The 138,823-nt window shown below is 36.2% G+C and overlaps 16 protein-coding genes and 1 non-coding gene across 22 annotated transcripts in view; 9 read left to right on the top strand and 8 right to left on the bottom strand.

Annotated features, from left to right (window-relative positions):
- Positions 1-10,906, bottom strand: part of LOC133851182 (serine/threonine-protein kinase/endoribonuclease IRE1a-like) — a 13,171-nt gene extending 2,265 nt beyond the window's left edge. Inside the window, exons 1-6 of one of the 2 annotated variants that reach the window (XM_062287505.1) lie at positions 10,477-10,906; positions 6,199-6,433; positions 4,062-5,539; positions 2,193-2,365; positions 1,626-1,872; positions 624-927 (exon numbers count right to left, since the gene is read on the bottom strand). In XM_062287505.1, coding sequence (XP_062143489.1) covers positions 624-927; positions 1,626-1,872; positions 2,193-2,365; positions 4,062-5,539; positions 6,199-6,433; positions 10,477-10,625 — 2,586 coding nt within the window. In that variant the 5' untranslated portion in view covers positions 10,626-10,906. The remainder of the gene's footprint in view (positions 1-623; positions 928-1,625; positions 1,873-2,192; positions 2,366-4,061; positions 5,540-6,198; positions 6,434-10,476) is intronic. The other variant, XM_062287506.1, reaches the window with a different exon arrangement.
- A 2,987-nt stretch (positions 10,907-13,893) lies between these two features.
- LOC133851632 (exosome complex exonuclease RRP44 homolog A) lies at positions 13,894-28,701 on the top strand. Of its 2 annotated transcripts, XM_062288143.1 has the most exons (25): positions 13,894-14,088; positions 14,845-14,988; positions 15,085-15,222; positions 15,309-15,466; positions 15,985-16,040; positions 16,503-16,625; positions 16,803-16,933; positions 17,045-17,285; positions 19,055-19,208; positions 20,045-20,285; positions 20,625-20,781; positions 20,981-21,049; positions 21,434-21,559; positions 21,681-21,733; positions 23,240-23,346; positions 24,101-24,155; positions 24,270-24,369; positions 24,880-24,991; positions 26,619-26,739; positions 26,871-26,930; positions 27,021-27,126; positions 27,216-27,311; positions 27,753-27,834; positions 27,921-27,986; positions 28,326-28,701. In XM_062288143.1, exons 2-25 carry the CDS (start codon positions 14,935-14,937, stop codon positions 28,522-28,524), a joined length of 2,805 nt encoding a protein of 934 aa, XP_062144127.1. In that variant the 5' UTR covers positions 13,894-14,088; positions 14,845-14,934; the 3' UTR covers positions 28,525-28,701. The 2 variants fall into 2 exon arrangements, with proteins under 2 accessions (XP_062144127.1, XP_062144128.1); XM_062288144.1 differs by lacking the exons at positions 13,894-14,088; positions 14,845-14,988; positions 15,085-15,222; positions 15,985-16,040 and having other exon boundaries at positions 15,315-15,466.
- Positions 28,702-29,845: 1,144 nt separating this feature from the next.
- LOC133851606 (protein PIN-LIKES 7-like) lies at positions 29,846-35,034 on the bottom strand. The gene is made up of 11 exons (XM_062288098.1): positions 34,614-35,034; positions 32,794-33,055; positions 32,552-32,631; positions 31,627-31,751; positions 31,417-31,538; positions 31,109-31,324; positions 30,873-30,992; positions 30,681-30,781; positions 30,531-30,583; positions 30,263-30,448; positions 29,846-30,173 (listed from the first exon to the last, which is right to left on the bottom strand). The coding sequence occupies exons 2-11, from the start codon at positions 32,926-32,928 to the stop codon at positions 30,049-30,051; spliced, it is 1,263 nt and encodes a 420-aa protein (XP_062144082.1). The 5' UTR covers positions 32,929-33,055; positions 34,614-35,034; the 3' UTR covers positions 29,846-30,048.
- Positions 35,035-38,139: 3,105 nt separating this feature from the next.
- LOC133851649 (uncharacterized) lies at positions 38,140-41,105 on the bottom strand. Its single transcript, XM_062288167.1, has 5 exons — positions 40,916-41,105; positions 40,229-40,349; positions 39,360-39,459; positions 38,874-38,960; positions 38,140-38,446 (listed from the first exon to the last, which is right to left on the bottom strand). The coding sequence occupies exons 1-5, from the start codon at positions 40,974-40,976 to the stop codon at positions 38,312-38,314; spliced, it is 504 nt and encodes a 167-aa protein (XP_062144151.1). The 5' UTR covers positions 40,977-41,105; the 3' UTR covers positions 38,140-38,311.
- Positions 41,106-43,039: 1,934 nt separating this feature from the next.
- Positions 43,040-47,602, top strand: LOC133851859 (MLO protein homolog 1-like). The gene is made up of 14 exons (XM_062288459.1): positions 43,040-43,245; positions 43,348-43,405; positions 43,515-43,762; positions 43,869-43,985; positions 44,085-44,145; positions 44,385-44,470; positions 44,605-44,679; positions 45,944-46,032; positions 46,137-46,186; positions 46,291-46,331; positions 46,470-46,643; positions 46,745-46,780; positions 46,928-47,056; positions 47,154-47,602. Exons 1-14 carry the CDS (start codon positions 43,120-43,122, stop codon positions 47,526-47,528), a joined length of 1,665 nt encoding a protein of 554 aa, XP_062144443.1. The 5' UTR covers positions 43,040-43,119; the 3' UTR covers positions 47,529-47,602.
- Positions 47,603-51,896: 4,294 nt separating this feature from the next.
- LOC133851255 (MLO-like protein 10) lies at positions 51,897-59,519 on the top strand. The gene is made up of 15 exons (XM_062287589.1): positions 51,897-52,347; positions 53,090-53,147; positions 53,337-53,533; positions 54,337-54,453; positions 55,821-55,881; positions 56,045-56,133; positions 56,665-56,739; positions 56,813-56,901; positions 57,027-57,076; positions 57,171-57,211; positions 57,291-57,464; positions 58,235-58,270; positions 58,419-58,486; positions 58,769-58,829; positions 58,990-59,519. The coding sequence occupies exons 1-15, from the start codon at positions 52,162-52,164 to the stop codon at positions 59,389-59,391; spliced, it is 1,704 nt and encodes a 567-aa protein (XP_062143573.1). The 5' UTR covers positions 51,897-52,161; the 3' UTR covers positions 59,392-59,519.
- A 1,921-nt stretch (positions 59,520-61,440) lies between these two features.
- LOC133852242 (RING-H2 finger protein ATL8-like) lies at positions 61,441-62,543 on the top strand. Its single transcript, XM_062288955.1, has one exon. The coding sequence runs from the start codon at positions 61,772-61,774 to the stop codon at positions 62,381-62,383; it is 612 nt and encodes a 203-aa protein (XP_062144939.1). The 5' UTR covers positions 61,441-61,771; the 3' UTR covers positions 62,384-62,543.
- Positions 62,544-64,613: 2,070 nt separating this feature from the next.
- LOC133851902 (uncharacterized) lies at positions 64,614-67,879 on the bottom strand. Its single transcript, XM_062288528.1, has 6 exons — positions 67,427-67,879; positions 67,081-67,141; positions 66,827-66,962; positions 66,391-66,718; positions 65,685-65,813; positions 64,614-65,544 (listed from the first exon to the last, which is right to left on the bottom strand). The coding sequence occupies exons 1-6, from the start codon at positions 67,512-67,514 to the stop codon at positions 65,078-65,080; spliced, it is 1,209 nt and encodes a 402-aa protein (XP_062144512.1). The 5' UTR covers positions 67,515-67,879; the 3' UTR covers positions 64,614-65,077.
- Positions 67,880-68,687: 808 nt separating this feature from the next.
- Positions 68,688-70,892, bottom strand: LOC133852723 (monosaccharide-sensing protein 2-like). The gene is made up of 3 exons (XM_062289478.1): positions 69,525-70,892; positions 69,240-69,427; positions 68,688-69,126 (listed from the first exon to the last, which is right to left on the bottom strand). Exons 1-3 carry the CDS (start codon positions 70,875-70,877, stop codon positions 68,688-68,690), a joined length of 1,980 nt encoding a protein of 659 aa, XP_062145462.1. The 5' UTR covers positions 70,878-70,892.
- A 2,286-nt stretch (positions 70,893-73,178) lies between these two features.
- On the top strand, positions 73,179-74,630 carry LOC133883101 (transcription factor DIVARICATA-like). 2 transcript variants are annotated; one of them, XM_062322311.1, is made up of 2 exons: positions 73,179-73,739; positions 74,289-74,630. In XM_062322311.1, the coding sequence occupies exons 1-2, from the start codon at positions 73,369-73,371 to the stop codon at positions 74,467-74,469; spliced, it is 552 nt and encodes a 183-aa protein (XP_062178295.1). In that variant the 5' UTR covers positions 73,179-73,368; the 3' UTR covers positions 74,470-74,630. The 2 variants fall into 2 exon arrangements, with proteins under 2 accessions (XP_062178295.1, XP_062178296.1); XM_062322312.1 differs by having other exon boundaries at positions 74,303-74,630.
- A 2,329-nt stretch (positions 74,631-76,959) lies between these two features.
- Positions 76,960-80,216, top strand: LOC133852151 (mitochondrial phosphate carrier protein 1, mitochondrial-like). Of its 2 annotated transcripts, none has more exons than XM_062288834.1 (6): positions 76,960-77,468; positions 77,903-78,252; positions 78,337-78,380; positions 78,469-78,683; positions 78,774-78,901; positions 79,708-80,216. In XM_062288834.1, the coding sequence occupies exons 1-6, from the start codon at positions 77,325-77,327 to the stop codon at positions 79,748-79,750; spliced, it is 924 nt and encodes a 307-aa protein (XP_062144818.1). In that variant the 5' UTR covers positions 76,960-77,324; the 3' UTR covers positions 79,751-80,216. The 2 variants fall into 2 exon arrangements, with proteins under 2 accessions (XP_062144818.1, XP_062144819.1); XM_062288835.1 differs by having other exon boundaries at positions 76,963-77,468; positions 78,777-78,901.
- A 4,224-nt stretch (positions 80,217-84,440) lies between these two features.
- LOC133851556 (plant intracellular Ras-group-related LRR protein 4) lies at positions 84,441-87,747 on the bottom strand. The gene is made up of 5 exons (XM_062288006.1): positions 87,403-87,747; positions 86,552-87,213; positions 85,408-86,321; positions 85,114-85,316; positions 84,441-84,844 (listed from the first exon to the last, which is right to left on the bottom strand). The coding sequence occupies exons 2-4, from the start codon at positions 87,144-87,146 to the stop codon at positions 85,161-85,163; spliced, it is 1,665 nt and encodes a 554-aa protein (XP_062143990.1). The 5' UTR covers positions 87,147-87,213; positions 87,403-87,747; the 3' UTR covers positions 84,441-84,844; positions 85,114-85,160.
- A 7,588-nt stretch (positions 87,748-95,335) lies between these two features.
- Positions 95,336-102,162, top strand: LOC133851535 (uncharacterized). The gene is made up of 16 exons (XM_062287975.1): positions 95,336-95,769; positions 95,945-96,133; positions 96,367-96,450; positions 96,568-96,639; positions 96,749-96,820; positions 96,939-97,172; positions 98,092-98,202; positions 98,289-98,402; positions 98,682-98,804; positions 98,899-98,967; positions 99,098-99,204; positions 99,933-100,016; positions 100,103-100,190; positions 100,662-100,772; positions 101,029-101,213; positions 101,589-102,162. The coding sequence occupies exons 2-16, from the start codon at positions 96,014-96,016 to the stop codon at positions 101,821-101,823; spliced, it is 1,809 nt and encodes a 602-aa protein (XP_062143959.1). The 5' UTR covers positions 95,336-95,769; positions 95,945-96,013; the 3' UTR covers positions 101,824-102,162.
- A 1,421-nt stretch (positions 102,163-103,583) lies between these two features.
- On the top strand, positions 103,584-109,626 carry LOC133852285 (WD repeat-containing protein 55). 2 transcript variants are annotated; one of them, XM_062289013.1, is made up of 13 exons: positions 103,584-103,703; positions 105,500-105,728; positions 105,832-105,919; positions 106,011-106,190; positions 106,308-106,350; positions 106,456-106,512; positions 106,980-107,056; positions 107,191-107,239; positions 107,329-107,375; positions 107,492-107,565; positions 107,895-107,950; positions 108,412-108,527; positions 109,389-109,626. In XM_062289013.1, the coding sequence occupies exons 2-12, from the start codon at positions 105,536-105,538 to the stop codon at positions 108,505-108,507; spliced, it is 960 nt and encodes a 319-aa protein (XP_062144997.1). In that variant the 5' UTR covers positions 103,584-103,703; positions 105,500-105,535; the 3' UTR covers positions 108,508-108,527; positions 109,389-109,626. The 2 variants fall into 2 exon arrangements, with proteins under 2 accessions (XP_062144997.1, XP_062144996.1); XM_062289012.1 differs by having other exon boundaries at positions 103,592-103,703; positions 105,509-105,728.
- Positions 109,627-118,003: 8,377 nt separating this feature from the next.
- On the top strand, positions 118,004-121,808 carry LOC133851869 (3-hydroxy-3-methylglutaryl coenzyme A reductase 2-B-like). The gene is made up of 4 exons (XM_062288472.1): positions 118,004-119,144; positions 119,896-120,077; positions 120,284-120,630; positions 121,042-121,808. The coding sequence occupies exons 1-4, from the start codon at positions 118,132-118,134 to the stop codon at positions 121,282-121,284; spliced, it is 1,785 nt and encodes a 594-aa protein (XP_062144456.1). The 5' UTR covers positions 118,004-118,131; the 3' UTR covers positions 121,285-121,808.
- Positions 121,809-124,694: 2,886 nt separating this feature from the next.
- Positions 124,695-124,767, bottom strand: TRNAK-UUU (transfer RNA lysine (anticodon UUU)). Its single transcript has one exon. It is a non-coding gene; the product is annotated as a tRNA-Lys (tRNA).
- A 4,111-nt stretch (positions 124,768-128,878) lies between these two features.
- Positions 128,879-131,796, bottom strand: LOC133851870 (thioredoxin reductase NTRB-like). Its single transcript, XM_062288473.1, has 2 exons — positions 130,573-131,796; positions 128,879-129,080 (listed from the first exon to the last, which is right to left on the bottom strand). The coding sequence occupies exons 1-2, from the start codon at positions 131,690-131,692 to the stop codon at positions 129,010-129,012; spliced, it is 1,191 nt and encodes a 396-aa protein (XP_062144457.1). The 5' UTR covers positions 131,693-131,796; the 3' UTR covers positions 128,879-129,009.
- Positions 131,797-138,823: the final 7,027 nt, after the last annotated feature.

The raw sequence follows: 138,823 nt of genomic DNA on the forward strand, positions 1-138,823 counted from the left end.
CATGTTACAAGGCTAGGTTTAGCCGTCATTGACTTAGACCCTAATGAGAAAGAATACTCACGAATAGCCTATAACCTTATTTGGAATATCTATTCCTTATTAGACTAGACCACAAAATAAATGGAGATTTACTCCTTAGTCTCTAACTTAATTAATAAGAAAAGATTACATCACTTGACCCATTTAAGGAGAGGGTTTCAGTCTAGGTTAACCTATACAAATTCACTCATAAACAGACCAAATTCAGGATGAAGACCATAATTCTACCATTTCATTATGAAATACACAATTCCACCATTTCATTATGAAATACACGAGAAGCCTACGAATTTGAATTTCATAAACTTTTCTTTTAAAAACAAAGTCATCATTCATAAAGCAACTGTCTCGTAATAATATCATTGTAGCCCCATCCAATAAGTGATCATACTACTACATACGAGTATTTGTGTGTGCGTGTGCGTGCATATGTAGGCTTGAACTTTCCGACCCATTTCATATATTGGATTAGGTCTTATCAAAAACAAGCAGCTATAAGCAAAGCTGATTTATGACTCACTGCTACTCACTGTCCCAAAAAAAACCAACAAATTAATGTACAATTTTCAGTTCAAGAAACAAACCTGAATTTCTTTAGGGAGCTCTCTATAATGGTTTAACTTGTTTCGCATGACACGCAATAAGTCTCGAACACTGTCAAATTTATACCGCCTATAACGACCAATGTTAGTGATAAATGCAGTTTCCATCTTTTCATCCCATTTCCCACCTAATGCCACCAGTCCAATTCTTTCTAATGCTTGCAAGAGATTAGAATGAGTCTCCCTATCCTCCAATTCTACCCTGTCACTAGTGTCCCGAAGAAATGTGAGTCTCATCTCAGAACTCCAGAACAGAGGATGGTGCAACACTGCCGATGCCTTTGGCCTGAGAGCAAATTAGAAGAACTCATATCTGAGTATATCACAAAAAGAAATATATATATATATAACTGGAATTGCAGTAAAGCTCATATGAGAGAATATAAGTTCACCAATGAGCAAATGGCAGAGTCAACTATTGACTGATTCATTGTGTTGCATATTACATTCAAGACAATAAATTTCTCTCAAAGCTATGAAAACAACTTTGGCTATTCATAAATGGAACCATAAAAAAACGTCATTTAATTGTTTTGAATACCAATAAATTCAAAGGAATGAATTCATGGTTGGACCATCCTGCTACCAGAAGATCTTACAGAAAATTTGGCACGAAATTAAAAAAGGTTGACAAGAGGTCAAGACCAATCATAATGTGTCCATACTTCAACCAATAAACTAAACCAGAAATGGTTGGTAGCAGCTTGGTTTGTTCTGGTTTGGTGCCTTCAATTGCTATGGGAAACAAAATGAACTCTTCAATTTTAATGGACCATGTAGGTGCTGCCTTATTTGATGAGCAGTAGTTTTAGTCAAAAGGTATTCTCCACCGACAGAACAATCACTCATCATAGAAGAACATAAGCTAGAATGATTAAAAATGATTCAAGAAAAAGCAGGCTAAACATCCATTGTATGCAAGAAAACCATTATTAATTATCAAAAAGAAAATATTTCCTATTTGAAGAAAAGTAATACTCAAACCTTAATTCAGGGTCAGGGTTTAATAAACGAGAAATAAGATCCAGAGCTTCAGGGATATGTTCAACCAAAAAGAGGTCCATTTGGTTCTTCACAATGTTAATATCACGTTCAAGATGATTGCCAAATGGATGTCTACCTCCAGTGATGCAGAAAAAAATGACACAACCTAAACTAAATAAATCTACAGCACGAGTTTGGCGCCCATGAAGAAGTTGTTCTGGTGCTTGCCAACCAGAACTACCACAACCTGCAATAAGTCATTAAATATTAAGCTAATAATTTGAATAATGGTTAAGATTTTACGGATAGATAATTAAGATATAACGATATACAATGCACATTAAGAGAGTTCGTGACACACTGCTCCTAGATCATCTAATTCCATCATAAACATTCTAGCAATTATCACAACTTGGATCCTAAAAATGAGGCCTTAATCACCAGATGGAAAGGTCATCCAGTGGGAATGGTCAGACCATGGATATTTTTAGAAAACTCATCACATAATGGCTCCCATTAGCACTGCAAACCATTGACACCATTGAAAGAATAGGTAAGAGTACTTGCCAGTAGCATGATGACCCAAGGAAGACATATTCTCAACAAGGCGCTTGCTAATGCCCATGTCAGAAAGCTTTGCACATACAGAACTTTCGTTGATTATCAACACATTTTGAGGCTTTAAGTCCCGATGAATTATTCCCAATTCATGCAAATGCACCAGCCCAGAAACCATATCCCTGTGCCAAAAATAAAAGATTGAGGGCTATGAAGATGCTAATCGAATCTGAACAATGTGATATGAACATCTACTGAACAAGAGTATTTAGCCTACAGTGTATTCACATGAGTCTAGACAAGCCTAAAAGCCACATTTAAAGCACTAAAATCAAATATCAAATAAAATATGCTTCATCCACCTAGTCAGTAAACTTATGGGCAGTTCAGAAGACCTAAGGCATGAGTGGGGGCGATTCAGAAGATTTATGGGGCTCGAGGAATATCATGGCATCTTCTAAAGAAGTATGTTGAAATCCCGGTAGCATAGAGCTAACCCTTGTCCTTATAGCATTAATGGCAACAACCCAACCTTTACAATTGATTTTTAATATATAACACTATTAGAAATAACAACAAACAATTGGAAATACATCATTTACAAAATCATCAAAACTATTCCCTCAAATAAATTGAAGCAAACTCATCTCAGATGCTATGAGAAACAAAATGTTTGTAATTCAAACATATCTGAGCCAAGCCTAATGAATTAAGACCAGTGTGCGATTGAATGGCTTAAATAAGTGTTATAGGGTTTGCGGCTTTATGTGACACGTTAGTCACCAGAAAGATCACTTGCTAGTAATGTCAGCCAGGAGATAAAGAACAAGAAGAAGAAGACACATAAACACACACTCAAATAGACTATATGGCAATGATGTTTGGAATTATCTGAACTAAAAACAGGGACCATTGCCCTGCGGAAAGGTAAACATTCATGTACTAGTATCCACTAGTTCTTTGTCTCCTTCACTTTCTTGCTTTATTTCCCATCTCTCTAGTGTTTCCATTCCAAAGACACTGCAGGATGTGTTATTGGTTGGAGACAAGCAATGGAATTAGAAAGGAAGGCCTTACACCAAAAAAGGACATGGGAGCTTGTTCCATTACCACTTGGTAAACAAACTGTTGGTTGCAAATAGGGATGTAAATGAACAGAATCGCTCGCGAACAGGCTTAGGCTTGGTTCAGGTTCGATTAATTTATTAACCAAACAGCTCTTGAACTAAAAATTGTGTTCGTTTATTAAACGAGCTGAACTCATATAAACTCGGTTCGACTAGTATAGGCTCATATAAGCTCGTATAACTTCTTTTTTTATTATTTTTATAATATTATTTATAACTTTGTAATGAGAACATGTTAAGTATTTAAAAAGATAAAAAAGAAATTTTTTTCGTAATGTAATAGATATAACTTAATTATTGTAATTATGAGTCTAAATATAGATATATGTGTATTTGTATGTATATATATACATACACGTATATGTGTGTATATGAGTGGGTTTAGGTGAGAGAGGCTACGTAGAAAACATATCCTCCTCTTTCTTTATTTTCTTCTCATGCAAACCTTACAATGTGGTATCAGAACAAAGATCCTGAATTCGAACCTTGTCTCCATCGTTAACCATCCATTTCAATTAATATAGTCCACATGTTGTCTAGTCCTACACGTGAAGAGAGTGTTAAAGTATATTAATTAAATGAATAAATTCACCTCTTCTTATCAACTTAAGCTTTTGGGATAAGAGATAGTTTAACAATTTGCATAAATCAATGAATACTATCATATGAAAACAATAAAAGGTTTCATATAAAGCAAGACATGTTAACAATCTCTAGAAATGTTATATCATCAGTGAGACTTCTAACCAACCTCATAATCTTTAATAATAAAGGTGACGGATAGCCATTTGCTTTCCACAAATTAAGACCTGACATAATATCCTTCTTTGAATCCAAGCGGGCTTTATACTCGATCATACCTCTCGTAGCTTGGTCCTTGTTGAACATTGGGTATTGTGAACAATGTAAAGAAATATGGATCAAATCGTCCAAGCTGTAAGTACAACGCTCTAGAGAGAGATAGACAAAATCTTGATCATACTCTACTCCATACCATCGAACAATGTTTGGATGCCGGTCAGATGCAATAAGATTCTGAATTTCTTTAAAAGCCACGTCATTATGAGCTTGGACAAGACGTTTCACAGCAACTGGTCTACCTTCATAGTTTCCCTCGAGGACAATGGTACCATTGCTTCCCTTAGCGATTTCTGTGTTTGATACGATTAGTTTACCTATCCTACGTCCATCAATGCTACCATCTACAAGTTTATCAAGGTGCGACGACATTTTATTTTCACCATCAACATGTACAAAGACATCTCCATTTTCAGATGAAACATTCTTTCCCGATTTTCTATTTTTCTTCCTCTTGGACGATGCAGTTTTTGAGCCAGAATTACCGGGCTGCTCATTCAACAAAGCTTGTTCTTTAATCACCCAAACATAGCCTTTAACAACAAGGCCAACAACAAGAATGATCACGAACAAAATGATAGACAATGCTGTTGACCATTCAAAAAACATGCTTAAGACGTGCTTAAGAGAAATTCTCATGCCATGCACATCCACAATCCCTGTATCATCAATCTCCATTGGAGGCAGTGGAAGCATTGCTTCCCTATCATCTCTGCGATGAATGTTTGTTTTGGGTCGCAAAGGCAGTATAGAGTTTGGAGTAGGGGATGGGAGCATAACATTTTCATGTTGAATATCTACGAATTCATCAACCTTGGGCTGTGTAGGAATCATCAGACCTGAAGGAGGCATTGGGAGTCTTTCAGACCTAGAGGATTCTGGCAAAGTATGACTCCTATGGCAGAAAACAGGGCCTCTTGTGTGACATGACAAAGGGATAGCAAAATCAATGCCAATTTCAGAACCAGGATTATCTGGAAAATTCAATGGAGCCCCACTAGAAGCATCTAGACAAAGCAAAGAAGCCCCAACTTCAGCAATTGTCATATTCCACGAAGTTTTTTCCGAGTCTCGAGCAAAAGACGTCAATGTATAATCTGTCCTTGTGATGTGTAGTCGCAAATCAACAATATCTGGGTTCTTAGGACCAGACTTTACCAACTCCTTATCGGCTGTATCATAATATGAAACACTCCGAGTTTCATCACTCCGCAATGTCGATGGAGGATCAAATCTATAGGTGCGGATCAGCTTTCCAGTCCTAAGATCAACCTCAAACACAGTAGTTTTCTTAGATCCGAGCGTAACAGCACCATCCTCTGATATGTATGGCGTATTTTTGACAAATTCATCAATAGACATTGAAAGTTTCTGCATTAGCAACAGTAAAATAACAATAAGGCACATCAAAGAAAGTAATCATGGCCAAAATCTGTATTTACACAACCAAACCTGGTATCATAATAGCTGAATTCATAACAATGACATGTTTTAGGCAATGTCCAGAAGCATTAATTCATCAGCAGAAAAAAGAAACCTAAATACATGACAGTTTCTAGTGATTATCAAAGTCAAGCAACTACAGAGGTAAAGCCGCAATGAAGCGCCTAGAAAATCCTTAGGTGGCAACAATACATGCATTGGAATAAATACCAAACTCAAATTCTTCTCCAAACACACTTTTATAAAATTTATTTTCCCTTAAAAAAAAAAGTACTTGTAACAAAGGAATAACACAACTTGTATTGTGCCAATATGAAATGCTCAAAACTTTTTAATTGATGAGTGGACCAGGGAGGAAGTGACAAGGGGAGAGGGAGGGCGAGGGGGGAGAGTCGACTTATCAATTAAACCCATTGTGCCACAAAAGCCACCTGATCTTCATAATTCCTCTGTCTTTTGCTTCCCTCACACCATAAGAAAAGATCTTAATGCCACTTAAGAACTTCTCAGAATAAAGTTGGCCTTTTAGGATCCATCAAAATTTAAGGCATTGATATAAAAATCACAGAAAACATACCAAGACATACCATTCTACCATAGTTCTGGGTGTGCATATGCAAATCCCAGTCATCTCCACAATCTATGAAGAATCTACCATTTGGTCCAGATGCATTTTCTTTATCATTATCTTCGCTGAAAGGAGCCTGATACGAAGTGTAAATTGGTGTTCCTGATGCAAAAGACCAGATAACTCTCTTAGAATTACTCTCCACCAAATGGACTGTCCCATCCAGGCCAGCAATAAGTGCGGTACTATGTTCGCTGCTCCCAAAGAAAACCAAAGACAAGGAAATGTAACAGAGTTAAATACTCTTTTTGATAAGAAAAATTTTTTTTTGATAAGAACAGAGTTAAATACTTATTCCCAAAGATTCATTATAATGACACATTCAAATTACAAATAACATATCGGGATTTGTTACTTGCACAACAGTGTGCACAACCTACTCACATAGGTGGGACCCACCTAAGTCATTCAAATTACAAATAACATATCGGGATTTGTTACTTGCACAACAAGTGCACAACCTACTCACATAGATGGGACCCACCCACTTAGGTGGGTCTCACTCATGTGAGTAGTTGTGCACAAGTTGTGCACCAAGCTTTTCCCTAACATATCAGGTGACAATTCCTAACAGAATGTTTGGATGGGGAGAGCGGAGAGGACAAGAGGTTGGGGTTACACTTTAGAGGAGGTACACTCACCCCTGTTTGGATTTTTTTTTTTTTTTCTATTTTCTATTTTTGGCTCTCTTTTTTGGTTTTTTTTTTCTTTTTTCTTTTTTAATCTTTTTAATTTTGTATTTAAGCTTTGAAAAGTTTTCTTCTTCTTCTTTTTACACTTTACCCCCAATGGCATTTTTGAAATTTGGTTGAAAAAAGTCACAGGTCACGCACATGACTTGGTTTCCGCCCAAAGAGACAGAAAAAATAAACGGACGGTTTCTTTGGCCATAGTAAGATGCTTTTTTTTTGGGGGGCGGGGGGGGGGGGGGGGGGGGGGGGGGGCTCAATTGTCATTTTTTAGACATTGGACGCTAAAATGCAAATGGGTGGATACTTCGGGGGGAAAGGATTTGAACGGAGAGGATACCTTGTTTAATGAATTTTTCTATACTTTCCTTTTTACCCTTAACAATTTATTAAAATCATATATATAGGAGAATCACTTAGAGCATTCCATAATATTGTGACAAGTGGTCTTTTAAAATGCAGCCAAGTGTCCTTTTAAAGTTAAACTGTGCATTTAATAACATTGTAAAAGAAGTTCTTTTTTTTCCTAGCAAATAACTGTATCCTATTTAATAGGGGAATCAATAAGAGTAGTGCCTATAATTATGACAAGTGGCTGCTTAAAAATTTGACAAGTATCCGTTAAGTTTTTTTAAGGGAAAAACACTTTGTTTCACATGTGGCATTTTCCCCTCCTCCCATGCGTCGCTCTTAGTGAAACGTTGAAGCCATTAGTGAAAAGTTGAAGTCAATTCAAGTTAGTTTTTGGCAAACAACAAAATAAACGTTTGTACATTTTTATTTTTATTTTTTTTGTGTCTCACATATATTAGCATCCCATTTTGGCAAACAACAAAATAATAGCAGTTTCTAAACAAATATTCTGCGCCATCTATAGAAACCAAAGAAAATAGAGGTTAATGAATGTCTTTCTGCAAATTTCCAGAATTCATGTATTAAGTGTTGATTTTTTACTTTACTTGATCTTATTTCAATCTTAAGATGATGCATGAAACAATGAATCAGCAATTGATCTGCAACTCTCATGAACATCTAGTGGTTTTTGTTTGTGCCGATCAATAACAAAAATTGTGGTACCCATACATGCATATGTGATGTTTTTTGTTTGCTTTCATTCGCATTGCATTGGATTATATATGTATCCAACAGCCAATGCCCACAATATAATCATATCTCCAAAATACTACGAATTTTATTGAAATAGAGGAAAGTATACAAAAAGACAAATTTTTTTTATTGTATTAGTATTATTTCAATTTCAATTTGTCTTTTATTAACTGTGGTTCTGTTCCTCTGTTTCTTCTTTTTGTTCTTATTTTCAGTTCTAATTTATATATCATTTTTAATTTTTGTTCTAAAAGTAGTTTCTTTTATGTGTGTGTGTATATATATATATACAACCGCGCAAATTAAAATTTTTCTTTTTTTAAAGATATAAATTTTCTATAGCATTTGCTTTTGTAGTTTGGCTTTAAAGTTTGCAAAGAGGCTGTGTTCAAGCACCGAATAATAGAATTGTAAATAAATGTTTGTTTGTATTTATTTTATGTGCTTTTGTTTTTCTGATTCGATTTTCTGTCCTTATTTTTGCATTGATAATTTATATATTATTTTTAATTTCTCTACAAAAAGTAGCTTCTTTTATGCTACATATAAGAAGGATGGTCGAAAAAAAAAAATCTCTATTTGACCAAACTTCTTCCTATACCTAAAAATTTCATTGGAACTGGGAAAAGTATATATAAAAAAGAAATAATTATTTTTTGTTATATTAGTGGTTATCATTTTACATTATTTTTTTTACTTTATTTCCTGTGATTTTGTTCTTTCGTTTGCATTTTTTTGTCCCTATTTCCTAATTTATATTATTTTCTTTTGTTCATATTGCTTCTTTCTTTCTTTTTTTTCTTTTTCTACATTTTACATTGAATTTCAAGAAACCATGGTGAGAGAGAGTTTACATTAATTGCTGTTTTTGGTACGAGGTATGACGATTTTTTAGTTTACGTTGTTCATTGAATTGTTTTTTTTTCCTATGTAATGCACATTGTTGACATGCTTAATTGATAGACAACATTGACTTTCAAGGTTTCATATGAACCGGAAAGTATACAGAAAAGATAACTCTATTCTATTATATTAATATTTTTCATTTTTTGTCTAGATTTTCTATGGTTCTCTTCTTCTGTTTCTGCTTTTTGTCCTTATTTTTTTTATGTAATTCATATATTTTTTTTCATTCAAATTGCTTATTTTACCTTTTGTAAATTTTACACTAAATTCAGGAAAATGATGGTGAGAGAGTTTCATATGGCTATTTTTGGTACGAGGTATGATAATTTTTTAGTTTACATTGTTTATTGAGTAGTTTTTTCTTCTCTTTTTTACTTTGTGTAATGCAAATTGTTTACGTGCTTAATTGATGGACGACATTAGCTTTCAAGATTTCATTAGAACCAGAGAAATATAGAAAATGCATTTTTTTTTTTATTGTATTAGTATTTTTCATTTTTGTTTGTTTATTTGTCTTTATTTCCTATGGTTATGTTGTTCTTCTATTTACCTTTTTATCCTTATTTTCTCTTTTAATTTATGTATTATTTTTAATTCAACTTGCTTATTTTTCAATTTTTTTTTTTTTTGTAAAATTTACACTGAATTTAGGAAATGATGGTGTAGTTTAAAATAAACTGAATGTATTGTATTTTATTATTGTTTAAAAAGTAAAAATACATAGAGTTTGATCTTATTTTAGAACAAATTAGAGGCTTTACACTTTCAGAATCTAATTCCTATCAAAGTTTTTTAGTTCCCAAAATCCTAAGGCTTTGTTTTTTTGTTAATTAAAATCTGGAAATAATAATAATAATAAACAATTAAAAAGCAATCCGTGCATTGCACGGGTTATTACATGCTCGTATCAATAATGTCTGAACAAACCCTTATCACTTGTCTCATTCTATGGTCGACCCACATAATATGCTAACCTCTCCCCTGCTTTCCACCCTACAACCAAAACAAGGGGATCCTTTTTATTTTTTGAAACACTCAAACAAAGAAAATGGACAACTATTGTCTCTATTCTCCCTCCAAACTTCCCAACACGACATCATAAGACACTTTATAATTAAAAGCTCTTTTTTTAATCAAAATGGAGTGTTCCCCAACAAATCATTTTCCGTAAATAAAACCCCCATCAATTAATGTGATTTCCCTGAGAATGAGGCCCAAATACCTACTAAAGGCCAGCAAAAAATGATATTGACTGACTACAAGTTAATCAAAAGTTTTCGATGGCCAAAGAGACTACAATTTGGAACTGCAACATATCATTGAAAGCATTTTACCAAAGGAAATCCTACTGCCATGTCATTTCAACCCAGACGTGTTTTGTGGATCAGCTCACTATATAGAGTACAAAACATGCACAAAATACAGAGTCTGTACTATAATTTCTGGGCATATTCAACATAATTAAACAAAACCTCTGTCCAAACCATATTCATCAAAAATTATTCAAAAAAAATTGGATAAAAATAAGAACTTACGGTGCGAGAGACAGGAGAGATCGGCTTGGGCTTCGAGATAAGCCATCCCCATACGGATTCCAAAGCGATAAGTCGCCTGCCGAGCTCGAAAACGCCGAGACTAGGATAAATAATAATACGCATAATATAGGAACAAAGTGGTGTTTCATCGGTGAAACGAAACGAGGTGAATTGGAAATTGATGTTGACGGGTTTGAAGAAAGAGCGAGAGATGATTGAAGCCGTGGGGTTAAGGAGAAGAAAGGTCGAGGCTTTGGGGGGAAGTCATGGGAGAACAGCAACAGGCAGCATCGAAGATTCCAAGCTTCTTCCCATAATCCGACCCTGCAATTTTAGGATCTCCGAATCCGGAGCCCTGCAAGATTCTTCCGATGTTCCGTTTTAGATTTCGCATCCTCCAGTCAACGACTTGCCCTAGTATACAGACAAAGATAATCGTTGGAAATAGTTGTCAGGGTTCCCTAAACGTCTAATTTTGGATTTTGGTTTGTAGCAGCGACGCTTGAGATGTTAAGGCGATAAAAGTTATCCAGACAAAGATTACTTTTGTTAAAAAATAAATGAAAAATGCTAGGGGTTCTTACAAACTTTTACAAAGGGAGACTTACAAACTGACGTGATGTCCTACCTGGAATAAATGTTAAAATACAAAAATGCCCTTCTCCCATCAAGTCGTCGTTCTCCCTCTAGTCGCCGGCCGTCCACTTCCAAGGCCTGTTTCGAAGCTCCAGTGGCCGGCCAGACCAACCAAACCGGCCGGATCTTGGTTTCCGTAACCCACACCGGTCGGATCTGTGAGATTTGGATCTCCTCAGTCCTCCTTAGTGTGTTCCCGTCCGGATCTATGACGTTTTGAGATCAGGACTGAGAGATTAGGAGAGATGGACGGCCCTTCTCCCATCAAGTCGTCGTTCTCCCTCTAGTCGCCAGTCGTCCACTTCCAAGGCCTGTTCCGAAGTTCCGGTGGTCAGCCAGACCAACCAAATCGGTCGGATCTTGGTTTCTGTAACCCACACCGCCCAGATCTGTGAGATTTGGATCTCCTCAGTCCTCCCGAGTGTGTTCCTGTCCGGATCTGTGACGTTTTGAGATCAAGACTGAGAGATTAGGAGAGATGGACGGCCGGATCAATGACGTTTTGATATCCAAATTTAAAGGTGAGTTCCCGACTGGACCAACTAACCCCATGCCGATGTGCATGGGTTTCCGGCAGGATCTCTAGCCAGAAACCCACACACACCGGCGTGGGTTTGGTGGAAGTCGAAAACTCCTGACCCTGACCATGGGCTGCCCACACACCGTCCTCTCTCGGGATCTCTCCCCTCTTGCCGGTCGTCCATCTGTCCTAACCTCCCATCGTCGGCCGTTCATCTGTCCCAACCTCCCATTGCCGGCCATGCATGGCCTACGGGAATGGAAGCCATGGATGGGCAAGTCAGCTTGTGGAATCCAACCTTCCACCTGGATTTAGTGTGGACGTGGAATCCTAATGTCTAATTTTTTTAGTTAATAAAATGCCACATGTATACCAGGTCAGTTTGTAAACTCTTTTGGTAAGAGTTTGTAAGTACCCATAGCATTTTTCAAAATAAATATGATTGACCGTTTCAAAGGGAGAACTTTTTTTCCTATAACACTCCATTGAATGTTCTTTGTTTTTAGAATACATGATATTTAAATAAGGTAGCTCATGTTGGAAGAGAGTCTAATAAGATAGCTCATGTTCTATCTAAAGAAACTTCCTCTAAGGCTATAAATTCGGCATGGGCGAAAGATATTCCTAATGTAATTTTACATGATGTACTTGGGGACCGTTTGTGTCCCTAGATCCCATTCTGGGATCAATTTTTTATCGATGAAAGATTATCAGCTTTGTTCCCAAAAAAGAATACATGATATTTACATGCATTTGACATGTGTCACGTCCTTTGTTAATTTTTTTAAAAATACGTGTAAAAATTACTTTCTTAAAAAATAAATATTAGTTTAATAGACTAAATTAAAAATATTTTTTTCTAATTTAATTTGGAAGAGACATTTATCCTTCCAAAATATATGTACCATCAATGAGTAAAAAGTTTTAAAATGGAGCAATGCTAAAATAATGTGATAATTCATAATTTTTAATAAAACTGATGAGAAGCTAGGGCTTTTGAATGGGGTTCTACTTGTAGATAAAGGACTAAAGGAGAACTATAAAATTGCATATAAAAGAGTAGCTCTAAAACAGTTATTGATAGAATTTGGATACCAATATCACCCACATTTACCAAAAACTTGGAAAAAATAACAATTAATTGATATGCGAAAATAACACAATCTCATGTAAATAACATGATCATCCATGCAGCAAGGTTTACGAAGAACATCCACCAACTTGGTCCTCAACTAATTCGGACAAACAGTCTTTAAATAAACATCTTAATTAAAAAAAAAAAAAAACTACAAATTAAATTTTCATGTGACTATCAGAGACAATCATTTGATCACTATTGCAGTGTATCACAGGTCCTTGGACCCTGGTCCTTATACCATGTGATTTTAAAAGATTCCCAGAGGATCCGGATTATGATTAAAAAAAAAAAAACATTTAGAAGAGCCACTGTTTTTGGGATTAAGGTCTCTCTAATCTCTAACGATTTAGAAATGAATGGTCTAGATTGAGTCACGTAAATAGAGTGGCCGACCATATAACACTCAAATCTCACATGGAAAAAATGATTAGTCCATATATATATATATATAAAATGAGTGGCTTGTCATATATTAATTTATTATAAAATGAGGCTGGACTTAATTTAGCACAAATGTGAATAATATTTGTCCTTAATTATTACAGGCCGACAACTCCTTCCTTGTTCACAATCACCCGCATCCATCTGTCTCAGACTAGAAACTCTCGAACATTTGATTCTTGTTCTTTCATGGTCGTCCTCACTTTTGCTACTTCTGTCTTCTCCCCCTCGTTATCAACGACAGAACATTTGGCTCAGCCTCATGCTTCGCCCATAGCTCTCTACCACAACCATCAGCACCAGGAACAATGTCAATTGACACATTTTGCAAGCATGCACTCAACCAATCAGAAAGGGTCCCAAACTAGGCTATCATCATTGTCTATAGAGGCAAGTGTTTCGACAGCAAAGATCGAGTTCTTTGAGAATAGAAGTGATTTGGGAGTTTTTATTCGTTGGAGTTGGGGTTCAACTATCCTTGATGGTCAGGGGTGGCGAAGAGCGATTGAGAATCATCCTTAAACTTTTATAAAAGGTGATCGCACTAGTCATTCATTTCTAAAGAGATGGTTGGGGAGTAGTATATTATTAGATGCATCATATTTAAATTATTACCCTAAATCAATTTCATTTGAAGTAGAGAATATTTTATTTTGGGGAGAAATATTATTGTACTAAACCTCAACCAAAAAAGAAAAAAAAGAAAAAAGAAAAAAAGAAAAAGGAGAAGCCTTTTTTATTCTGTGTCGCCGTCTCACTCTACCTCGCGCGCTCTACTACTCTCTGAAAGTTGTTCTTCTATCTCTCTGCTGAATAACGGGCCTAGCCGAGCCTCTATTCCATAGTATACCAAGACAGGCGGCCATAGCCAGACCAGGTACTCTCTTTTAATTAGTTTTCCTTTGTGATTTCTCTGGGATTACGTTAATAACCTTAATACTGTTGTTCCTTTTCCTCCATTTGTTTTCTCGGAAAATTTTCTTAAGAACAAAGTTCGTTTTTAAGTGTAAAGGTTTGGTCTTTCATGAATCTAACCGGGTTCTGAAGGTTCCCTTTTTTCGGTTATAATTTTTTTCTGGGTTTTTCTCTTTTTCATTTGGGATGTATATTTCGGAGGATTTTTGGTGCCAGTTTGCTTTGGAAAATAATTATTTTCAAACCCGAAATTGGTTTATAGACAGGAAATACTTTCGCGGGAAAAAATTTCCTGCGAAGCAAACACAGCGTTTGGGAATATGATGGATTGATTGGAAGCTTAAGTTCAATATGATAGATATTAACTCCTTTGCAGTGTATGAGAATATGAATTTAGTCTAGGGATATGAATTTCCGTTTAATAGCCGATGACACATGCTGCCACAGAATTTGGATTTATTTTGTTGTTCTTCTCTGAAACATGAATCCATGGTTTGTTTTTAAATGTGTTGTTGGGGTTTCTGTTATTGTGTTTGATTTCAATTATATAAAGAAAGAAAGAAAAATATTTAAATGGAGTAGAGAAAGATCGTGTTATAAAAGAAAAGAAAAAAAAAAGATCTAGAGAGTGGGATGCAAGTGGGTAGAGAAAATAGAAAGTGAGTTTTTAAGCTAAAATTTGGGTAAACTTTGTTGAGCGAAATGTGAATGCTCTTAGGGGAAGAAAAGCCTTCAAACTCCACTTCCGTAAGACACAGACAGAAACAGAAGACAGAGCAAGAGTGAGGCCGAACACTGCTTCCAAAACATGTTGCACAGCAAGACATTCGTCAAGAAAACCAGAGGCGGCAAAGTGAACAAGGTCTTTTACACTTTTCTTAACCCTACCTCTTAACTTTTCGCTCTTTCTTTCTTCACCTCAATCTTTTTTTTTTTTTTTCTTTTTTCTTCATCTCAGCAAGTGAGAGAGCACTATCTCAGAGACGATATCTACTGTGGAGCTCCCATCTGCAAAGTCTGTGATTCCTCCGCTTCTCGCTTGAGTCCTTCTGCTTCCACCATTCTCATTGTCGACACTAATGTCGTTCTCAATCAGGTAATTGTCAATTTTCAAATTTTTATGCTTACTGATATTTTTGCCTACTATTTGATACTGTTTTGTTTGTGATTATTTGCTTGCAGATTGATTTGCTTGAGAACCCGGCGATTGACGATGTTGTCATGCTATCGATCGTGCTGGATGAGGTTAAGAACAGGAACACATCGGTGTACAATAGAGTTAGAACTCTCTGCAGCAATTCCTTGAGGAGGTTTTTTGTGTTTGCTAATGAACACCACAAGTATGCTCCTTTACTTTATCATGTAATTATTTTCAACTATTTGAATGCTTATACCAACGTGGTGACCATGGCTCATATAATCTTTAGCTTGCAATAGATTAGATGACATATTTGTCATGCTTTGTTCTATCGGGATGCCTTTGAGCTTTGAATGTGTAAGAGAAACTGAATATCTCTATTGGTGTTTTACACGTGGTTGAAGCATGCTCACATGGGGTAGTAGTACAATTTTCATAGGATGTGCAGGTGTGATCCTTTTGGCTTTGGTAAATTATACGGGCATAGTGGACTTGAAATATATGCGTGAATTTTCGAGTTAGAAGACAAAATGGATGTTTATTAGTATTTTTTTCTTCTTCCTTTATGGTTATCCCAGCAGTTGTGTGATTAATTTCTCAACTTCAATTTGATTTCATGGTTATTGCTTTATGTTTATCTTTTAGTTGTTGGTGGTGATGTTGTTGTCACCATTGGGTTTTATGCATTGTGTGATATTGTTTCCGTTTCTTTATTTGTAGGGATACTTTTGTCAAGGAAATGAATAAAGAAAGTAAAAATGATCGTAATGACAGAGGTTTGCTCTTTGCATGATTACAGAATTATGAGAATTTATGATATGCTCCACGTTTATAGACATTGTTTTATATCAGTATCTTGCTTGTTCATCTATACTCTTAATTAAAGAAGACCCTCAAGCAGTGTTCACCCATAAAGTTTGCCCTTTCCATTTTATGGAAGTCCTTCAAACTTGAAATTTTAGTTCATAGGAACAATGATTTGATAATTAAAGTAGGACGTACACTTTTCGCACCTCTAATTCCCACCTCTATTGCTCTCGCAAATAACTACTAATTTCAATTAATTATCTTCCACCTACCTTCTCTCCTTCCTCTCCAACAACACTGAAATCGTAAATTGTAGTCATGCACATGTATCGAGTGTGTGATAATCACTTCTTGGTAGCTATAATTTTTGACTTACTTCATGAAGGCATTTTCAAATTTCCAAGTCTTGACATCTATAAGTCTCAATTCAGCAATTCGGGTGGCTGCTCAATGGTATCAGAGTCATCTTGGTGGTGCAGCTCAGGTTTTACTTATAACTAATGACAGGGAGAATAAGAGGAAGGCCATAGAAGAGGGCATTTCTGCCGAGACAAGTAAGAATGTTTTTTTGTAGTTCTGGCATCTCATCATTGGCACCAATACCTGCATATTGCCTACCAACATTGTCATCATCATACTTATCAAAAAAAACATTGTCATCATCATGATTATGATTATTTATCTTAATTATTGTGGATGAAGCTTACTTGTGAATGTTGTCTTGTTTTCAGTTGAGTCATATGTGAAATCATTGGGTCGACCTGATTTGCTTGACCTGCTAGTCCAACCTTCATCAGAAGATGTTGACATGGACGAAGTTGAAGATTTGAGACCGTCAAAGAGGAAAGTCATTTATACAGAGGTTTGTTATTTGAGTTTGCATATCTTCATTGTTGTTGGATTTAGTTAGTTATGACGTCCATGAAAGAAAAATGTGGTTTAATAATTTTATTTCTATCTGTTCTCTTTATAGCATAAGCCCATGTCTGAGATTACTTCTGGATTGCATCGTGGAATATACCATCAAGGAAAACTTCGTGTTAATCGTTATAATCCATTTGAAGCTTATGTCGGGAGTGAGAGCATTGGTGATGAAATAATTATTTATGGTCGTACAAACATGAATAGGGCTTTTGATGGTGACATAGTGGCAGTAGAACTTCTGCCCCAAGATCAGTGGCATGAAGAGAAGTCTCTATCTATAGCAGATGAAGGTATGTTAGTCCTCTCACCTCTTGGGTCTTTTAGAAGGTAGAAATCTGATTAAACATATTATTACGTATGTGGTCCATGTCTGTGCTATTGATGCATCTTCAAATTGCGAAAAATAAGTGTAAAAAGTTGCTTTGTTGTGAAGGACAGTGGATGGATCCTTCTTGTTTGTGTTTAGTCCCATTCATTTTGGAAGTTGTTTCTATTTCTATATCCATTCTTCCTCACTCCTCCAGTGGAAAAAAGTTCCTTAGATGTATGAGCTTCTGAGCTCTGCTCCTGGGCTCTGCTATGGTTACTTAGCTCTTAACTTCAAGAAAACTATCTACCTTATTTTTGTGTAGTTTTAGAGGAAATTTAAATGCGGTGGGCTGGAAGATTACTGGACCTCTTTCAGCCCAATAGCCACTCTCAGCAGTTAAAACTCTTCTGGAGCATATGGTGTGAGCTGATCCTAATAATATAGACAAAATTAAGTTTTTCATTGAGAAAAACAATCAAGATATAGCATGGTTGTCTACTTATTTGCCTGCCCTCTTGCTTTTTGCCCTTTTTTGATATTTCCAGTTTTTTCATTCACTTAATGCAACTTTTACTTATGTTGCTTATTGAGAGAACCTTGTGTGGAAATTTGAATGTAGCAATAATAAAATCAACATTAATTACTTATAAATTAGCAACAAGAATTATGCAGGTGGAAAATTGAAATATTTAATTATAGTGTCCTGTTTGGGTTGGGGTTTGAACCTGTGAGCTGGGGTTGGCTTAAAAAGTTTCAAGTCCCTTTTTGTTTTTAAAGTTTCATTTGGGATGGGAAATGATCAAACACTAACAATAGATAGGATAAAGAGGGAAAACTCTTTTGCTGAGAGAAAGTAAATAAGAACAGGAAAGATACAACTACATCAAAAGAACAAGTGGGGGGAAACAGACACATAGGACCTATATTTGTTTTATCTATCAAAGACCCCAGCAAGTTGGAGTTTTCCTTGACTTGCCCAAATTTGCAGGAAGACAGAACAGGTTGCTTTAATGGTTTCTCAGGAGGTCAACAATGGAGGGGTCGTAGGACCCTCTTCCCCTTTGAGTGGTTGCTTTAATGGTTTCTCCCATTCTCGGAATTGGCCAGTTGGTTTTGATCATAACGAGGAGATTGTGGTGTGTGAGGAGGATGAAGATGATTATTGGGATGGTTTGCCATTAGATTGGGCGATGGATGGAGATTTTGGGGAGGAGGCATTGGCTATTCGGGATGCCATGGAAAAGGAGTTCCAATTTTTTGCGCGTCAGAAGTCTAAAGGGAAAAGGGAGCTTCTAAATTTGCATAGTTCCATTAACTATGGTGATGCGAACTATCCCTCTAGGCGTAGGAAAGGCAAGGCACACATGTTGTAGGTTTGTTGTGCCTTGAAGGGTAGTGGGTAGTTCTGTTCTTAGTTGGGTTCTTTTGTAGCTTGTTTCGGTTCTTTTGTGTTCTAGGGCCTTGGTGTTGCGGGTTTTTTTTGGGTTAGCTTTGGTTGTTCTTGTGTATACTTCATGTGTACTTAGGGGCGCCTTACGCTTTCTTTAATAAAGTTCTTCTTACTTTTCAAAAAAAAAAAAACTTGCCTTTTCAAACGATGGCTCTAGTTGAGAGTTAATCTAAATATCCTCTCTCTTGCCAGTTCAAACTTTGCGTTTGGTTGAGAGTAAACTTGAGTCTATCCTCCCCCCGCCCCTCCAAAATAATATATATATATATATCTTAAAAGGTTCTATTAACACCTTGCAGAGGATGTGGAAGAAGATGTTCATCTAGTTCCAAGCAGTGCTGATGATGCTCCTAGACCTGCAATGCTAGTGCAAGGTTCTGCTGGAGACACAAATGCTGTCTCATCTCGTCCATCCGGCTGTGTTGTTGGTATTATAAAACGTAACTGGCATTCGTAAGTTGACTTCTTATTCAGAGACCTTCGGTGTTTTACAAAAATATTGTGATTGTAGTACCATGTTCAATTATGCTTTTGTTTATACATGTCTCCGTTGAAAATGACGTGAATCATCATAGTGTGAACTTTCAGTCTCTTTGGTAGAATTCATGTTAGGCCAGGATTGACTTGCTATAGTCCTATTGCCACGCACTTTGCATCCATATGTCTGCACATTCTAGTTTGGTTAAGTATACGTACACAAGCTGGTTCTTAATTCTTTCACGATTCTTATTTTTGTGGAAGATTGATAGTGGGTATTTTTTTCTTAGTTGGCTGATGCTTTTTTCTTTTTTTTGAACATTGATTAATTGTGGAACTCAGTACCTCTTCTTATCATGTGTTCTGTCAATTTATCTTTGTTATCACTAGTTTGCTTTGGATGTGCCATCCTTCAATGCATGGTACTGCACTGATAGCATCTAATGATAGAGACTCTTCTGATTTAATATTTTTACTTATATTCTCTAGTTTTATGCATGTCTGACATTCATGGAAGTCAATAATGAACTCTGAGTGAGCCTCGTGCAGATGATGCTTATAGCTTACCTATATGTGTCATATTTGTGGCTGGCTAGATGCATGTGAACCACTTGTAATTCATGGTGCGACTTTTATTGAGTCTTATTCTTGTTGGTCAAAAGTACTAATAGAATCTTTTAGTTAACTAATTATTATATTTTAGCTTACAATTGCCTAATCTTGTTGATATAAGCTTAAATGATTTTCATATAGCATAGTGTACTCATAAATGGGTTCAGTTTTTTGATATAAGCTTAAATGATTTTGTGCAGTTATTGTGGATCTTTAGAGCCAATGCCTATGCCTGCAGGTAGTGGTGGTACAGCCCATGCCTTATTTGTCTCCAAAGATCGCAGAATCCCAAAGATTCGGATCCAAACTCGACAGCTTGAGAATCTTCTCGACAAGAGAATTATTGTGGCAGTTGATTCTTGGGACCGTCTATCTCGATATCCTTCTGGACACTATGTACGGACCATAGGAGAAATAGGTGACAGAGATACTGAAAGTGAGGTATGTAATCTCAATGTCCTTCTGGCCACTGTGTACGGACCATAGGAGAAATAGGTCTGAAAGTGAGGCATTTCAGAGAGAGAGAGAGAGAGAGAGAGAGAGAGAGAGGACATTGTGTACGGAGCATAGGAGAAATAGTTGACAGAGATACTGAAAGTGAGGTATGTAATCTCAATGTTCTTCTGGCCACTGTGTACAGACCATAGGAGAAATAGGTCTGTAAGTGAGGCATTTCACACACACACACACACACACACACAGAGTTTAGGGTGATATACCTATCAACTGACTGACAAATTTAGATGAAAGCAATGTCAATTAGTTTTCTTGGTGCTGCAGGTGGTGTTGATAGAGAATGATATAAACTCGAGACCGTTTTCTTCTCAAGTTCTGGCATGCTTGCCACCATTGCCATGGTCTGTGTCTTCTGAAGATTTGGCAAATCCTATTAGGCAGGATTTGCGACATTTGTGTGTCTTTAGCGTGGATCCTCCAGGTATGATACCCATTGATTCATCCTTTCACTTTTCTTGATCAATAGCCATCATCATCATCATCATCATCACCGCCTATAATACTTCTTCTCTTTTTTAAATATTTATGATTTGTTTTGTTCTGATATTTCTTGATTTTGGACATGTTTGGGTAGTATATTAGATATTAAATATCATAATGCATCCGTCTGGTTTGTGCAGGATGCAAGGATATTGATGATGCACTGCACTGTACATCTCTTCCAACCGGAAATTTTGAAGTTGGAGTTCGTATCCTATAACCTGCTGAAAATGTCAATATAAATGGAGTTTGAGATTGATTGCATTTTAAGGTTGATGGGCATATAGAGGAAAATATACATATTATATGTTTCTATCCATGGGTTGCAAAAGGAAAAATCTTTGCAGTAGTTAGTTGTTAGTACTAAGTCTTTGGATTTCAAACAGTATTGCTTATATAGACATTGTAGCAGATTGCAAATTATATAACCCCTTAAATTTATCATTGTTATACATATTGGATCACTTAATATTTTTTAGGGGAAGAGGCTTTTTGATGTTGGTATATAATTCTTCTCCACATAGTTTCTTGTGAGTGGTTGTTCAAGTGTAAACATATAGCCACAACGTTCATCTTTAATGACATTCAATTAGATATTGCTGATGTAACGAATTTTGTGCACCCCGGCACCCCACTTGATGATGAAGCTTCACAAAGGGGCACATCTGTATACCTTGTTGAGCGTCGTATTGACATGCTTCCAAAACCTCTTACAGAAGGTAAACTGTTTTCCTCTTCTTCTCATCTTATGAGTACACTATGCTATATGAAGTGTTTGTCGTTCTTGTGGTTGATTGTTCTTTGGTGTAAAGCTCATTCAGTTTAGTTTTTACCTTGCAGACATATGTTCTCTTCGAGCTGATGTGGAAAGGCTAGCATTCTCTGTGATTTGGGTATGTGTTACTTCACTAATTAATCATGATATGACATCTGGTAATTTGATTTAGTTTCTTTTCTAAGAAACAAGCATTTCTCTTATAAGTAAATGTTTTAGAAGGAGCAGAATTCCAGATTCCTGCAATTTGTTAATTGGTGATATTTAATGAGATGAAAAAATCACAGTTTATAGGCTCTCTCCCCCACTATTAAATGTGCTTGCACTGGCAGATGGAGTGTCCCCCTGGCTTTTGAAATTCCTCCCTTATATTATGCTGAGATATCTAAATTTAATTTTTTTTTTCTCTTTTATTTGTGTTCTCTCTCTTTTTTTTTTCTTTTTTTTTTTTTTTTTTTTTTTTAACTTATTATGAGTAAAACAATTGTATTGGCTCTTTATAATCCAAAGACAATCACTTACATTTTATAACTATATTTTAAATTACTTATTATGTTGAAATTGATCATTACTAACCATGTAATCGTAATGTTCAACACTTTATATACATGGATAGTAGCACATCATAGCGTGCTTCTTTCTATTTTTTTTCTAATTTTCGAACTTTTGTTCATCTATTTCTCTTGATTAAGAGATTCTCTTGTATATTTCCTGTGTACTAGGGTTGCGCCGTTTAGCAATTTTTTAATGAGATTGCATTACTTATAAAAATAAAAATGTTACTTTTACAAACATCATGTTCCAAAACTTTACACAAACTATATTCTACCATTGATTTTGAAAATTAAATTAGGTATCTAGAGATGCAAAATTGAGGTTTGTTTGAGTTTTGTGGATGAGAATTTTAAGAAATGACATTTATTCTATTTTCATATGAGGTAATGGTCAATCACTGCTCATCGGGTTATGTGCTTACAGAGTGTCCATTAATTTCACTTCAGTGCGACAATTAGATAGGGCAGATGAGGTTGTGATCATTGTCGACTTGAGACTAGACCATTAATTATCAATATAGGCGATATAGGCTATTGTGATAGGCTACTAATGCTAAAGTTTCCCATCTCAATGCATAGCCTGGTCTCTGCGTGTATTTACCTGCCTCTCTTCTGCCTCTGCCTCTGCATGCATGACACACCTATGTAGTTTACAAGTGTGTTTATTGTGGATACACATTTGTTAAATTACTACTTGAGGATAGAAGCTTATCTGTCAATACATATACTGTTTTTTCCATGTATGTATACATATAGCATCTTGAATATGGTATATTTTGGTGGGAGGCGATTCACCTCAGATTACATATTTTGTAATTCTTTAGAAATTTTGAGGAACAAATCATCTTTGCTTTTACCGGAGATGTGTTATGCACCTAATTTACCTGATATCATCTGACCAACGTGACAGACATGCATAGCCACATTCATATGTAGACAAATGCATGCATAATTGCATATGCCTTAATGCGAATTCACATGCACATAGGTGGCATTGCTGATTCAGCTGAACATGTCTGAGATGCCTTTTTGTTTTTTGGTTTCCTGCTTTCATATTTGCCTAATTTCAGGAGATGACACCTGAAGCAGAGATTATTTCTACAAGATACACAAAAAGTGTTATAAAATCTTGTGCAGCATTGTCTTACATTGAAGCTCAGGCAAGGATGGATGACAGGTGCTATTCTATTCCAATTTTGGTTGATTTCTATTCCTTTGTATTTTTTCTCAAATTATAATGATGATGCATCTTTTTTTTTTTTATAAGTAAAATATATTGAAAAGGCGCAAAGGGGCGCAACCCATAGAACACATGACGTATACAAGAAGCCCCTAATATAAAGAACAGAGAGAACAGCTATCTAAAAATTCAAAATAAGAACATTCATGCATTAACTGAATTTTTTTCTCTCCACAAAAACAACATTTGATGCATCTTTTTATTGAAGAAGCTATTCCCACCCCCACAAAAATTTCCTCAGTCCAACATAAGTCTTTATAACTAATTGCCTAAATTGCCCTTTGTTTCTGATCCGTAACAACTAGTTGCCTCGTCATCTGTTTCATGTTGGTGGCTATTAACGTCTATGATTTCCCTGTCAATTGACAAATTGGTAGCTCTTATATTTAATCCCTAATCCTTATATTTTTCCCTTAAAATTTTCAAAATACCTAGATACAGGTCGTGGTGGGTCTCAGCCTGTCTTTTACGTGTATCTTCTCGTCTCTTCTTTTGTCTTGTTAGTGTGAAATTGTTTTTATTGTCTTTGTTGATTGCTTCTAATCATAAAACCTGTGGGGAAAGTTGAGCATGTCTCGTCTGTTCCATTTTCATAATGAAATATAATGCGAACTTGTTTCCATTTATAATGTTTTTAATTTCATTTCATTTTTATGTTGAAACTGTTTGATCGCTTTCATGTTATTTTCAGTCGGTTGGTGGATCCATTAACCACAGATTTGAGAAATATGAATGGTCTAGCAAAGGTTAGCATACTCTGGAGACTACCTTAGCCATTTGTTCATGATATGACTAGACTGTAATCCTACTTTTTTTCTGTTTGGATTTCCCTGAGAAGTCTGATTTTTACTTGCCTGCAGATAATGAGGTTGAGGCGTATTGAGAGAGGAGCCTTAACTCTTGCTTCTGCTGAAGTCAAGTTTCAAATTGACACCGAGACTCATGACCCTCTTGATATTGGTATGTTGTTTGAATGGCAAGTTTTCTTTTCCTATAGATCCAAATTAAAAAATGGTTTTAATTATGGTGAAAATGAGTCACCAGTCTTATTTCCTTGATCAATTTCTAAATAATCATCTGGATCCGTAAACTATATACTAATGGCTTAGTCCAATGGCCCAATGATGCTTTTGAAGCATGGAACATTGTTGTTCTATTATCTTTTTTTTTTTTTTTGATAAGTAAGAGAGATATCATTAAAAAGCTCAAAGCGCAATCAAGTACACAGGAAGTATACAAGAAAAGCAACTAGGAAGAAAAAGAAAACAGAACAAGGAAATCATTAAAACTAAGAGGTAAAGGTGCGAGGAAATCACAAGTACAAATTATAAAGTGTATGTGGATTGGAGAGGTTACAACATTATATGGTATAGGTTTATGGTTTTCTTGATTGGTTCCTATTTTAATTTCATTTTTTTTTCTCTTTCAATAATTTTTTGGATATTGCTAATACATGAGTTGTTTCTGCAGGTATGTACCAGATTCGGGAAGCAAACCAAATGGTTGAGGAGTTTATGCTTGCTGCTAATGTTTCAGTTGCACAAAAAATCCTCAAACATTTTCCTTTGTGTTCACTGTTAAGGTAAACTGGTGGTTTTTACATTGTCTGCATCTCCCCCCCCCCAACACACACACACACCAAAAAAAAAATAAAAAAAACAGGCACGTTAATGTTGGTTATGGTTCATATTTTGACTAGAGAATTCAGAATTTAATGTTTAGTGTGTACGAAATTTAACACCCCCTGCCTTAATAAATACTTTGTCTAGGCATTTTATACGTGACACTACTATTACCTTAAAATATTGCAGCGGAAATTGCTATATATATTTTTTGAACATTAAACATAACTAGAGGCCGTAAAGAAAATACTAGAGCGCCATCACAAACATAACTACATAAATATTCACAATGTCTACAATGTTAGGTCTTAATAATTATACAAACCACTAAACTGTACATCACTGGTCACCAAATGACGACTATACATACTCAAGTCATCGCCCGGGTCTGATCAGTCTTCCACAAAATCTAGTACAGAACTCAAAAGCTAAGTCTCAAAAGCTTGACCACCCCCAACCTAGGGTGGTCAAGCGTACCACCCTGCTCAACATAGGGCCATCGAGTGTACTACCCTGCTTGACGTAGGGTTGTGGAACATACGACCCTATTCCACCTACTGTCAAGCATACTACCCTGCTAATAGAACGAAGAACTTACCTTATTATTATATTACCCAAACGAGGAGATAGACTATCAGCTTATCTCTGCCGTTGCAGGTCCTTCTCCTGTAGCGGAGACGGCCCTCTTTTTTTTTTTTTTTGGGTTTGTTTGTTCACCGCGGCACAAAATCATGAAGAAGCTGGAATAATTCAGAAAGAGTTGCCACCAAAAATGCGCAACCATTTTCACCGAAAATCTCCAAAACTTCAACAAGGTCACTACCCACCGAAAATTTCCAATACCCAACAAAAATTCTAAAGAAATTTCAAGCACCCATCCTCTCCTCCATTCAGGCATGGCCAAGAAAACACCATACCAGAACATTTTTCCAAAAGACTTCAGGTATCAAAAGAAAAGAACATTCACCTTGGAGAGGGATTTAGCCCCAATTGGTAGCCTCTTTCTTCCTCTCTGGGGGAAGTATGAGATATTTTTCACATGCTGAAGTTTTCTCCCCAAGTTTTAAAAAGATGCCATTTCATTCACTATCTAATGAAGCCTCTCATAACCCACGTGCACCTCAAACCGCACGCCCCCCTTTATTTTAGTTCCCTCCCCCTAGTTCAATTACCACAATACCCCCTAGTTCAATTTTCTAACTCCTAACTAACTAACTAACCTGCCAATCCTAACAAAATTAACTAACTAAATATTTTATTCTAAATCTAGATTAATTAATCCCATCAAGTCAAAACTAAGTGTTATTTTGATTTCACTATTTTTAAATCTCTCTATTATTCATCTTTATTGCCATTTCCAATGCTGGGCGTTACACAAAAAATGCACAGGAGAACATTATATACATGTTTTCTCCCATTCAAATTTAATATTCATTTTACCATTTGTTGGAAGAGCGTTGGATGTATCCACCTTTGCTACAAGTACATACTTTTGTCCAAATTGTGTGGTTGTGGCAGGATAATGTCATTGCTGTTATCAAACCGTGCCAAACTATGTCTCCTTATGGTTGCTGTTTTTGTGTGCAGGCGTCATCCTATTCCAACCAGGGAGATGCTTGAACCTCTGCTACGCACAGCTGCTGCTGTTGGTCTCAACTTGGATGTCTCTTCATCGAAAGCACTGGCTGATTCTCTTGACCATGCTGTGGTATGTCTTTGCTTTTAGTTATACATGCTCTGTATGGATTTGTTTCTTTTTTTTTGGTTTTTTTTTTTTTTTTTTCAAATAAAACCTTGTGGTTTTGCTTAAGTTACGTAGGTTTTACATTAATTTGTCAGGGTGATGATCCATACTTTAATAAGTTGATCAGGATATTGGCAACTAGATGCATGACACAGGTAACTCCACTTGAATAGTTGACTGAATTTGGAATTATTTCTTTTAGACATTTCTAAGTTTTTTTTTTTTTCTGTGGATTACAAATTTAGGCAGTTTATTTCTGTAGTGGGGATCTCAGCCCTCCAGAATATCAGCATTATGGGCTTGCAGCACCTCTGTATACTCATTTCACTTCACCTATAAGGAGATATGCAGGTTAGTGTCAATTTTTATCATGTGGTGTTTGGTGGATGCGTGGTGAATGTTTTATTGTAAATTGAGTTTGGGACTTACTGTTCTTGCAGATGTCATTGTACACCGATTGCTTGCTGCTTCTTTAGAGATATACAAGCTTCCATCAATATTCCAGGACAGACCCCAACTTACTAGTGTTGCTGACAGTATGGAATACTCTTCCCTGTTAAAACTTTGTTTCCATGCTATATTATTGTTCAAACATTCTCCACATTAGTTGTGCTGCTGGATGCTGAATAGTTTTGCATGATAGAAGAAAATTTTATTTGCAGCTAGTTTGCATATATTATGCATACATTTTTGGAAGTCACTTTTTTGTCTTAATGAATTTAAAGTCACTTTTTTTGTTCTTATGTGCTGTTGTGAAAAACTTTGATTTGGTTGTTCCAAATACCATGTCTCGTATTTCAAAATTCAAAGATGTTTCTTATATTGAATGTATTCAGTTTTTGAGGTCAACTCAATTAATTTTATCTCTCGATTTCCCATTATCATGGTTAGTTTATTGTATGCTTTCTCTATAGAGTTTAAATGGGCCAATGCATGTGTCGAGATTTAAGAGTGCTGCTTGCTGTAAATTTCTTCAGATTTAAATTATCGACATAGAAATGCCCAGATGGCAGGCAGGGCCTCAGTAGAGCTGCATACTCTTATTTACTTCAGAAAACGGTATATACCATGGGCTCTCTCTCTCTCTCTCTCTCCCTCCGCACTAGCACAAATGCAAATGTGATGATCCGTCTTTGCTCATGTAGGCCCACAGACACGGAGGCCAGAGTAGTGAAGATAAGAGCCAATGGCTTTATTGTATTTGTGCCCAAGTATGTTTCTAACTTCTCTCTGGGCATTTTATCGTCTATGTAAATTCTTGCTTCAGTAATGCTGCTTTTGCTCTGCCATACTCCCAAAAAAAAAAAGAAAAAAAAAAGGGGCAAATACGTATGCATAGCTTGACAAGATAAAAAGGAATTCAAAATTAATTTTGCAATTTTTTTTTCCCCTTTTACAATGAATTTCTTGGTCAACTTGACAGTCAATCCGTTAATCTTTATAGAGGATATATTTTCTGAGGAAGAAAGGTTCATATTCCATTACTTGGCCATTGCTCCATTAGCTTTGTGAAAGAGCTAATTTGTCTACTTTCTCCTTTTCTCTTTAAGGTATGGTATTGAAGGGCCTGTGTACTTGACACCAAGAAGCGAGAAGGGCAGCGGAGAATGGTATGTAGACGAGCAACAGCAGAAGATTAAAAAGATGGATGGTAGCCTTTCTTATAATGTTCTGCAGACGGTACAAATTCACATGGAGGTTGTGGAGCCACAGCCCAACCGGCCGAAACTCCAGCTCTCCCTTATTTAGATGAGTGGATGACATTTTACGTTGCATCTCAATAGCCATGTTTATGGGACTGAAATCATGTTTGGTTTGAAACGTTAAGTGGAGTCCAGTGGGATAGACAAGGAAAGTAGGCATACTGTAATATGGCTTTTGATAATTTTGATCGATTTATTTGATTCTTGTTTTTCCTGGTTTCAAGTGTGCTTTTGATGAACGAATTTATGCTGATGAAATCAAATATTTCCTAAGCTGTCATTATGCTAAAAATTGATAACGATAGGAACTACTTGAAACATATTACCAGCGGTACACTGTATCTCTAAACAACTAAAATTGGACGACCTGTAGCAATTGTAGCCTAGGGAGGGTGCCAAATTGAAGTTCAAGTTTACTCCCGAGAAGCTCGGTTGGCGGTCGCAAGGATTGGTTGGAGAGTTTGAACGCAATCAGGCGGAGAAGCATGGTTGGTTGGATCACGTACGAATGAGGTGAAGATCAGAGAACTCGGATAAAAGCTCGGTTAGAGCATGTCCAAATGATGCTAGGAATAATCCGTGGAGCCTCAGCAATGTCCAAATGAGCCGACTTATTCGTCCGAATGTTGCCTTTAAAAATCACATTTTTCATGTTTTAATTGCAACAATACATTTGAGTCTTTTTCTAGGGTTTATATAAACACTACTAGAAGTCTAGAATGCATGATTTTTCATAAACCTCGAGGCTTGAGGTCATTATTTTGTGAGCTAAGAGAGACCTTTCGAGTACATGTGCCTTCAATTATCAATTTTCTCTTAAGAGTTTGTTGAAAACCACACAAGTTTTTAAACCTTCAAGCAATCGGAGTTCAACATTGCAGAGAAGGCCAAATAGAATACGGGCCAGAGTTTTGAAATTACTGAGGTAAAAGACAAACGGGTCGTTTGTTGGGTACGAGTCAAGTTTTTAATATAAAGCATTTGCAAGTATAAATTGATTGTATAATTAATCTTCTAATAGTGAATTGGTTTCCTGAGATTGGCTGTCTTGAAGTGTTTTTACCTTTAAAGAGTTCTTTTAAAGCGTTTCGATTTCGTCACCAAAATTAATGTGTCTGATCTTTTTATTGATTTGGTTGATTTTGGTGATTGTTTGTGTGGTTGCATACTTTTAATTAATTTGTTGAGTTTGCTGGAAAACACCCATTCGTCCTCTCGAACTCGAAGTGTCGTTTGGAGCAAATTTCATTCTATTCTGGGGAGCTTGTTGGGTCCCCCACCCCTCCATGTGTATCCTCTCTGTTTAGTTAATAAATCTTAAATCTTACCCAGAAAATAAATAAATAAATAAATAACTAGAGACAATGTGAATCCAAAGAAACAATGTAACAGAAAGAACATTTCATACAGAGGACGTGAAAGCATGCGACTTTGAAGATATACCTGAAAATCTACACACAAATAACACACTGGAGCGTACAAGAGAGAAAAGAATACATTATTGTATAAATGTATGTAACAAAATGGACCACTTATAATGGTTTGATGTCTTCAGCGATGGTAAAGCTCCTTAAGACAAGATCCACATGAAGACTGTTGACCATACTGCCAGTGCAAGTCCTGCAATCACGTATGTCCACAGAAAGAGAACAGAACACTCTTCTTGAGCCACATCAAAAAGCTGGGTCATGGTGCCTGCAAAATCATATTTTGTTTAATTATACATAAAGCATACAAATATGTTGAAAAATTGATATTATCAATGACTAATATTCATTACTAACCAATATTCATGGCAGGAGGCAGGGTGAACTGAATCATTAACACAAAGTGGAATAAAGGGTCCGATGGGAGGAACCCAAGATTGGCAGCTGCTTTAACAACCCAAATACCAATTACAGGAAGTAGGACGTATCGAACGAACACCACTCCAATGATGATTGACAGTCTCACTTTTGATGAGCGTAAGCCTATATAATTTGAGAGACAGTGACAACCAGTTAGATCGATGTTGGTTTAAATGTTGAGCTGGATGATCAGAGTTGTATTCACCTTGAGTTAGGTTGCCCCCCAGTATAAGAGTGATGCAAGGAATTGTCCCATCCCTACACACAACTTCTGCTGTTACTTGGTTATACATATTTACTTGGCGATTGATGTTTATGAGCCAAAAGGTTTTGGAAATTTATGAATGATACATACCCGAGTAATTGAATAGAATCTTGGATCACCCGCAGCGGGGCGCCATCCCCAACCATTAGGTTTCTCAGCCATGTTACTGCCCCAACGATGAGTCCCACAATCTGATCATATAGACAGGGAAGCAAGCTAAGTACATCAGTTCTTCTAAAACCTTCTTGTTAAGTATGTGGTTGAAATGTTGAGAAAACTCACAGCAGCTAGTGTTGGGGGTGCCAAAAGCTCCTCCAGAATCGGGTGAAGAAGTCCAACTAGTTTAGTCCAGAATGATATATTTCGCTTCTCCACTGTACTGGCGGATTCATGGGCTACAATCTGCAAGTAGAGTGATTTGAATATCCATCCAATGATCACGGGTGTCAAATATGTGTCTAGTCCAGAAAACAGATCAATATTAGACAGTTAATTTTGTGTTACACGACATGACTCACAGCTTGGTTTTCAGTGTCTTCAATAGATTTGATCGATGACACACTTATAGCAACATGTTCTTGATCTTCTCCCTTGAGAAGGTGACTTTCCCCATCAGCGTCTAAATCATTGTTAGGTGTCTTTGAGACCTCCTCAGTTGCTTGAAGTGCTTTGAATTTCATGGACGAGGTTCGTATCAACTGGTAAGTGTAAGTCCAGATGAAGAAACCACCAAGCTGCAATAGCCAAAAACAGTGGGGTTTAAGGCTTTTTTGAGTTGACAAAAGCATAAATGACTCTAGGTTAGGAATTGTAAGGCTGCATTTACCGCCATGGAGAAAGATGCATAAGACAGTCCAACAGAGCTGCAACTATTACGGTCACCAAATGGGCTCCCATCCTCGTTACAGATTGCAGGGACAATAATAAGGAGAAGGTTTCCCAAGTTTCCTGATTAACAAGCTAATTATGAGGACTTAACCTTACATAAATGCATCCTGAGAAGGAGCTGATCAAAGCTCTCGACAATGAAAAATACCTGATGAACATGTAGCGATGATCAGGCCTTCCAGATGAGGCTTCGGCCTCAATATTTTTACAACTACCCATCCAAGAATTCCTCCAAATAAAAAGGTAAGTCCAATGTTTACTGGCATAAACCACCTGAAGAGATGATGAGAAAAGATACAGTTAATGCATGGAGGCTTTATGAATTTGAATGGTCCAACTACATGTTTAGCAAATTGTGGACGCTTATACCAAAAAACTTGCTTTTGTGTAGGGTTCAAATTTCCGATGCAATTGTTCTCAGCTGAAGCCTCAAATTCATTGAAAATGTCAGCTAAATCTGTGGGTTCTGACCAAGCACAAGCCTAACTTCTTGAAACCAGCAGTTCGTTTTGATGAAAATCCAAGGAATAGCCAGAGCATTTGGAAACTTATAAATAATGTAAGCTTTACACTTAATATGTTTGGAGTTTGAACAAATCATCTTCAGCCATTGTTTTCATTGCAATGGCATATAAGATGATATGTTCCTCTTCACTTCTTAGCAACTTTCTATTAGAGTCCACTTTGCATATATATTAATTATTCATTCACGAGGTGTAATGTTGAAATTTCTGGAATTGATCCTGATAATTTTCCCTTTGCATTTATATCTGCATAGTCACTTCATAGAGAAGCAATTCACCCAAAAAAAAAAAAAACAGAAGAAGAAGAAGAAGAAAAAGAAAAAAGAAAAGAAAAGAAAAAAAAGACTAGATTTTTTTTTTCCTCTTTTTCTGCATTCCTATTCCTGACAAGAGAAATGCATATCAAATTCAAATACACATTCTAGATCACTGCCTCCAAAGTGATTTCATCTAGTGGCAAATGGTTAGAAGATCAGAAGAACGCAAAAAGAATGCATAGTTTAACAGAGGAAAAAGAAATCCATAGATAAAAATTCAAAAGTAACCTACCATGAAATGATGTCTTGAAGCGTAACAGTCTTGGCCAGACTGGCAAACATCAGTGATGGAGTGAACACCATGAAGACAATCTGCATAAGCAACAAGAATTACTCATAATTCGAAAAATTTAAGATTAAAAAAACAACATGTTGAAGAGCATGATCATCTTGACCCTGTTTTCCCTTGCTAACCGAAGAGAAAAAGGGTCAACTTTCCCACAAGTTTATGCATATATGCATTGCGTGCATTACCTTGTTTAAGGATCTTCGGGCATCCGCTGGGAGAAGATTTAGATACTCAGTGGCCATGAACGCTCCCAATATACTGATTAAGAGGACTTGCAAGATTGGCATGGATGCCACCTCAAAGAGTGACCAGAAACCCATCTTTGATTTTCCTTTTGTTATGAAACTTTGCAGCTGGGTTTCACTTCTAGTCTGATATATGATCAGCTACTTAGAACCTTTCTGTATACTACTATTTCAGTACTTCTAATAAAAGAGAAGGAAAATCCTGCGAAACAGCACCAAAGAGAGACAGATATGGTCATCAGAATTCAAAATAAAATCAAAAAGTTACAACGGACAAGGTCACCAGGAAACCAAAGCTAAAGGGACCGGTCGGGGACATGCACAAGCTACATACTTTTTTTTTGAACAGCACAAGCTACATACTTGTGAATGTACAACGGTCCACAACTCGGGGAGGAAGGAACCATGAAGGTACCACCACTTGTCAGGACTTGGGAGGAGTAGTACGGTCTCAAAAAGCCACCTCCCTAATATATATGTATATATTTTTTTTGGGTCTACCATGTTATTAATGTTTTAATTTGACTACTTATTAGTGATGCAAACGGCCGTGTCTGGGCGGTCCTGGTTTTTGAAATTTTTTTCTTAATTTTCTTTCTTTCTTTGTTTTTTTTTTTTTAGGAGTGAGATTGGCACAGTAATTTCTCAGAAAAAAAAATAATTTTAAATCAAATCGTTACAATTTGAAAAATGTAGAAAAATCTATATTTTCAAATTGTAGGTAAGGGATGCACACATTTTAAAAAAATGTAAAATTTTAAAAGTTCAATTACGATTTTATAACCCAAACAACAATTTTACAAGCACTTATAAATTTTAAAAAATCACATTTTGAAATCTCAAACTCAAACAAATCGAGATGGGTATGAGTTTTATTCCTTCTTTTATGAAAAGATGGCAATGGTTGAGAGGGGCATCCTAGCATGCCTAATCAGTAATTAAACTCAACTTTTTTTTTCTTTTTTTTTTCTTGAGATGTCTATACAAGAGGAAAAAGGAAAGGGAATTCGAATTAATGACCTTCGTTTTATGAGGCATAATCCTAGCCGATTAAGCTCATCCTTATGAACAATGATTATACTTAACTAATTACACCTATAATGCATCCTATCAACCACACTTTTAACTCAGTAGACCGTAGAATATAAGAGGGATCGATGATGCTATATTATTGCTATTGATGCTATTGAAAGTTGACAATGAAGCAAGCCGAATTAAATATATATATAAAAAAAAAAAAAAAAAAAAAAAAAAAGTGAACTAAAAAAAAGGGAAGAAAACAAAGTTTCAAAAGAGGGATGGGTTTTTGGAAGAATAGAATATTATATATTTATATATATATATATATATATATATATATATATATAAGAGTAAAAGAAAAATAGAAAGTATGTAATTACGATGAGGTTGTTTAAAAAGGAAGCTTCTCCGTCAACCACAAGAAAAACATAAAGCTTTAATTAAGAAAAAGCCAAAGACATTAAATCGCGAGAAACAGGTAAGTCATTAAATCCTTTCCCTTCTCATTGGCTAACAAGGAATATTTAGAGATTAGAATTATAAGAATGATTTGAGGTAAAAAAAAAGCTTGATTAATTAATTCCCGGCCACAAACACGCAAATCAGAAGCGACGAGAAACAGTTCGATTTGATAAAGTTGCAGCAAATATTATATTCCAAGGAATCTTAAAAGAAAATCGACTTGAGATGAAACGAAAGAATTATAAGATAGAGGAAGAGAGATTGATGGAGGAATTAACCTGGAATCAAATCTTATGGGTTGAGAAGACGGAGCCCTACAAATTATGGTCGAGGAAGACTCGGAGCGGAGGAGGTGGAGAGTCGACGGGAAAAGTGAAGCAAAAGCCATGAACCTCGCCGACTATCTTGGAACGATCGAGTAATTACAGCGCCTTTGTAAAGCCTGACATGTATTCACCATATTGAAGGCGTAGCTTGGTTGCTTCAACCATGTCATGAGCAGATGAGCAATTCCCCGGCCTATAGGCTATATATATATATATAGATTATAGAGGATATAGCCAATACAAATTGGTATACATGAAGCCAATGAAAAAGATAAGCAAAAAAGTTCACTCTCCTATGGCAAGACAGCCTGGCTGTCTGGTTGTGGCCGGGATTAATACTGTTGTAGATTTGTAATTAAACGAATTATTACCCAGTTTAAGCTTGTGCATCTGCTGCGGTTACCTTTCACAACTAACTAACGACACCTTCAATTAACCAGGAAAGCCTACTCCTTCACGCAATTTATTAATTTCTACTTCTTTAATCTTAACATTTGTCGTTCCTGAAATTATGGACACGTCACATATATATATATTCTCTGGAAAAGACCACAATGGACATTTTTATCCTTACCATATTATCTAGCAAATATGGCAAGGATGGGGGGTTGAAGGTCCAGTGTGAAAAGCGACATATTCTCATGAATAGCTTTTATTTGAGGATGCTCCAATAGATCATTTTTTTATTCACCCGAGTTTAAATAGGTAAGAATATCGATGAGAGAATACCCTTCCTTCTATGGTCCCTTCACCACGTGTCCATCAGATAAGTGACTGTCGATCAGTGATTTTATTAAGGGACGACTAACCCGCCAAGTGTACGTAACAATTTTAAGAGTGATAGACCTTAATTTCTGAGCCCGTGAAGTAACGGGATATATTCAATTAGGGACTGATCTCTTCACAATAAGGTTGTGCACAATTTGTGCACAACTACTCATATCGGTAGGTAGATTCCACCGATGTGAGTGGTTGTGCACTTATGCAGGAGACTTTTCCTTATTCAATTTGAGTGAGCACTAGCAAGCCTATATATATATATATATAATAAATAATTGGTATGATCCGTAAATAGCATTACTCTTGCATCAAAATTAAGAATACTGAAGAAATTACAAGCATGCATCATCGTCTGAACTGTTCAACTCTCCTACATGGAAACATGTCATAATCCATCCAATGTTGGCATTATAGTAATTGTTGCCCCACTCTATTAATAAAGAAAAAGATGAAAAGGCAGAGACACAAACCCCTATTGAATAAATTAATAATGTATAAATAAATTATTTGGTTGATGCGAGAAAATAATGCATACACTCCGACGATTCCTTTGGATGCTTCTCCATCAATATACATTATAGCAATGTTTATCTGTGACTGTGAGTTGATGTCACTCAGTTTTGGTTGTAGCTTCCTCGGAGCTAGAGCACTAGAGGCTTCCCGATATTTTTTCTTTTTTATAAATATTTATAGAAAAATAAAGAAAATATATGTGGGTTTTTAAAGGCCATGTGCTATAGTGGACGATCCCATCATAATTCATGAATGTGACTATATAATATCTCTCTTAAGACCCCAGTCCCCCACATGCTTAATTATGAATAGAAGGACAAAATAATTAGAAGAAATATTGGCCGGCCAGCTGCAACTTTACTTCAATAATGTAGTGGATGGTGGGTTCCTTAACATCAATTATTGAGGGGGTCCGTGTGTGTTAGGTATCATCATCGTGCAGCAAATCTCATTTATCATACTATCTATATTACATATATATATATAAGAAGAAAAACAAAATTTTGAAACTAGTAGATTTTCAGCATATATATATTATTGTAAATATTTCTCTATGTATAGAGATTACGTTTTGGCCATCTAATTAAGCCACAAATTTCAAAATACATTGTATGTGGACTGTGGGATATATATCAACATCTTTGTTCCTGTTGTAGCACGTTTTGCTTTTAACTTCATGTACGTTCTTCAACCCTAGAAGGAACTAATTACAGATCAAGTACTGGTCAATCACTAATTTAGGTGGTCAAAGTTTGTTGGCTGCTATTATTGTTGAGTATATATATATATATATATATGAAAGTAAAAAGATTAGGTCCCACATTTAAAAAAAAATAAAATAAAAAAATTATAAATGTGAATTATTAATATAGTACTATAATTGGAATCAAACATATAGGTTTAAGTTTTTGGATTAAGTCATGTCTCAATTATATGCATAACTACCAGAGTGTTAATTTAGAAAACTTTCCCATTGATATTGCATGTTAGGTTTATATGTTGGCCAATTTAGTGTATAAAACGATTTGATGTAAGTTAAATTTGGTTAGAGTAAGTTGATACTTAGGCTAAAACCCAAAATATTAAGAGGAATGCTAGATATTTCAATTTATTTATTTATTTATTTTTTTTTTTTCCAAAAGTTGGTTTTCAAATGATGTGTCACAATCTTATGTGATTTATCATTTTAAAAAATGTGCTACAATCTCTTGGGATTGTGACACATCACTTGGGAACCAACTTTTAGAAAAAAAGTTTGAGATGTCTAACATTTTTCAAATTTTATTATTGAGAAAGAGATCGAAACGGTACTCTTTTTTTACACGGGTTTTATGGTGATGCATTGCTTAATATCAAATTGATTGTCGAGTTGCTCTTAATTTAGTGTATAGGGTTGATATCAAAATGATAGGGAAATGGATGTTTTGTTTCAATCCGATCAACTTGAAGTGCTTGCGTAGTTGCGTGTGTGGACTAAGACTTGCGATGCATCAATTCATGCATATCTGTAATTGTGATATATATTATTTTTCAAGTTTTAATTTTGTATTCAAAACGTGGAGGATTATCTGGGTAGTCATCATCCTTGTTTCTTCTTCCCATTCATACAATACAATTCTTAAACCAAAAACGTCATAACCATTTCTTGTGTCGGTCGGTCAGCGCAGCCTTCACAATTTCCACTTATTTTTTATATATAGATACTCTTCAATTTTGTTTTTGTTACATTGTGATTAAAAAGAAAAATAATAAAAAATAAATAAAATGATATGTGGCTTTTATTTTATTTTTATAATTTTTATAATTCTGATTCTTTCATTATCATGATTTTTGGCATTCAAATTGGAGGAGACAGGAGAGGGACTTTGGCGTGCGCGATCAACGCATAATATCTTTATTTTCTAAAAATAAATTTTATATATATCATGACATTGGTCATGTGGTCATCATTCCATAAGCATCAAAACTCATGCAGTGTGTGAAGTTTCCCTTCCATTCGAGATCATACAAAATTAACTGATGGAAAGATACACCTCAATATACTGAACATTGGATAGAATCCCATTTGTCTAATTCCCCCTCCTCCCACCTCTCCCTTCTGAAAAAAAAAAAGCAAAAAAGGAAGAAAGGAAGAAATAAATAGAAAGGGAAAGAAAAGATTTAAGATGCCATGCTAAAGTAGAGGGGTTCCAGCAATTGTGATGGTTTTACTGGTACAATCTTCAACAATCAACCCGAATCCATTCACCCAATATAAAATCAAAAGGATTAAAAGATATATATATATAACATTATTTTCCAGTAGTAATCACATGTAACTCGTGATAGTTTATATTGCAATTTGGACAAGTATTCTGTTATATAGAAGCTTCAACTTCATCAGAATTCACAGCAGCTCCGTTTGGGGCATCATCCGCATGCAGCTGAGCAGATACATCATCTATGGCAGAATTCAACTGTGCGATCTTCTCAGTTAATATTTTGCGGGTCCTCTGTAGTCAAAAATCACACAACCAAACCAATATCAGTGCATTTAACTAAAACAATATCGATCAGAGTTAAAAGACAGTGAAATTACAAGTTAACATAGCCAATTTATAAAGTGTTTTCCTCTTCTTGAAGGTTTCCATTCATCAAAGCTACAAATTAGAAGAACTTACCTATACACCATAATCATGGCATTTCAAGCCTAATCCAAGCCGAGGAGTATATCCCCTTCTTCCCCTTGTTGCTCTTCCCTAGATGTGATGCCTAAAAAGCCTAGTATTCTATGAGGGACAACCATAATTTTTCTTTTCTTCGCAACCACAACCAAAGAGTAGTCCTTTTCTATAATTTAATATTCAAACACTTTACCAAACATGAGGACAAACACAATGAGCACTTTTAAGGATTACAAATGCAGGAACAACTTCTCACCTCCAAAGCCTTTTCCTCATCATATATGAATTTTGGCAACTTCCTCATCAGATCTTTTCTGTCAGTTCCAGCTAGTGCCTTGCTTATCTGTGAAAAGCAAGATATATCAGTTGGCATCCTTTTTTATCTTCAATTTTTTTTTTTTTTTGGTTAGGGGAGGGGGCCAGCATCTGAGCTGTTACTTGGATGAGCAGCATCTAAACCATATAAATGGCCCAAAGGTGAACTGCTGGCGAAGGACCCATCCAAGTACTACCTGATGCATCAAATAGCTGCTTAATTGAACCAAATGACTTATATTTTTATCCATCTTGTGAAACTAAAACTTGGATGAAATATTTTTTTATCCTACAGCTCAAAATTAGATTAGATCGTTATTGTGAGAAAACAAACACATACACTACTACACTTGATTAACAGCCTAAAGTAAACACAGACAAACAACACCAAGATAGATCTGAGTAGACATAAATACTCCAACAATACCTGGGGTGCGTATATGCAGCCTAATGTTCCAACAACTATGCCTCCCAGTACAAAGCCACCCACAAAGATACTTGCACTACTTGGTCTTCCAACATCCCCACTGTACTTGCACAAAAAGGCAAATGATCATAATTTAGAAAAAAGAACGATAGCATTAGAAATTGCTTCTTTGGCAATTTATGGATCGAAACTGATCCATAGTTTTTGGGTTTCTTTAGCTGTACCATACTGTGACAGTTGAATTTTATATGAAAGCTCATGCATGACCATACTGAATACCAACATCAGGACTTTTCTGCAAGCTAAAGATAGTTCAGCAGATGAAGGTACAGAGTTCTTGGGCATTCATTTCATGAGGCTAAGGGGCTTATCGAGGACTAAATGTTACCCCCCCCCCCCCCCCCCTCTCTTTTTGTTTGGGGAACTTACAAAAGAAGAAGTGAAAATATTTCGTAAAATCATTTATAAGAAAGTTAAGGTATTCATGCTATGGGATAAAAAGAAGAATTTGGGACTACAGGAGCACAACATATATATATATATATATATATATAGTACATTGGTATTTGGAAAAAAAAAAAAAAAAAACAGGAAAGAGCAAAAGCTTAATCCCACGAGCTCTTCAATCAATCAAATGATCCAATGCTTTTAACAGTGTCTAAAGCTAACTGATATGTGTTTGCAACTGTGAGCGTACAGATACGAAAATGATTGGAAGGCCAAAAAAAAAAAAAAAAAAAAAGCAGTACAATAACATATGTACTGAAAGATTTGACCAAGTACCTATTTTATGTGTACATGCTTAAATCTGAAGATACACATGCTTAACAATGAATCAAACAAATCTTATGACACAATTATACACGTACCCTGCTCGGACTGTAAATTGCCTCTTATAAGTAGTGAGTTTTGCTTTACCCCGAAATGTGGGACCTAAAGACGGATCACTGGAGCTAATGTTCAAAAGAAATCGATCAGGCTTCGAAGAACCTGGCTTCAAATATTTGGCATTAATTAGACAGAGCATTCATAAGCATGCCATAAATGGCTACACTGCGAAGAAATATAAATTCGTACGCGCAATTCATAAGCGAAAATAAGAACAAAATCGAGTTATTTATATATTGGGACCTGTATGTTTAATCAGAGAGCATACGAGACACACTGTAAGAGTACAAGTCAATGCAGTGTATGGGGCACAAAGATCAAAACTTTAAATTGTAAATTGCCTTATGGTGAACTGAAATCCTCATGGGGATAAGCTTATTATACGGTTGTGGGTGTAATCCCAATACAACATTTGCATAAAAGAATTATAATATTTTTCTTCGCCTAAGTTAGCATAATTGAAAGAAAAAGAGAACCCCCAACTACATAAGGTAACAATTCCCACATGTGAAAACGCTTCGCAGAGATCTGTGAGTAGGAATAACAATTTCAAAAGTACCCAGAAAGATATAATTTTGACGTAGCGTATAAAAAACAGCGAAATTCAATTTACAGACATAAGCAGAAAAGAAAGATAAAAGGAAGAGAAAGATGGATGATAAAATTACCGGATAAGAAGTGGGTTCGAGGATTTTGGATTGGAGAGAAGGATCCGGGCAGAGTAGCCATCACTTTTGGAATTCTCAGCTCCGAAGACAATCCCACAAGAGAATACACACTTCCAACTTCGCTCTTTCTTCGATGTTATCGAATTCTCGTTTTTGCCGATGCCCAACATTCAACAAAAATTAATTATAAGAATAAATACAATTTTTTTTATTTTTTATTTAAAAAAAAAGACCGATTTGGGTGGTAAAAGAAAGAAAATGTTGAACCTCTCATATCTTAGGCTAAGGTATAGCTTGGGCTGAGAATGGGATGGGCTATTCTCGCCCCGGGATTCGGCCTGGTCCAATGTAATCAGATTCATTCCTTCGTTTAACAAGTAACTGTTATAACATGTGTTATTGGATAAATACATACATTTATATATCTTTGGAATTCAAATAGGGTGCAATGAGATTGTTTATTACACAGGGTACATACATACTTGTATGGACTGTCCAAACACATATTTTATAAGCAGAGTAAAGCCCAAATGTACGTCCTCGACTGCCCATTACGTACACATGCAATTTACAGCCTCTTTACACCTAATCTTCATCATCAAAGACCGTAAGGAACTGAGGGCGAAGTTTTAGCTACTTTGTCGGAGGGGTTTTAGTTGCCTCCAACAATAAAAGGTCAATCTTGCTAGGCATCTTGCTAATGGAGTTACATACTGTCTCGCGAATGAAGTACTTTTTTTTTTGTGAGGAAATGGTACTTATTGGGTTATTGAAGATATTCTCGTTTGTATTGTTGATATTATTTATGTTAAGCGTTGTGCTTAATTTGTTTGATCATATAACGATGGAAACATAATTTCTTATAACTCTTTAGGGATAAACAAATTAAAATAATTTTACAGCTTATTACACCACAACAGAATGCTGAGTAAACAAAGAAAGAAGAACAATTCCAAGATGCCGGCCGCCTGCAGACCTGAATGCAAGACAAGCATTTCTTCCTAACCCAAATTGATAAGGGGAATTAGTCTAAATAGGGCAGACAGAAATCAACAACGTTAACGTACAAATTAACAATCAATATAAACGCGTACGTGCATATATATATACCCGACATTCTGCGAGCTAACATCTCCACACCCAATTCCAACAAGAAGCCAAAAGAAAGTTCTTCATCATATATGCAAATAATAATAATAATAATAATAATAATATATAATAGGATCTGAAGCCACCTACTCCAAGCAGCTTATTAATTAATAATTAATAATAAAGTTTTGAGCTCGTCCTGCTTTACACTTAGATGGGCTAATCAACATTAGAATTTAGATTGCCATGCATCATCAGACTGCAGTAGTGGCCGCGGAGCAAAAAATATTTTTTCAATTCTCAAAACGATCAAACACAAAATAAAAATAGGAGATTGCTGACAAGTTAAATTTGTTGGATTTGATAAGCTGAACATTAAAGAACATCACAGTTCTATTTATTATAATGTAAATCAGACAAATAATTATATTTATCAAAACATACATATATAGTAGATTTGGAATTTTTTTTTTTTTTCTAGCTTTGAATGTTTTAACGTCTCATTAATGCGGAGTGAATTAAAGCATTCTTAATTGAATCATAAGTTCCTATTTAATTGGTTGACAGCAAAAGGCAAGAAATTAAAAAAATATATATAAAAATTTTGAAAGACAAAATTATGATCAATTACTATCTAAGATATATAACAACCTTTTCATAGGAGCCATATTAAATATTCTAGTTTGAATAATAATAATTAAAAAAAAAAAAAAAAAAAAAGCCCTTAATCGGGGCATGATCAGATGGCAAAGAAGTTGATAAGCACTATAATTAAGAGTACTGACAAGCTACGGTAATAGATTGCTTCGCCCTTTTGACCAAAAAAAAATAGATTGCTTCGCCCTCACTATGTATCACTATGTTTGCTGTTGTCACTTTTCTAGCACTACGTTTGATGGCTTTTTCTGACGTCGTGTTCTCCTTGGCCTGTACAACGTCGATCTGCCGGCGCGCAATCCATTTGTTTATATTTGTAGTCTAGTGTGATTCTTCTGACGAAAGAAGGTTCCACTGATCTGAAGCATTATTCTTTAATTAGCGTCAGATTTTGCAATAAAAGTTGCTTCGCAGAGAGCTCGATCTGCATCTATAGCTATAGCTATAGCTAGCTAGGCATGGCTGCAGCTGCTGCTGGAGAGAGGACATTGAGGGAGACAGCTACATGGGCTGTTGCACTTGTTTGTGCCGTTTTCGTCATCTTTTCTATTCTTATTGAACATGGCATCCATTCTCTTGGAAAGGTGACTCTATGGACAGATCGATGACTCTCATAATACATAATACATAATATCAGTCGTATTAATGCATGGGTTCTCATCTTTCTTTCCTCTTAATTATGACAGTGGTTTCAGAAGCGCAACAAGAAGGCCATGTCTGAGGCTTTAGAGAAAATCAAAGCTGGTCTCTCTCTCTCTTGTACACACACGACACACGTACTCATTCCAACAATTAGTACATGAGTTGATGCTCATTAATTTGATTTTTTTTTTCTTTTCCTTTTTTAATGTAGAGTTGATGCTACTGGGGTTCATATCTCTGCTAATTACAGTGGGCCAAAAACCCATCTCGAAGATATGCATCCCTTCCAGAGCTGCAAACATCATGTTTCCATGTAAGAAGGTGGACTCCGAGGGGGCAGATGGTGGTGGTGACCGGAGAAAGCTATTGTGGTATGCCGGAGATATTGATGTCACATGGCGCCGAGCCCTTGCCGGCCCAGCTGGTGGTGGTGGTGGAGATGATTACTGTACCAATCATGTTGGTAAAAGTAAATCAAATTGTACTTCCATTTCTTCACACTTGCCATGTCCTTCTCTTATATATAGATTGCTTTCTTTTTTTTATGGATCTATATATATATTAGAACAAGGTAGCATTGATCTCACAGTCGGGGGTGCACCAACTGCACATCTTCATATTTGTACTTGCGGTCTTCCACGTTCTCTACAGTATTATTACCATAGTTCTGGCAAAAGCCAAAGCATGCTACTGCCCGCTCTCGTTTTTCAACAACAAATTAAAATTCACTTCGATCAAGTACGTACATTATTTGTAATGTTTAAATGACTTAATTGTACAGATGAAGAAATGGAAAGCATGGGAGCTCGAGACCACATCTCTCGAATATCAATTTACTAATGGTAATCAGTTTATAGAATAGTGATTGGTACGTGGGGGACTCCTTACCAATCACTATTAAAAAGAATTTATAAATCTGTCAATTTATATAATTGACTCGATTGAAATAATTTGGAAGAAAACTTTTTCCTGGCCTATATATATATATATATAGTTGGAGTGTAACGTACTTTGTTATTCATTTTAAAATAAAAAGAAAAGGCCGGTTAGAGTTGATATATATTAAAATTATTGTACGTAGATCCCTCGAGATTTAGGCTTGCTCATCAAACGTCTTTTGTTCGGCGGCATAGCGGCTTATCGACGACACCTGGTCTCAGATGGATTGTACGTAAGATGTATTATAATTCTTCTGATGATCGAAATTTTCTTCAATTCATACACATGCATCATATGCCTTTGTGGGTACGTATTATATATTCATGATCGATCGATCACAAGCTTGCTTTCTCGATGATCAGGTGGCATTTTTCAGGCAATTCTTTCGTTCGGTAACAAAGGTCGACTATCTCACTATGCGACACGGATTTATAAATGTAAGCGCGCGCCTCTCGTTTTCTTTCTCTATATATAGACTATATTTCCTCCCTCGCCTCCTTTTTTCATATATATATATATATATATATATATATATATATATATATATATATATATATATATATATATATATATATATATATATATATATATATATATATCATTATATATCATTATTTAAATCTTATAATTTCTTATTAATTAAAGCTTTTTTACAAAAATTGGTAATTTAATTTCGTTCTTATTTTCAATCCTACCGGCCTACTCGATCTCTACCTTCCATTTAAAATTAAAAATTTCATTGCCTCTACACCATTACAAATAATAATAATAATATTTATGAATGAAAATGTCCTTATTTGAATAGGATCTTCTCCATTTCGATCAAGTTATATGGATATAACTTATTTTAATGTTAATATATATTTTATTTTGTTGTATTTATAAATAGTACTGTCATTTAGAATTGAGAAAGAGATTTATCGGACATCATTCTCTTGTCATTATCTCATCATTCTCTATTGACGTGGTATTGTCAATACACTTTTAATTAACAAGAAAAAAAAAAAATCAAAGATGAATAATGATGTCACATCAGCGAAGAATGATGGAAGAAGAACAATAGAATACAAAGTACCATTTCTCATTGAGAAATAGATGTGCTATACATCATTCTCTTGTCTTTGTGGCATTTTCAATCCACTTTTAAATCAATCTTAATTAAATTAAGATTGATCTAAAGATGAATTGATAATGTCACGTCAACAGAGAGTGATAAGAGAATTAATATCAAGTAGCATATCTCTTTAAAATTTTAAGAAACATGATACTTTGTATTCTCTTACTATCATCATTCTCCTTTGATGTGGCGTCGTCAATTCACTATTGATTTCTTCTCTTTTTTTTTTCTTTTTTTTCTTTTAATTAAGATTAATTTAAAGGTAAAATGACAATGCCACATTAACGAAGAAGAATAAGTGACTACTAAGAAGTATGTCTCAAATTTTAAATGCCACGATAATATATGACCAAAAAAAAAAATGCCAACCCAATATTCCAAATTTGCATCTCTTGACTTGTATGGAAGGAAAATTAAGATACAGAACAAACATGAAGAGAAACCTCCGACCCCTTCGATCGTTTTCTACCTAGATATCCTCTAAATTCTAATTTCTATCTCAGATCTCCAGACTCCGGTATTTTTCCTCCAATCTTAGTCAATCTTCATCTAACACAAGAAAATTCCTATTGACTAATTGGCAGGCCCACCTTGCACCAAATAGCAAATTCGACTTTCATAAGTACATTAAAAGATCAATGGAAGATGACTTTAAGGTGGTCGTTGGTATCAGGTTGCTCTCTCTCTCTCTCTCTCTCTCTCTCTCTCTCTCTCTCTGTGTGTTTGTGCTACGCACTAACAGAAATAATCATGGATCGATCGATGTTGATGTTTCAGTATACCATTATGGATATGCTGTATACTCTTTCAGCTTTTAAACGTCTATGGTATGACTTCTCTCCCCCTGGCCTCTTACTTTCTTCATTTGTAGCTTTTATGACTTCTGTAAGTTTTCACTCACAAAACCACGATGCTGCACTTCTCTGAACAGGATGGTACATGCTGTCAGCCTTGTCATTTATACCATTAGCAGTAAGAAATTCTTCATATGTAGATTTTTTTTTTTTTTGGTCATCATTAATACAGTTTACAAAATTGGATTACTTGAACAGCAGAAAAATGACTTTGATTGATTTGCGTGGACTGTTCTAATTAATTTGCGAGCTACAGATACTTCTACTAGTTGGAACAAAGCTTGAAGTTATAATCATGGAAATGGCTCAGCAAATCCAAAATCGAACCACCGTAGTGAAAGGAGCTCTTGTGGTGGAGCCTAGTAACAAATATTTCTGGTTCAATCGACCTGACTGGATTATTTTCTTGATTCATTTCACCTTGTTCCAGGTAAATCCATCGTGCCTTACGAGTTTACTCAAATGCTATATAGGTTGCAGCTTGGAATATCCTGTGTTTCGAGCTAACTATTTTGCTTTTCCAATTTACAGAACGCGTTCCAAATGGCTTACTTTCTGTGGATATGGGTAAGTAATTGGAACCGTTTCTAAGTACTCCAAGTGCATGCATGTTGATGCATGTCTATAAAATTATCAAATAAATCTTAATTATTATCGATCGATATAATTATCTTCGCTTTCTAATTAACTAATTAAGATGATCCAATATTGCAGTATGAGTTCAAGTTGAACTCGTGCTTCCATGAAAATCTAGCAGAAGTGTTGGCAAGGGTTTTCCTTGGTGTAGCTCTGCAAGTCTTGTGTAGCTATATCACCTTCCCCCTCTATGCCTTGGTGACTCAAGTGAGTATATATACTTAATTCTAAGACAAGACTATTAACACTCGTTACAGAAAAAAAGAGTAGTAATATATATTAAACTTGCACAATATGCATGCAGATGGGATCCCACATGAAGAAGGCAATCTTCAAAGAGCAAACGGCAAAAGCTCTAAAGAAATGGCAAAAAGCTGCAAGGGAGAAGAGGAAGTTGAGTAAGGCGACAGGGGCAGATGTTTCATCATCTGGGTTCCTGAGTGGAGAGAATACCCCAAGCCATGGCTCATCACCTATACACTTGCTCCACAAGTATAAAACCAATTCTACTACTCATGACATTGAAAGTGTTGTCAGCTCTCCCAGGGCTCACCATTCTGTAACCGAACTCTCAGAGACTGAAGGTCCTGCACCCCTTTCTGGTGACGATCTTTATGAACCAAGAAGACATAACAATTCGGAAACAAATAATGGAGACTTCTCTTTTGTTAAGCCTTGAAGAAATTATCAGCCTAGCTATCATGTTCTTACAAACTGAAATTAATTACAACAAAAATGACTACCATTATCCTAGTCACATCAAAACATTAATTACTTTGCCAATATATGTCATTGGGACTCCATAAGCATATTACTTTTGGTTAAGGGAATCTTAATCCATTTATTTCTCTAGAAATTCCTCTTCTTCTTTTTCTAAGAAAAAAAGAAGAAGAAGAAGAAGAGGAGGAGGAAAAACGGATCGACACAGTACACAGAGTGGTAATCATGTGCTCGTAGACCTACGGGGTAGACCTGTCTGGGCTGGCTTCGACCAGTCTGGGTAGTTGCTATGATGTGGCCCATGCACGTAAAAGTCCACACGTTAATGGCATCAAGTTTATGGTGGAAAAGGGGCCAGGGTTTGGTGGCCTTGGATACACACACGTGTCACATCTCAATTTTTGTCATGATCTGAGGCCCAACTGTTCATGTCCTATTTCACTGAGGAGGAATGCTGGGGTTCGTTGTAGTATTTTTTTTTTTGTGTCCATCTGGAATTTATGTACTTCTAGATGACATAGATATAATTTTTTAATTTTTTTATTACAGTTATATCTTTCTAGATAGACATAAGAAAAACACTAGAAAGAACTATAATATTCATCTTCACTGTATCGCCTTGTTTGGTAAGCAACACAAAAAATTTCAACTTTATTTTCACATTTTTTAAAAGTAATCAACATCAAAACATTCTAACTTTTTTCATTTTTTATATCACATCAATAATTTTTTTTTATTATTCAAATAAAAAAATCACTACAATACAAAATTTTTTCACTTTTTTATACAAATTCCTTTTACTTTATATTACATCTACCTCTTTTTACTAACTCAAATTTTTTTTCTCCACTATTATGTTATGTTCACTGATCACTTGCCAAACATACCAATGATAGGGATATGAGAGTGCAGATAAGGTCCCGTAAAGATACATCTACAATTTTAACAATTTTTGTTTTTTTCAAACTAACTATTTGATATATTTTTCTACATGTGAGTGCTACATATCTAATAGTTGATTTTAAAAAAAATTGTTTGAGTTGTATAAAGTTATAAACATATCATATATCGGTCTCATATATATGTTCGAGCAATTATTTGAGTAGTTTGGATATCATGGACATGTTTGAGCAGATAAAGACCGAGATCCTACCCATTTTACTTTCAAATATACCATTAGATTTATAAGACTTATAATAGGTCCTACAAATTCAATAATAGATTTGAAACTTTATTGTATAAAAATATGTAGGGATATATGTGTATCATTTATCTTAAGCAATTATTCAAGCGGGTAAAAAAACCTCTATAAACTTAGATCTAGTGTAGCTTACAAGGGAATCGAATAGACTAAGAAGACAAATAACAAGGAAAAAGGAATCTCCCACACAGACAACACAACTACGTCAAACATAAAAACACAAAAAATAGCAAAAAAGACCCATAAAACAGTAGCTTCAGCAGAGGGCGAAGCAAAGGAAGGTGGCGTGAGCAAATTGTCTTGTGAATGACGTCCGTGCGCTAGTGTGTGAGGACCACGCGTCAGCGTGTGGATGTCAGAAGGAGAAGCGGTTGATGGCACCAAGAAGATGGAACGCCGGAGAGAGCGGTGGAGTGGCACGTTGCAGGTTGGAAACGGCGGAGAAAATAAGATCTGGGTTTGAAAAAACCAATATTTGAAAATAAGATCTTTACCCATGATTTTTTTTTTTTTTTTTTTTTAAACAGTAGTTTAATGCGACTTGAAAGTGAAAAACATTTGGAATGTGTTATTTCTCCATCATATTATTTTACATCAACTTTACATCAAGACACATTGAGTGTGAGACCCATATATATGGAACCCACATATATGGGACCCATATGTATAGGTCTCACACTCTATGTGTTTTAGTGTAGAGTTGATATAAGATAATGTGATGTAAAAAAATCATTTCTCAAAATATTTTTCTCAGGGAAGTTCACATTTGATAAAGAAAAATAATCATGAGATATATATGCTTATTTTGAAAAAATACATGCAAATGTAAAGCTAACTTTTTTTTCTTTTGTTTTTTCTTTTTTTTTTTTTTTTTTGGAAAAAAAAAATAGCAGCATGACCACCTTTGAGCAGGACAGATAATAAGTGGCCGCATAACTACCTTTCTATTCCTAGCTAGCTCCACTACTAAAGGTAGTCATACGTATACTTTCTTTTAATCGAAATTAAATTTCCAAGCAATCATGAAAATGCTAAATTCTACTAACCATGATTTCCCATTGTTTTGCAGATTTGTCCGCTAGCTAGGTTGACCACCTTTACCCGGCGTTCACATCTTCGATCTACGCCCTTCAATGACGGAGATCAACACGGCTGATGTCGACGTTCTGCCAAATATTTCTTTTTTACCAAAGAAAAATATATTAGGCATCGTCCTAATTAATTGCGTGATTCATTTGACGAAGGGCTCCAAGTCTTGCCAATATATAGACGCGGTTGAATCATATATGAATATTGTACATTTGGACGGTGAACCGTGAAGGGATCGATCCCCACCGGAATAACATTGGACGGCTGAAGCAGTACACATACGCCACGACTCAGCCCCTGCTCATGTGCGCTTCCAAGGCGAAGTTGGGCAGATCGAGTAAATAAAAAAAACAAAAATTGATTTGGTCTCAATCTATTTATTAAATTGATTCGACCTAAACTCATATAATTTTATTTTTCTTATTTTTATTAATATTATTTTTAACTTTGTAACGAGAATATTTTAAATATTTAAAACATAAAAAGAAATTGTGTTAATAATCTAATAGATATAGCTTAAGTTATTATAATTGTAAATCTTGAAATAAAATTAATAAATAGATATACCTCTTTTGTCCAAAATAGTAAAATTAATAAATATATATATATTTAAAAAAAAGCCTCAAAGTCATCACTCGTCTGAGTAGGTGACCTAACGAGCTCCTTTTTACTTGGGTTGTAGAGACCTATTATAATAAGCCCTAATGGGCTCTTAACATAATTAATGGGGTAGATTAAAGTATTAATATTTGTTTAGTGGGATTATGATTGAAATTAGGATGAGGATTAGATAATATGAACTTGGGATTAACGAATCCTGGAGGGGGGTCACCCGAGATTAAAGTCTATTAAGCCATCACTCCAATATGCAGGCCATCAGATTTTTTGTCTTTTATCTCAAAATTCATAAACTAAAAGCTAAAATAAACAGTTAAAAAAACTCTACTGACATTTAAAAGTTCAATACAGACCCCATTAAGTATATAATATTTTTTTTTAATTAAAATAGGGGCAATAATGGTGATGAGTACGACGAATAATATATATATATATATATATATATTAATATTAATATTTAAAATGCAGTCAATGGACCTACATAAATGACTAGTCAATCACAAAAAATAAATAAATTTTAAAAAATGACGTGTCAATCACAATTCATGAACGAGTCTATTTGTTAGCTGAAACACGGTAGAGTGCCGTGACGGCTCTGTTAACAAATGTTTTTTTTTGATATTTTTTTATCTTTTCTTAAAAGTATTTTAATATGATATAAAGGAAGAAAAACAAATTATATTTTTTTAAATGTTTTATTATTATTATTTTTTAAATAATTTTCTAGCTAAAATGGTACATGGGGGCAACTAGATGTGGATTTTTTTTTATCTAGGCGAGAACCACCACTGATAATAAAGGTTTTGTGTTTGAATTGTTTATTAATATTATTGTTTTAATAAATAAAAACTTATATCGGACAAATCAGATGATAGGGAAATCCAATTTATATCCGACAAAAACTTCACATTATGGGGAGTGAGGTGTACAACTATCATTATTCCCACATTATAGACGTGTGGTTTTTAGCATGGGCCGTAGCAGTACAGTAGTACAACTTTTTTTTTTTTTTTTTTTTTTGAAATTATTTTTTGTGTCACTGCTCCACTAGTACGTTAGGACCACAAAACCGCGGACGTATGCCAAGTTTGAGCCGCCGGAACCTCCGAGCCGCCAAACAGAAACGCTTTCAAAACTTGCGAGTTACGACAATGGATGATATGTCGTTGTTTGTTTTTGTTTTTTTGGACGTGATTGGAGTACAACTTCAACACAATTCCACTCACAATAGTGTGAGGGATTTGATTCTTACACTACACCATCACAACAACCCTTCATACGAGAGTGGGCCTCAGTGTATGAAACTCATCCTCATATAAAAAATTGTTATGTAATTATTGTATTAGTATTGTAAATCTAATATTTTTCATAATGTGAAGCTCACGTGTAAGCCTACACCATTAAGAGCGGAGCTGTGATCAAGTTCTGCAAAGGGGTCGTGGTTTTAACATTTCCCTTGTTTTTTACTCGTACGTTCAACTGGGTGCGACGCCTTCACCAAGCAGAGGCTATAATGGCTCTTAATCAAACTGTCTGAATCCAGAGCACTGGCTTTCAAAACCAATAAATGCATTCAAGACGAGAGCACCTGAAACCAAAAGTATCTGCTTTTTTAGTTGGTTTTATTATTCTCTCTCTTATCTCTCCGCCGTGTCTCTGAAGCTCCTCAAGAAAGAAGGAAAAAATGGTGGCTTGGTGCTATGCGTGTTTCTGCGTGTGGGTTCTGGTAGGAGGTAGAGCTATGGCAGCTAGCACTGGTGCGCAGACGAGAGAGCTGGACAAGACGCCCACATGGGCTGTTGCTGGTGTCTGCGCTGTTATCATCATCATTTCCATCGCCTTGGAAAAGGTCCTTCACAAACTTGGAACGGTAAGTGTTTTAATATCAGCTTTCATTGCTTGTGAGTTCTGAGTAACTTCTTTTTTATTTCCCTCTTATGTTCTTAAATTCCAATTTCTCCAGCTTTTTTTTTTTTTTGGTGGTTCTAAAGTATCCCACTAATTCTGGTGGCCGATGATATTTTCTCTCTTTTGATCATGATGACGATGTCTTCAATTCTTATACTCTGCAGTAGTCAATTCCTAGCTAGTTACTATTCTCTGCTTAACCAAAAGCCCAACTGAAATTTGCCTACACGCCCTCAGATCTCGACTCTGCAACTTTCCCCTGCTTCGTATCCCCATTAATGGCAACTGAGATGACAACAACGGGAAAGGAGATTACGGGGGATGCTCTTCTAGAGAAGAAAAGCTACCCCTGTAATCAGCTTGAACTACAATATCAAGTGCTCCAACTTTTCCAAAAATTGTTTAAGTCGAGTAATATATAAGAACTCAAAATCCAGAAATTTGACTTTAAAAAAAAAAATAGAGATTTTTTTTTTTGGGGGTGGGTAATTTCCTATCTGTAGGTGTAGGTGGCTTTTGACAAGACAAGAACAAAAAGCCCATTAAGAAAAACAGCCAAACACCACCCAGAAAGGGAAGTTTTGAGTTGTTAGTGTACTTGGTTAAGATTTAAAAGAATAGTTTGTTGATTTCATGATGTTGCTCTGTTTTGGTTCATCTGATTAACCCTGTTCTTAATTCTTTTAAAATGTCAATTCGACCAGTGGCTTACAGAAAGGCAGAAGAAAGCTTTATTTGAAGCTCTAGAGAAGGTTAAAGCGGGTAAGCACATAGTTCACGATTACTCATTGTAAATTTGATCTCATGGAACTGAGAAAGTCATCAGAGCTTTGGTTGAATTTTTTTTCTTCTTTAATTCTTGCTGTTTTCTGCTTCGAGGTGTTTGCGTGGAGACACATATTGTTAATATATATATATATATATATCTAACCTTCATTGCAATTACTGCAGAGCTGATGGTTCTAGGTTTCATCTCACTACTCCTGACCTTTGGGCAGAGTTACATTTCCAGAATATGTCTTCCTGCAAAGGTTTTAAACAATATGTTGCCATGTTCTTCTGGCTCAAGTACAGAAAGTCATCGCAGATTATTATGGTATGACCGTAGAGTTTTAGCGGCTGGTAGCTACGCTCCTAGTTGTGACGATGTAAGTGTATCTATTGCCCAGCTTATTTTTGGAGTTTGAATTTCAGCAATTTTCAAAGTGGAACGTACCCAACGATATATATATATATAGAGGTGATTCCCGTACATCACATGTACAACAAGTGTACAACACCCCTCTCACATGGGGTGGGCCCTATAGTGTGTGGGGTCCACCCCATGTGAGAGGGGTGTTGTACACTTGTTGTACATGTGATGTACATTTATCATTTTCCATATATATATATATATATATTAAAAAATTAAAAAAATAAAATAAAATTGGACAAACCAGAGCAAAATATGAATCCAGAAATTTTTTCATGTGTTGATCAACATATCAAACCTTCTGAGACGTTCTGAACTAGGCCACATGTTTCTTGTTAAATCACAATAGGTGTGACATGAAATAGTAGAAATACTGTTAATGGGCTCGAGAGTAACACATCCTTGTATCAAATATGTTGGAATTGTGCATACTGATTCTTTCAAGAATTTTTTTTAAATTTCTAATGCTTGATTGGTAATCCTGAAGCCACTGAGTTTGTGCTGCTATTACACTTGTATGCATTCTATTCCTTGCTAACCCAACTCCCCTCATACATAAATTCATTCATACATACATGCACATATATATACACACATATTTTGTCAACATAAGAGTTGCTTTTGTTTGGCCTTTTCTATTTTGAGGTAATAAAGTTTCCGAACTTTATGTTCTGGTTGCAACCTAAAAAATGCTTTGTCACTACATGAGTTAACAGCATTCAATCCAGTCCAACTCCCTAATTATACTTTTTTCAACAGGGTTATGCACCGCTTATATCTGTCAATGGATTGCATCAGTTGCACATCCTCATATTTTTCTTAGCAGTCTTTCATGTGGTGTATAGTTTTCTCACAATGATGCTTGGCAGACTAAAGGTGAGGGAGATTTTTTTTTCTTTTTTAATTTAATTTAATTTTTAATTTCTGTTTTTTATACTTCCGATGTAATACCATCTATATACTGATACTCGGAAGCTTTGGGGATAGTGTTAGCTCTCACCTTCTGATGCCTCTCAATTCATTGGAAATCAATATGTGACTGGAAAATCATACATTTTCGGTTGTTGCATTTGTTTTTGGATGGAAGATGAATCTAAGGCTTCTCAAGAATGCTATAATCTCTAGCTGATTGATTTTATCTCTGGGCAGTTACTAATGAAATTATGCCCAAGGACCCCAAACAACACCTAAGGGGTTAATAGGTGTTCTCAACCAATCACAACAAATATCAACGATTTAAAATTTAATTACCACACACAATGTCACCAAAATTAATCAAAGCACAAAATAAATCAAACACGCAAATTGTTGTGATAAAGTGAAAACCTTTTAAAGAACTCTTTAAAAGTAAAACCAGTTTGGGACAGCCAAACCCAAGAAACCCATCCACTATAGAAGAGTCAAATTACACATTGTTGTGATGCTTTCGTTCGGACATGATGTGGCCGAGGTACCAACTGGATGCATCTGCCGCTAAACCTTGTTCCCTTGTAACACGTCTCATTCGGACTCCCACCAACCAACCTTCCAACCGAGCCATTCAGTTATTCAGATTTGACAAAGTTATCAAATTACAGATTAAGTGCCACTTAGCATAACAAAATGTAGACTTGCACCAATTTGTTTTGAACACCAAATTAGCCAACATAAAACGTAACAACTAACAAGAAGGAATTACGTGGAGCATCTCAACCAAATATGTTGACACAATTCTGTTTGGCTGCATGTACTATACAGTCTATATTGGGGATGCAGGATAAATATCTGGGAATTCTTGCTTGGTTTTGGATATTTGGGTCATTTCAGCTATTTTTTTTCCCCATTTCTGTCATGACTAGTTATGGCTACATACCAGAAAGGATCACTAGATTGGTTTGAACTTTGAACCTATGAGAAGAGTGCCACTAACAAGATCGATTAGTATAGCTATGGTCCCATTCATCTATAATTGCTTTAAACTAAAACCAACAATGTCCTATATAGTGGCTTGGAATTACGTAAAGTGGTTCACCTTCTGATTATTGGATATATGGTTTCTGGCTCCACTAACAGTAAATCGAGAGAGCAAGGCTCAAAGGCACAAATTGGCCCAAAAGAGTTCTTTATGCCATCTGAAAATATAATGTACCTTTTACACACCTGTGCCTCCATAATAAACTTATAGTTGTCATGACCATGTTGAATACTAGATTAACCATATATTCAATTATATGTAATGGTTTTTTCAAATTTTCTTTGCACAGATTCGCGGCTGGAAGGAGTGGGAGCGGGAGACCACATCCCATGACTATGAGTTTTCCAATGGTATGTCCAAATAACCAATGATGTGGAGAAAGCTTGTCTTTTTATGTTATAGCTTGAAAGTTGCAGTTCCTTACTCTTGAACATGACACTCCCAATTTCATCTCTCAATAGTTGACATATGTGCCTTTTGGAAGTTAATCTTGGATGTCTTTTTTATGTGCAGATCCTTCAAGATTCAGGCTCGCTCATGAGACATCATTTGTTAGAGCTCACACCAGTTTCTGGACAAGGATCCCATTCTTCTTTTATGTTGTAAGAAATATGTCTCACTAACTTGCACATCTTGATTTTTGTTTTGTCATTTACATTATTATGCTATAAGCTGGAGATATAATTGACCTGATAATAAGGAATGTAACTTTTCAACTGCGAGCGCAATAGTTGTGTTTATCACAAGATGAGCGTAACCAATAGTAAGATGGATGAGCAACAATTTTGGAAGACTAATATTATAAATGACTGGATTTGTGAGGGGTAAGGGGTGGCATCAAGGAAAGTGAGATAATATGGGTTAGGTGATTTAGTCATGTGCTATGAAGATTAGTTATAGACCAATAAGAGGGAATGATGGGATGTGGTTGTAGTTGGAGTTGAAGGAATTTACAAGGACTTGGGGCCATTTGACTTACACCATAGATCTGGCTTGCAACAGTTAGACTAGAATCACAAAGAAGCTTGTAACCGCTTAGATTACGCTGTAGGATGCTTACAATTTTATAGTTATTATCATGTTTTATCTATTTTAGATTGACACTGAACTTCTTAAAATATTATCTTTTGCAGGGATGCTTCTTTCGACAATTTTTTAGGTCTGTTAGTAAGTCTGACTACTTAACCTTGCGCAATGGGTTCATCACTGTGAGTCTCTGTTTCATAATTTTGTAGTCCTAGTCAAACATGCGACCATTTTATGACATTGCTTCATCTACAGGTCCATTTAGCTCCTGGAAGTAAATTTAACTTCCAAAAGTATATCAAAAGATCATTAGAGGATGACTTCAAGGTAATCGTTGGAGTAAGGTAACGGTCACTCGATTTAATATCTCTTTTCGTTTCATTATAACTGCAGCTTCTGTAGCCAACCCCCTATAATCAATTTGGAGTATATGAGTTTATTGACTTTTTGTTCTTGATGTTGTTGGCAGTCCTGTATTGTGGGCATCATTCGTGATTTATTTGCTATTGAATGTTAATGGTAAGAAACTTGTTTTCTTGGAAGTTCATTTTGGAGTAAATTCTGCACATTCAAGTAAAAGTTTATTAACTTCGTCAAAATATGTCCTTTTCAGGATGGCAGGCATTGTTTTGGGCGTCCTTAATGCCTGTGATTGTGAGAAATCTTTTTCTGTAGCAGCGAGATTTCCAAATTGTTGGAAAATGAAAAATTCTAACCTTGTAATTGATTGCAGATAATCTTGGCTGTTGGAACAGAACTTCAAGCCATTTTAACGAAGATGGCTCTTGATATCTCTGAAAGGCATGCAGTGGTCCAAGGGATTCCACTTGTGCAAGGCTCAGACAAATACTTTTGGTTTGGTTGGCCTCAGTTAGTTCTTCATCTTATCCATTTTGCTCTGTTTCAGGTACCCAATAGCCACGTTTATTGCAGATTCTAGATGTAAAAGTGCCTACCACTTAGATAAAATGGGTACCATAAAATTTGTTGGAGTTAAAGATTGTTTTTCGTACACTTGTTGATGGTAGAGGAAATTCTGACTTGCTGCAAACTTGTGAGGTTTCGGTTATGGCATAGAAGTTTTACTGTAAAGATATCTTAGTTGTTCTTGTGGTTAGAATGATCTGATTAGTGTCAATGTTAAGACAATTAAAGAGGAAATATTTGGACATTAAATTTCTTTAGTTTAGAGATCAATCAATTGAGATTGTAATGAATAAAAGCAAAAATGCCTTTGGCTGGAATTAATGATTAAGATGGATATATTAGATCTTATGCTTTCTAAATGCAAATTATGTCTTTAGGTGAAGAGACAGCAAATTATCATCTTAAATCTTTATCAAACTTTGATACATGATGTTAGTGCTTTTTGGTAAGAGTAATTAAAAATACTCAACTCCCATCCCGCTGGGCTGACGTGACAGTGCCCTTCAGTCATTGGATCGGTCTTTATTAACACACACACACACACAAACAAAAAAAGTGCCTATCAACTTAGTGGGATGCGAGTTGAGTTTTAAAAAAATTTCTAATGGCAATCTAATGCTAGTACCTTTTCTCATATCAAATTCTCAATCAAACCCCGCACAATTAGCAATTTTTATGGTTTTATGTTTTTGTCTTCTAAATTGTCTTTCATGTATGTAACTCTTCTGATGAGTTTTCTGTTACATGCAGAATGCATTCCAAATAACATATTTCTTGTGGATATGGGTAATGAAGGCTCTTCACTTAACTTTGCTAACAGTGATTGATTGTTCTTTCTTTTTCTTTTTTCTTGCTGATTTATTTCTCTTTCCTATCAGCTGTGTCCCCCATTGCTAACATTCTAGTTTGGAATTGCAAATTTCTTTCTGTGCAGTACTCGTTTGGGCTGACTTCTTGCTTCCACGATAATTTGAAGCTTGCTATTATAAAACTTTGTTTAGGGTAGGCCTTTAAATCATCTTTTTCCCTTGCAATGGAAATCGCCACATGAGAAATAGATCTTCTTGCTTTGCTACAGAAGTATATTTGCTTGAAAGAAGCATTAGGTTGTAAACGTCACATAAAGCCTGCTCAAATGGCTGCTCAAGTCAAGAAGTAAATAAGTAAACACATCAACATTATAAATCAATAAGATAGAAGCCATGAGCATATTACCTTGAACTGATGTGGTGAATCTTTACTCTACCTTGGATTGATGGGTTGAATTTTTCATACATTTCATAGGGTTGCCGTCCTATGCATCTGCAGCTACGTAACACTTCCGCTATATGCCCTTGTTACTCAGGTATCTCCACTAATTCTATGAGACTAATGTAATCTGTAGAAGGCTTCCAATTCTCAAGCAGTTTATTTTATCCCACTCATGCTTTCAGCAGCCAACCAACCTTCTCAGTAATTACTGAATGAAGCACTTATATCAGTAATTTTCTTGGTGGTGACTGCAGATGGGTTCATCCATGAAGAAATCCATTTTTGACGAACAAACATCCAAGGCCCTTAAGAAGTGGCACATGGCTGTTAAAAAGAAACGTGGGGGCCGGGGAGGAAAATCCCCTACTATAACACTAGGGGGCAGCCCTGCCTTATCAACGGTGCACTCCTCTGGACACACATTGCACCGCTTCAAAACTACTGGTCACTCAACCCGCGGGTTCGCCTACGACGATAACGAGACCTCTGATTTTGAAGATGGTTCTTTGTCTCCCATCTCATCTACAACCAACTTGATTGTAAGAGAAGATGATGATGAGCAACAAACTGAGATCAATGAACCTCACTATGAAGAAGAAACCAGAAATGAAGATGACTTCTCATTCGATAAACCTGCACCACTAAAAGAACCGTGATGCCTGTGTTGACAGTTATTATCCAAAATTAATATCAATATTTGTTACATGTATTGTGAAAAAAAATAATAATAATATTGTAGTCATTGGAATCCAGCCAGCTATAAATAGAGAAGCATTTTTGTACATTTACAGGCTTGTTCATAAAGTTACTAGCAATTAAAACAACATTTTGACTTTGTTCTAGCTTGCCTGAATTTATCTTAATAGTAAGTTCAAGATTGCCAAATCTTCTCCTTCTTCCTTACATCACATGTTGCTTACATTTCATTACATGTTTGGTTTGTTCAGTTTTGCCGTGTTGAGCATTTTCTCTTTTTGTGTTTCTTTGCTTTTTCTTCGTTTTTTTTCTCCGAATGTGGCGTTCACATGTTGATTAGTCTGTCTCCAGTTTATTCCTTTTTCCTTTTTTTCTCTTCGCTAATCAGGTAAGAAACTGGAGACAGACCAAGACTAAGGGGCGTTCGGTACAGAATTAGATGAATATTAAGAGAAAGATTGAGGTTGTTCTTTAGGAAAGGTTGACCATATTGGAACATAATAGTTGCATGGACCGGCTTATGCAATTGCTCTGGACAGACAATTGTTTTTCACGGGCGCGAAATAGATCTCAAACTGTTTGAACAGACAATTTGTTTTTCACGTGCCCGAATAAATCTCAGACTGTTTGAACATTTATTTGGAGATGTGAGTTTCATTAGGGCTTCTCTCAATTGCAGTGAGGCAGATTTAATATGGGTCGAGAATTGTAACTAATCCCGATTGCAGTTGCAGTTGCATGACCCCCGCAATCGGATAGACAACTTAGAAATGCTCCCAATGAAATCCCACGTGTCCCAACATTTCTCAGATTGCCTGAACAGTAACTCAAAAAGATAAACTTCATTAGGGAAATCTACAATGAATTACTGCAATCCAGGTGGTTAATTGGTATTCATAGTTGCATATCCGATAAAGATAGTTGTGATTGATTGACAGGGTGCCCAAAAGAAGAAAAGGCCCAAAGCTACCAGACAGACAGTTGCACAAGTTGAAAATAAGGCTCCCTGGGTGAGTGGACAAAAGGCTTTTGAAAGACGTAACCTGCCATCCAGGTTGTCAGTACCTCCCACATACTCGTTTTTTTTTGTTTGTTTGTTTGGAAAATTGGAAGACAACGGAGAATATCGAGTTAATAAATGGGGATAAGGCTTGAATGTATTTTGTTTTGGGTTCCCTTCCAGGCCTTCCATCCCCAAGCGAAAACAAAAACATCATCAATGGGGTGCCGCATGTTTAGGCAACTACTGGGCCACCTCATTGCCCATTGGCATGGATGTTCATCAACTCTCCATCAGACCTGTCCTCCTTTAAGATAAGACCATTGCATTGCTAATTTGCTAGGTGTCGTTTTAAACAATAATGACATAACGCTCCACAATTCTTTATATTATCCTCTCCTGCTTGATGCAAGGATGCTACTGCACACCACTCCTTTTCAATGAAATAACTCAATAAATGGTTAAAAATAGTTCAAATTAATGAAATAACAAGGCAAGAATTATTTTTCCTGTAAATATTAAATAATTTCTTTTAATAATACTAACTATCTATCTTCACGTACAGTGTTGTTTAATTTTTCTGGCATGAGTTTGGATAACTTACTTGGAAATATCTTTAATTGAACCTTTTGGTTTGGGGTTCATCTTTCAAACAAAAAGAGAGAGAGAGAGAGAGAGAGAAGATAAAACTCCTGATCTCCAAGGCCAACAAATCCTTCCCTGTAATGAACCTAAAATCTAGTATAATAAAGGAGGAAAAAAGAATCAGCTCCAAGTAAGTAAACAGTAGAAAGAGAAATCCCAAAGAGGCCAAGAGTATTAAAATACCAATTCATACCGAAAATATGAATCTGTATTTGTATGGAGATGAAGACTAGAGAGTAATTAGCAATAAAAAAAAAAAAAAAAAAAAAAAAAAAAAAAAAAAAGCACCCAAATTTGCTCTGTTATAACTTATTTGTCCTCTTCTATAAAAAGAGCGCGTCGCTCCTTCCCAGACCCAGCGAGTACGACTTCTCTCTCTCTAGTCTCTATCCCTATCTGGCTATCTCCCTTTCTCCCTCCGTGTGTATCATGAGTACCTTATCTTCTTGTGAGAGAGATTTTTTTTTTATTTTTTCTTTAATTTTTTGTTCACTTTTTTTGAGTTCTTCCATGGCATGAGCCGAACAGAAACCACCCAACTCTCTGAAAGACTCAGGCACCCACCCACCCACCCACCCACATCCACTCTCTTTGTACGTATAAATACATTTACTTTCCCCATCGTTGCTTCCAAACCCAGAATCCTCACCCCACACACACTGTGACAGGGACACGCGGAAAGTGTATGAGCCACCATGACTCGCTCTCTAACTCAAACTACTCTGGCAGCCACGAACACATCCACGGTAGAGGCGGCGGAGGCTCCTCCTCCTGAGGCGGTGACAGTGGAGTCGGACTTCGTCGTCGTACTGGCCGCCCTGCTATGCGCCCTCATATGCGTGGTGGGGTTAATCGCTGTGGCCCGCTGCGCCTGGCTCCGCCGCGGCTCCGGAAGCGCCGCATCCCCCTCTCCGGCGCGGGCTCTAGCCAACAAGGGCCTGAAGAAGAAGGTGCTCCAGTCTCTCCCAAAGTTCACCTACGGCTCGCCGGACTCGGACAACGCCAAGAACCGAAAGATGGGAGCAGCCGATTGCGCCATATGCTTGGGAGAGTTCGTGGATGGGGACGAGCTCAGGGCTTTGCCGCAGTGCGGCCACACCTTCCACGTCTCCTGCATCGACACGTGGCTTGGCTCCCACTCCTCGTGCCCCTCTTGTCGACAGATCCTGGCGGTGGGTAGGTGCCAGAAGTGCGGTCAGTTTCCGCCTCCTCAAACTCAACCTCCGGCCGAGTCGAGGGCCAGACAATATTTCACCGCCATTACCATCAATTCTAACCCGGATAATACTCCTACTTTCTTGCCTTAGAACAGACTACTTGGTCATCGCCGTCATGCGTATTGTATAGAGAGTAATAATTCTTCAAGTATGTCTAGGATTTGTATATTTCTTTTTCTTTTTTTTTGGCTCAAGTTAATTGCGAGAAATATGAGAATGATAATTCCGCAGTATTTTTTGCTGCCCCAAATCTGTGTGCTCACTTTTTCATTTTCCTTTGAGCAACTGGGTATCATACTTCTGCATATGCTGTCATGTCAGGACTCAGGACTCAGGACCAGGCCAATCCAATTTCAGCCTGGAGAATCTTTTGTGCCCCCTCTTTTTGTAATCAGTAATCACCAAAGCCAAAGCAGTATTCCTGTTTATCTGTTTACTGCTTCTCCTAGACTAGATTCGTCTTAATCGAGTTTGCATGGTTCTAAACGGACAAAAACAGAGGAAATATATTAAAAAAAATAAAAAAAATTGCGTCATATAAAAGCAATCTAATTATCTAATCTACCTGTGACCCTAAAATCAATCCAGTCTGGAATGATGAAATGGTTCTCTCTCAGTCTCTCTGTTTAGAGAGAATCTATCTTGATTCTTGGAGACGGTTCCCCCATTTGTAATGTCTCCATGATGTTCTCCCAAGTAGTCCAGGATGATGGCTTAAAAACAGAGGCATTAGCCATTAGCCATTAGCCATTAGCCATTACTCATAGGAAAGCAGAGGCAGCTCTGGTATTTTTAACCAAAGAAGAAGCATCTATCTTTTTTCTGTCGCCTTTTTTGAAAAGATAAACAAATGTACGAGAGCATTTTGTATTATGAGCTTGTTGTAAAAGGGGTCCCTCATTTGTAACTTCAATTATCAGGAATCCCACCTCGCAATATACAACTCTGCCAACATTACTTGGTTCTCACTAAGGATCCAAACGCAATTATACCTGGCAATAGATTCAGCCTTTATTAAATAGTATTCTTAAACCTAATACAATCATGAATAAGGGTGATCTCTATTTAGTCAAAAAAAAAAAAAGAAACGGTGCGGATGGCCTACGAATCCCATGACATTGTTTGTCAATTGTAATGGAAAGAAATTTAGTATGACATTCGTATAACATGTAATACAAGTAGCTAATTGCACCCGACAAGAGTACCGTATCCGTATCCGTATCCGTATCACGTAAAAAAGAAAGAAAAAAACGAAGAAGCAATAATTCTTATCTGCTAGACATCAATATTTTATTCTTTTCTTTCCCCCCCCCCCCCCCCCCCCCCCCCCCCCGAGCATCAATCTTTATGTTTCTTGATACTCAAGCTTCTTAGAGTTATTATAAGAATATAAGGGAGCTTTTGCAAACAAAGGAAAACAAGTAGAACTTTTTGTCAAAACATAAAATCATGATAAAGACAAATAAAGTAAAAGGAGATGGGGAACAACAGAAAAAAGAAAAAGGAAGAGATGCGGTAGGCTTACGAATACCCTTCCTCATTTATCCGATCTAATAAAGTCGTCCTCCTAAATGATGAATGTGCAGACTTTATCCTACAGAGGGCATATCATCTCATCTCCTACTTTTTCTTAGTTCAGGTGAGGGTCCACCCGCCATTAAATCCGAGGTTATCTTTCCAGGAAGTAGAGAGAGAGAGATAGAGAGAGAGAAAGAGAGAGATAGAGAGAGAGAGAGAGCCCATGTGGTTCTTCTTCCTGGTAGAAATGATTAAAAGGGCACTAGATAGTAGATAGTAGATATTTTACCTCCAAACTTCATATTATTGTTCAGTTCAGGTCACTCTCTGCAACCACGTCAACAGGCTGAGACTCAATCAAGACCTATTTTTCGTGCTTCTTTGCCCACTTTCCCCCTACCATTGCCCACGTCCCTCTTCTCAGGCGAATATCTTGACCTGCATACTACCTTTCCCCTTGACTGGAAGGGAAAAAGTGAGTCAACTTTTAGCTACTCAACTCTTTTCTTTTATATAAAATAAAGAGAACATCAAAATATAGCATCGCACCTACTTTCGGCGTGATATGTGCAGGCAAGAATTTAAAATAAATTAAAACATCAAAATGTAGCAATCGCACCCACCTTAAGTGTTTTATTATTGTCTTTTCTATGGCAAAAAAGAAAAAGAAAAAAAAAAGAGACTAAATTTCAGTATATGACCAAGATATCTATTTTGGAGCTGAGCAGGAAAATGAAAACGCATTGTCCAAGGACAGGTATCCGTTTTATTGCAAGCAATCCATGAACAAAAATTCAGCAAATGCAGAGGCAATACAGGCAATGTAATTAACATGTAAAACTTGGGAAATTTTTCCTATCACTGTCAGTAGTATACATATGATAGCATTTAACCATCATTACATAACCTCCTCCATCAGGATTAATATATAAATGCCTCTAAAAGACATCTAGTTAATCTTCCCAAGTCCCACTCATGTAGTTTATTACAATAAGCATGTTTATAACATTTTCAATGTTCGGAAGATTTGGGTTCTAACTGATTAAGCACATCACACAAGCATATCAGATCCTGAGTAACCAAGTTATAAGGTGACAAAAGAAATCAGATAGCAAAAATCAACCCAGAAGATGAGCTTTGTATATAGAAAAGACTGCTCATGGCCTTCCCAATATCAGCACATGGATGACACCAAGAAATATATTCTGGGATGATCATCTTCAAACTGATTACACAGTCCAGCAGAGCGGTAATTCCATAAATGGATCAAATTTCTTCATCATCATCACTGCCACCCCCAAACATGGTAGCCATTTTCATAGCTATCTTTGCTGCCATTTCTCTCCTCCGAAAATCAGGCATCAATCTCAAGCTTTCACGCGTGTTCCCAATCTCGGACATCAACTGCTCCAAATCCTCAAAGTCAAAAGGTGCATCCTCATCCAGCTCCGCAGGTTGCTCAGATGCATCAGGTATCACACCCTGGTCATTCTCATCCTGCAACGGGGCTGTCGATGTGGAAGGCTGCAACTTTTCTTCATCAGTTCTGGTTAAGTTCTCTAGATCATATTCCTTAACAGAAATATTCTGAGCAGCAAGCCCTGCCATATCTGGGCATGAAGTACTACCACTTGCAGAAACCCATCCTTTATCTGTGTCGTCCCATGGTTCAGCTGAGCCCGCAGAGAGGATTTCATACTCCAATTCATAATCAGATTCTCCCGAAGACAACTCTGGACAGAGAGGATGAAAAAAATTAGCGAGTAAAGGTTCAACCTGAGCAGAAGTATTCCTTTTTTTTTTTCTTTTTTTTTTCCCAGGTATGTAAACTCAAATATTATTTCGATTTTTTCTTTTTTTTTAAAAAAAGCACCTTCTTTTTCAGGTAAGGATGGTTCATTTATCCTATTGCCAGATTTAAGGATCATTCCAGGCCACATATGAGCAGAAAGAGCACCATAGAGACGTTCAACTCCTTGTGAATCCCCATCAACGGATAAACCTGTCAAGAACAGCTTCTTTATTCAGGATGAACGGATTCTAATATATGCATAGACGATAGACATAGAAATATATACTTTTGTGTGTAGCTTTGTACAGTATTTGTAGCTTACAAATATTATTTAAGCCAATTCCATCCCTCTGTATTGTGAAAATCCATCAAGTTATCTAGAAAAAGACCTCATCATGTTCTCTCTTACTCCAATTAAAAAATATACATGAAAGTCTATCTACTTCTCCTTAGACCTCTCAATCAGTAAAAAATCTATAATCACAGTATGATGTCCATGTAACATCACAATTATGGTCCTCTTTCACATCACTTAACAGTTTCTATAAAATTAACGGCCTTAAGTATAACAAAGTAACATAATAACAACATTGCAAGGTAGTAGTTTGTCACAACCGTTATGACTGAAAGAAAAAAGTCATCGTTTCCAATTGAGTAGCAGGGTATTTCAAATACCTCAGTTATGTACATATATTTTGTAATTGTAACATGTGAAGGGAAACATCAGAAATCATAATGATTGCAAACCAGCTAGCCAATTGCAACTCAAGGTAAAGAATGTGTTTACATTTGTCGAAATCAGCATTGGAAGCGCAAGCTTCGATAAATTCGATGTTGTGTTGAGTGCACCATTCCAAACACGACCTCCTAATCTCCCATGATGGTTCTTCATCCCCCAATAAACTACTTCCTTCAAATTCAGATATCCCATATCCAGGAAACTCTGCATAAGGATCGGTGGAGGAGTCCTCAAGCCTGTGCAGGCGTTTTCTGTATTCAGCATGAACTGGATGGCCTGGAAGGAGATCCACCTTGTTCCCAATGCATAACAATATCTCAAAATTTCGGATGTCAGTGCAAGCTACCCAATCCTTAAGTGCAGCCAGCGATGACAACTGCATGTAATGGAAGATAAGAAACATGTATTGCATCAAACCCATAACTTATTGAAGCATTTGCAATAAGAAAACAATTGCGAGGATGTCAAACGGGAAGAGGCCAACATCACTCATGTCAAAAACCATGACCAAGGCAGCCAAGCGGTTGAACATCGGCAATGTCCCAATAGAAAATTCATCATGAAGATTGGCCATCCGTACAAAGACCTCAGCTGTGTAGTACTTTGTATCGATAGTCCAGCTGTTCTTTAAAAAAAAATGCTGTTAAAGCAACATAATATGTGTTTTTGGAAAATCCCAAAATGAAAAAGAAAAAAAAAATTGCACAAAGTAATAACTTCAGTAACCCAGAATCGCACCCGTGGACGAGCACTTCGGACGATGACTCAGAAACATCCTCAAAATCCACAGAGAGTAATCCTACAATCGACAAAAAGCTCTTAAAATCATCAAAATCAGGCACTTGATATGCACATGCACAAAATTGAACACTTCGTTCGTTGTATAGGGGGTTTTTTGAGTCGTTCAATAATATGCTTTGTTTAAGAATAAGTAAGAAAGGTATCGATGAGCAATCAAACAAGATAGAACAGAAGCAGTAAAATAAAGAGAAAGCAACCAACTTGGACCGGCTATCCAACATACAGAGCACCCCCGATCCATTATCTATGAAAAGAATAAAGAGAAAACGATACGGAACATTACGGGAGAGAAGGGTCCGTTTGCCGACGTTGGAGGATCCGACAATAAGGATGCCGGGGCGGTTCTCCAAAACCCCATCTTCTTCGCCCATTTTGAGTTTTGTCTTTCGCTTTCTCTTTCTCGCTCGGCGCCTCGTCTACCTACGGGAAGCGCTGCGACTCGTGACTGTCACGGCGACTCCTGTCGTCTCAAAACAATTAACGGCCGTAACCTCCCCTCCGATTGCTCAATCTCGTCCGGCTGTTGATGCGAGACCCAGTTCGATGATTAGAGGACGATGTGTTTTTTCCTTTGGCTTTTCGGATTTGGGTTTTGATCTGTTGGGTTTTTATGCTTTACTTCGGTTGAGCATCACTGTGGTTTGGAAAGGCTGCAGGTCAGGTGCTCGATCTTTTTTCTGACCCAGAACACTAGATGGGTATTCATGCTGGGATTGTTCGATGTGGGAAATCATTTAAAAATGGTTGGTCTCAAATCTAATAAAAAACAATATATATAGTTAAAATAGAAAAATAATTAGAGAGTTGAGTGTAAAAAGCTTTTTATAAGGAAGAAATAAAATAAAAAAAGTAGATTGTTTAACTAAAATTTAGAAAAAATTTAGCTACTTTGATACAAATGCTCTTAAAGACTTTACTTTTTAATTGCCCGTTTGGTCTAAATAATAAATCAATATCTTTATTGGACAAGTTTTCTTTCAAGGAAATTCTTTTAATTTTATTTATTTATCTTTGATTCAATTTTAATTATTAAATTGACGTGTATTTTTAGAATATATGATTTTTACATTTATTTTAATTTTTAATAAAATAGGTGCTTTGCACATTGATTTTTAAAATATACACATCAAATTAATAAATTGAGTTGAAAGAATCTTTCATTACTAAAAGTAAACATGGTCCATCTTTACGTCTCAAGACTAATATTAAAATATTTACGGTAATAAAAATCAATGTGACATGTTTCATGTTACATGATTAATATTGGTGCTTTGCATATATTGTAATTTCAAACTTTTATTACAAAATTATTTGCAAGTTGGTGTGACAATTCATAATTAGTAAAATAATTTAGCAAAAAAAAATATTATTTATTTATTTTTCTTAATTATTTCACTAATTATAGATTGTCACGTCCGTTTATAAATGATTTTGTGGTAAAAGTTGTTGTAACCCAAACATTTTTCCTTTTCATATATTTCCTAAGAATCAAATTGATGATGTTTGTCCTGGCTCATATTCCTGGACAATCGGGTCAGTTGTCCTTAATTAGCATCAGCAGGCTGCTTGGCACCCGCAGCAAAGAACTCACAAATGACTTCTAGAGGCATGCCCTTGGTTTCAGGAACCTTCGAGTAGACAAATATCCATGAAATGATGCATCCAATAACGTAGATACTGAAGACACCAGCGAGGCCAATGGAGTTGAGCATAAGAGGAGTAGAGTAGGTAACCATGATGTTTCCAATCCAATACGTCAGAGAGCAGATAGCAATGCAAAGGCCACGAACACGAGTTGGGAAGAACTCTGAGCAAAGGATGTTGGGAATTACACCAAAGGCCATGACGAAGACGGAGGTGTAGACCACCACACCAATGGTGGAGATTGTTGCATTTACCACAGAGCCCATGTTGACAACGCTGCTAAACACTATTGCAATGAGTGACACTATTAGGATTGGTATTGTGTACAGCAGCAGCGACCTGCAAGAACAAAATGTAGACTAATATATATATATGCAGGAAGGATAGATAGATAGCTCATAGCATGTAAATTAATTAACTTCCATGTCAAAATCATTCGTTTTTGCGATTACCTTCTGCCAGTGATATCCATTAGCCTCATGGCAAGAGTTATGCAAGGAAGCATCAAGAATGTTGTGAGACAACTTATCAGGAGAGATGAAGAGGCGGAACCGATGCCCATATTTGATAAAAGAACTGCAACACCTGCTTGCTCAAGAATCTGAGGACCATAGTAGAGAAGCCCATTTATGCCAGAAATCTGCCAAAGACAACACAACAAACAAACTGTTACGAATAAACAAATGAAGTAAAGAATTTGAAAAGGATTACCACTGCAACATATACTAACTTTTTACCTGCTGAAGCATTTGAAGTCCTACCCCAACAAACAATGCACGCTTAATTCCTGGTTCTAGAAGATTACTCCAATTACTTGTCCCTTTAGCAACAGTTTCCGGTGCGTGATCCATTGCTGGTCCAATTGAATGCCGACTAACTAAAGCCATGGAAGAAAGAGCTGGCTGGCTAACCAAAGCAGCAGCCTGAAAAAATTCACCTTCTTCAGCCATCGCACCACCAGGAAGTGAGACATGCCGAGACCCAGTGGCAGCCTCCTGGTGCAAATAAATTCTTTGAAATCCTCCTTCCTTTTTCCCATCTTCACCCACTTTCTCAGACCATTTCCACACCAGTTGCCAACCGCCACCAATATCTGCATGACTGACTGCTTCACCAGCATCGGTGCTTAAATAGCTGCCATGAGATGCTGCTGCAGCAGCCATGTCCTTATCCATATCTGTCGTTTGACGTGAGAGCAATGGGCTAGTTAAATTGTCATCAGAATTCGCATCAGATGTGTAGCCCTGAATCTGATCACCATCCCTTTGGCTCTCCACATCCCATTGTTCTTCATTTTTACCATCATGCTCTCCTACGACGTTGGAAGTGCTGCCCATGTTTGAAAAAATCAGGCTGCGCATGCTTCTCGTCTCATGGACACTACCAAAGAGAGTCACAAGAGGATCCACATGAGGAATGCTTTCATGACGGGACTCCATGCCAGGAGGCTTGGCAACCCAGGAGAGACCCTCCCCAGGACCATATAACCTTATCTCATCTTTCCCTGCAGCTGTTTCCTGGCTATCAATTATGTACTCTTCTATAGATGCTTCAGCCCCAACGCCAAGGCCTTGAACCAGCAGAGCTAACTCACCTGTGACATCCTCCCTGCCGCGTAGTCTTTGCAAAACCTGTTCAGCCTCAATCATCCGCCCTTTACTAACAAGCCACCGTGGAGATTCAGGCAGGTAAAAAACTGTTAAAGCGAAAAAAATAAGGGATGGAATACAAAGAATACCAAGCATCAATCTCCAGCTTGGTGAGTCCATGAGCGACATTCCAAACAGCATGCAGTAAGACAAGAACATTCCACCAGAACCAGTGACCTGAGGAAGGGTATTCAATTGCCCCCTAATTTCGGTTGGAGCTGTCTCAGATATGTAAACTGGAACAAGAGTAACAGCTAGGCCGATTCCGAAGCCAGCTAATAGCCTTCCCAAAAGAAGAACGTGGACACTGGGTGCCCACAACATTATCAAACCACAGATAAAATACACAACCGATGAGACTATCAGCATAGGACGCCGTCCAAGCCGATCTGACACTGGTCCGGAAAATGTTGTAATCACAGTGCCTCCCATAACTGACATGGCTAAAATTAGGCCTTCAATTGTAGGTTCGGTTTCCAATTGAAATTCCTTCTTGATGTAAATAATAGCTCCTGCAGAGAAGATGACCAACATTTTTTTCAATGAATTAGTACTCGATCGTCCATTAAATGGTTTCTTCCATACTAAGACATACCAATCTATAACATAAAATATCCATAATTTGGAAGCCAATCAGCTGCATGTCGATTGGCGGTTGCGCGTCAGTTGGACCCGGATCCTCTGAAATTTCCTGTGCGAATTTTAAAGAATTCAGGTAATTAAGAATGAGACAGAGGAGTAGGGGTCCCATGGTGCTCGAGCAGGCCCGTTCCCAAACTGTTTGGAGGTGCAGACTCACCAACTCGGACATATATGCACCTTGGGACCCGCACCTCCACTCTCTCATTCCTTGCCCGAATTCTCTGAGCACAAGAAGGAAATTAATTCCCAATCTCGATCTGGTCAGGTAGATTTCTCATATAATCATGTTGTTTACATAAGATTTGTAATCATGCACATATCATGAATCAAATAAAATAAAGAAAATGAACAAACCGGCGGCCGTCTGATCGAGACAGATATCAAACGTACGAACGTACGTATACGTAAATGATGAGAGATACCTGCAATGGTTGAATTATCCCATCCTTGCAACAGGTTCCCGATTGCAGCAGCAATCGCTACAAGCATAACTTCACTCATTTTTATTGCAACGAACAAATGCAACCCTCCCAACCTGAAAGCTAGAGATCGATCACATGCGCGCACACAATGAAAAAGGCTGAACCTTTTGCAGACCATGAAACCTTATAAATGCACGACAACATGGCAAATCTCTCCATATATATGTGCCTCCCGAAATTAATTTCTGGCTCAGTCCAACCATAAAAATACGCCTAAAAGATTCTCAAGACCTTCCAAGACATATAATTAAGGAATATTGTGTATATCGATCATGGAGATAAATTTTCTGAAATTAAAGAACCATATATATATACGATCGAGTACTGTGGCACTGAATCTGACAGGACAGAGGTACAAGTCATCGTATTAATTACCAGTTCGATCCGGTCCTAAGGAAGACCAAATGCCGTATGCCACGGCCGAGGAACTTGCATGCTTTGTACGTTTTTTTGTTTTTTTTTTTTAAAAAAAAAATAAAAATAAAAAATTATATCATTGGCATTTTTAATTTTTTAAAGAAAATGAAAAGGCATATTAGTCCCCTACAACGTACTGAATTTTCTTTGAAATAGAAGAATGTAGTTAATTATATTCTGTTAGCTATTCCATTAATTTTAGCGTACGTAGAAATAGTACTTCTTTGTCGATCAAGAGGGGGTGATCTTCTGATCTTGAGACATCCTGGCCTCCATATACTGTCTTTGACCCTATTATAAGACTTTATTTTGGTTTTTTCAGTTTCAAAACCTGCTATTTAAAAATAGTGATGTGAAAAAATATCTGATTTAAAGATGAGATTTTTAAAAATATAATTAAGTGTTTGGTAAAATATTTAAAAATAAATTTTCAAACTATCATTTTTTTTTTAAAAAAAAAAAACCCACTTTCAAATGAGACATTTTCCTGACTTCGTTTAAAAATGTATTTTAATTTTGGCATTCGAAATTGCATGGACAAATTAAGGAACTCTTAAGTAATTATCATAATGGTATGAATTAAATTTTAGTAATTTAAAAATAATAGTCGGGATTTAAGCTTTGTCTAGCTAGCTGCTAATGGTATTGAAACCAATTTTTTTTTTTTTTAAACACATTTTTTCTCAAAATCATTAAAAAACAATTCAAAACACAAAAGTTTTCAAATATAGACACGACCTAAACTTATTTATCCTCATTAAATCATATAAAAAAAAAAAAAAAAAACATTTTTTTTTCAAACCAAAATTTAAAAACACTTTTCAAAACCATTATAAAATCATACCATCTTTAAAAAGATATCGTGGCTAATATATATAGCACAATTGGCCGGTAGCCCAAAAAACCTATATATATTGTGACAAATATTGGACTGTATCGAAACCCCTTGATCTCTGGAATCCAAATCTGATATTGTGATTTGGTAAAACTCAGGGCCATGCATTCAGTTGGAAACCATGGATACACCTCATAATCTCGATGAATTAATGAGGTGGAGCGTTATCTTCTTCTTCCAATTAAGTAATTAAATTAAAATCTCAGGTTAAGATTGCCACCTCATTGCAAAGGTGTACTTGGTAACTTTCCTTAATGGTGAGTTCCGACTTTCTTTACGGTTAGCACCACAGCGTCAGGTTCGCGTATATTTACACACACACACACACACGATATATATAAGAGCAAGAGAGACGTACAGTTGACCCCTTGATTAATTCTTAGCTTGAATCTTTCATAGCTAGCGGCCTGCTCGATCATTGAGATAAATCATACCGGGCTATTAATTCTTTCTCTTTTCTTCTCTTCTTTTGATTTGAGTACGTCGGTGAACAATAATGGAAGCACCTTCTTTTTGGCCAAATTTAGAGCAACCGCCGCATGATACTACTGATGATGAGTGGAGTTTTGCGGAGGTGAAGATATTTGAGAAGGCACTAGAGGAGTTCGGTCTTGATTCTCCGGGCCTTTTTGAAAGAATTGCGGCAAGGCTCCCTCGGAAAACTGAAACCCGAGTCAGGAATCGCTGGGAAATGTTGCTTACAGAGATCGAGATGATTGAATCTGGTTTCATCCCAATACCCAACTACAAGACTGCCGCCGAGACCACTAGTACTACAACTAAATCAGTTCCTCCGGTTCCTGTTCCTGTTATTGAAAAGAAACCAAAACGAACAAGGGGGGTGCCATGGACACAGCAAGAACACGAGTATGTATCACAAACTTCTATATATGTTCCTTTATTTCTTTATTTATGCTATTTGTCACTAGTCTTTATTCATCTTAATTTCATATTTCTCACATGATTAGACTGTTTTTTAAAAGATTTTCAAACTGTTTTGGTTTCATTCACGTACGTACCAAAAACAGTACAACTTCGTAATATAATAGAATGAGGACACTACTTGTATCAGATAACATGTACAACTTTCAATCTATACAACCATCATATATATCTGCATAAGTACTGCAATTCCAGCAGATCTGGAGCATTCAAAAATGTGAATCTGTACGTACATTAATTCTTGTTGCTAGCTTCTGTTGCACACCCCGTGATTAGTGGCCAAAATATTTAAAAATATGCATGGTTGTTATAATTTTACTTTTTTCTTTTTCTTTTCGAATAAAAGGCATGTCCAGGCTAACTTGGCAGTACTACCTGTTACTCTCTCTCTCTCTCATTGCATGGCGGCTTTTTTGGTGAAAAAAGAAATCTAATGAAAGTGGCATGCATTTTCACTTGAATAAATAAAAACAGGTCGTTTTTAATAGGTTTAGAGGAGTTCGGTAAGGGAGATTGGAGGAGCATTTCAAGGCATTGTGTGAAGACAAAGAACCCAACACAAGTTGCAAGTCATGCCCAGAAACACTTTCTTCGCCTTCACAAGTACTCTACAGCCCATCAAAATCCAGATTCGGCCTCCACCTCCATCCTCTAAAGACGCACTCATGCTCTCAACCTCATCTGCTGCATCCATCGATCCCCTTAATATATTCTTACCAATGCCTTTTTTTTTTCTTTCTTTTTTTCTTTTTTAAGACCTTTATTTGGATTAATTTGGAGCTCGATGCGATCTTAATTAAGGATATGATCGATTAATGACTGTGGATATTATCTATTTATTGCAGATTTTTTTTAATTTTTTTTCTATTTTAATGAGAGCCGCCATTGAACTTGGTTAATTATCTCCTCTTGTCAAAGAGAAGGTCCCTTGAAAATACACGTAGCATTTCTCATAACTCAAGTCCATAGTCCCAAGCTTCTGGTGTATGTGTTTTTCAATTTCTTTCCTTTTATTTTTTTAAGCTACCTTTGATTGGAATATATATATATATATATATATATATATATATATATATATATATATATATATATAGATCGAAGAAGAAGAAGAGAGAAATGTTATACATACCCTCTCACACTTCTATACTTTCTGATGTGGCATGCAAAATCATCATTTTATTTTGAATAAATTACTATTGGATGTAGCATTTTTCATAAAAAATAAAAAGTAAATTATAAATGGATAGCAAAAGAATTAAATTGATGCAATGTAGCTAACAACGTTTCTCATCTATTGAATTAAATTGTACAATACAAGAGAAACACTAATTAAAAACTAAAACTACATTTTTATTACACAACTATTCACACCCTCAAGTACTAATCATTAGATCAATCATTGTTAAAAAGAATTCAAGGGTTTAGGACTACTACATCTTCATTATGTAATAGTTGTTGAATATAAATGTGGTATATAGCATTACTCATTGGATAATGAGCAATATTTGGATATTTATCTTGTATTTTAGTGAAGGATTAACTTAGATGCTGTAAAAAAAAAAAACCCTACTCTCGTGAAATCTGTAACGACCCACCCCCAATGACACAATATTATCCGCTTTTGGCTCCCTCAAACCAAACTTCCTAGGAAGTCACCTATCCTAGTACTACTCTCGCAGAAGCACGCTTAACTGCGGAGTTCTGATAGGTTCATAGCTATCACAGCTTTGAAACACATTATGTTAAAAAATGTGTGTTTATATATATAAGCACATTTACATTCTCAGGCGATGTGAGACATTACAAGATCTCTTGTGAAAAGACTAACGTCCAAATTTAATCCATACCTCCCTTTTTCTCATAGAAAACCGATTCAAATAAAACATGGTATATCTCTTTACTTAAGGGAAAGCACAAAGATCACTAATTTCCTCAAAGAATTGATCAAGATGGAATAATAGCATATGGGTAAAGGCCGGGAGCAAAAATTTAGAAGGGTGATGATAAATAGTGTTTAGTTGTATTATAGAACCACATTCATAGAGATCAAAAGTACTGGTGGTTCTAGAATTTTATGTCCTTAAAGAAATAAAAATCTATTTGGCGTAGGATCGGCGTCCTTAACTGTTGGAGAAATAATCAGCTCCAAAGACACGTGGGCCTAAGGTAGTATCGGGGGCCGAGCCCATCGGGTTGGCCCGGCCAGATCAGACCTAAGTACAAGACCAGTCGTTATCTCCAAAAAGACGGATATTCAAAATATATCAAGATAGACTTCTATCCCATCAAATATGGGATAAGGTACCTAATAGAATGACATTAGCTAAAGAGAGTGTCATATCCAGTTTGGACTCTACTACCCAATTTGAATTCTATGAAGATAAGACTCAAGACTATGTGATCTAGGACTCAGACTCCTAATTAGAAAGATAAGATTCAAGACTATGTGATCTAGGACTCAGACTCCTAATTAGATTATGCTCCAAGAACTCTAGCAGTTTTATAACTGTGAACTGTGAGCCTATAAATAAGACTACTACGCCAGGTATTAAAGAGAGGAACCAGATTCTCTGAGCTTTTAAGATTACAAATATTCTCCAGAAAATTAGTTTGAACTGACTTAGGCATCGGAGTGGGGGTCCAGTCGGCACCCCCATAGTCCGACGAGCCGTTTATTATTTTGCAGATTACGAGGAGAGCGAAGATTAAGGAAGGCAACGAATCGCAAAGCAACACGTCACCGTACCGGAAACTGTACAAACAGTTTGGCGCCGTTTGTGGGAATTATTTAGTTATTTCTGAAATTTTTTTATTGCAAAACCCTTGACGGAAAACAATTTTACCCTAATCCAACATTTTTGTCCATTCCTTGTATTTTTGCAATCCCGTGTTGTTTTTAGCGTTTTTAAATCATAGGTAATAAGTATATTTTTTAGAACGTGCAATTTTAAAGGTTAAATTACAATTTTAAATATTATACTATAATTTTGTTAACTGCTTATCCAAATTTTACAATCGCACATTTAAAAATTTAACTTTCTTAAATCACAAACGCATATAAAAATGAGACAAAAGGAAAAAAGATAAAAAATAAAATGATGAGGCCTAGGTTTTTTTTATCATGATTTATAACACGATACCGTGTTTTGCTTTATTGACCTCGATAGCTAATGCCAAACGTGGCCTCCTGCCTTTTTGGAACTGCGATCTCCCTAGTGATCTGTCCGTCACAAAAAACATAGTATTGTACTATTGTATAGAAAGGAAAGGACCCTCCAGTGGTAATCTCACCCTTTTCCCCTTTGAAAAGAAAAGAAAAAACGATAAATGGAGAAGTTTTCTCTGAACGCAGTGAGCCAGTGAAATACTAAAAATGGGGGCTTTGTGTTTCTCAGGGTCAGGGAGAGAGAGAGAGAGAGAGAGAGGGGGGGGTCAGGAGTTACTAAGAGTAGTAGCAGAAAATAAATATATATATATACACACACATTGAGAGAGAGAAACTTAAAAAGGATGGGAGGGGTTGAAGGAAGAAGAGTAAGCGAGGAACTAAAACCATATGGGTATTTCGGGGTTTGCGCCGTCGGAGGAATGCTCAGTGCCGGCACTACCCATCTCGCTATCACTCCTCTCGATGTCTTGAAAGTCAACATGCAGGTTTCTCTCTCTCCCTCACTTTTTTTTTTCTTACTGTTTATGTCGATTTCACAATGGGGCGTATGTGTGTGCTTTTTCTCTTTTCCCTTCACTTTATGATCATTGATTCTTGTTTGCTGTTACTTGAATATATGCGTTCTTAAGAGTCCGTCTCTGCTAATAAAAATTGGATTTTTATTTGTTTGTGCAAGTAAATTTTGGTTCTTATGTATTATGTCAGCACCCACCTAAATACCTAATGATAAATCGTATTGATGCTTTATCAGTTTTTGTGTGCTCTGTCCGTGTAATATAAATATGTCGCTGTTGCCTGTTTCTGTGATTTTCTGTTGTCTCAAAATGGGGATGTCCTATGAGCTCTGTTGATTGACTCTCTCTAGGAAATATTATTTATTCATTGCTTGGATGCTTAATGGATTCAGTGGTATTTATAGGTGCACCCAGTCAAGTATAACAGCATTTACTCATGCTTCACTACCCTATTGAGGGAACAAGGCCCTTCTGCCCTGTGGAGAGGTTGGGCTGGCAAGTTCTTTGGATATGGTATTCAAGGAGGCTGTAGATTTGGTCTATATGAATACTTTAAGTGTCTCTACTCCAATATCTTGGTAGACCACAACAGAAGTGTCATTTTCTTTATTAGCAGTGCATCTGCTGAAGTATTTGCCAATATAGCTCTCTGCCCATTTGAAGCAGTTAAAGTACGGGTTCAAGCACAGCCCCAATTCGCTAAGGGTTTGCTTGATGGCTTTCCAAAGTTATTTGCATCAGAAGGCCTCCTTGGGTAAGTATTTTTGAAACATAAATTTCAATTTTGTGTTTTAGCTTCTGCCATGTTTCTATTCTATTGATGGATATCCTATTGCAGATTTTACAGGGGACTTGTACCACTTTGGGGCCGAAATCTTCCCTGTAATTCCCTAATTTCCTGCAGCTTTGTTTTCCTATTCTGCTTAACGTTTGCATTACATGCTTATCATTTGAAATTTTTCTTGGGCAGTCTCGATAGTAATGTTCTCGACCTTCGAGCATTCTGTTGATTTTCTTTATCAAAAAGTTATTCAGAAAAGAAAGCAGGATTGCTCAAAAATTCAACAGCTTGGAGTGACATGTTTGGCTGGCTATGCTTCCGGATCCATTGGTAGCTTCATCTCCAATCCTGCTGACAACATTGTTGCTTCTCTTTATAACACAAAAGCTGATAGCCTCATGCTGGTATTGTCACTTGCTTACACTATTGGTTGGTGATACTTTGTTGACATAATCAGGGAACTGAATTAGGTCTAATTTGCAATTTCACATTAGCAGGTGGTGAAGAAAATTGGGCTTGTCAATTTGTTTACAAGAAGTCTTCCTATTAGGATAATGCTGGTCGGACCTGCAATCACTTTGCAATGGTTATTCTATGATGCCATCAAAGTTCTAAGTGGATTGTAAGTGCATGTTATGTACCCTTCCCCCCTTTGGCCCCAAATATAAATATCTGCCTTTTGATGTGCTTGGAATGATGTGTAGTATAATTTAGGCCCAAGTGTCTGATAGTTCTTTAGGTCTGTCAATCATGACTTTTGTGCCTTTGAGGTACGAGTTTATACGTTTGATAGGGGATTGAGGTATTGGCATCAAGCATTTCACTTTTTAAACCAGCAATCATGATTATCTCTGGTGTGAACTTCCCACAATGATAAAAATTTGAAGTACATATTCCCAGTATTTTGCATTTCAGGTGCTTATCAAAGAAAGTGCCAGATGCACAGACATGGTGGCATGCATAGGCCATATTCTTTCATTTGGCGAAAAAAAGCATGGATGCAGTTAGAAGGAAATTCGAAATTATGGCTTGTTGGATGCAGTTGATGCTTGGAAATATCTCTTGTTAGCGGAATAGGTGTGTCCAACAGCATTGTAAATAAGGGTGCTGGCATGTTTGGCCAAAATATGTTAGAAAAGAGTAGCATAGGCCATATCCTATTGGTTGGTATGACTTATGAGATCAGCAAAAATTTCATGAGTTATAAGGTAGTTCTGGATTTGTGCATCTCAGGGTTGAACTATAGCACCCTAAGGGTTCTAGATTGTAGTCATGAGGTATTTTGTAGAGACATGAGTCCTTTTGCCATATAAATTGTCGAAATTCCAAGTTTTTGGGCCATAAATATATGGGTTTCATTTTTAACCAAGTATTCTTCTTTGTTTTCTGCTGTTTAATGACATGGTTTTTGTGATGAAATTTTTACAGGCCAACTAGTGGAGAAGTTGCAACCGACATCACATCAGAGTAGATGGAGCAGCAGCCTAAGATCATGTAATTTTCACATCCAACACAGTGACAAAGACCATAACATATTTCAAGTGCAAAAGTGATCACAGATTGACACCGTATGACTTTTGTGATGGCAGCTTTTGATTCTTTGCCATCAGTTTTCTTTTGGATGCAGCAATTTTCTAGACAAATAACCTACTTAGAAGCTAGAAGCTATCATAAAGTTCAACTTAGAAGGATGGTAGGAAAGTCCAAATTCTACATCGGCAATCCGGATACCCGGAGGTTTTTCTGCAATGTAAAATTTATGTACAAGGCTTGTTCATATTTTGGTATAATGCTTATATACTGCTCGGTTACCGTTTAGGAGGCTGTTGAAATGGGTTGGACTGGCAGGCCGCTTTCATTTATGCAGTATGGAAAAGTCACCAACTTAAGAAAACCCCATGCCCTTAATGTGAGAAACTGACATTCCTGTTTATTTTTGTTTCAAGCCTTAAAGCCATGGATGGTCTTATTAATTCTTCTCCTGCGAAATCACATATCTGAAGCCAGCAAACCACCATTTTATCATACGATTGTGTTGGCATTTGGTTTCTTAGGCTTAGCTTGCTTGCATCAGGAATCAGAAACATCGATTTAAACGCAATGATAGATCATAATGTAATGATACATCATACCATTTCCATACTCTCCAACATTTCCTTGTACAAACACATAAACTCAACTCACTTCTCTGGTATATTCTACAAGCCTACAACCTCCAACAGATGAGACTTACTCATCAGAGGAAGGAAGGTCCTCTCGCAAATGCATTCTCACCATCACTAATTGCACCTTAATTATGATAGCAGTTGGAAACAGACAAGGAAGGTTTCCTTCATGTTCCAAGAAAATTGTCAAATTTCTAAATGTGGATGCGGTTATATTATAGCTGAAATAAGAAGTATTTATTGGTTAATTTTCTTCAATTGAATTTATTGAACCTACATGTATATAAAATGCATGTGAAAATCAAAAACACATGTGAGAATCAATCATCTGGAACACATGTTAGTTTAATAGACTGAGTTGAAGGAATTTCCTTTAACCCAATTTAGAGGAAAACTTTATTCTGATTGTAAGGGAACTCATAATAACTTCTTAGTTCTCTAAACTAGATTGACTTCCCTAAATTTGGATAAAACCCCCTCAAAAAAAAAAAAAAAAAAAAAAAAATCCTCATTTCAATGACTTCCTTACAATGCGTACATATTCCCTAAACTATTATCTACAGTGCCACCCAAACTTTCCCTAAATTTGGATAAAACCCCCTCAAAAAAAAAAAAAAAAAAAAAATCCTCATTTCAATGACTTCCTTACAATGCGTACATATTCCCTAAACTATTATCTACAGTGCCACCCAAACTCACCCTAAACATTCTTTAACACCAAAATCTCTCTCTCTCTCTCTCTCTCTCTCTCTCTCTCTCTCTCTCTCTCTCTCTCTATTTTTTATTCATAAAAGTGTTTTCTATCTCCCTCTTCCTTTCTCTTTCACACTGTACCCACTACAATGCTCACAAGAATTTCAAACAGAAAAAATGATAACATATGCATAACCGAAGGCACACAGCAGGTAATAACTATTAAAAAAAAACGTGAAAATTATTCAGAACCTTATAGCATCATAAAGCCATGGAATTTCAAAATCCAAATTACCCATCAATATTGGACCTACCAGTATTTCAACCCAGCAACATCCCACAACCAACTATTCCCCTAAAGAAAAAAAAAAATAAAAAATCTGCATGTATAGTTAACATTAAAATTTTAATTTTTTTTTTTTTAAAAAAAAATAACCTGTTTTTGGATTGAATAACAAAAAAGACTGTTGTTAACTTTTCAAATGAAGAAAAGCCAACTCTTTCTTAATACAAATACAATATTATGTTGATTAATAGTTAATGTGTTTAATTAGGCCACTACCTCATTAATTTAGAGATTATACAAATAAGCATCTTTGTGAGAAATATATAAAATTGATCACCTTAATATTACATCAAATAATGCAATTATTTAATTCATATACGCCTTTTGTTTTCCAACCAATCAATTACATGGTTTCCAATTCAGATTTTTGTAATTATACTAGCCATGCATGTAACTCTTCCATGTGACGACAGAGCTAATATTGGCCAAAATTTATTATACAGGATTAAACCCATCTGTTATCATCTTTAGTTGGAATATGATCATTCCATTTCAAGCAATATGGTGAGGGTTTATTTAACGGATCTGGCTTCAGTGCTGTAGTTAAAACTACAGCACAATCTGCTGTTAAAAAATGTACGGTGAGGATTTGAATGACAGAATTTTTAAGGCATATTAGACTCATATACACGAACATTTAGATCCCACCCTTCATCTGTACTCACTTAATCTGTCCACCGATTTACCATAATATGGCAAGCAACCAGAACCAGTCCTCTTGTTAAGGGCTCCTCAGTCAAGCTCGCCAAGAAAAGCTTGAAATCGTTCCCTGAAAATTTGGGCAACGAGACAGGCGCCAACATCAACGAGGCAGAATTTTCTCATTGCCTTCATCGAACTCCAATAGGCAATGAAGCAAGCGAGATCAAATAAGCTGAGAATGAAGAAATTGAAGTTAGAGATGAAAAACTTGATATATCTTCTTTATCTCTTCCTTCGAGTCTTGGACATCAGGTTGAGGTTAAAGAGAAAGAAGAGATAAAAAGTGTGAGTGTGACTCGTTCTGATGGAGCAACAGATGCAGAGAGAGACAACTTTTTCTTTTCTTTTTATTTGTACTTTTCCTTTTACGGTTTTACCCTTAAACGGCGTTAAATGTCTTGCTTTATATGCGACGGTTTCATTCAGGTTAAATCTGGGCCTTTAATTTTTTAACAGCAGATTGTGCTGTAGTTTTAACTACAGCACTGAAGCCAGATCCTTATTTAACGGTATACCTGGTATTACATCATTTAAAAAATTAAATGGCGTGACAACACATTCACTATGTGACAACATATCTGTGAAATCTAATATGCACCATATATAGAATCAATCCTCTCTATTCACTTGAAAGGAGAGAGGATATTGATTCCTTGTGTTGATGGGAACATGATCTTCTCCATAAGTATCATTTCAAGGTTAATTAACATCAAAATTTCACGTATCTAATGGTGTGAATGTTGTCACATCATGATGAATATGTTGTCACTTTATTTTTAAAATTATGTGGTACCATGTACACTAGTAAATGGAACAAAATAAAAATATTGACTATAAAATTACTCTCTTTAATTACAAGTTAAATGTTTACTTCGTTGATCGCAAGATTCCCATTTTATAATTGGCATTGCCTCTTCACGCAGTTGACAAGTGCCAACCATCTGAATCTACAGGGCGCCACAACACCAAATAGTGATTATTTCCATGCTAAGAGGATTCGTAGCTTTTCACAGTTGTTGGGGCCACACAGAAAATATATGCTTTTAAACGTCCATTTCGAAAAAAAATGATAGGTTTTCAACTCATTTGGTTGAGCTGTAAGGAAGTGGACTAGGAGAGGACCAAGAAGGATTGTGATATAGTGGCGAACTGAATTAAGTTATCATCACGTATCTGGGTGGCAATTTGTGTTTTTGTATCATTTTTGGTTTATGTCAAGTCATTGGTATAAGACTATATATGTCAACTATAATCTAGCTCATTTAATTAAATAGGTCAGACCCTACAACCTTAACTCGTTAATTTTGTGTCGGGTTTGCGGATCGCATTAAAAAGTGTTAACCCTTATGTTGCAGCGCGACGAGTTCAGGTCTTGTCGAGATATAAGTATAAAACTTATATAAGTCAACCCTAATTCAACCTATTAATTAAACGATTCAAAACTCTCAATTTCAATCCGTTAATTTCGTGTAAAATTCGCGAGTCGTGTCAAAAATTGCTGACTATATATGCTTATGGAAAATGTTAGCCAGCAAATTAGGATTTGCGAAATCAAGTCCTAAGATTTAATTGGTCAAAAACTAGAATAATGCATGCATGCATGCAGATGAGAAACATCACTCGAACCTTGTATAAGGATTTGCAAACCATAAACATAACACACTGCACTGTTTTGCAGTAGGATTTGCATGTCTTAAACATGCACAGTTTGTTTTTGCTTTTCAAGTTGCAAATATACCAAGTCTTTTACAATGAAGCTGTGATGTTTTCTGAGACAATAACTACACTTGATCGCACCTCAAATTAAGGGCTTCTACTCAAAGAAGATGATACAGGACACTGAATGTCGAGCGAAGTGGACAATGTATTAGTCTATTAGAGAAGGCCCACAGAACCTTTTTATGACTTTTTAGGCGTTTGGGACAAAAAATAAAAAACAGAAATTGAAACCTTGGACTTGCACATTGCACATAAATCCTTTTCCAATCACACACGAGCTTCAAGGCTCTGCAAAACGACACTATGGTTTTTGGCGAGAACTGGGGCATACTTGCTGATGTAGCATAGCTGATTACAAATTTTTGTCAATTTTTGCAGGCAATAAGACATATTTGGGGATTTTGTGCAGCCGCCGTAGATATCCAAACTGTGAAAGTCAGAAGCAGATATGGACACCTTCCTTTCACTGTAAGGATAGAAGAAGGCCCTCGACCAGAGGCCCCGTAAAATACAATGTTTGACAACATTAGCATCAATGAAATGCACAAAAAGAAATTATATATTCTGTCTGAACCCGAACGAGTTCCGCTGGAAGTGGTAGAAAGGTTAAACTCAAATTTCATCAACAATGGAGGAGAAAAACAGAGTACAACATTATCTCCCCCCCTTCCCAAGTTTTTTTCCGTCTAAATTGTACATTCTTGAAGGTAACAGAAATAGTGACAGAATACAATAGAGAAGAACAGATTATGAGAATAAAATGATGAAAAAAAAAAAAAAAAAAAAGTAGGAGGGAAGGGTGGGAGATGGACAGAAATCTACATTTTTGAGACATAAAAGTCAAAGCCATTTTGAAAAACCCACCCACATTAGATGCATAGTCATTGCAGTGAGATCTCTGCTCTCATCGACCTGCTGCTAACAGTAACGGCAAATATTCCTGCAATTCAAATGATAATGAAAACATTCAGAAGCAATAGCAGTTACCATCTATATTTTGATTACTTATGCTCTACTTTTGGCCTACTTTTCACTTCTCTTCTAAGCTGGCACAACCGTGCGCCAAAGTGTGCATATGGTAACAATAGATCGGTAGGGTGAAAGAGCCTACACCATGGTCTTAATCTAATGTAAATGGCGTAAATATATCCTCAACTCTATTTATAAGGTCCACGCAGAAATTGGTCAGAAAGCAAGTCAACAGCTTACCAACAGAAAGATCATGTCGCATTTCTAGTCAGCAATGTTGTAATCAATCAGGCTTTCACATAATCTGCATCATTGCGCTTCCTTTTGTTAGACCTGGAAAAGAAGCAGATCTGAGCCCAGCTTTTTTTCTGCTTAACCGATTGTGATCTAACATCCACTTTTTCCCTTTTCTGAACAAGGTCAACCATGTATCGAACAACAGCCTGATGCAGTAAGAAACCATAATGAGCCTTCCGGTAGAAGCAAGAGGTACTCTCTTAATAACGTAAGCAATAGACAGAACTAAGAACTTACCTGTGCACCCATTTCAACTACGTCTCTTGGTGGAACTTCCAGAGGATTTCCATCCACGCGCAGTACACGTAAATTTGTGAGCATCCTAAAGGAGTCTGGAAGCACCCGTATCTGGTTATTGCTAATATCCAACTCTTCAAGCATCTCAAGGTTCCCAATTGACCTTGGTAGAAATTTCAGGTCTGCAAAATTGTTTCCTATATTCATCTTGACAAGTGTGGTTGCAAAACACAGGCTCTCAGGCACTGATTCGAGCTCGTTAAAATTGACATCAAGCTCCCTCAGGTTTGATAGAGATGACATTGTCGTAGGTAATTGTTTGATATTATTGTAACGGACTGACAAAACCTCAAGGGTCTCAATCTTCCCTACAGCTTCTGGAAGAGCTTTAAGTCGGTTATAATCTGCACGAAGTTCTTTTAGTGAAGTACACCGGCCAATGGTATGTGGAATTTCTTCAATATCATTCGTGTCAACACTCAATTTCTTCAGGCTAACAAGCGATCCTATCGACTCAGGAAGCAAAGAGAGCCGATTTGAGCTCAAATCAAGCTCCTGAAGACGGACCAATCTGCCAAAGGTAGCAGGCAGAGATGATATCTGGTTTCCACTCAGGTCCAAATAGATCAGGCCAAGGAGGTCTCCAATAGAATCCGGGAGTTCAGAGACCTTGTTTGAATGCAAATCCAACTTTGTCAAGGATGAAAGGCCTCCTATGGTGGCAGGTAGGGCCACAAGCCGATTCTCAGATAAATCTAGGGTGATCAAACCCGACAACTTTCCTATTGAATCAGGCAGCCATTCAATTTGATCCATCAACTTGTTCTGAAGATTGAGATCTCGAGTGCTTTTCTTTGCAGACACTTCAATTAAACTAGCAAGCTTTATCAAACTCAATTTTTCTCCATCTTGACCTACAAAAACCACAGCTATATTTTGTAAAGAGATAATCTTATAAAATTCTTGATTCAAATTTATTACACTCAGAACAATTTGATCCGAATCTCAGCCAAACCTTAAGATACTCATTTATATATCTAACCCAGTTACAAAAAAGAGTAACAGTAGTAGGGTAGCAGGTTAGAAAACAAAACCCAAAAAGGAAAAAGAAGACGAACAAGATCAAAATGCAGAGAAGACTTGCCTGAAGAAGTGGTAGGAGGTTTCAGAGAAGGATCCAATATCTGGGCTGTGGACGAAACACTGGGTCCAATCCCAATCCCAATCCCAATGCCATCAGCGTAGAACGTTGACTTGCCCTTGGTGACATAGCTGTCATCTCTGGTGAACAATTCAGAAGTCTTTACAGGTTCTTTCTCAGAGTAGTACGAGGTCGACGTCGAAGTAGAAGTAGGCGCAGGAAATTTGGGCTCATTAGAGAAACGGCTTCCTGAGCCTGAAGTTGTGGACGGCAGACATTTGGAAGCTCTCTGAATAAATTCATCGAACAGGGAGTGGAGGTTTTCGAGCTCGAGCAGTCTCAGAGCCTCCCGCTTCTGCTCTTTGCTTTGGAAAAACACCAAGTTCCTGCGCATCTCTTGCAACACCATGAAGAGCTCCTCCGGCACACCGGGGATCTTGGTATGCCTCGCAATGGCATCGAGTCTCGCTTGGTCCTCTTTCTCCACGTTCTTGACCAAGGCCTTGGCCGCCTCCACCTCGTCAATTCCCGGTCTGCTCGGCAACGATCTGTGAATTCGCATAATCTCCTCCACCACCTCGTCCACTAGCGATTCCATTTCTCCTTCTTCGCTCAAAACCTGGATTTCTTTTTCTTCAAATTCCAATACTCCTTATGCTCCTTGTCTGCAATCCAAAAAATTAAAATCGAAGAAGCATCCACCGGTAACTACGCTACGCTAATAAACAATTAATTAGTCCACTTAATCAATGAAACAACCATTCCCACTTCTAACCCAAGTTAAGCATTCAAACTTCCTTATATTACACGAGTGACACTTTGTGGGAGAGAGAGAGAGAGAGACAAACTGTTACCTCCGCACGAAGAACTGAGAGGGGGCGGTTATGTAATTTGGAGAAAGAGAGGCAATTGGGTAGGGGCTTCTTCACCTTAACGGAAATCCAGAGCCTTCATCCGTCGTCTGAATGCAATCCAGCTAAGCTATTTCCATAACTCTCTCAATCTTCCTTGTGTCGAATAACTTTGGCGGATTTTTGTTTCTTTTATAAGTATACAAATTTGAATTTTTTTTTGGAAAAATCCAATAATAATGTGATGAAAAATGCGATCAGTTGATCGAAATACCGTGAAATCGATAATGACTGATCGGTTATCAGCGAGATCTGCTCTTTACTCCCCCCCCCCCCCCTCTCAACTTTTGTCTTGCACCGGGTTTTCTGCGCTTGGTCAGACATACCCCTAGGAGACTCCCTGAATTACCATCAGCTGCCCCTACCTCCCGTTCCACTTTTGTCCAAATAGCAGAGCAGCGAGCGATGCATTTATACAGATACCGTTCATTCGCTTGGATGCACTCAGATGGTCCACATCGTCCTACTCTTGCTGAAACGCACTGAATAATTATTCTATTTCAACGTGGGACCCATCCCCGCAGGCAGAGGGTTGTGCGTCCGGCGCGAGGGGAGTGGCGAAAACTGTAAATATGAGGAAGGGCCGTCATTTTCTCAAAATCGGTTGCGAACTGCGAAGGGACTGATTGGAGGGGTGGGGACCGTGGGGTCAGAGAAATGATATTATTATATTTTTTCTACATTTTATTTTTAACTTTATGAGATTTATATTGAGTTTCACCAATTTAATTTTACGATAAATTTAAAATTTAGTTGTAAATAATATATATGTATATATATATATTTAGTTGAAATAATATATATATATGTTATGCTCTGCCACGCTTTAATTGACAAAGCAAACGAGTGGGGTGACAGGAGGAGTAATTGCAGTGTCCAGGTGTCCACGTTCGGATGGGGTACACGTGTTGGTTCACGTCCAGCATCCAGCCAACCGTTTCCAGCTGGCACTGCTCTCACGCCATAACCGTTTTTCTCTCTCTTTCGGAGGCACAGGCGCACAGCGACTTCTTTTGAACTATTGGGCCATTACGAGGACGCCCTCACGTGCTCTGCTATCTATCTGAAACCGATGAGGACTGATATATCGTGTAATTTAAATAAATAATTATGATAGATTATTTATAATATTTATTTGACTGAATAAATGGTTAAGTAGCTTAATTTGTATTTGGTCAAGTGAATTTCATACGTGATATCTCACAATCGCATGGTCAAATTATCTCAAATTCGGAAAGATAATTTGACAGGATCTTAATCCATTATAGACACTCACATGTTAACCCGTGCCTTTGCTTTCTTTCTTTTTTTCTGCCAATCTAAAAAGTAAAATTTTATTGTCTTTCGATAAGTAATGCTAGAAGTTCATTTTTTGTCATTTTTATGATAATAATTTTAAAAACTATCTCATGTTTTGAGAGACACAAAAATAACACACGAATAACTTTTAGAATTACTCGTCTTTCTACTATTTCCCCTCTTTGATAACCCGCTACAAAGTAGGAGAAGTAGGGGGAACACAAAATTTCTGCATTGGTGTTAATGGATCAGATCTGGTTTGCTAAGAATAAACTTATTCATGAAGCCATTACCCTTGTCCCTCTCAACGCTCTTAAATGTATCAAGAACACCACTCAGCATCATTTGATGGCTTGGCAGAATAGTAACTTGGCTGATTGGGATCCTCCTCCTTAGGTTCTTTTAAAGTCAACTTTAATGTGGTCATTCGTCCTACTTTTGCAGTCGCTGCCCCAGTTTTCCTAGACCACTCTAGAAAATTCTTGACAGTCAATACTCTGAAGCTACCCCCTATGGATGCCTTGATGGGTGAAGCTTATGCAGCCTTATTAGCCTTCATAATGGTTGTTTCAATGGGTTGTTCCTCCATAATCATTGAAGGAGACTCTCTCCTCACTATTCTGGCTTTGAAGGATCATTTGCTTGTCTCAGACTGAATCTCTGCACTAGTAATTTCTGACTTTCTTGTTCAATTGCATTTCATAAATGTTTGAAGTGCTCTTAAGATATCTAGATGTGCTAATCTTAATACACACCTTGTAGCTGGATGAGCCGCTTTCCACCTTATGTTTGGAAGCATTCTCACTGTTTCACATTTTATTTCCTCTATCAAATTGAGGAATAGAAATGATCATCCTTTGTAATTTTTTCCTTTTCCCTTTTTCCAATATTTGAATGGAAGAAATATATATATATATATATATATACATTTGGCTCTTTCATATAATTGATGGAAACTCAATTTTCATCCTCAGATTCTGTCGATGAATACTTTCCAGCAATATTAAGGAGATTGGTCTAAAATTCTAAGCAAGACAAGACAGGGAGAAAGATAATATGAGTTTCACATCTCACCCATATTATCTTTTTCTTATTAAACTTTTGGAAAACAACATGTCAACACCTTAAACAAAGTTTCATGTAAAGCTCATTCAGCCATAAAACAACACCTACTTTTTCCCATTGTACATGGCCCGGAATTTATTAAAGGCTCAATCATTGTCGATTTGGATTTATGCCACTTACTGCTGCAATATTAAAATCACATCATCTCTTCCTTAATTACTCTTTCTTTTTTTTTACTATTTAGATTGACATTGGTGCAATAATTTTTCTGTGTTGGTAACACTGTAGTTATATTAGTATTGATTGTCATTGTTATTTATAAAGTTTTCATTATTGAGACTGAAGGTAAAAGTTACTTTTGTTGTTGTAGATGAAGTTGTTACCATCCTTTTTTATAAGTAGTCATTACTGCTGCTAATAAAGTTATGATTATTCTTACCTATAGAATCACCACTACTACTACTACTACTACTATTATTATTATTATTGGACATGTCATTACTCTTGGATGCACATTGTACGTCTACTATATACATTGAACATGTCATTAATATCATTGATGAACTTATTAATATTATTATTGTTGATCCTTTAACTATTATCTTGATCAATTGAAATAATCACTATCATCGCCATTGAATTTATACTTATTATTACTAATAAAATTACAATTATTATTGCCATTGAAGTCATGATTAACACTATTCTTGCAACTAAACATAATGACCATTGATCGCATTCACGTAGGCTTTTTAATTTCATGGGATTTTGAGTTTGAGTCTTTTGTAGGTTTGTAGTGCCTTGGTAGCTACCAACAGTCCCCCACTTGGCTCGAGTTTCATATTTGACTCGTTTATCTAATGGGTAATGAAATCATACTCTAAAATAATTGTGTACCCAAATTTTGACACCTTAAAAAAATAATAATAATAATAATAATAATAATAAAAAAGTGATTAGAAGGCCAGTAATTATCATCAAGCATTGAAGCCCAATAGAGGTCCAAAAAGTATCACATCAAGCATTTGCCACAAGAGGTCTGATAGGCCCAAGATCCCAAAGAGTAGTCCAAGACACTGTTATTCTAGTTAGTTTTTATCATTCTCTACACACAACCATCCTCCTTCCACGGGAGATTCTTCAATACCACGGCCCATCTACAGCATATAAGGCCTTCCAGATGACACCAAGCCACCAACGGACATCATTCTTTAACAACAAGGAATTCTACGCCTTGTTTGTTAAGTAACAGAATAGTACACAGTAATACGTGTACTGTTAATGTACTTTTTCTTATTTCCTATTACCGATCAACATTAAAATATTTTTACTTTTTTTATTTTTTATATCACATCAATAATTTTTTATTATTATTCAAATAAAAAAATTAACTACAAAACAAAACTTTTTCACATTTTTATATCACATCATCACTTTTTACTAATTCCAAAATTAACAACCCACTATTCTGTTCTGTACATGTCTTTGCCAAACAAGCTCCTAGTTTTAGAAGCCGTGTGTGAAAGGAATGGGTGTTTTGGTAAGCATTTGTGTTTTGAAATTTGTGTTGGGATAGTAGTAAAAAATGATTGATGCGATATAAAGTATAAAAAAGTTTAAAATTATTTTATAAAGAAGTAAAAAAAAATTGTTTTGTAGTGACTTTTTTATTTGAATAATAATAAAAAATTATTAATATGATATAAAAACTAAAAAAAAGAAAAGAAAAAGTTATATTGTTTTTTATTTGACTTTTTTGATTTTTTTGGCCATTGGGACGGCCTTGATGTAATCATGTTAAGGCGATTTTAACTCATGAATCTTTTGTGACCATAACTCCCCCTACATAATTTTTTTTTTTTTTATTATTATTATTTTCTATTCAAGTAAGAGAAGATGGGGAGGGGGAAATTAACAAATGAGATATGATATTTTACCATTATAAAAGACACAATTTTTGACTACCTTGTCCACGTGGCAAGGTGATGTCTTAATTAGCTTTATAGGTTTTTTTTTTTGAGATATGATTCTTCATCACCTAAATATACAACTTTTCTCCACCTTGTCTATGTGATAAGTTGGTCTCCCACTAGTTTTAGATTTTTTTAAAAAAAAAATAAAAAAAATAAAGTGATGAACCACCTTGCCACATAAACAAGGTAGTGAAAAGTTGTACATTTAGGTGGTAGATAATCATATATTTTTTTCTTTCTAAAAAATAAAAGTAAAAGCTGACATGTGGGGTAAAGGTGGTCGGGAGTTGTTTATTAGGGTGTCAATGTATCATATCTCTTAAAAAATTGTTCTCAAGTGTTCATTTAGGATATTTTTTTGAAAAAAATTCTCGAAACATTTTATTAGTTATGATTATATATAAAAATAATAATTGTCCCAAGAATAAAATAAAATAAATTAATGGATTATGCTATGTATGAACAATCCTTTATATTTTATAGGAGACTTGGTTCTTTATTTATTTATTGCATAATTGAACAAAAGTGGGGAGCGGAACGGAGTGGCTTGAAAACTTTAAAAAATAATAGCCCTTGGATTCGGGGGGTGATTCCACCCTTGCCAAGGGTTTAATTATTCATTTTAAAAGGTTTTCTTTTCCTTAATTTCTTACAACCTTTCCAGATTCATATGATGGTAAAGTGATTTGCCCTTTCAAATTCACATATGATGTTCAATTACATTGAACATGTTTAGATCATTCCTAAATAAGAAATAACAGTTATTAGGTTAAAAGAGTAATTTTAATATAAGAGAAAATGATTAACCGATAGCTGTTACAAATTATTGAAGTTATTATGCTGCTCATGTTCCGTTTTTTTTTTTTTTTTTTTTTTTTTTTGCACTCTCAATTCTGCCTTTTTCTACTTATGCTCCGTTTGTTTCGACGTAAAATGGTTTCCGTCGTAAAATGGTTTCAGGGAAGTCATTTTTCTGGAAAATATTTTTCGCCGAAAGCATTTTTCGGTGTTTGGCGCGTACAGAAAATTACAAATATTTTTTATATTTTCATTCAAACATATTAACCTATAAAAATTAATTTTTATTCAAAACATATAAATATTAATATAAAAATCATCGATAACGAGATTCCATCACTGACCGACAAGATTCTGACCATTTTTATTTGATTTCGGTTAATACAGTTAGAATTCAAGATAATGGCCGGAATCCGGACAGTTTTGTTGGAATCTGGGATGGCCGGCTTCCGGCGAAGTGGCCGGATTCCGGCCATCCCGCCGGATTCCGGCCAGAGAGGCCGGATCTGGCCAGATCCGGCCGGAATCCGGCCTCTCTGGCCAGAGCCGGCCGGGAACTGGCCAGAGCCGGCTGGGATCCGGCCAGATCCGGCCGGTCTGGCCAGAGAGCCGGCCGGCTCTGGCCGGATCCCGGCCGGCCTTGGCCAGTTCCCGGCCGGCTCTGGCCAGAGAGGCCGGCCGGATCTGGCCAGACCGACCGGATTCCGGCCATCTGGCCAGATCGCCGGAATCCGGCCGGTCTGCCCAGATCCGGCCAGATCGCCGGAATCCGGCCCATCTGGCCGGATTCCGGCCAGATTGGTTGCCGGAATCTGGGCTGACCGGATTCCGGCGAAGGTGGCCGGATTCCGTCGCCAGATTCCGACGACATTATCCGGATGTTGTCGGAATTCGATACGGGCAAGATTTCGATGGTGGTCGGCTGCTTAAACGTGAAGATCGACTGCGTTGTTTAAAATAAATCGACCGCGTCAGACGTCTTCGGAAAATGATTTACGCTTTTAAAAAGCGTAAATCATTTTCCAAAATTTACTAAGCATTTTTGGTCAAACAGAAATCATTTTCCGGTTGACTATTATTTTCGCCCCTACCAAACACCGGAAAATACCGAAATCATTTTCCAGAAATCATTTTACGCCGAAACAAACAGAGCATTATTAACAAAAATTATAATATTTTTGCTCCACAATAATTTTCTGCCAATGGCTAGAACACCAAAACACACTAATTAACCACCCGGCCAAAGAGTTACCTAATTGCTCATGTCAGGGTAATTAAAGAAAGAAAGAAAAACGCTCCGATTTCTTTCCTCTGTCCCATTCCCTGATATTTTCCTTGTGCAAACCGCTATGGTGCTTCCCACCCCACCACCCATTTCCGTTTTCATACCTCCTCCTTCCACCCCAACGCACAACCACCTGTATTTCTCACTTTCTATTATCTATCTCTTCAACCATCTAGCAACTTTACAGTTTTTCAAGCCTTTGAAAATAAAGCATAAGCTCTATCTACCCACCTACCTTACCTGCTTTTTCCTTGTTTTCTCATGGCTTGAGTCTTTGCACCAGCTGTTCATGATCCTTTCCTCCACCTCCCACCTGGTTTTTTTTTTTTTTTTGTAATTTTTTGGGAAGGAGTTTCGTTTAAATTTTTCGGATCTAGATCTACATTCTTCCAACAAAAATTACAAGACACGCTCCTTACCAACGAGTTCACCGGCGTCTCCGGGTTCCATCGACGGTCACCGTTCACTCCGCCCGCATCTGCTCCCCCGCGTGTGGCACACACGCTCCAGAGAGCTCTTTGCTCTCTTTGGCGCGTGAATGCTATGTTTGCTCTCCCCGCTTTTCACCTCGACCGCCTCCGGCGTTTATAGGCTTCGCCGGCAAATTCGACTGTTGATAGGCCTCTCCTTGGTGGCGCGTGTGCCCCACGCGCCATCGTGGAAGGCTCCCACCCTGCCGTCCTCTGGACATCTACTGTTTATTTTATTGTTTTTGTGTTATTATTTTTTTGGGCTTATTTGTTGTTTCCCTCTCCCATGTTCACCCCTGTTTTGGTGACTGGGTCATTATGACTCAATCCACTTGTAATATTACCTTCATTGGTGACCTCGGCTTTGTGGCATCCATGCCTCGAATCAAATGGCTCGTATCTTCGGAAGCATTGCCCCCGCGTACTTACATTCCTAGTTTAAATTTTGGGTTGCCCAAGCCATGCTGTATTTGTGCATTTTATTTTTTGTTGTAATTGATTACTGTTGTATTTTTTTTTTAAAAACAAAAAATAAAAATAAAAAATCACCCGGCCAAAGAAGCTTGACAATGTCTACTACTTTTTCTAGTTTTGTAAACTAATGATTAATAAAGGATTGCATAATGGCACATAAATCAAGGATTTTAATTAAGTGTACAATTAATGATCTGTGGGTTTAATCAGTACTGTTTATATGCCAAAATTATTTGTCTTAAAAAAAAATAAAATTATATGCCAAATTATAGAATCTTTTATAAATTTTTTTCCCATTTAGACTCAATTTTTATTTGTGGATGCCAATTACTAAAAACTAGCTTAATTTGAGCTCGCTAGTCGCTACAGTTGGGCCAAACTCCAAAGCATGAAATCCAAATCTACACGTCCATTTGTGGACAGGAAATAGAAATAACTCAAATAAGAGCCCTGGGAGAAATACAATAGATACCGGGGGGGTCTTTTTACAAATACAAAAAAGTGTGTGATAAAGAGGGTTCCGCTTCCTTCGAAACCCTCCTTAGCTTTCCCCCCGCTGCCGCCGCCAGTCAGACGATCGAGCTTCTTAAACGACTTCTGGGGACAAGCAGAAGACCACGAAGAAGAAAGTTGTTGTGGCGTGTGGAATTCATCACTGGGCTGCGGTGGAGAGAGTGCTGGCCGATTGTTGGTGTTGTCGAACGGCGCTGCAACAGTCAATACGCCGGGCTGAGAACGGAGACAAACCGCCGTGCGTGAACAGGTGGAGCTTACGCCCGGGTGTTGTGGTGAACCCGGGGCTGAGCAAAGGTGGTGTGGTGACGTTGGGCTGTGGGCTGAAGGTGTTGCGTGGTGTCCGTTGGTGTTCATCAAGGTGGTCTGCGATTTTGTGAGAATTTGGGAAAGAAGACAAGTGGTGTTTGGCTACACGTTTAAGTTGATCCAGGTTTCATTTCTTCCCCCTTACTTTTCCGTTTAGCCCATTCCAAAAGAAAAAAATAAAAATAAATCATCAACCGAAGTTTACGTGTGTGAAGGTGAGCAGTGGCTACACGTTTCCTTGATCGATGGATTACGATGTAGCCATGGAAATGTTGATGTTAATTTCTCTATTTTGGCAGGTCTTAATTAAGTTTCCCCTCCCAGGCCCCGCTGGAAAGACGGGATCAGTAGGGTCTGGGTCGGAGACAATGGGAGCTGAGGAATTAGTTAACGGCAAGGCAGGGTTTCATGAAATGGAGGAGGACGATAATTTCAGTGATTCCGAGTTAGTTTATCATGTCAGGGATGCTCTTAGTTCAGTCTCATCGGTAAGCATTCTGCCACTTGCAGCATATTGTCTTCTTTTTGCCTTTGGGCTGTATTTCTTAATGAAACATGGTTTAACATGATGTGTACGAAATTGTCTTGTTAATAGTAATGAATTAGGAAGCTGTTGGAGCATCTCTCTTTATCTAACTACTCAGCTTATGATCATCATCTGTATGAAATCGTCATATTAATGTTGATGAGCAAGCTTTAATCATAAATTATACTTGTTCAGGGTGATAGTGACAGTTATAACCAGCTTGTTGGGGTTATGCATCATACGGAGAGGCTTGCTCCTGAGGAGGTTGCGCTACTTGTGGTAGGCTCTCTACCAACATTTCTGTTTTTTTTTTTTTTTTGCTAAGCTGTAATACTCCTATTCACCTCTTCAATGATTTTTCCAAGTCTTTAATTCTTATCTATATTTGCTCGGCAGACAAGTTTAAAGGCACTATCTGGAGCAGTTTCTTATATAGATATTGTTCTTCATGAGACTCTTCTTTCTTCAGTGAGTAGATGATACTTGGACCTGTGTGTTGATACTTGGACCTGTGTGTTTATTGATGCTGGTTTGTTTTGTAACTTTGATTAATATTTTTATGACAAATGTTCTTCAGATTTTTCGAATGAACATGTGGAACTATGGACCTGATGTGATGGATGCTTTACTTGAACTAATCATATCCTTGGTATGTGGTTTTTAGGCAGCATTTTATTGTGACGCCTGAGGAATAGATTTTTTCCCCTTACTTGGGAGGACAGTTTGATGAACCTTTTATGGTTGATTATTGCCAAATAATGTTTCAGGCTGCTTCAAATGGAAAACATATCAATTCATGTTTGGAAATGCTTGTTAGCAACTTCTCCCCACCGTACTCTTTCGTTGACATACTGAAGCAGCCACGCGGTCTTGCAAGAAAGGACCAAGTTCTGTCTCGTGTGCATTCAGCTCTGAAACATATAGCTGATTTGGTGCCTCTTGCTCCCTCAATACTATGTCCAATAGTTTCTCAAAGAATGCCAATCTATGCCAAGGAACCTGTGAGTTCAATTAGCTTTTCACTATTTGCAATTCAATTATGAACGTAATACAATTTTGTGTGATTTGTTGTACTTTTTTTAGGTCTTACTGCCTATGCATGTCGCAATGAGTTACATGTGTAACGGCCCAAGGAAAAGCACTAACCACATATGCGATGTCACCCTTAAAAGACTAGTCAAGTTTGAGCTTCTCTAGAATCACTTATAAAGTCCAATTTCACTTAGTAATTATGTGGGACTTAGCACCCATGAGCGTCTCTTATAAACCACCCACTCTCTATGTAAGCTACTCAGTAGTCAACTCCTCAATATGGAGGACCGGGGTGTTGTAACATATGGCCCATATCTCTGGTCAAGTTGGTGGGGGCAATGTGTTGTGCCTCTTGAGTACCCCTATGTCAATCTACTTGGCATTAGTTTGCTTTATGTCTCTCATGCTCATCATTGTTGATTGTGGCATCTAGGGGGGAGGCATCATGGCCCTATATTTTTTCTTCCTTTCATCTCTTTCATTGTTTTAACCTTCTCTTTGTCAGTGTCAGTTCAGTCGTGTGGTTTTGCATTAATCCGGGCCTATGAAGGGTTAATGTGGAAATTTTAGTAACTGCTTGAAACATACACTTTTCCAGTTGCAGAATCTTGGTGCTGTACCCATTGGATAGTTTTAGAACACTGAGGACTCTATTTTTTTTGGAGCTGGTTTTTGCATATATTGATTGTATCTGTAGTTCACCTTGTGTCCCTATCTAAATTTTGATTGTTTTGTCTCATATATTCTATTATGTTGGTATTCCTGATTGCAGATTCCTATTATGCCTGTGACTGTGTTTTGCTGCCTTAAATTGTCCGCTATTATTGATCTGAATATTATTACTGTGTCGATCATTAGATCTGAAATTAAACCAACTGCTTCTTGTAGTTGGCGGTTATATATGTGGAGAACATGTTAAAGCTGGAGAGTGGTGCAATTGGAGAATTTGTTAGGAGCACGATGCTTATGGGGCTGATGGATATGTTAATAGTTTTGGATGTAAGTAGATTGAATTTACCAAACAAATTAATGGCTAAAAAAATGTATCTGCATTTATATGTAATCATGTATTGAGCTTCTTATAGGTGGAGATTGGATGGGATGACATTTTACAAGATGACTCTAGTAAAGGCATATTTCAGATGGAACTTGAAAATGTGGACGAAATTGCAGATTACGATGAGGAAGATGGTACTGAGGTATTATCCATACTCAACAATAAATTGGCTCATATCTGGTTTCATCTATTAATCTTTTTAAATGGGAAATGATAGCAGATTGTTGAAAATACGTCATTGGCTTTGACTATGGGGAAATGCCTCACTTTATTAGTTCCTGCTAACTTTCAAACCTATGGTATATTGTATTGTTTGAATAAGGATTTTGTTTTCTTATATGATCTTGTTATTCCTATTCTTCTTGAATGCTTATGATTATTTTACCATGATATTTAGAGTAATTTCGAGATATTTATACAGCTTCCAAGAGAATTAAGTCGGAAGAGTTTAGGAGGGAACTTAATTTCTGAAAAATTAGATAGCTTGATGGCGATAACTTTTGAACATCTGGAATCATGTAAAGACAGTGGCCGTTTGGTTGAGGTACTCTTGCATGTTCAAATTTTCAACGGCTTTGATATGCAATCTTCTGTGACCAATATCCAATCTTATTATATTATTGAAATGTGGTCATTAGGTCTTTGAACATCTTTTAGACTCATTCCGGATTACGGTTCTGACTGCATACAAATCAAAATTTGCTCAGGTAACGTATACAATGTATTCTCACCAAATTGCCCTGTTTTTCTCATATTTGTCTCAATATTGAATGCTGAGAAGTTTTGTTGGTAAAGCCAGCATTAAAAATGCATTGCTTTTGCTTTTCTGTATTGCAGTTTGTGATGTTCTATGCCTGCGCTCTAGATCCTGAAAACTGTGGTGTGAGATTTGCCATGTTACTTGCAGATATTTTTGTCCGCGAAGACTACCCGTTGCCTTTCAGGTAATGTGACCATGCTTTGATTAAAGAAAACAAAAGTGTTTATTGGTCTGTAACCTCTTGTCTTGGGAATGGAAACATTCATTTGTTGTGTTGATTGTTAGGGTTTTGTGTCTTTAAAACACTTGAAGTTAATCCGTACTTTACTTCTTGAAATGTTTCTTTTCTGCACTTATAAATTCAATATTTTATACTTATTTTTGGTTCTGTGTTTTCTATCATGCATTTGTATGGGTACAGCTCTAGCACTTTGTCAAGGAATGCTTCCACAGATTGTTTGAAGCAGCTGTTATGGTTATTATTTTGAAAATTTGATATTATGTCAGTCTTGCCTACTGTTTGGTATGAGCTTGCCAGACATGTCAGAAAAATTATGTGCAGTTTAAGTTATCATGTTTTATATTCCTGATTTTCTATCTCTCACCAGTATCAAATGAGACATTTTCTTTGGGTAATTATCTTGGGGTGATTAACCACCTGGTTTGAAATCATTCTCTCTTTGTACCGCTGACATGGATGCAATTCTCATTTGCCTTCCTAATTAAATTCTCATTCGTCTTTTATTTGTAAAAAAAGGAAAAAAGTTCTCACAACTTCCATTCCCATGCATTTAGCTTTCTCGTTCTTGTCTGATTTATGGTCAAACATTAGTTCTTTGAAAGTTCTGCGGTATAGTTTTACTTGTTATATGAGCATGATCTATGTTGCTGATTTTTTCTGGTTCTATGCAGGATGAGTGCTGTTGCTTATCTTGCTAGTTATTTGTCTCGTGCAAATTTTCTGTCAGCCCCTCTGGTTGCTGGCATGCTGAAAAGGTTGTGAAGCATAATATTACAATGTGATTCGTATTGCTGTTATAACAACTTCAAATTAATGTGATCTTGTGTTTATGAGTTCTCAGGCTGGTAGATTGGTCTTTGGAATATTGCAAAACGAAAGGTGCTGTAATGAATCCAGCATCCCATAGACTTTTCTACTCTGCATGCCAGGTATATGTTGCTTTGGCTATTATTAGGACTAGAAGCTTAGATTTTTGCACCTCTAATCATTGATGATAGAGCCTTTGGAGAGAGTAAAGAGTTATGTTATCAAGCATATTTGCATCCTGAAAGAATGATATCTCCATTATTTATTAATTGGCCGTTATATTTTGTATCTTTTGGGAATTGAGAAAGTGACTGCATAATATGTAGTTGAAAACATTAAATTTCCTGCACTGCTAATTCACAAATCCATTTTTTATTGTCATTTTATATATGTGTGGTAGATGAAAATGGGTTACGCAACACATTCTAAATTGTCAAAATCGTTATTGGAGATGACCTGAGAATGTTGTAGTTTCTTTATGAATTGCATTGCATGATCCCTATGCTTTCATTGTTATATTAATATACTTACGTAATTTCCATCCAATTCTGTACTGTTTTGGCTAAAATTAATGGTTATTTGTCTGTTTACAGGCGATCATGTATGTGCTCTGCTTCCGAATGAAATCAATGATGGATGTTGCTTGGTTCAAATCACATCTCTTAATAGAGCCAATCTTGAATCATAAATTGAGCCCGTTGAAGGTGAGGAGCTGTTTTGGGGCACAGCCAAAGACATAAAAAAGAGTACTCAGCATGTACATTTACAACATTGATGTGTGAAAGTTTTTGTTTCCTTTGACTGACATTGAGAAGAATTTGTATTTTTACTCTTGTTTAGTCCTTGTCCTTTAATCTATTCAATTTATTTTATTTTTCAATGGTACAGGATACTGTTCAAGCAATCCATACGTTATTAGAATGCATGTCTTATTTCGGGTTTTTTTTTTTTTTGGGACAGGTATGTCTGCCTTCCATTGTAGATGAGTTTTGCCGACAAGCAGAAGCAGCCTGTCTATTCACCTCATCTGAGGAATATATTTTTAACTACTCGCTGGAGTCAGAACATTCAAGGGCTTTTGGTGGGATGGAAAGACTTGACATGTTCTTCCCATTTGACCCATGTTTGCTGAAAAAATGTGACAGGTATACATTCTTAGCTTTTGGATTGATTAATTTCAGAATGAAAGAACTTTTACTTTCGAATTCAGATGCTAAATAGGAAGCATGTTTAACTTTGTTTCCGTGACTCTCTGCATTCAATTCCCCCCACCCCCAATTTCTAGATTCTGATCACCTACGGTTGGAGGGTTTTTTTTTTTTTTTCTTTCAAGTGTCTAGCTTCCTAAATAGTCCCACATCAGAAGATAATGAGGTTGTATAAAACGATCACCTCCACATTCAGTAATAAAATTATTCTGCAGATAGAAAGGAGATTTTTTTTTTTGGTGAGAAATTTGTAATTTATGTGTTTTTTTGAATGGTCTGCTGACATTGCTTCATTTCTCCATTAATCTGAAGATACATCCGGCCACACTTCGTGTATTGGTCAATGGTCAGACCTCCATACGATGATGATGATGACGACGAAGGTAGTATTGATGAAGATGTTGCTGAGCAAGAGCTGGATCTGGATGTGAGCAAAATGTCCATAACACCCAGGAATTCGATGGCTTATTGGATTCAGGATGGATTAGAGGAGGCAAGAGGGATGCCTGCAAGAATCAGACCCTCGACAAGTCCAGAGTCTTTGTGATATCAAACTTCCTTTGTAAGTCTCTTTGTGCTGGAAGTCGGAAAGACATGAACACGAAGTCTACCTTGTGCCAGAAAGAAGAGCAGGCCGCCAAAGGTGTGCTGCACTGACAGGAAGAAAGAGTTTTGCCCTTACAATTTTGGACCTGTAATTGTGACTTATGGAACTCTTTTTTTTTCTTTTTTTCTTTTTTGTAATTTTTTCAACCACAGCATTGTAAAATTTAAATGAAGATGTGCATGTTCCATAGTGACGTTTTTTTCGGATGAATATCTTTTGTGCCTGTTTTGGTTGTAACTAAAAGAACACTTGATAGAGGGGTAACTTCATTTCATTGAAGCAGCGGACCTCCATCCTCTACAATTTTAGCATATATGATGAGATTTCCTCTATGGACAGCACCTGTCACGTCCTATATATTTTGAGGCAAGGCTACAGCTCCTCTCATTTTTTATATTTTGTCGCATCACCTTTCTTTAGTTTCGCCGGAAGCCAGCATTAGCCGGTGATGATTTAGTCTATTATGAGCCTATCGATTTCATAGAAGTAGAAATTATGGAAAATTTTCTCCAACTCCTACAGCAACCCATACTAATTAGAACAGTTGCTAAAGACTGCAGATAATTCCTTAAAAATTATAGGGTAAACATGCCCTTTAAATTACTATCTAATTGTCAATGTGCTCCCAAATTATTAATTATGTCAATGCTCTCCTAAACTAACAAACAATGTCTATTATGTGGCAAGAGGCGTGGGACATTGAATATTCATTGGAGGGAAGGTTGCTAATGAAGAGGGGATATGTGACTGACAGTAGGAAAATTCATTGTAGAAGGCCACATCCGTCAGGTAAAAGTAAAAGAGGATTTTTCGTCTCCTTCCTCTACTCTCATAATTCTTATTCTCATTTAATACTTTACGGATTTAAACATCACAGTTATCCCCACATGGCCACATTGGTACTTCCACACGAGAAAAATTGTTCTAACATATCTTATCAAAATTTGGAAGATGCATAAATCAAAGTTCACGAATACCTGACATATTAATAAACATGAAACTTTTAGCAAAATGTCTTTCTATTGGGATTTCAAAGGGATATAATTTTTTTTTATATAACAAGAAATAATAATAAAAAAGCTAAATAAGTAAATAATTAAATAGACAAAGAAAGCTGCGTAAAATGAAAAAAATAAAAATAAAAAATCAACCTCTATAGCTAGATTTTTTAGATCCGTTTTGGAGCCATAACTCATAAGCATTCAATTTTATTTTTTTTTTTTTTTTTAAAAATTCTAGTACATAATTAGGTTCAATATCTTCCTTATCATCAGAGGATATCAATATATTATTTCATTATGTTTTTAATAGAATTTTTAATTTATTGATCTATCAATAGAGTGGTTCAAAAATTAAATGAAACAAAAAAAAAAAAAAATCTACCTCAAATAATTAACTAAGTAATTAATTTGAAGCAAAGAAACATAACAGAGTCGATTCTTTTCCACACAAAAAAAAAAAAAAAAAAAAACACACACACACACACAGAGACAAAAGCAGCTAAGAGAAGAAGAATTTATTTTTTATTTTTTGAAAAAAAAGAAAAGAAAGTAGTAGAAGAGGCTGAAATTCCACGGGATCCACTCGGTCCACAGTGGACTTCACGCCACATAAGGCCCATTGCAACTAAAACCCTCGCAACGCCCTTTCATTACAACTAAACCCTTACACGGTTCACTTTCCCAAAAAAAAAAAAAAAAAAAAAAAAAAAAAACGAAAAAAGCCCTTGTACGTGTGAAAGGTAAGCAGTTCTCTCTCTCTCTCTCTCTCTCTCTGTGTTCCGTGGTCGGCTCGCTCCGGTTGCTTCTCTCGTGTGAAAGGTAAGTAGTTATCAACAACACCTTTGTTCGCTTACAAAAAAAAAAACGCCACCTTTGTTTTGCGGTCACGTTTAGAGTTCACTGGCAATTCTCCGATGTTTCTAATGTTTTGTTTTCAGTTTTTGTGTTTCTGTTGCCCGTGTTTCCCTTATAATTTTTTATTTTATTTTATGTGTACTGTTAATTTTCGAGTTATGGGGTGTTTAATTTTGCTTTATTGAAGCAAAAGTCTGTGTTTTTATGGAGCGAAGTCATGTGAGAATGAAATATAGTCACAAACTTATAAGTGAATTGGGATACCCAGAAGAACCGTAGAAGATTTCAAAGTTAAATTTCAATTTTGGTAAGCTTGCACATTAATTTTAGAACAGATTTCTAAATGTTTCCAAGTTCAACTAGTTAATTTCTGGGGACGTTTCACTGAGTAGAACCTGAGTGGAATGTGAGCTTTGTTAGAGAAGCGCATAATTAGAAAGTGGATGTCTTTGTTTCATTCTTCCAGTTGTTGCACTCAGCCATTATGAGTAGAAGTCGTGCAGATAGGCTTTGGTGGGTCTCTTTCAAAAGAGGCCTATTCAAGGTCAAGTCCTTCTTTAGCTCCTTGGCTTACTCTGAAGGTAGTCGCTTCCATTGGAAGAGTATGTGGCAGACTCAGGCTCCTTCGAAGACAGGTTTTTTTGCATGGTTGGCAGCACTAGGCAAGATCCTTATAGTGGATAATCTTATGAAGAGGCATGTTATCATAATGAATAGATGCTACTTGGGCAAGATCCTTCGAAGACAGGTATTTTTGCATGGTTGGCGGCACTAGGCAAGATCCTTATAGTGGATAATCTTATGAAGAGGCATGTTATCATAATGAATAGATGCTACTTGGGCAAGAGAAATGGGGAATTAGTGGACGACTCTCTTCTTCACTGTGATATGGCTTTCGCTCCGTGGAATTCTCTCTTTACTCGATTTGGTATGTCTTGGGTTATACCTAGAGGATTTATCGACTTGTTTGCCTGTTGGTGGAATTCTGGAAGGCCGAAGAGTGCTGAGATTTGGAAGATAGTGCCAATCTGCATTTTTTCGTGTGTTTGGAAGAAAAGAAATCTTAGGTGTTTCGAAGATTTTGAGAGTGCCATGGAGGATTTTTAAGTTTCGCTCTTTCATACTCTTTATCTTTGGATAGTGGCTTTTTTGTCTCCTCTAGCTTAGTTTTGTCGGTTTTCTTGTTCGTTTTTCTCTTCTTAGTTAGGTGATTCTTTTGTTATACTTCTGGTGTACTTAGGGGTGCTTTACGCTTTCAGTAAAACTAGATTTACTTATCAAAAAAAAATTCTGGGGACGATTACATAGACGCGACTGGCAACCCTGGTAAGTTTATATAGGTCATGGGTACATATATATACACATTGTACGGCAGTGAATTTACTTGAACAAAGAAAAAAAGAGGTAGGTGTGAAACTGTAGTTTTAGATCAGAAACTTCTAAAAGCTGTCAAAGACTAACCAAATGAGAGAGTTGGGTGATGTTTGAATGCTAGAGTTGGTTTTTTGTTTTTGTTTTTGTTTTTTTTTTTTTTTTTTTTTTTTTTGTTTTTTATAAATTTTTTTTTTTATTTTTTATCATCCATCAAATAGTCAATGTGCTCACGAGTATCCCATGAACTGTCCCAATCAGGCCATCCATCTGTTTGTCACTTCTGTATTAAACTGTAGTAGTGTAAACTCGTATTTAATTTTGCTCCTTAAACTTCCTCTGCACGTTGGCTGAAGTGGCCGACCTCACCACATTTGCATTGAATTCAGGCATTGAAGTTATTGTGAGCGAAGGAAAAGGAGAAGATGGAGATAAACTTGGGAAGACTTGCTTTCGACATTGATTTCCATCCTTCGAGAGAACTCGTAACTGCCGGGCTCATAAATGGGGACCTTCACCTCTACAATTACGCCACTTCTGCCTTACCACAGAGGCTGTTGGAAGTTCGTGCACACACTGAATCTTGCAGAGCTGTTAGATTCATTGACGACGGACGTGGTAATATAACATATCCCCTTTTGCTTTCATATGTGTCTGTTTCTATGTATGGCCTAATGGAGTGAGTAATGAGAAACGGTCGGGGTGTGTGTGTGTGTGTTAGCAATTGCAACTTGTTCTCCAGACTGCTCAATTCTGGTCACCGATGTGGAGACTGGATCACCCATTGCTCGTCTTGAAGATGCCCACAGGTGGGTACTCTATTTATGTTGTATTATGTTATGTGCTATTCCTTTGGTCTTGCTAAGATCTATGCATGTGATGTTATATATTATGTGGCAGTGATGCAATCAATAGATTGATAAACTTGAGGGAGTCAACCATAGCCACAGGTGATGATGAAGGGTGTATCAAGGTGTGGGATACCAGGCAGCGTTCCTGCTGCAATTCTTTTGATGCCCATCACGATTACGTTTCTGATATCACTTTTGCTTCTGATGACTCCAAACTCTTGGCAACTAGGTACTTCTCTCGCTCAATCACTCTCTCTCTTTTACTATCTTCTTTTTATTTTCAATGTCACTAGCATGTAAAACACTAAAACTCCAAACTAGAATTTTTCTCTTTTTTGTTGTCAAGTGGAGATGGGACTCTTTCTGTTTGCAATCTTCGAAGAAATAAAGTAAGCTCCATTACAATTACGCTCTTGCTCAATCTATTTGCAAATTGTTGAATACGCACTGCTTAAATTACTTTGGATTAAACTTGTTCTTTCTTGATTTTACAGATCCAAGTTCAGTCTGAGTTCTCTGAAGATGAATTACTCTCCGTTGTTATCATGAAGGTAGTTTTTTCTCCTGTCTTTCAACTGCTGCATTCTATTCAATTCTTATCCTGTTGGACGATGGTATTGTGATCCAGTGCTGCATGGTATGCGCCAAATTTAGTGTTAAATGTTAAGAAACTTGGTTAATTTACTCTTCTTTGTCTTGCTTTTATACCGGACATGTTTCTCAAGCTCTATAAATGTCTTCCACAAAAGTCATAGGGAACGCATGAATTGTCTTGATTATGGATGCAGTTAACCAGTAATTGTAAACAGCTCAAGAGGAATGATCTCTTCATTTTTTTCAAATTGATCTTTGGCAAGAACAAATTATTAAATAAACATGGGTACTAAATTTCAATTGAAAAAGTGGTTCATTGGAATATAGACTCAACATATTAGGGTGGGGGGCAAATCATATGATGGTTCGGATGATTCAAAAGAAAGAGATTGTTGATATGTTTGTCTTTTTTAATGGTGGACAGAATGGTCGGAAAGTCGTTTGCGGATCACAAACTGGAACTCTATTACTGTATACATGGGGGTGCTTCAGGGATTGCAGGTATATTACCTTGAATCTGACAAATGGATTAGTACCTCAACCTGTTAGATGAAAAAGCTCTGTCTCTCTCTCTCTCTCTCTCTCTTTCTCCCTCTCAACTATTCACTTTTTGGCTGGGTGACTCTGATTTTCAGTGATCGCTTTATTGGTCTCTCTCCAAACTCTATTGATGCATTGTTGAAGGTGAGTTAGGTGTCAACTATTTTAGCAACTCTCTTTTCAACTTATCGAGGATATTGCTTTATTAAAATGTTTTAAATTCACCGTGTTAGCTGGACGAACATAGAATCATCACTGGATCCGAGAATGGACTCATCAGGTGAGAAGTTGTGCCGTATAGGTCAAATTATCCCTGTTCCACCTGATTATAATAATTAATGTAATAGTTCAACTGTTTCATGCCTTTCCTAAAACTTTCATGTATTTTTCGTTTAGCCTGGTAGGCATATTACCAAATAGAATCATTCAACCGATTGCAGAGCACTCAGAGTATCCTGTGGAGCGCCTTGGTAATATGCTTCTTTTTCCTATGAAATAGTTGAAGTAGTTAATAGAGTTGTGATTTGTATTTTCTTTTACGACCCATCAATGGTAAGATGTATGTTGTACTCACAATTTTGTTGCACTGTATCTGCCACCTATAGAATTGTAAAGTTTTGTTGGTTGTTTGAGGCAAACTGGTGAATAGTTTTTACCATTACATTTCATATTATTTTGTGTAAGTTGTAAATTATGTCATTGGAATCCTCTCCTTAATCTTAGCTATTCTCATGTGGAGCTAATGACCTTTGATCACTATTGAAAGTTATTTAACCTGTGATTTTGCTTGGTCTTGTAGCTGTTTCACACGATAAGAAGTTTCTTGGCAGTATAGCACATGATCAGATGTTGAAGGTGTGGATCTCTCTCTCTCTCTCTCTGTGTGTGTGTAAGACCTGCAGAGAATTTGGTAAACATAATGATCGGTTGACTCTTCATATGGTTGTATGCATTACGTGTGTGGGTATGAAGATGACAAGAAAAGGGGTTAAGTTCATTGGATATTACTTAATTGGAAATTCATAGAGGGCAGCAGTTTCTTGAAGTATTTCAAACTAAAAAAAAGGGCTGTATGTTGAGATTATATGAGTGCACTGGTCAAATGGGTTCAGATTGGTCCTAATGATTCAATGTGTTATGTACGTTGCAGTTGTTTTTGTACTATCATAGATGACAAAAAGTTTGTCAAAGTAATCTTAATTTTATTGCAAACTAGTAGTTTTAACATGTATGAATATATATATTTGAAAGATGTTGCCGTACGTTCATTGTATTATAAGCATCATATCGACTCCCTACATTTTTGTGTCATGCAGCTGTGGGATTTGAATGATATATTGCAAGGTTCTGGAAAAACTATAACAAGTCAGGCTGTCATGGCAGACGGTGATAGTGATGAGATAGAAATGTAGTCCTCCAAATAATAATAAAGGTATACCTGGTCTCTTGCAGAATTTCATGTGATCAAATATATCTAACATCCTTCATCTATTGAATGATTGGGCGATAAGCAATATTACTGGATGAGTGGCCTTACATATCTTGCATCAATGATTCTTACATACTTCATTAGAAATTTACTTTAATCAGATTTGTTTTCAACCAATTCATTTAAAGATTATTCAAAAACATTTCGCCTCAAGGATTTGATAAAATAAGATCTTCCGGAAAAATCATGTTCTAGTCACTATTTAGGGGTGCGGGGGCTGGGGCTGGGGCTGCAGCTTAAAGCTTTGTACACTTTTGTATCCATGGTTGTATTTAAAGCTCAATGAATCCCCAGACAATGTGTAACATGTGTTGGTTTTTCTGGCCACTGGTTAAATCAGTCAAGCTGGCTCAGGTGTTCTTACATTTAGATATGGTTGCTTGGGTTACCGAGTGCATATGCGTTTGTGACAGATTTAGAAGCAAACAAGAAGTACGGTCATTCACTAGGAGTTAGGATTTGATTGTGCGATAGAAATTGTAAGCCACACATGCTTTATAATTTCTAATTCAGGTTGTGGTGTTTTTCATGCATCTGAACAGCTCTTGACTTTTTGCTAGTGCATGTTTGGATAATGAACATTCTAGTTGAACCTGATAAATGACCAAGTTTATCATCATTTCCTCATATGACCATATTCTGGCTTGTCTTTTCAAATGCTATAGATAAATAACTATGGGCCATTTTATCCCTTTTTGATCCTTTTCACATTAACTATTTGAACGAATATCATGGATCAACCATTTATTAATGGGATCAGAGGGCTTCTACATGTGTATTTGATTTAATGTTTCAATCTTTTAGGTACCAAGAGAAAAGGTGCAAGTAATGGAAATGATTTTAGCAGTTCAAGCAGTTATTTCTCGGGTTTGTAGGTGGATGGTGCCATAGACCTTTTTCTTATTCATTTCAAGTCCAATATAAGATTTTTCACTGAAAGATTTCTTACAGAATCCCATTGTGGCCTTCATTTCGTATCTTGATGGCTGAGCAGTGTTTACTATGCCAGTTATGAAGTTTTTAATTTTGTTTTAAGTTTGTATGTGGGAGGTGTATACTGTTTTCGGTTTTTTTTTTTTTTTTTTTTTTAAGAAGTTTTTCTGCTTTTTCCTCCCACATAATCATCCTCCTCTGAGATTATAGACAGGCAGAAATTGTTTTGAGAGAATACCATATTATTTAAAACTAACTCATAACCCGCGCTGTGCGCGAAATTCTTTATTATAATTTAGTTTCATAATTTAAACACATCTTCATCGTACCTTTCATTATAGGTTAAAAAATGTTTGTAAAAAATAAATTATCACACGTCTTACAATAAAAAGACAATAAAGATTAAGACCCTTAATTTTATTTTAACCCAAAAAAAGTAAAACTTTTAAAATATTTGTTCATATAAGTGTAGTTTATAACAAAAAAAAGTATATAAAAAAAAAATAGCAAAAAGAAAATCTAAATTCAAAATATTACAGCATAGGTGCTGTACTTTTTTAATGGTCAAGATGGTGTTGTAATTTTTTTTACAGCACCTAAGCCAAATCTTACAAAATAAAACAAAATTTTTCACTCAACATTTAATGCAATCAAATAAATCATCTCACATCACGTTTAATACTTAATCAAATAATTTTTTTGCCTAATTTTGCTTTCAAAAGCAAAAAAAAACACTTCAAAAAAAATTTGAGTGAATCAAACCAAAAGAAGAAAAAAAAAAATCAAATATATTAAAAAATAAGATCCTTAATTTTATTTTAATTTATATAAACTAAAACATGTTAAAATCTTTGTTATCATATCAATAGTTTCAAATGAAAAGAAGTATAAAGAAAAAGAAAAAGAAAATATTATGATTATCAAAACATTAATAAAAAAAATTAGCAGGAGTCTCTAATATTATTAGTGTGATACATATTACATTTTGATACAAATGAAACCCATATAATTATGAACATTCTAAAAAAAAAAAATACATAACAAACTAAATAAAATGGCTGAAAATTGAGTAAATTATATAAACAAAAACAAAAACATTCCACAAAACATTCAAATGAACTAAAAATAAGACACTTAATTTTAGTTTAATCCATATAAATTAATATATGTTAAAATTTTTGTGCCCATATGAATAGTTTATAACGAAAAAGAAGTATAAAGAAAAAAAAATAGCAAGAAGAAAACATGGTTTAATCTAATTACCAAAGCATTAATAAAAAAATTACCAGGAATCTATGATATTATTAGTGTAATACCTATTATATTTAAATACAAATAAAACCCAAGTAATTATAAACATTTTAAAAAATACCGAAAAAACTAAACAAAATATTTTTTTAGGAATACAAAATAAAATAAAATATTTCATTACAATGCTTAATATCTCTTTGGTGTTTCAAAAATATTTATATTCCTTTTATTCACAACAATTAAATAAATTTTTGCCTTGTTTTGCTTTCACAAACATAAAAATACTTTCAAAAAACGGTTAAAAATGGAGTAAATCACATAAACGAAAAAAATAAAATTCTAGAAAACATAAGTCTTTATCTTAATTTAATCCATATACATTAAAAAAAAATGTTTAAATCTTTGCTCCCATAGGTATACATGGTTTAAAATGAAAAGTATAAAGAAAAAAAATAAGAAGAATACATAGTTTAATCTAAATATCAAAGCATTAATACAAAATTAGTGGGAATCTTTGTGTGATACCTATTATATTTCAATAAAAATAAAACGAAAATAATTCTAAACATTAGGGAAAAAAAATATAAAGAAAAATAACATTTTTTCTGAAAATCTATTCCCATAAGTAGACATGGTTGAAAACGAAAAGTATAAAGAAAAATAGCAGGAGAATATCTAGATTCTAATTATAAACATGCATAAAACACAAAGTCCTTCAACCTCCAAAAAACCAAAAAAAAAAAGAATGCAAAGTCCTTAAAAAAATAAAATAAAATAAAATAAAATTATGTACTTTAACATTCTATTCTTCTCTTGAATGTCGCTGCTGGATGCTTTTGATTTCACAATTCAAGATGTTTCAAACCCTAAAGAGAGAGGTATAAATAACAAATCTAATAGAGTAATATGACTTTTTAGCTTACTTGTATGGTTTCTTTAAAATAAATGCATGCAATACCTATATGCATGGTCAATTATGGATAGTTAATGTCATAAGTTTTTAATTTTAAATTTTGTCTCTCTATAATTTTGGAGAGTCATAAATTCTGAAATCATAATATTGTACATTAAAATTTTGACCTTAATGAAATCTCATATAAGGAAAATTTTTGAAATAAAATTTTGGAGAAAAAAAATAATAATATCTGACCACTTAGAATTAATGCATGTTTTTAATTTTAATTTATTTAAAAAATCTTACAACTTAATGGGGCTATAATGACACTTAATGATATAATGTGACAAAATCCTTATTTTGGTCTCTTGAAGATTAACACCATCTTTTTTATTAAAGCACAATAAATTTATTAAAATCATGACAAAAACGGTTCAACTTTTAAAATTCACCGGTTTTTTTACTTAAAAAACCGGTCCAGTGTTTAAAAATTATGAGTTCATGCCACGTGTCATACTTATCCATTGCACAAAGAACATTGCATGAATATATAAATCACATATAATTTTATTATCAAAAGAACTATAATTTTAGTTTTAATTCATATAAATTAAAACATTTAAAATATTCTCATATGTGTAGCTTAAAATGAAGATAAATGATTATCAAAGCATTAATAGTAAGATAAATAGTAGGAATCTATGATATTGTTAGTGTGATACGTACCTATATATTATGTTTCAATAAAAATAAAATCTATATAATTTTGAACATTAAAAAAACAAAGCATTTCAAATTTAATGCTTAATTAACTCTTTAGTGTTTTAAAATAATTTCTATTCCTTTTGTGCACAATAATCAAATAAAATTTTGCATTTTTTGGCTTTCAAAAGGAGAATAACACTTTCCAAAAATAAGTGAAAATCGTGTAAATCACATAAAAGAAAAACAAATATCCCATAAAACATTCAAATGAATTAAAACATAAGACCCTATTTTTATTTTTATTCATATAAATTAAAACATGTTAAAATCTTTGTTTCTATATGTGTAGTTTATAATGAAAATAAGTTTGAAGAAGAAAAACAGCAAGAAGAAAACCATGATTTTGATTATCAAAGCATAAAATATAAAATTAGTAGGAATTTTTTATTGTCAATGTGATACCTATTATATTTCAATCCTATATAATTCTGAACATTCGACAAAGTAAATGAAAGAAAAAAAAAAAATCAAATGAAGAATTGCTCAACCAAAAATTTCACAAAATAAATGATATCATATTTAAATTTCAACCAAAAATATAAAATACTAAAGAAACACTTGTCTCCACAAAAGAGTTATATTTGTATCATTAATTGAGAGAGAGAGAGAGAGAAAGAGAGAGACATTAAATTGACCGGTTCAATTTTATTTAAAAGACCGGTTCAGTACTTAAATGACCGGTTTAATCACTAAAAAGTATGAGTTTATGCCACGTGTCACCATTCTATGCCATTCCAAAGAAGAACTCGGCTTTTATATATATATAAGATAAGATTCTCATTCTTGATACTTCTATATTTTGGCACTGGCTGGCTCAAGATCATCCCCTCTTTAGCCATTGGGGGTAGGGCCACCCCAAAACAGACAAATGGGTGGTCTATTAAAACAAAAGAGAGAGAGAAGGTTTTGGTGGTGGTGGTGGCGGCGACGTGGCAGCGACAATAGATTTTAAGCTTTTAGTATTAAATTCACTTTTAATGATGTAGATTTTAGGTCATTCATTTAAGATTATTAGAACTATTGCACCCCGTGCAAATACCTCCCGTTTCTTCCACTTGGATTTGAATTAGATGGGCATTTGTAATTTGGATCCATGTCATTTGCATGGCATTTCATCTGCTCTGTATTTCTACGAGGAAATCAAGAGTTAAAGAATCTCGATATTCAACATTATGCAAGTGAAAAAGAAGAATTTTTTTTGATTGTAATCGTTTGGAGGCATCGATCAGCTTGAAGGAGGTTTTGGCTGCTCTCATATGCTCATAAATTAAAACACGTGGCAGTATTTTAGACCGAGTTAAAAAAGAAAAAAGAAAAAAGAAAATAATTAAGTCGCATTGCTTGAAATTTCTCTCTCAATTAAATTTGAGTAATGCTCCGTTTGTTTCGACGTAAAATTGTTTCCGTCGTAAAATGGTTTTAGGGAAGTCATTTTTTTAGAAAATATTTTTCACCGAAAACATTTTTCGGTGTTTGGGGCGTACGGATAATTACAAATATTTTTTATATTTTTATTCAATCATATTAACCTATAAAAATTAATTTTTATTCAAAACATATAAATATTAATGTAAAATAATATAAAAATCACCGAAGACGAGATTTCGTCACTGACCAACAGAATTTTGGCTACTTTTACCAGATTCTGGTTACTATAGCCAAAATCCAAGATAAAGGCCTAAGTCCGGACAATTTCGTCAGAATCTGGGTTGGCCAGATTTCGGCGAAAGTGACCGGATTATGGCCAAAACTGCCAGTATCTGCCATAGAACGGCCGAACTCCGGCATACTGGCTGGAATCTGCCAGAACCACTGGAATCCGGCCGGGATTCGGCCTTTTTGGCCAGATTTCGGCCAGATGGCCGAAATGCGACCACTTTGGTCGTCGGATTCCGTCGCCAGATTCCGACGACATTGACTTGATATTGTCGGATTTCGGTACTGGCAAGATTTCGATGATGGTCGACTGTGTCGTTTAAAATGAGTCGAATGCGTCTGGTGTCTTCAGAAAATGATTTACGCTTTTAAAAAGCGTAAATCGTTTTCCGAAATTTACTAAATATTTTTGGTCAAACATAAATCATTTTCCGATTAACTATTATTTTCGCTCCTATCAAACACCGAAAAATACCGAAATTATTTTTCAAAAATCACTATACGCCGAAACAAACGAAGCATAAAACAGAAAAGTAGGCAGGGCATTGCATATTTAGAGTTGAGAGGCAATACGCAAGAGTTAATTTCCCCATTTAGAAGGAAAAGAGTGGTTAATGGGCCATCATTTTAGACAGCTCTAACCAACCCCATACTACTAATTTCAAACAAGAAACAGTAGAAAATATACATACATTGATTAACATCCTAATTAATCATGTTGAAAGTCAGCATGTATCCGTTCGTTCATTCATTCATTCAAGCACATTTTTTAAATACTTATTTCAACGTCGGGGTTGGTAAGCGTAGCGATATACGATCAAGATGGTTAGCCCCTTTACTTTTAAGTCATAACCAATATTCTTTTTTTTTTTATTTTTTTTTTATTTTTTTTGAGAATAAGTCATAACCAATATTCTAATTAACATCACTCCATCACTATTTCTTTACTCAATTATGCCTTTCTGTCACCACTAGCTCACTCATTCATGCTTGTTTGCGATCATAATATTAATTAAGATTCTATTTAAAATATACATTATTAACATATAATAATTAATAATTAAGCCATTTAATTTCATTGTTCAAGAGGAGGAATTGGTCGTGGCCGGCTAGAGTACTAGTTTAACTAATTAAAGAGTACTAAAGAGAATGGGCAGAGATGGTTTGGCTTTTAAAGCTATTTACTTATAAGCTGGACTCGGCTATCACGTTTTCAAGCATACGTGCATTACTCTCACTCTCACTTAATTGGTTTTTGTCTCCCCGTTTCAATTTCCCAATTACTTGCTTTAGCTTAATTCTACAATTATCAATATAAGTCAAATTACCTACGTAGCGTGCCACCCGGCCAGATTCCATACAAGATGCCTGACTGGACCAACACAAGTAAAACCAAATCGAAGTTGACTACGGAGGCTTTTCCGTTAAGGATCCTCCATCCATCTCCGTTTCATCCGAATCAAAATTAAATCCTCTTCATTTGTATTTGAAGAGCAATGGGCATGAGCCATTTTATGATCGATCGATCTTGATGAAATTTTATAAATTTAATAGCGTATATGTTGCTACTTTTTTTAAAATTTTAAATGACATGATAATATGTTTAAGTGATGTGGTATCATATATGTACACCATTAAATATTTCCAACCAATCATCGATCAAAGAGATAAACCTCAAGCCAATCCAGACGATCGACGAGTGCGCGCAGATAAAACTATTGATTCAAAGTCATCGACTTTCAAACCATTATCTAAAGGATGTTATTGTTAACAATTGTCTCTTTCAATCTATATATGATTAATTGGGAAATTTCAATTAACCACTAAATTTGGATAAAGTCCAAAGTTGTATCAATTGATTCATGCATGCTGGCTCTTCTTCGGGTAGTTGTTTGAACCGATTGACGGAGATATGGTTTAAACAGTGCATAGGTAATCGTGAACCGTTGAGATAAGCCAAAGATTTTTAATTTACCGAACCAAAAAGGGTACAATTTGTAAACCAATAATAATATTATATTAGTAGCAGCACCGAACAATTTTGGACGCAACGCTATATTTTCAAAGGTGGGATCGTTGAGGAAGAATATCGACTATCGAGTGAAGTTATATATATATATATATATATATAGTAATTGACAATTCTTAACATCTGATTCAATTCATATCAAAATAAGAAGAGCTGAAGTGCAAGAAAGATATTTAGTTTTCTTAAGCAATAAGCATGTAATATATTGACGACTTGCCCCAACGTACTCCCATTAATATACGTTTATATTAACATCCAAAATTTCATTGGTAATGCAGTTTCATAGATACACGTACAATAATTTACACAAGCTTGAACTATCACGTTCGGTTAATCGACTTATATTTGAGTAATGTTACTCTTCACGTTTAGTTATCACACCAATTTTATATAGGTTAATGTAGCGTATTTTAAATAATTTTTTTAAAAAAAATAAAATGAAATGAAAGTTAGGTAAAACACCGGCCAGTCTTATCGGTCAATATAAAATGAGTATGATAATAGCTAGACGTGAAGAGTAGCATTACTTCTTATATTAAATTTGTGGAAAAATTGTTAAATTGATTCGTAGGGTTTGATCGACAAATAGCTCTGTAGGGTTTAAAAAGTCATCACAAATCACATTCTGTGTTCTACTTATGTGAATTTTTTTCATTTGTTTATCTTAAAAAAAACAAAAATTAAAAATAAAACACAAATAATATATACAAGTAAAAACAAACTGAACAATATTGACCGCGAGCATGGAGTGGTTGGGCCGTGGGATGGTCCAATGATAGTGCTATATAAATTAAAAATAATTAATTCCTTGTTAATTGTGTAGACTAGTCTCGTAGTGAAAAATAGATATGTAGGTTTTAATTAACCTCGAAAATTAATTCCATGTAAGAAAAGTGCTTCACTCGAGGCTCCGATTTCCTCGTGTATTTTAATCTACCTAATTGATCTCATTTATATAAATAGTTGTTCATGTTAATTAGGCAGTACTCTGTAGTCTGTAGGGTGGATCGATCCATGGTGCTTTCACTGTAGCTTCAATCAATCAATCTTTTTTCTTTTTTTTTTTTAATTTTTTAATTTTGAAATCAGCTTCAATCTTTTTGGTTGGTCATATATATATATATATATATATATATATATATGATCTCTAAGTTAACCATGCACACACCAATCGCCTACCCTAACTATACGTTGGTCCCCAAATCACTATACTGCGCGCGTACGTACTACTAGCTATGCGTACCCTGCTAATTTGCCAGTGAAACGTGTAAATAAGGGGAGTTTATAAATCATATCAATTTCAAATATTTAGATGGATTTAATTAAGTCTTAAAATTAAAATTAAATCAAGTTTATAGATAAAATAAATAATTAAATAAATACATGTCAATTGATCCAGATTTTTGCACGAGACGCTTGCAAAATAAAAGAAAAGTCAATCGGCCGGAGCGACGCTGCCAAGGCTAAGTTTGAAATATATATATATATATATATATATATATATATATATATAATTAAAAAATTAAAAAAAAAAGAAAAAAAAAAGAAGCTCCAATACTGACGAAGAGAATATATAGACAATAAGTAGTACTCCAACATTAATTTTTTTGGTCTTAGTCAATCGGTTATCGTAATTACAAGTGTAATAATAAATACATGTTATTTTACCCACTTTTTATAGCCTTTTATAGGACCAATTGGTAGAGCGCGGGAAAGGTCAAAAGTCATAGCCCTGTTAGGAGAGGAGACACGTGCGGAAAAAAAATAAAAGCGCAGGGCACATGGCACGTGTGGAGACAGGTCGTCCAGCGCCCTAACCTCCTTGCCTCGTTGCCACTCTCGGAGTCTCCCTGCCCCCAGCTATATAAAAGCTGGCAAACCTCCCCCATTTCCTTTCAAGTTTCAAACAATAAACAATAGACAACAATTCCCATTGTCCACCAACACAACAACTTCCGCTAGATCTGTACCTACGCACTAAAAGTAAATATATAGTCCCGTCCGGCGCCGGTGCTGACATGGATATTCGCCGGCCACCCAGCAAGGCCATGCGTTCTGGCAAAGCCGGCGAACCTTTCAAATCCTACCAGAACTACAGTAACAACATGAAGCAGCAGCAGCAGAATCTGAAAGCATCATCGGATGCAGTACTACTACTCCGAGTGCCCCTTTACATCACCAATGGAATCTTTTTCACGCTATTCTTCTCGGCGGCCTACTTCCTCCTCCACAGATGGCGTGAAAAGATCCGCACCTCCGCTCCTCTCCACATCCTCTCCCTCTCCGATATTGCCGCCATCGTCTCCCTCATCGCTTCCTTCATCTATCTCCTCGGCTTCTTCGGCATCGGTTTCCTTCTTTCCATCATCCCACGTGCTTCGCATGACCACGAAGACGCTTGGGATGTCCATAACAATGATCATCTCATTGCCAAAGAAGACAGCCGTCCCCCGGGCCCTTGCGCCGCTGCCATTGACTACTCCCTCGTCCCTCCAGTGCTGCCATGCACTAATGGCAGTAGTAATGCTGCTGCTCCATTGCCCTTGTCCCAGGACGACGAGGAGATCATCAAGTCGGTGGTGTCCGGGTCCACTCCTTCGTACTCGCTGGAGGCCAAGCTCGGGGACTGCAGGAGAGCGGCGGCGATCCGAAGAGAGGCCCTGCAGAGGAGTTCCGGGAGATCCCTGGAGGGGCTGCCCTTGGAAGGCTTCGACTACGACTCCATACTGGGGCAGTGCTGTGAGATGCCCGTTGGGTACGTGCAGATCCCCGTGGGGGTAGCGGGTCCGCTGTTTCTGGACGGAAAGGAGTACACCGTGCCCATGGCCACCACGGAGGGCTGCCTCGTGGCCAGCACCAACAGGGGATGCAAGGCCATCTACGCCTCCGGTGGGGCCACCACCGTCTTGCTCAGGGATGGGATGACCAGAGCTCCCGTTGTGAGGTTCAGTTCCGCCAGCAGAGCCGCCGAGCTCAAGTTCTTCTTGGAGGATCCTCTCAATTTTGAATCCCTCTCTCTCGTTTTCAACCGGTAATTAACATGCACGCACTGTCCTTCTTTTTACTTACTACCTAGTGTCCCTTGTTGCTTTTTTACTTAGTATGGTTTTTTAATATATATATCCTCCTCTACTTCTTCGATCTTCTTCTAGCTTCTTTTCCACTTGATAGATCTTGTTTTCCTTTCTTTTCTTTCTTTGACATTGATCAATATTTTTAAACACAATCGAGGTGGAGAGCAATTATTTAATTTGTTCGTATTTTCTTCAAATTAAGGATAGATGACAAACTTTTCTTTTATCTCAAATATTTTGTGGGCTCTTCTGCTCTGTTGCATGCAGTTTACATCTTCGTGATTATTCGAGCAGTGCTAAACACGTTGCTGGTACTAGCAGAAAGAAAAATATACAAAAGTTAATAAGAAATGTTTTTCTGGAAGAAAATCTGGTGATGATAGCATGTCGGATTAATTTCATATATATATATATATATATATATACACTTTTTGTTTACGTGGAACGCTATTAATTAATTTGAGGATTAATTCTGTCAAGCTACTATAATTACTAAAAAAGTTAATTCGTCAGATCTACCAATTCTCCCCCTTTTTTCTTTATCTACTAATTAATTAATATATATTATTACTATGTGTTGAAATTAATTATTCTGTTTCTTTTTTTTTTTTTGTAAATATTCTTGAATGTTTTAACTAACCAATTAAGAGGCAATATATATATATATATAGCAAGTAAATATTTTTTGTTTGGTAAACGGACGTGCAGATCAAGCAGATTTGGAAAGTTACAATACATAAAATGCGCAATAGCCGGAAAGAATCTTTACATGAGGTTCAGCTGCAGCACTGGGGATGCCATGGGGATGAACATGGTCTCCAAAGGCGTCCAAAACGTCCTCGATTTTCTACAAGACGACTTCCCTGACATGGATGTCATTGGCATCTCCGGTAAACAGCCCCCGGACCCTTGTTTTCTCCTTAATTTCCTCAATTTTCTTACATGATCAGCCTTTCCTTTCAAAGATTTCGAGGACGGTGCCTCATCATATCTCTATCTCTAATTAAGTACTGGCTTTGGTTCATTACATGCATGCATGTGTAATTAGTGGCTATTAATTATTTGATTCTATCTGTACGTGTTTTCAAATGCACAGGAAATTTCTGTTCAGACAAGAAACCGGCAGCCGTAAATTGGATCGAAGGGCGTGGGAAGTCTGTGGTTTGCGAGGCAATCATCAAGGAAGAGGTGGTGAGGAAGGTATTAAAGACCAACGTAGCTGCCCTGGTGGAGCTTAACATGCTCAAAAACCTAACGGGGTCTGCCGTGGCCGGTGTTCTAGGCGGGTTCAACGCCCATGCAAGCAATATTGTCTCTGCAATCTACATAGCCACTGGCCAGGATCCTGCCCAGAATGTGGAGAGCTCCCACTGCATCACCATGATGGAAGCTGTTAACGATGGAAAGGACCTCCATATCTCTGTAACCATGCCTTCCATTGAGGTACGTACATGCAACTTAATGGTTTTTACTGCTGAATTTTACTATTCTTAAATTATATGATCAAAGTTCAAAGAATGATCTGCATGTACCCATATGTGATGTACGTGTTACAATATCCATCAGTAAAAAAATTTACTGGAGATCGATCGAAATGCATGCATCCTGTCTCTTTAAGAAATATTTTCCACTGCATGACAAGGAGACAGGTGCAATGGTAAGTTACAGAAGCCATGACCCTTCTGAATATCAGTCAGTCCATTATATACTAATAAATGGCCCCAACTCTGTCATGTTGCGTAGGTTAACTGGATCTCCGCTGTTCTCGAGTGTTCTCAAAATAATTAAATAAATTTCATTTGTATTTGAAGTGTTTTATATAAAGACTAATTAATATATTATTTTATCTTTCAGGTGGGCACAGTTGGAGGTGGGACCCAACTTGCATCTCAGTCAGCTTGCCTAAACCTACTTGATGTGAAGGGTGCAAACAGAGATTCCCCAGGCTCAAACTCAAGGCTGTTAGCCACCATTGTAGCTGGTTCTGTCCTAGCTGGAGAGCTTTCCCTCATGTCTGCACTTGCAGCCGGGCAGCTTGTTAAGAGCCACTTGAAGTACAATAGATCTTCCAAGGATATGTCCAAAATATCCCCATAAGGGAAATTAAGCCGATACTCCCTTCCTTAGTAAGTACTGAAGATAATACAATATATATTGCCCCGAAAACAAAAAGAAATGAAGGAAGAAAAAAAGTAAAGGATACCGTAGAAATAATAAATTCTCAATGAAGACAATGGGGGTAAGGGGAGAGAACATGGTGCTTGCTGGGCATGCGTTGGAGGGGAAGAAAAAAAAAGGCTCTCCTTCTATACATGGTAACCACGTGAGGCATGGTTCTCTTTCCAAGATATATAAATAGCCTGCAATTTGTGAAAAATGAAAATTGTGGGGACTGCATGGGATTAGCTGCAGCACCGTGTGTGTGTGAGTTTTTTTTTCTTGTTGTTGTTGTTGTTGTTGTTGGCTTCCTCTCCTTGTTTGTTTCATAGACATGTAACTTGCTTGGACCAAGAGGATCTAATAATATGTACTTAGGTCGATCAGTAGGTGGCTGTAATCTTCTTTTCTTTTTGTTTTCTTTAGTAATAAGATGGATATTGTAAGCTCCGGTGATCACAAAATTGCTGTAACATATCTTCTTCTTATAACCCTTTTAATGGCTTATGTATTTTTATATGTAAAATAGCTAACCAAAAACTATTTTTTCTATTTTAACTAATTAGTTAAATTATTTGCCATGAAGTCAACAAAATTTTTGTTCTTATATGAGGTGGTTCACATGATTGCAACCTTAAAATGGTAAACATAGATTTTGTCATATAGACATACCCTAAAATATAATTTTTCATATTCGAAGATATATTAGAATATTGCTATAGCGTAAATGAGTTTTAGTGAGAAAGAGAGAAGGGAGGAGAGAGTGAAAGAAAAATAAATAAATAAAAAAGAGATGTAGGTGTGAATAGTGTACGTAATTCCACATATAGAGTTACACTATTCACACATGCATTTTGCATTTAATTTGCATAATTAAATGGATTGACTTTTTTTTAATAAACTGGTTAGCCATTTTAACCTAAAAATAAAAATAGCTAAGCCACTAGAAATGCTTTAAATTTTTATGTCCAAGCAATTAATATATAGCTCCTTGCATGCCCTAGCTTGAATGGCATGGAAAATCCATGTACTTATATCTAGCAACTACTTGATTTCCGCTTGATCTGTGACGTCCATACCTCTAGCTACCGACGGCTCTACCATCAATCCATCATGTATGTTAATTATCAGCTGGCTGTTTCTTTTGTGGTTACGTGCTAATTAATGTGCTATTATTAATTTTTTATTCAACCCCTGTGGAAGAAGAGAGATCTAGATATATACGGGTTGGAACTTGACACTTCAAATTAGGGTTAGTAATTCGGGTTCACGGGTCGGGTTCGTGTCAACCCGACTGACCCGATTACATAAACGGGTCTGACACGAACCTAACCCGATTATTAATCAGGTTGTGACACGCGACCCGATTAATAATCGGATAACCCAAACACGACTAATAAACATGCCACCCGTTTACCCGACACAACCCGACATCAATTTCAATTGTTTCAACCTTCAATTTGTTTGGTGTGACATCCGAGAGCAATTTATTAGTACTTAGAGAGGAATGGTTCTTTCTTTCACATTACAGTGCATTTCACAGGTAAAATTTATGATCCAGATCCTTGGTTGCATACACAAGCGTAGATATATGAATTCACAAGCCAAATATAGAAATCATCAAATCAGAAGGAAGTATAGAAAGCATCAGCTCTCTCTCTATATATATATATACTTCCACAGCTAGCAAGCTGGTCAGCACAATATAATCATGTTCTCCATTTGATTCCCATATTCTGAGTCTGAGAAGCGAAGCAGTTGAGGAAGAAAGAGAAGAGACGCACCTTGTACCAAGTGACAGAGAGACAGAGAGAGAGAGAGAGTAGAACCCACAAAAACAAAACAAAAACAAAACACCAATCGATCAAGCCATAACCGACCCTTACCACCGAAATCAACACCCAAAAATCCCTAAATCAAAAACCTTAATTCAATTCGGTCCTCTGACTCTCCAACCGAAACAGGGGAAGAAAAATCAAATTAATAGACAACCCACAATATTTTCCTTTAAACACCATTCGGTTAGAGCTTCTTCAACCAACCAATCAAACCTAAATCTTAAAAGGAAACCAAACCAACACCCATACCTTGAGGAGGAATTGAAAATTTGGCGTAGAAAGAGCCAAAGAGGGGGAAAACCGGAAAACTGAAAAGGCTGGATCACGGATGGTTGACGGTCGCGCCGGTCGGACATGCATGTGGAGTGCGGCAGGCGGGCGAGCGACGGGAGGGCGGGCGGAGTGCGGGCTGGCGGGCAACGGGCTAGGCTAGGGTTCCACTGTTTCGGCCCTTTCTCACTTCTCAGTTCTCACTTCTCAAAATCTCAGTTTCTCCTTTCGGGTTAGTCGGGTTAGACTGTTAAAGTGTTAGACAATTAGATTTTTGCCGTTTTGGAGTCTTAGACTAGTGTTTTTTTTTTTTTTAACTTAACCGGGTCACAATCATGTCTGACAGGTCAACCCGCGGGTTGACCCGCCAGACACGATTGTAATCGGGTCATAATCGGGTTGACTCGATTATGACCCGAACCCGATTACAGTAAACCCTAACCCTATTTTCCCATGTCGTGTTCGTGTCAGGTTCGAGGATCGTGTCAAAAATTGCCAACCCTACTTCGAATTCAGACGTGTTTCAAAACATGACACATGTCTCATTTCTAACAGAACTAGTCTAGCCAGTTCTAAAAAATGGACCTAAGCCAAATCTCATTCTATATAGTATATATCCTAGTTTACAACTATTTGCTATTTGCGTGGATTTTCCCTTTTTAAAAAAATAAAAACAAATGTTCTTTAACGGGTTGGCATTTCTAGAAACCAGACATCATTTTCTTTTTTAGAGTTCGAAGAAAGAAAGTAGGTATGACCAAGTAGAGGTACATTATGAGCGAGAAGGGATAACCGTTCGATGTTCGTGTGTTGAGTTTAAATTGTATTAAAATACGTGAATATAAGATTATATTAATTAATTATACCTTTAATTCATTTAATTAAATGTGTCAATTTTTTTCAACCCTAGCCTTTTAGTTCCTCTTTGATTGCAATTAACAATTTTAGCTAATAACCCCTTATTGCAATCACCTTTTCGGCCCTACCATAAACCCTCTTTACGGCATACGAGCTTGTAGTTGTGGTTGCTGACCCATGACAGGCCAAAATTCCTAATAATAAATCATTCTAATTTTAATAAAACTCCATATAAATAATAAAACAAAAGGCCTAACCCCACACAAGTTCTATTTTAATTTTAGATTGTTTTGTAACTTCGTAACATAAAAGACCAAAAATTATTGTTTGCAACATAAAAGACGAGCCAAATTTACTAGACTCAGATAGAGGATACAGGGATCCCGCCGTCTGTGGGAATCGAACCCACGACCACGTGGTTAAAAGCCACGCGCTCTACCAGCTGAGCTAAGACGGCATGTGAAATTTCTCACGTCTTCTTGTTATTAATCACAAAACCTTTTCTTAACTAAATCATTCCTATTGCCATAGGCCGTAGAAAAGATTGGCGGGCTAATCACTAATTATAACTAGATATTTGGCTACCTCAAAAAGTTTTTTTTTTTTTTTTTTAAATAATATTTATTTGGTTTCAATGGAAAACCATTGCCCATCATCATAGCCAAACAGATATAAAAAATGTTACCTCTCCGGACTAATAAAAGAGATACGCACTCAAGTATGCACATTCTAGAATAAAGAGTACATATTTTCTTACGTGACATTAAAAATTATAATTAGATCCAAAATTTAATGATAATTTTTAGTGTCATATAACAAAGAGTGTGCACTTAGGAGTGTAAAAGTATGAGTGTAAGTAACATTTCTCCTAATAAAATTATTTAAACAAAAATTAATAATAATTTCATTCATCTTGACGCATGCAACAACTCAGTTTTTTTTTTTTTTTTAAAAAAAAAAAAACAAATATTCACTATAAACGTAAAAGCCCATCCAATCCAAGTCATACTCTGCACTGCAATCATCCTAGCTAGTCAACAACCAAGAAAGTTGATGATTCCATCCATTTTATGGAGGGCTTAATTCCTCTTCCCTCAATGTAAATTTGTATATTTCTTAATTATTATTAGTCCGAATCTTGTCAAATAGATTTTTTTTTTTTTTTTTTCGATTCTTGTAATTTAATTTAATTTTTCCCCATGCATGATTGACTAGATTATGCAACATTTCCGTATAGAACCAAGGCATTTCTGTTTACAAGCAAAAAAATCTTCCCTATTTGATGGAGATTTAAGCAGATAATGCGTTTTCAGTGGGTGACAACTAATAATAAGTGACAAGTAAATATTTGTGAAGACTGCTCTCTTGAGAAGTAGGGTATCTATTATTCACACTATCTACTATCCAATCCAGAGTAAAAATGTGAATCCTATGCGGAATCAAGACATTATATTTGTGATAATAGAGCCGTTTGAGATTGGTTTCGAGGGTGAAAGATAAGTTTTGGTGTCCCCATAATAATTTCCCAAGAAATGGCCTATTTAATGCCCATCTCACAAAGTAACGCTACAAGCAAGGTAGGCCCGGTCAAGCTATATGCAACGGGTGTCCTCAACATTTTCTAAAAATGAGAGAGTAATCACCTAACCAACTACCAAGTGGGATCCAAGAAAATAATTTGGATATTCTTGGACCCCTTCAATAAATAAATAAATAAACATTGACCTTCATAATTTCGTTCTTCAACAACTAGATTGTCAAGTTGTCAACAACTGATGTTGACAAACACCAAACGGGTCCAAACCCCCTTCCCCTCTTTTTTCCAATTTTTTTTTTTTTTTTTAAATAAAAATAAATTTTTAAGTTTTTAAATTTATAATATAATAAAAAAAATAATATTTTAAGATGATGTGACGCAAAAGGTTGACGTGACACTAATAGAAATTACAAAAATGAATAGAAAACTCACGGAGAGATCGATTTCAAATCCGTGAAAAAATTAAAGTGTAAAAATTAATTTTTAAAAAATAAAAGACTGATTTCAAATTATGCATCGACTCAAAAAATTATTAGACATTTGTCCTAAAGGAAACGACACAGTTTTGAGTTTAAAACACCTTATTAAATTTGAACTCTTTATTTTTTTCTGCAACAGATGTACTGAAGCCAAATCCATCGGCTTTAAGAACGTAAATAGTTAATAATAATAATAATAATAATAAAGTATTCTTTAAATAAATTTTAACTAAATATTTGTTGAACACTTAAGCCGATATAAATGCTCTTAATAATTTTATGGGATAATTGCACCGTTGGTCCCTGTGGTATACCATAATTATTTTTCACTTCCTATGGTTTAAAAAGTTCATGGGAGGTCCCTGTGGTAAGTAATAATTACAAATCGATCCTTGGCGTCAAATTCCGTTAAAATTTTTAACAGATTCTGTCAAATGTCACGTCAGCGCCACGTGTCGCCAATAAGATGACGACACGTGTCATTCTTAATAAAAAAAAATATAAATTTATTAAAAAAAAATAAAAATACTTATTTATTTATTTTTTTTAAAAAAAAGAGAACCGGGAAGAAAGGGGTGGCGCGCAGCCACCCCTTTAAAGATCCAAGGGTGGCCGCGGGCCACCCATGCCACCCCTGGGGGTGGCGCGCGGCCACCCCCAGTGGCCGATGGCCACCCCTGGATCTTTAAAGGGGTGGCCCGAAGGCCACCCCCGACGGCCACTGGGGGTGGCCCAGCCACCCCATACTGCTTTCTTCTTTCTTTCTTTTCTTTTTTTTTGTTTTGTTTTTTTTTTTAATTTTAATTTTTTTTTAAAAAAAAATAAGTTTATTTATTTATTTTTTAAAAAATTTATATTCTTTTTATTAAGATGGACACGTGTCGCCATTTTATTGGCGACACGTGGCGCTGACGTGGCATTTGACGGAATCTGTTAAAATTTTAAACGGAATTTGACGTTAGGAATCGATTTGTAATTATTGCTTACTACAGGGACCTCCCATGAACTTTTTAAACTATAAAGAGTGAAAAATAATTATGACATACCACATAGACCAACGGTGCAATTAACCCTAATTTTATATCAGGATAAGAGAATCAGAATCTGCACCTTTCTCGAGCAAATCTTATAATAAGTATAATTGTCTTTTTCTGGGCATGGCAAATGAATAGTTTATTTAAAATATATCTTCCCTCTGATCTGTCCTTCTGATTTTTCTGGAGTCAAGAGAGATAGCAAACAGTAATTGATTATTTTATATTTAAAATTAGAATTAAATACTTTTTTAGTACATATAATTTAAAGTCTTTATTTTTTATTCCATGTGAGGCTTTATTTTTTTGTCTCATGTACTTCAATTCGTATCACGTACTTGACTTTTGAAAAAATACGAAAATGATATCTCTGTTAAAAAACTAATGGTTATCCACGTGTACTCTCAAGTGTTGACACATGTCTTATGCATTAAAAAAATTAAAAAGCTTTAAAAATTAATAAAAATACATTAATTCTTTTTAAAAAAGAAGTGCCACTCTCATTTTGGCCAAGAGGGATAGTCGAACCACCCACATGGCCCTTGGAATGGTTTGGCCACTCCCATGACCCATGAGATGGTTCGGCCACTCCCAATAGCCAAACCTCCTTAATTTTTTTTTTCTTACTCTTTTGCTTTTGGAGGTGGCTTGGCCGGAACACCGACTAGCCCCATGAGCCACAAAGATGGTTTGGCCACTCCCAAGGGCCAAACTTTCTTAATTTTTTTTCTTTCTTGCTCTTTTGCCCTTGGGGGTGGCCGAACCATCCCCAGACCGGCCAAAGGGTGGCTCAACTATCCCTTTTTTTTCTTTTTTTTTTTCTTTTTTTTTTTTTAATTTTATTATTTAAATTTTTTTTTTTTTTTAATGCATAGGACACATGTCAATACCTGTTAGTACCGTTAGTTTTTGAAAGAAAAAAATTGACAGATGTACCATTTTTGTCTTTTTCTAAAACCCAGGTTCCATCTATAATACGAATTGAAGCAGAGAAGGCAAAAAATAAAGACTTAAACCACATGTACCAATAGCCTATTTAACCCATAAAATTATTTATTAATAAATATTTTGCCAATAAAAAATAATAAAATAAAAATGTCAAGAAACAACGTGGTTAAAAAAAGAGTGGGCATTAGAAATCTGACTGCGGTGGTAATCTACATTTTGAGAACCAAATTTCAACCAGCAGAATATCAATTGAATGGTGCTTTGTGCTGACCCAACTTGAAACTAGTTTAATTTAGTCGATATCACAAAGAGAAGTAGAGGAAAATAAGAAATGTATAAAGTTACAAAAATAACATGAGGTTTATATTTCGAAGCCAAATAATAATAATAATAATGAATGCAGACTTGGCACTTAAGTAAAATATATCTCAACAAGCCAGAAGGAGTAGAAAGAGGAAACACTAGAACCAGTTAGATTCAAAATCATCCAAAATGCAAAAGTTGGCAATTAGATTTATCAGATTATCAAACCAATCAATCAAGAAAAATATATCTGGTAATCTGAGCATATGAAGAATAAAGATAATAATCTATTGATGCATTCAACAATAACATACTAAAATCCCATGAATTACTTGATTATTTGTCCTTCTAGACTAAATACTGCTTCTAATTGGGCAGCTTTGATTTCCCATAAGTAGTCAATCACTTTTACCCTCCTGGGATCCAATCTCCTGCAAGTAATGTTCTGCGTCCAAGGCTGCCATGCAACCTGCAATAATAAAAAGAAACCAAAGTCAGCTAGAGAGTCAAGACTGTAAATACATGTTAGACTGCCAATAAAACAAAACTTAGACGAGACAAGTTTTATTTGTTTAGAAAATAACTTTTGCTCATCAAAGAAAACCCAAATACTGGTAACAGCATGTTAACTCAACAATGGTAGATGCTGGGGCCAATATTACAATGAAAGCCATAACAAACATGATCTCTATTCTCTATAGCATGTTCAATGAACCACAATGAAATAGAAAAGAGCAGCAGCCTTTCTGTCTGTCTTGGAAATTAATGAAAAACAAAAATGTGCGTTCCCAATAGTAGAGTCACAAGGCTTGGAGTCAGTAGGCACAGCCTGCTTGGGCTTTATGTTTCACTTCAAATTCTCTGTATTATCTCTATTCTTTAGGGCAATTATAGATATCATCAAATATTAACCATCCCAGCATAGCCAAAAATAACTAACTCAAAAGCTTCCCTTCATCAATGTAGCTAAATAATAATAACAAAAAAAAATCAGCTTGTGAAATTAAGGTTGTGTTCAAGCTTAATTTAAACTTGTGCAAAAATCAGACATTCATGTCCAATCAATTTATAGGTCACCAAGCACTGAAATAAATCAGAACTCAGCACAAGCTCGGCCTGACATGATATTTGATCATAATTCAAGGGGGCAAAAATGGGTGGGACAACAGCAACTTCCCGAAATTCACATTTATGAATACTCAATGTTCCAAAACCCTTAAGGAGTTGAAATTCATTAAAAAGCATAAAACTCAAGTAAACAGGAAGAATACAAGATAAACACCTAACCAGTAAAAGGGAAAAAAAAATCAAGAATCAAAAAAACCACCAAAGCTAGAAAAATGAAAACAATCCAGGATATCCGTTCATTGGTATAGGGTATGTTCCAAAACCTATGTTAAACAAGCTTGGGTTTGTACAGTTATGGGCTCAGCATCTTAAAAAAATTGTGCATCATTCACTGGTTTGCATATGAGAGATGGTTATCAAGCCAAGCCCTAATGGGTCATGAATGAATTTGTTCGTCAAAATCATCAACAAAGGTAGTCTCCATTCAGTAGTCCGTTGCAAATGAGCAATAGGACAATGCAATAAGTTAATTAGACTCAACGGACCAGTTAAGGAAGGATAAATCTCCTCTGTTCTTGCAAGCAGGCCCCTTTTGAAAAGAAGAGAGCAACAAGAAAAGAAAAGAGTAAGTAAACAAGGCAAAAAGTGAAACAAGCAAACAAGCAGTGCCTTGCTTCAAATGTTTATTTGGGCAAGCACTACAGAGGAGACTAAGTTGAGCAATGGATCAAATGGATATTACATAATTCACCACGCAAAACGATAATCATAAACAAACAAATAAGTATAAATGATCAGGCAAGATTACGTTGCTTTTGCAAAAATCCAGATTCCACAAAATCGATATTGGAAAAACAAAGGAGCGAGAGAGAGAGAGAGAGAGAGAGACGAACCAGAGCCGGCAGCGGTAACAGCTTGCCTATACTTCTTGTCCTGGACATCCCCGGCAGCAAAAACTCCGCGCACGCTGGTCTGAGTGGTCCCTGGCTTTGTGACAACGTAACCATCCGAGTCGAGCTCCAGCTGACCATCCAAGAACTTGGTGGCCGGCTCGTGTCCTATCGCAAAGAACAACCCCGAGACCTTGAGATCCGAAACCTCCCCGGTCACCAAATTCTTCACCTTCAGCCCTCCCAAAAGCCTTTTATTCTGAGTTTCGTCCCCGTAGGCCTCCACGACGGCCGAGTTCCACAGCACCTGGATCTTAGGGTTCGTCAAGGCCCTCTGCTGCATAATCTTGGAGGCCCTAAACGTATCCCTCCGGTGGATGATGTACACCGTGGACCCGTACTTGGTGAGGAAAGTAGCTTCTTCCATGGCCGAATCCCCGCCTCCGATGACCGCCAAGGGCTTGTTCCTGAATATGGGGGCCGCACCGTCGCACACCGCACAGGCCGAGATTCCACGGTTCCAGAAGCCACCCGGGCCCTCCCCAGAGCCTGGGAACTCCAAACGCTTGGCCACGGCACCGGTGGCCACGATGACGGAGTCGGCCGCAACGGTGTTGGAATCGGCGAATATCTTGAAAGGGGTGGTGGAGAAATCGACCTTGTTGACGGTCTCGGTCAGAATCTGGGTGCCGAAGCGGAGGGACTGGCTGCGGCACCGATCCATGAGCTCGATGCCGTTGATCCCGTCGGGGAAGCCCGGGAAGTTCTCGACCTCGGAGGTGGTAGTGAGCTGTCCGCCGGGGGCGATGCCATTGGCCATCCAACCCTCAAAGAGGACGGGCTTCAGCTCTGCGCGGGACGCGTATATGGCGGCGGTGTGGGCCGCGGGGCCGCTCCCGATGATGCACACCTTCGTTTTGAGGGTTTTGATGTCATCCATGGCGGAGGCTGAGGCTGAGGCTGAGGCTGAGGCAGAGGCAGAGGTCGGAGAAGTGGCGGCGGAGGCTACTTTAGGAGAAGCGGCAGCGGCGCTGGCTAAGGCACAGCTGGAGGCCAGTCGAACAAGGCTACGACCACTTTTCACAAGACTCAGCAACAGCTTGTGTTTAGCGCTACAATTCATGTCTCGCCTTTTCTACAGCATCTTTACTCGGACTTTATTGTAATTTACAATGAGCCCCAGCCCCAGCCCAGGTAGGCCGGTACTACCTATGACCTATGACCTATGTTTTGTCATTTTTTGTAAGTACATATTATGTTGGTCTTACTAAATCATCAACAGCCTTAATTTCTTGAAATATAAATAGGCAGAAGAAAAGGTTGCATTTCTTCTTGCCTTATGCCGGCCGTTATCCTATGTCCCGATTGGGCGGGAAAGAGATGCCATAATTTTCAATCTTCATTCTTCATTCTTCAACCCAAATCACTACCATTCATACTAACTCTTTTTCTTTTCTTTTCTTTTTTTAATCAATTTATTCGTTGTAAAGGGCACAAGTTTTCTAAGGGCAAAAAAAGATGCCTTTGTTGCCTTGGATTAGTTGGATAGGATCACATTCACGGGAAACCGTAACATCCGGGGAAGTGGTAACAAACTATTTATTTAGAGCATTTTTAATAGATTCATTAAAATAATATTTTAGCTATTTTGGTGGGACAATTTTGTAAAAATACCTAAAAATTATTTTCAACAGTCATACCAATTTAACCAAAAATTTTTAGTGAGTGCACATGTGAGTACTGTTTACTTACCAAATCATTAAAAAATTATAAAAATTATCATTTCTTCTTTATTTCTCACACAAATCAGTCTCAGTACAATCTCGTTAAGAAAAGACAAATTTTTAAAAATACGATCATTAGGATAAAATAAATATTCATAAATATGACCATTAGGAAAAGACAAATTTTTAAAAATATGACTGTTAGAAAAAGACAAACATTCAACAAAGATTAAATAGAGAAAGGATAAAGAAATCTAAAAAAAATATTATTTAAATAGAATAGTGATAATGAATAATTAAAATAGTGAAGCTGCTGGGAGTGCTTTAAAAAAGTGGCTCACCAAAATAGATAAAAATTATTTTTAACTATTTTGAATAGTAAAATTTGGTAAGACTACTAAGAATGCTCTTGTACTTCATAAAAAAAATATAAAATTGGTCCATCTATTCTAATTTACTTGATTTGTAATTAGTTTTATGTGATATTAAAATGAATTTAAAGGTTATTGAGTTATGTCAAAATAATAATTTATTCTCTACGATCAAATTTTACACTATTGACATATACCTATTCCTTCTCCAAAAAATTTCAAAAAAACTAAAAATAAAATAAAATACCAGGGCTTATAAAAAACAGCTCTCTCTCTCTCTCTTCTCTCCTATGACGCGTCCTTGTTCTCATCTTCCTTTCTTTCTTTCATGCTCTTTACCTGAATCTAATTCCTTGCACAACTTGAATTTAATTTTCTCTTTCTCAGAAGCTTTCCGTCCTCTTTCCTCTCTCTCTCTCTCTCTCTCTCTCTCTCTCACCGTTAGACAATCACAGTGAGGATATTAGGTTATACAGGAGCCCTTAGTTTCTTGTTCAATTATGGGTTTGACTTTTTGTGCTATAAGCAAACGCTACAAATCCTGCTGTCTCTCCTTAAAATTTCTCAAGCTAGCTAGAGAAGATGATCCAAAGAGCAGATGCTCGGCAAGTTTCTTTCTCGAAACGTCGATCTGGGCTCTTCAAGAAGGCCAGCGAACTCTGCACCTTGTGCGGTGTTGAGACTGCCCTTATCATCTTCTTCCCCATAGCCCAGGGGGAAGGCCTTCTCCTTTGGCCATTCTTCTGTGCTATAAGCAAACGCTACAGCGAGATTTTCCTTTCTTTCTGTCTCTGTGTTTGGAGAAAAAGAAATGCAAAATGGTGGAAAGGCAGAATAATTTACGGCAAGCAAGATGGCCATGGAGCTCTACAGTGATGATGGTGGATGCGGAAGATAAATGAATAAAATAAAAATAATATTTTAATAGTATAACAAAAGATAAAGGGGTAATTACCTTTTCCCCAATGAACTGCCGCCTATGTTATTTTGTCCCAACGAACTACCATTTCGACTAAAAGAGAGCATCAAACTATCATTTTTACACAATTTACCTCATTTCGTCAGGAATCCCGTTAACTTGGATGGAATATGCCATTTTTTTTTGTTAATTTTGATTTAAATACCAAAATGTCATCTACAGTAATTAATAAAAAAATATTAAAATTAATATATTAAAAAAAAAAAAACCTGAAGGAAAAGGGGTGGCGAGAGGTGGCCGGAGCCACCTTAGGGGTGGCTCACGGGCTAGCCACGACCTCTGGGGTGGCCGCGCAGACACCCTAGAAAAGACCTAGGGTGGCCGTACGGCCACCCCTTAGGCCGGGGTGGCTAGCAGGCCACCCAACCACCTCAGGGGTGGCGGCAGCCACCCCTTTTCCTTCAGTTTTTTTTTATTATTATTAATACGAGAGTATTTAGGTAATTTTTTAAATTGAGTTAGGACATTTAAGTCTTTGCATGAATTAGACTGATAGACTGGGGCAAAGTATGTAAAAATGACAGTTTGATGCTCTCTTTTGGTCGAAGTGGTAGTTCGTGGGGGCAAAATGACATAGGCCGGTAGTTCATGGGGGGAAAAGATAATTACCCCAAAGATAAATGAAAGTTGTTGCGGACTATATTTGTATAGGAAAATAAAAAACAGTTTGATTCCTAAATTTTCTTTGAATTTAGGAAAAATATTTGGGTATTTACTACAAGTGCTCTTAGTGTGACACTGACTTAAATAAGATACGTGTCACAATTTTATTAACTATGAAGTGTTATACTATCGGAATCTGTTACTTCAGTGGACAAAATTTGACTGCAGTGAGTCAATTATTTTTTTGATATACCTCATAAATCTATGAATTCATTTCAATACCACATGGAGCTAATTACGCGCAAATCAGGTAAACCACAGGACAAATTTTACATTTTCCCCCATACTTTATGCCTTGACATTTCCACCAATATTTAACTAGTAATGCTATTTTCATACTCATTTTCACATCCGTTAGCGTAACGACTTTTTCATTATTATTATTCTTTGAAAAAAGTATACATACCCCTCAATTGATAATGTTTTCTCCAAACTTTACGTTGTCCTCGTAAATTATCAAAAATTGTCAATGTCCTTCAATAAAAACATACCCTTGATAAAAATAATAATAATAATAATAAATAAATAAACAGTGGAACAATGGTGGTTCAGTCACCCCCTCTAGTCGACATTGGGGTGTCCAAGGTGCTTTTTTTTTTTAAAAAAAAAAAAAAAGAACAAAAAAGGAAGCAATTATGGGTTGTTGGGCCGCCTGATCAATTTTTTGGTTTTTATTTTTGCCATTTGATTTGGCTGAGCCACCTCCAAATTGCTAAGGATGATTCGGCCACTCCCTTCATGCATATGTGTGGGGGTAGTTCCGTAGTTGGCAAAACAAAGAAAAAAGATAATGATAATTGTGGGCGGCTGAACAACCTCCAATGGCCATGGAGTGGTTCGACCACCCCTTATTTGCTCAACTGGCCAAAAGGTGGCTTGACCACTCCCTATCCTAGCAATTTATTTTGTTTTTGAATTTATAAAGGTATTTTTATCTTATTACAAAAATAAAAAAAATAAAAATAGTTATTTTTATATTTTTGCTAGTTTTGGGAGACATTGACAATTTTTTGTAGTTTGAGGGAACATTATCTTAATCTAAAGTTTGGGGGGCATTTGTCAACCGGGTAGTAATTTAAGAGGGGTATGTGGACTTTTGTTTTGTTTTGTTTTTTTTTTTTTTTTTTAAGTGGCTGATATGAAAAGCTACTTTAAATATGACATTCCTGCCGGTGTGAAATGAGTGTGATGAGTAAGAGTAATTCTAGAAGTCTCTCATGTGTCACTCGTGTGTCCCTAAAAAAATGGGGTAGCTTTTAAAATCACCGTTTGATCAAAATTCAATAGTTATCAATCACAAGCCCGATAGTAATTTTAAAAGCCATGTCATTTTTTAAGGGACATAAGAGTAACATAAGAGAGACTTCTACGATTACTCTAATAAGTAATATTACTCTTGATATACTCATCTTTCTCTTTGTTAACGGGCTCTAGAAGTAATTTTAAAAGTTACCCTTATGTTATTCCAATAATGATGTGGCTTTTAAAATTACCAATTGATTAAAATTCAATAGTGATTAATCACAAGCTCAATAGTGATTTTAAAAAAGTCACATCATTCTTGAAATGACAAAAGAGTAACAAAAAAATGACTTATAACATTACTCCGGGCTTTAATCTTCACTAATATTTTGCTCTTACAAAAACCTCTATTATTATAGATAGGCTCGTTAAGAATACTAGTAGTACATTCTCTTAAATTTTCTTTAAATTTTAGAAATCAATCTATTTTTTGCTTTCTTATTTAAATAAATTATACAATAACTTTCCTTATTCTTAAGGGAAACTTATAGCAAAGCGATTTTTTTTTTTTTTTTTTGAATAAAATAAGAAAACACGGAGGGAGTCTTTAGTAGGAGGTTTTTTAGAGCATTAGCAACAATTTTCCATATATTTTTCTTAAATTTAGGAAATTAAATTATTTTTTACTTCCTCATTCAAATAAACTTCATAATAACTTCCACTATTCTTTCCTTATATTATATCAATGAAGGAAATTTCTATCCAATAAACATTATTTCAAATAAATGATAGGGGGAAGTGAGAAGTAAGAGATTGAAAGCATTTTAAATATCATTTCAAATAAATGTTAGAGGAAAAAGATTAAAAAAAAAACATTTTTCATATTAAAATAATGTTAAAAGAAGCAAAAGTGATAATCTAGATTGAGAATAACACTTTTAGTTCTCTTGGTGTCCTATTAGTTAAAAGAATAGCAAAAGAGTAGGGATTTTTTAAGAGTTTTTTGTTTTTTTTTTTAGCCTTGGGGGAAGAATGTAATTTAAGAAAGTTGCTGATAATAGTTATTGTTGCTAGTGTTTTAATAGTCTTCGAAGAGGGCTGCACTAGAATTGGAAATGACGGCTAATAGTAGCCCGACCCAACTCTGGACGGATTTAATTTCAAATATTTGATGAGAAAGAGAGAGAAATCCATTTCTAGAACCAGCTAGCATATCCCATATATTCAACTATCTGAAATTGATTAGCTTAAAAGGAGGAAGCATTAAGCAATTAGCTCTTACCAACTCAAAGAAAAAGAAAAGAAAGAAAGAGGATCCATCTATTATTAGTGATAATGGGAAATCTGCTTTTCTCAATTATATACCCAAATGGTAGGTTGTGGGCATCATCATTACTCATTAGGACTTAAAAAGTGAGCTTCTACCTAAAAAAGAAAAGAAAAGTGAGCTTCTTCCGTGAAATATGATGACTGCACGTTTTAATTGTCAATGAATATTTTCGTCTCTTCTCTTCTTTTTATTTTACTTTTTAAATTACTATATAAAATAATTCATAATCTTAAGATCTTCATAAAAGATCGACTATAAATTAATCTCTCCTTAATTTCTTTTGTATTTGTTTAGTGGAAAGGTGACAAATGTGTTAGGTGGTCATACCTACTGAGAACTTTCTCAGGACTCCCACCACGGCCCCACCGGCCACCTCATAGAAAATAGCACCACAACAATATGAGAGAACTTTCAAAAGGTCAAAATTGAACAAATTAAGGGACTAATCATTTTTTTTTGTACAGATCGATTAGCCATGGCTCATGGATGATGGATGGTATATATCTCATATTTCAAGCACCGCATCATGAAGAAGACAATATTTAAATGTAACTATTTAATAATTAACACAACAAATAGTAAATACAAGGGAGACGGATATACCGGCCGGAGCATTTTTATACAAAATGATCATAAACTACGTACTCCCCGCTCCTATCTTTGGATGGCTGGGTTTTGATCCACAGAAAGAGAGGAGCGCTTGATAAACTCTAAGCAGTCCGCGATGGCTTCGGCATAGAAAGAATTGGTCCTCCCAAACGATCTCAACCTACTGTGATCGGCTCGAGCCATGTTGGGTACCTTGGGAACCAAACTCCTGCTGCTGCTGCCGCTGCTGCTGCTGCTGCTGCTATTCCTCTTGATGCTATGTTTTCTTCTGCCAAGACCTTTCTTTAATGATTTTAGAGCCTGCCCATAAGAAGACCTCCATCTATTTATGAGCTTGAACAAATAAATGAACCTCTCCCGTAGTCTCTGAACGGAAAATCTTTTGGGGTTTAGCCGGAAACCTCTGCTTCCACGGCATCTCCTGATCATGCCGTTGCCAACCTTGTTGTAGCTCATATTACCCATTTTCAGGCAAATACTTTTCAACGCAATCTCTGTTGTGGGATTATATAAATAAGGTTGAAGGATGACTTTTTGGATGCCGAGGCGAAGATGGTCAAGTACGTTTGGAGGGAAGGAGCTTGGAAATGTGTGGCTTTTCAAGTGTTTTTTGGACTTTTAATTTAGACCGTGTTTGGAACCTGAAATATGACCGGGACTTTACCGGGTTATAAATTTAAATAAGTTTAATTTGGAACGACTGGAATTAATATTGGTAGGGCCGATGAGGGGGGGACAAGGGAAAAGAAATTGGGTGCATATATGTCTCACTCTTCCAATTAGGTGACTAAAGCAGCCCTATTAATCAGACCAAATTGGCATCCAAGACTAATTAATTAATTTGGCGGGGGCCAAGCAAGGGGTGGTTCTTTGTATTATATACTATAGCATGGAATGTAAGCACATTTAATCAAGGTGCAAATTTCTGGTAGTCTAACAGTTTTTTGACTTGTGAATTGAACTGTCTTTTCTGGTAGGGTGGTGGCTAACTTTTCAATGTGAGTGATCGATGGATGTTTTCTGTATTCCATTAGTAAATGAGACAGTTGGATTGCTCTATACCGTGATAGATAATTAATTGACAATATATATATATATATATATATATATATATATATATAAGAGAGAGAGAGGGGGTTGTGTATTAATGTATTTAAATTGAAAAATGATTTTTTTACATCATATTACCTTCCATCAATTCTACACCAAGACACATAGGGTGTGGATCTCACACCCAATGTATCTTGGTGTAAAATTGATATAAAGAAATGTGATGCAGAAATAACACATCTAATTTAGATTAACAAGAAGTAATTATTGTTCTCCCAGTTGCTTA

This window comes from Alnus glutinosa, chromosome 12, assembly GCF_958979055.1.
Source record: "Alnus glutinosa chromosome 12, dhAlnGlut1.1, whole genome shotgun sequence".
NCBI classification, from domain to species: Eukaryota; Viridiplantae; Streptophyta; class Magnoliopsida; order Fagales; family Betulaceae; genus Alnus; species Alnus glutinosa.

What these genes read in the sequence shown, in the direction of transcription:
- LOC133851632 (XM_062288143.1), top strand. Translation starts at nt 14,935, where the DNA reads ATGTTGCACAGCAAGACATTCGTCAAGAAAACCAGAGGCGGCAAAGTG. An exon ending in GAGGCGGCAAAGTGAACAAG is followed by an intron (nt 14,989 to 15,084) that starts GTCTTTTACACT and finishes TCTTCATCTCAG; the next exon opens with CAAGTGAGAGAGCACTATCT. An exon ending in ATATGAATGGTCTAGCAAAG is followed by an intron (nt 24,156 to 24,269) that starts GTTAGCATACTC and finishes ACTTGCCTGCAG; the next exon opens with ATAATGAGGTTGAGGCGTAT.
- LOC133851606 (XM_062288098.1), bottom strand. Translation starts at nt 32,928, where the DNA reads ATGGGTTTCTGGTCACTCTTTGAGGTGGCATCCATGCCAATCTTGCAA. An exon ending in CATCGCTACATGTTCATCAG is followed by an intron (nt 31,539 to 31,626) that starts GTATTTTTCATT and finishes CTTGTTAATCAG; the next exon opens with GAAACTTGGGAAACCTTCTC. An exon ending in GCCTCCTGCCATGAATATTG is followed by an intron (nt 30,174 to 30,262) that starts GTTAGTAATGAA and finishes ATGATTTTGCAG; the next exon opens with GCACCATGACCCAGCTTTTT.
- LOC133851649 (XM_062288167.1), bottom strand. Translation starts at nt 40,976, where the DNA reads ATGGCTACTCTGCCCGGATCCTTCTCTCCAATCCAAAATCCTCGAACC. An exon ending in CAATTTACAGTCCGAGCAGG is followed by an intron (nt 39,460 to 40,228) that starts GTACGTGTATAA and finishes GTGCAAGTACAG; the next exon opens with TGGGGATGTTGGAAGACCAA. An exon ending in ATGAGGAAAAGGCTTTGGAG is followed by an intron (nt 38,447 to 38,873) that starts GTGAGAAGTTGT and finishes TTTTGACTACAG; the next exon opens with AGGACCCGCAAAATATTAAC.
- LOC133851859 (XM_062288459.1), top strand. Translation starts at nt 43,120, where the DNA reads ATGGCTGCAGCTGCTGCTGGAGAGAGGACATTGAGGGAGACAGCTACA. An exon ending in TTTAGAGAAAATCAAAGCTG is followed by an intron (nt 43,406 to 43,514) that starts GTCTCTCTCTCT and finishes TTTTTAATGTAG; the next exon opens with AGTTGATGCTACTGGGGTTC. An exon ending in TTCATTTCACCTTGTTCCAG is followed by an intron (nt 46,644 to 46,744) that starts GTAAATCCATCG and finishes TCCAATTTACAG; the next exon opens with AACGCGTTCCAAATGGCTTA.
- LOC133851255 (XM_062287589.1), top strand. Translation starts at nt 52,162, where the DNA reads ATGGTGGCTTGGTGCTATGCGTGTTTCTGCGTGTGGGTTCTGGTAGGA. An exon ending in TCCCATTCTTCTTTTATGTT is followed by an intron (nt 56,134 to 56,664) that starts GTAAGAAATATG and finishes TATCTTTTGCAG; the next exon opens with GGATGCTTCTTTCGACAATT. An exon ending in CATATTTCTTGTGGATATGG is followed by an intron (nt 58,271 to 58,418) that starts GTAATGAAGGCT and finishes CTTTCTGTGCAG; the next exon opens with TACTCGTTTGGGCTGACTTC.
- LOC133852242 (XM_062288955.1), top strand. Translation starts at nt 61,772, where the DNA reads ATGACTCGCTCTCTAACTCAAACTACTCTGGCAGCCACGAACACATCC.
- LOC133851902 (XM_062288528.1), bottom strand. Translation starts at nt 67,514, where the DNA reads ATGGGCGAAGAAGATGGGGTTTTGGAGAACCGCCCCGGCATCCTTATT. An exon ending in CAATGCTGATTTCGACAAAT is followed by an intron (nt 65,814 to 66,390) that starts GTAAACACATTC and finishes TGTTCTTGACAG; the next exon opens with GTTTATCCGTTGATGGGGAT. An exon ending in ATCCTTACCTGAAAAAGAAG is followed by an intron (nt 65,545 to 65,684) that starts GTGCTTTTTTTA and finishes CTCTCTGTCCAG; the next exon opens with AGTTGTCTTCGGGAGAATCT.
- LOC133852723 (XM_062289478.1), bottom strand. Translation starts at nt 70,877, where the DNA reads ATGTCAGTTATGGGAGGCACTGTGATTACAACATTTTCCGGACCAGTG. An exon ending in GACTTCAAATGCTTCAGCAG is followed by an intron (nt 69,428 to 69,524) that starts GTAAAAAGTTAG and finishes TGTCTTTGGCAG; the next exon opens with ATTTCTGGCATAAATGGGCT. An exon ending in ATGGATATCACTGGCAGAAG is followed by an intron (nt 69,127 to 69,239) that starts GTAATCGCAAAA and finishes TTGTTCTTGCAG; the next exon opens with GTCGCTGCTGCTGTACACAA.
- LOC133883101 (XM_062322311.1), top strand. Translation starts at nt 73,369, where the DNA reads ATGGAAGCACCTTCTTTTTGGCCAAATTTAGAGCAACCGCCGCATGAT. An exon ending in TGGACACAGCAAGAACACGA is followed by an intron (nt 73,740 to 74,288) that starts GTATGTATCACA and finishes AAATAAAAACAG; the next exon opens with GTCGTTTTTAATAGGTTTAG.
- LOC133852151 (XM_062288834.1), top strand. Translation starts at nt 77,325, where the DNA reads ATGGGAGGGGTTGAAGGAAGAAGAGTAAGCGAGGAACTAAAACCATAT. An exon ending in GCATCAGAAGGCCTCCTTGG is followed by an intron (nt 78,253 to 78,336) that starts GTAAGTATTTTT and finishes ATCCTATTGCAG; the next exon opens with ATTTTACAGGGGACTTGTAC. An exon ending in TTGGGGCCGAAATCTTCCCT is followed by an intron (nt 78,381 to 78,468) that starts GTAATTCCCTAA and finishes TTTCTTGGGCAG; the next exon opens with TCTCGATAGTAATGTTCTCG.
- LOC133851556 (XM_062288006.1), bottom strand. Translation starts at nt 87,146, where the DNA reads ATGGAATCGCTAGTGGACGAGGTGGTGGAGGAGATTATGCGAATTCAC. An exon ending in ACCTCCTACCACTTCTTCAG is followed by an intron (nt 86,322 to 86,551) that starts GCAAGTCTTCTC and finishes TGGTTTTTGTAG; the next exon opens with GTCAAGATGGAGAAAAATTG. An exon ending in TAGTTGAAATGGGTGCACAG is followed by an intron (nt 85,317 to 85,407) that starts GTAAGTTCTTAG and finishes TTACTGCATCAG; the next exon opens with GCTGTTGTTCGATACATGGT.
- LOC133851535 (XM_062287975.1), top strand. Translation starts at nt 96,014, where the DNA reads ATGGGAGCTGAGGAATTAGTTAACGGCAAGGCAGGGTTTCATGAAATG. An exon ending in ATGAGACTCTTCTTTCTTCA is followed by an intron (nt 96,640 to 96,748) that starts GTGAGTAGATGA and finishes AATGTTCTTCAG; the next exon opens with ATTTTTCGAATGAACATGTG. An exon ending in ACAGTGGCCGTTTGGTTGAG is followed by an intron (nt 98,805 to 98,898) that starts GTACTCTTGCAT and finishes TGTGGTCATTAG; the next exon opens with GTCTTTGAACATCTTTTAGA.
- LOC133852285 (XM_062289013.1), top strand. Translation starts at nt 105,536, where the DNA reads ATGGAGATAAACTTGGGAAGACTTGCTTTCGACATTGATTTCCATCCT. An exon ending in GGGTGCTTCAGGGATTGCAG is followed by an intron (nt 107,057 to 107,190) that starts GTATATTACCTT and finishes TCTGATTTTCAG; the next exon opens with TGATCGCTTTATTGGTCTCT. An exon ending in GTATCCTGTGGAGCGCCTTG is followed by an intron (nt 107,566 to 107,894) that starts GTAATATGCTTC and finishes TTGGTCTTGTAG; the next exon opens with CTGTTTCACACGATAAGAAG.
- LOC133851869 (XM_062288472.1), top strand. Translation starts at nt 118,132, where the DNA reads ATGGATATTCGCCGGCCACCCAGCAAGGCCATGCGTTCTGGCAAAGCC. An exon ending in CTCTCTCTCGTTTTCAACCG is followed by an intron (nt 119,145 to 119,895) that starts GTAATTAACATG and finishes ACGGACGTGCAG; the next exon opens with ATCAAGCAGATTTGGAAAGT. An exon ending in TAACCATGCCTTCCATTGAG is followed by an intron (nt 120,631 to 121,041) that starts GTACGTACATGC and finishes TTTATCTTTCAG; the next exon opens with GTGGGCACAGTTGGAGGTGG.
- LOC133851870 (XM_062288473.1), bottom strand. Translation starts at nt 131,692, where the DNA reads ATGAATTGTAGCGCTAAACACAAGCTGTTGCTGAGTCTTGTGAAAAGT. An exon ending in TGTTACCGCTGCCGGCTCTG is followed by an intron (nt 129,081 to 130,572) that starts GTTCGTCTCTCT and finishes TTATTATTGCAG; the next exon opens with GTTGCATGGCAGCCTTGGAC.